This window comes from Aedes aegypti, chromosome 2, assembly GCF_002204515.2.
Source record: "Aedes aegypti strain LVP_AGWG chromosome 2, AaegL5.0 Primary Assembly, whole genome shotgun sequence".
Classification (NCBI taxonomy): domain Eukaryota; kingdom Metazoa; phylum Arthropoda; class Insecta; order Diptera; family Culicidae; genus Aedes; species Aedes aegypti.
Window position 1 is genome coordinate 474,040,077 of NC_035108.1, and position 110,180 is coordinate 474,150,256.

At 35.5% G+C, this 110,180-nt stretch overlaps 5 protein-coding genes across 13 annotated transcripts; 1 reads left to right on the top strand and 4 right to left on the bottom strand.

Moving 5' to 3' along the window:
* Positions 1–7,258: 7,258 nt before the first annotated feature.
* On the bottom strand, positions 7,259–27,013 carry LOC5569759 (dynein heavy chain 2, axonemal). 2 transcript variants are annotated; one of them, XM_021848385.1, is made up of 12 exons: positions 26,456–27,013; positions 25,313–25,481; positions 24,841–25,013; positions 19,592–20,251; positions 15,675–16,567; positions 14,371–14,827; positions 11,932–12,778; positions 10,935–11,132; positions 10,697–10,874; positions 8,489–8,826; positions 7,847–8,281; positions 7,259–7,693 (listed from the first exon to the last, which is right to left on the bottom strand). In XM_021848385.1, exons 1-12 carry the CDS (start codon positions 26,929–26,931, stop codon positions 7,307–7,309), a joined length of 5,211 nt encoding a protein of 1,736 aa, XP_021704077.1. In that variant the 5' UTR covers positions 26,932–27,013; the 3' UTR covers positions 7,259–7,306. The 2 variants fall into 2 exon arrangements, with proteins under 2 accessions (XP_021704077.1, XP_021704078.1); XM_021848386.1 differs by lacking the exons at positions 15,675–16,567; positions 19,592–20,251; positions 24,841–25,013; positions 25,313–25,481; positions 26,456–27,013 and having other exon boundaries at positions 14,371–15,166.
* Positions 27,014–35,351: 8,338 nt separating this feature from the next.
* LOC110677255 (dynein heavy chain 2, axonemal-like) lies at positions 35,352–37,895 on the bottom strand. 2 transcript variants are annotated; one of them, XM_021848390.1, is made up of 3 exons: positions 37,748–37,895; positions 36,748–37,682; positions 35,352–36,692 (listed from the first exon to the last, which is right to left on the bottom strand). In XM_021848390.1, the coding sequence occupies exons 1-3, from the start codon at positions 37,850–37,852 to the stop codon at positions 35,711–35,713; spliced, it is 2,022 nt and encodes a 673-aa protein (XP_021704082.1). In that variant the 5' UTR covers positions 37,853–37,895; the 3' UTR covers positions 35,352–35,710. The 2 variants fall into 2 exon arrangements, with proteins under 2 accessions (XP_021704082.1, XP_021704084.1); XM_021848392.1 differs by having other exon boundaries at positions 35,352–37,682.
* A 10,875-nt stretch (positions 37,896–48,770) lies between these two features.
* LOC5569760 (dynein-1-beta heavy chain, flagellar inner arm I1 complex) lies at positions 48,771–65,670 on the bottom strand. 4 transcript variants are annotated; one of them, XM_021848388.1, is made up of 11 exons: positions 64,955–65,670; positions 64,758–64,903; positions 64,196–64,615; positions 63,676–64,133; positions 63,484–63,614; positions 55,606–57,503; positions 54,087–54,248; positions 49,627–49,849; positions 49,439–49,562; positions 49,237–49,388; positions 48,771–49,137 (listed from the first exon to the last, which is right to left on the bottom strand). In XM_021848388.1, exons 3-11 carry the CDS (start codon positions 64,572–64,574, stop codon positions 48,963–48,965), a joined length of 3,702 nt encoding a protein of 1,233 aa, XP_021704080.1. In that variant the 5' UTR covers positions 64,575–64,615; positions 64,758–64,903; positions 64,955–65,670; the 3' UTR covers positions 48,771–48,962. The 4 variants fall into 4 exon arrangements, 3 of the variants coding, with proteins under 3 accessions (XP_021704080.1, XP_021704079.1, XP_021704081.1); XM_021848387.1 differs by having other exon boundaries at positions 64,196–64,903; XR_002501059.1 differs by lacking the exons at positions 48,771–49,137; positions 49,237–49,388; positions 55,606–57,503 and having other exon boundaries at positions 49,459–49,849; positions 64,196–64,903.
* Positions 65,511–67,744, top strand: LOC5569761 (sulfotransferase family cytosolic 1B member 1). Its single transcript, XM_001652940.2, is given in 3 exon segments — positions 65,511–65,554; positions 66,546–66,725; positions 66,781–67,744. Coding segments are annotated over 3 exon segments (867 nt in total). The 3' UTR covers positions 67,424–67,744.
* On the bottom strand, positions 67,435–105,862 carry LOC5569762 (uncharacterized protein PFB0145c). Of its 4 annotated transcripts, XM_021848381.1 has the most exons (18): positions 105,776–105,862; positions 105,389–105,694; positions 104,816–104,964; positions 103,451–104,261; positions 103,224–103,382; positions 102,954–103,166; positions 102,633–102,890; positions 87,930–100,958; positions 83,614–83,721; positions 83,397–83,558; positions 77,232–83,255; positions 73,788–74,348; positions 70,494–73,387; positions 70,312–70,347; positions 69,588–70,220; positions 69,392–69,524; positions 67,969–68,018; positions 67,435–67,865 (listed from the first exon to the last, which is right to left on the bottom strand). In XM_021848381.1, exons 1-18 carry the CDS (start codon positions 105,857–105,859, stop codon positions 67,631–67,633), a joined length of 25,845 nt encoding a protein of 8,614 aa, XP_021704073.1. In that variant the 5' UTR covers positions 105,860–105,862; the 3' UTR covers positions 67,435–67,630. The 4 variants fall into 4 exon arrangements, with proteins under 4 accessions (XP_021704073.1, XP_021704074.1, XP_021704075.1 ...); XM_021848382.1 differs by lacking the exons at positions 104,816–104,964; positions 105,389–105,694; positions 105,776–105,862 and adding an exon at positions 104,411–104,624; XM_021848383.1 differs by lacking the exons at positions 67,435–67,865; positions 67,969–68,018; positions 69,392–69,524; ... (6 more) ...; positions 83,614–83,721; positions 87,930–100,958 and adding an exon at positions 101,039–101,246 and having other exon boundaries at positions 105,776–105,861.
* Positions 105,863–110,180: the final 4,318 nt, after the last annotated feature.

Genomic DNA, 110,180 nt, shown 5'->3' on the forward strand with positions numbered 1-110,180 from the left:
AATAGGGAACCACTATGTCCATAACTGGTACACCTACCCTACTTCTTTTTATTGCGTTCGACATTTTATCAAACTAGATGTTAATTATGGCAGCCACGGAAAATTTCTCTAAGCAAACCACCTTCATCGAATGAAAATGCGTTTACTGTTTTTATTTTAACACATGAAATATTCCCATTTTGTTTTATTTTAATGAGCGAATACTTTATTTAAGACTGCGACGTATTGATAAATCAAAATGTACCGTATAAAAATCGCTTTTATTTAGCATCTTTAGTACTGACTAAATAATTAATTGTACATATTTATTCACAGCGATATATGCGATAAATAATATTGCTTTTAACAGAAATAGATTGAAAAATATATGCTAGTCAGTTAAGAATAATAGTATTATATGTTAAGAGCAACAAAGCAAGAAAATGTATGGTTATAATCGAAGCATATTTTGTATATAAAAATGTCCGAAAATCCTTACGAATGTGAGAACAATCAATGATCATCATAGCAGCAATGATGTGACTAAGGAAAGAGCACCAATTTTTGGCCCAGCAATAGTTCCCGACCCTTGCTTTGTATGAAAATCTGAAAATTGGCACAGCATTCTTGTAGGTCAAAAACTAGTGCTGTCTCTCTAACAAAGAGAAAATTAAAGCTTTAAATTTTCTTCAGGCAACTAGCTCTAAAAGACTTGTCAGCAATTGGAAAACTTCGAGCCTTATACCATAATAGTAGTTTACGCATCAAGAGTGATGATTTTTTAAAACACTCTTCGTTATTATCCAATTCAGAATAACATCATTTGAGGTTCTCTTGGATTCAACGGGATCGATTTGTAAGTTGGATGGATAAGGATTATAATAACTCTGTACATTACTATATTTAAATGTTTCGATAGATCTGTGAATTCAGAGTCAGCTAATCTAAATATTATAGTACGGTACGAAGATCGTATGTTTATCGGATATTCGAGTTACATATTAAGGTGAAGATGAATCGAAGCCAAACCTCAAATTTTCAAGCGCACGGATCTGGAAAACCAAACATCCGTTTAAGCTGAAAACTTAATCGATTGGTCACTCGCTGGTGGTGACCAATCGATTAAGTTTTCAGCTCGAACGGGAGTTCGGTTTTCCAGATTTGTGCTCTTGAAAATTTGAGGTTTGGCTTCGATTCATCTTCACCTTAAGTTTGCTAAATAATTTCAGTTGATCAAACATAATCGGAATAAACTTTTTTCATTTCCCAGTATTAAAGCAGAATTTCCCAAATGCGTCTCTCTGAAGAGGTCCGAGCATCTTGAAGAATTTACTTCTAAGGACACTAAGAAAGATACCAGAAACTGACAGACACTACTTAGGATTTGTCATCGTTCCAACAATGTTGATAACATGGTGTTTTGTCCGAAGTGTGAAGACTTGTTTCACTATCAATGCGTTGGAGTGAACGATTCTGTTGCGTCCAGTCAACCCTTCGAGACAAATGAGTACACCTATATTTGCTATACCTACTGGAGTACCCGAACCGCCAGGACCTGAGAGTTCTAACGATCCAGCTGCTGCAGTAGAAGTTAGTACGGAGGGAACAGACTAAGAGAAGTGGATAAACGAGGATGAATCTGTCATTCAAATACTTGTCAAATTTCATACAAAATCAATTTTCTCAGCGATTAGTTCATCTCTCATTCATTTCATTCCACTTCCACACTGAGGCAAAAATACTTAGGTTTTCCATAAATCAAGACTTATGAATCAGCCAAATTATGGTTTCATTCAACGCTTAACCATTTCGAAAATGGGATCATAAGTTTCATAAGTGAGAGCTTTGAATTCTTTAACAACAATTACTTGAAATAATTATCATAGCAATCGCTATAAGAACTGCTCTGCTCTTGATGTTGGCTACAAGTTAATCGAAAACAGATCACATGTTATCAAAACATGTAAATTTTTGAGCACGCCTGAAATAAGAGGCGAACATTATTATCGATTGATAAAATGAATCAAGATATTATCATTGCGTTTATTACCGATTTTCATTGAATGACTTATGAAATTTATTACTGAAATTCTTCACCAAAATCATAAGTAAAACTTAAAAATTTCAACAATAATCGTTGTGGCGCCAAATCATAATTATTTCTTAAGAAATTATTAAGTATTTTTGCCTTTTTTCGTAAATTTGTTTGAGGTGGATAGGAATGACGTCGTCAAGCAGCTGTCAGTTCTCGGAATATATCACCTTCTTAACCCCTCTACCAGCAGCTTCATTTTTACCGCTAAAAAATATTCAATTCGCGATAACTTTTTTGTTTCTCGGTATTTTTGCACCATTTTTTCACAAGACCTCAAAAAACTCTTCTAGTTTGAATCCGTATCGATGTTAATCATTCGTGATTTAGTTTTGAAGATATTCCGATGTTTCTTGGGGGACCGACATTCTCCATATAAAATATCTTTGGCGGCCATTTTGTTTTTGGTCAATTTATCAAAAAAAATAAAATCTGTACTTTACTATGCCAGGTAATAAAGAGCTTCTCTGAAAAAAAATCATACAAATCGGTTCTGTATTCTTGGAGAAATCTGAAAATTACGATATAAGGTTTTTTAGAGTTTTCAAGATCTTTATTTGTCTAGTGTGGTACTAGAAACATAAATGCTCATTCCTCAAAGACAGCTGCACAAAATTGCTTCATTTTTTCACAACATACTCGCATTAATGTATCATTTCGAGGAGTGAATATCCGAACACGATAAAAATTCTGTAGCCTGAGATATTTACGTGGGTTTTGGCTATGCGTTGGTCCCCCAAGGAATTTTGGAATACCTGCGGATCCAGATGACCACGACACATAATTCTGAAACTAGAAAAGATTTTTGAGAGCTTGTGAAAAAAATGCTTGGTGCAAAATATTGAGAAACAAAACAGTTATCGTGATCTGAATATTTTTTAGGGGTAAAAAATGAAGCAGCCGGTAGAGAGGTTAATACAGTACAGAGATGGATAGGAAGAGTGAAACTGTCCACTTTCTAACGCTAACATTTCGTGGAAAAAGGGCGGGCTCTTTATCCATATAGTCATACAATCTTGATCAAATTGTTTTGCTAGAACAGGCCATTGCTACCGGTGGATACTGTAACATATCCCATAAAATAAAAATATTATAATTATGTACTATGCCTTTGTTTAGGAGTCAGGTTTAAAATTGTTAAAATTTTTCCTTAAAAATGCCCAATCGACACACCTTTCCTGCACTAATCTCCATAAAACGCGCGCATATCTCCAAGAATGGGCACCATACTGGTAGGGTAACCAATATATTTTGGACCTCTATATATTTTGGACCCCCTGGGCCATTTTCCTACAAATTTCCCAGTTTAAATCGAAAGACCAACTCATTTCGCATGCCATTTGGAAAGATAGGACTATTCCGCACTTGCATCAACCGTTTGTACATAGAAAATGTGTTTATTGTATCTGAGATTAATTTAATTTAATCGGTTCATCCATGCAACCGTTACAACACGTTACACACAGAAATTGAAGCCGCCAGAAATTTTTCAGATGTAAACAAAAACGTTTTTCAAATTTCCGCCCTAAAAGCGTAGAATTTCTTCGGTTTTCCATTGTCAATCGATTGATTAGACTATGGGCAAGCATATTATATAACGAGTGTCGTGGACTTTTTCGCCAATCGATAAAAAATGCCGGGGGTCCAAAATATATACTTTGAGTGTCCAAATTTTGGTGTGTCCAAAATAATAAAAATCAGTGCATCACAATTCAATTATTTTCGACATTTTTTGAATCCCACATGATCGTAGGGGCATTTTTATCAAGTAGGGGAAGTTTTTCTCTACATTTAGGCATGTTCTTTGACTTGGTTACGCTGTGCAATTAATTAATTGAGACAAAAAACTAAAATCACTTCCTTAGGGGGTCCAAAATACGACCGTTACCCTACACGGAGAAAATGAAGTACTCAAAAGTGCACTGATAAAAATCCACACGCTCGATCTGTGTGTTTAAAATTATGGATCGATTCATGAACGTCCATATCGATTTGCTATGATTTTCTTGCAAACTTCGTGTGTTTTGCTTCATGGATTGATTCATCAACCGACAACAGGGATTCCATATTTTTTCCACATAAGTTCCCGAAGCTTTCTCTTCAGATTCGTATGTGTGAACCTATGGACGCATAGATCATCACTCCAACACGGATTCAGTGTGTTTTGCTTATGGTTATCTTGTGTCATAATCATCATGTTCAAGTTGGTCGATTCATTGATTTGCGCAATGAGATTGTTATGATGAAATCCATGAGCTATGCTATCGATTTCCATGTTCAAAGCTTCTAATTTTTTTATGATCAACCCATGGGATGCATAGTGAATTGAATTGCGGTTGGACCTCGTGTCGAACGACAGTCATCATCATGCTTCCAAAGAGAAGAAGCAAATTTTGAAGCTGAAAGTGTTAGATGAAAATTTGTGAATTCGATTTTTCTTTTATTAGTGAAGTTGACCGATATACGAGAATTCTACCTTTCTATAAGAAAACATTGATTATAATGTATAGTTGTATGTATAGTGTATAGTAGAAAAATCGGATTCCACCAACAGATTTTCCTGGCTTTCAGTTTCGAAAAAAATGGAATATGCTTATCTCTGGCTTCCAAAATTATGGATTTGCGGCGTCCCGCTGCTTGTTGCTGGCTCACGGGTTTGAAAAAAAAAAAGAGCTTGCGACAAGCAGAGGAGCCTCGGATCCATATTTTGGGGAGCAAAAGTTTTTCTACCAAATTTCTTCTTTTAGTCCCTTGACATTTATGTTCTATCACACATGACTATCTAAAGCTACTACATTTCGAATTCAATAAGCAAATCAGTTGGTTTTCATGATTTAATATTTGGAAATTCATGTTTGTTTCACATGACATCCTAATGTTGATACACATGTTATTATACCGTGAAATCAATGATGAAATCCATATGGCTACCACACTCAAATCATGTGGTTTTCCTCATGGACCTATGCATGGGTTCATTATTTGACGTTTTAGCGGTGCCGTGTTATTTATGTGGCCATGGAAACCAGTGAATTCGGCACCGCTCAAACGTCTAATTAGTGAACCCGTGCATAGGTCCATTGCGCAAATCTATAAGTGAAACACACGACCTTGACGTGTAGATTTTTCTCAGTGTGACTTCATTCCACTCAATTCCGCAGGCTTTGCAGAATTCGCTCTCATTTGAGTATGAAGCACGATCAAAGCAAGCAAAGAAAAATATCCCATCTGTTGCGGTCCACGATCGTCATTGTATCGCAAGGTGTAACAAGTCTGATAAATGGAAGCAGTGAGCGAGAGCCCCAAAGAGAGAGCGATGATAAAACCCATTTTACTCGCTTGTTTACCGTTGGGGATAGGTGTTTTTCTTTACTGGCACGATAAACAATCCACGAACTTCCAATAGCAATAGTGTCCCCCAGGCTTGGAGCACGTTTAGAGGGGTTTTATCATACACTACTATCCCCCCAATCTGATCAAAGTTGTAGCAGTATACGATAAACAGTCTCTCATAATGTGCAGCATGTTATGATAGTTACAGAGAGCGATACGTGAGCGACAGTGCTGGAAAAGTTCGCATCACGAAGCAGCTCACGAGTGTATACCAACGCATAACAAACATCACAGACTCGGGAACTGGCTAGGTGTGAGTAAGTCCGCACCCGTCTGCTCGGGAGAACATGTCAAAAGAAGTAACAACAAGTTCGGGAGCGTTTACTCGCGAGTAACCGAGCAAGGTGTGATTTATTATGGTTTTGACAGATAAATGAATAGTATAACCAGCAAATTGACAGTAAACTACTAGTTTGTAGTCAAAAGCCCTTGAAAACCATAAATCTCGGAGGGGAAGCAGCTTTTTTCCCAAAAGCACAATATGACTCTGAACAGCTCCGAACACGTTCGCGAATCACTTTTAGCTTCAGTTACTCGGGAGCCGACAGATGCGAGTAAACCAGCGCTCTGACGCTCGGGAGCGTTTGGTTTTGTTTTTGTTTCAGTTCAGAAGAAGTGTTCGCCACTTTCCATCACTGGTGAGCGATTCTCTCAATTTTCTCAGGATTCAATCCCTGCAATTCCGGGGGTTCGTGCGTTAACCTAATTTTGAGTTGATGGGGTTGTTTTCATTTGCAGCCATTCGAAAAAATACCTACTGGCTAAGTTCTTTTCACTCAACCGGCAGATCAAATAACTCAACTTCCAGTACTATGTCACTTACTCAAATTTGAGGTAACGCACAAAGGTTCGGTTTTTGGGTTATTTTGCTCTTCGCTCTCTGACAACAATAGAAAGAGCGAATGAAATAGGGAGAGAAAAATAACTCAAAAGTAAGTTTAAAAAAACTCAAATATGTGTTTTCCGTTTTCTCCGTGTAGCGAATGGAACGAGAAAAGGTAGTCCAGAAATTTATACCAGTGGGGCAGGCTCCTTCCGGAGTTGAGCGGTAAGGCTAGGGCTCTTTTGCCTTGAGCTGCCGTGCGATCTAGAAGTGCGCCAGAAAAAAAATGGAAAAAAACACAAACTAGTAGAAGAAAGTGATAATTACAATAAAAAAGTGTCGTTGGTGATGATTTTGAGTCAGTGAAAGATACACGATTCCACGCGGGGAAGCTCAGCCTAAGGGGCCGAACGTAGAGACCCAAGCCGCGTGTGTAGATAACCGCGTTGTACCGCGGAGGTGAAGGGCAAAATAGTCAAAACCTGTCCGAAATCGCAGGTGCCCAGAAGAGAACAGTACGCAGATCGGACGCCCACCAAGAGCGTAGCGTGTGACCATACTGACCCTAGTGCCCAGTGGCCAGAAGACCGACCCAGCGGCCGACGGTGGTGTGGGCCATCCTAATTATCCCCCCCCCCAAACACTCTCATCACTGAGTCATCAGGCTAGGCGCCCCTGGGATGAGACTAGGTAAGTCCGTGCTACTTTTTAACAAGTAGGGGAAGTGGTGGTAAAATGAACAGGGGTGGTAAAAGCTAAATTACAATGCCTTGCTAGAATAGATGACAGTTTATATCATCATCATCATAACAATTGCTTGAGGTATTATCTAATCAAAACATCACAGCATATATACAAAGAAGACAATAAACAAAACCTTTTGTATGACTTCTAATGTTCTATTTTTTAAAACAATATACAAGTATTCATCATTCAGTTAACAACATACAAGAATGCTTTATAATTCATTTAACAACATACAAGTATTCATCATTCAGTTAACAACATACAAGAATGCTTTATGATTCATTTAACAACATACAAGTATTCATCTTGATCCACGTGCTCTTCTCATTGTTTCCAGGGTTGAGGTCAATTTCCATTATGAACGAACTTTTTTCCTTCTTTGAACTGTAATAGCAAGGGCATTGAAATCCAGTTTTATTTTCAGTGTTCATTTTCCGTGTCGGTTTGAACATCATTGGAGGCATACGATGAATTAATTGCAAAATCTTTGGTACCACAAGACACTGATCTTGTATATCCCATCCGCCATTGTAAAGATAAAAGCCACGACCTATAAATCCATTTTCTATTGGTGTTCGAAGCACTGGTTTAGCTGTTTGTGATACTGAAACTTCCCATGTGAGGTCGTGCAAGGGGATATTGTACGCATCAGAATGAATCTGTAAAATTCAATTATAAAAAAATAACTAATTAGTAACGCACGTGTTGCACATTTGTGTAAATGGTATGTTAGAATTTCAAGATAAGTAATTTGCTGTCTCGCATAATGTTTAAAAACAAGTTCATAAAAATGTAAAAATAATAGAACTCACCCTCATTACGCTATGAATAAATAATTTTGGGTTCAGGAAGAATCCAAGTGTAACGTCCGTTGATAATTGACCCGTTTCAGTCCATTTACGTAAATGATTAACTCGGTGTTTCAGTTCGATGATCCAATCCGAAACGTTTTTGTCTGTAGAGTATGATAAACTCAATTGGGATATCCACGCTTGTGGTATTCTATTGCGCTGAAGATCTTGTAAGAAGTCTAGTAGTTCAGAGGTTATTGTGATAACTCCGGATAACATTTCAGATGTTTTTTCAAGACTTTGTCTTACTATTTCTAGAGTCAAATTATATTGATACGTTTCCTGCATCAAACATAAATTAACATGCGTCTTCTTTGACTCCACTATTCTTTGGACATTTTCGTAGTCGAGGCACTCAGGAACAACAATCAACAGTTCCATGATTAGCTTCTTAGCCTGTAAATAAAAAATGTATGAGAAGGTGATGTTTTCTTTTATACAGATGTGTCCATTTTATAGTGCATCTTCATTTTGGTATCATTAAACCAAAGTGATGATTGGTCCTTTTTCTTCTCATGACAATTATTGTATTATATTTGTGACAAGATTCATGAGTGTTCCGTGAAAATGAACATTTCTTTCAAATATACAGAAAAAACATACCTTATCTAGATTTGTCACATCAAATTGCTGACCATGTGATGATATTTTTCCTTGCAGTTGCACAAGACGAAGCTTCTGCAGAGCATACGCTGAACAAGATTCCAAATATATGATATTTGCGTTTTCATTTTGCCCAAACACTTTATTGCCGTCTTCTTGTGGAAACTGGCTCACAATAAAGTTCAAATATGACATAAAATTTACGTTCCGTGGAATTTGGTATGGCGTATCGTCGTCTGGTACCAAAGCACATTGTGACAACTCAATTAACTCCCGTCTGAAGATGTTCGTACAATAGGCATCAAAAATCCGCTGATCCCAACTGTCGGTAAAATTTGCTAAAATAATAAAATGGTTGTTAATTTGATTTTGCTTTAAATTCATAGAGATATAAAGACGAAACTAAATAATACAAAGGGTACAATATAAGTATAGATTGAATGAAACTTTAATTAAATCTAACTTTATATCCAACATGACTTCGCGAAACATTTTTTTTTTGTCTCAAGCATCAAAGTACTACTATTTACTTAATCTAGGATTGCATAATACTTCTTCTTCTTGTTCTTCTTCTAGGCATTACGTCCTGCTTCTCAGCATAGTGTTCAAGAGAACTTCCACAGTTGTTAACTAAGAGCTTCCTTTGCCAAAGTTGCCATTTTCGCATTCGTATATCGTGTGGCATATACAATGATACTTTATGCCCAGGGAAGTCAAGGAAATTTCCATTACGAAAAGATCCTGGATCGACCTTCTGTGCTGTGCTCCCGGCGAGACGCCTCTCAATCGCTACTCGGTGCTACGGCTCGTCATCGATATGCTAGTTGAAAAACAACTGCTTAGTAACGAAGAGCCTCTAGGGGAAGTGGTGGTAAAATGAACAGGGGTGGTAAAATGAACACCGTTCCTTTTACCGAGAAAAAACAAATTTCGATGAATTTTTATCACGCACGGACGATTTAGAGCATAAATCTGAGTGTTCGAGTTGATACGGAGGTCAATTGAAGTGAAAATATCAACGAAAACTAATATTTTAGAAAACCACGTTTGAAAATTAGAACTGACGTAACTTTTAGCTCGGAAGACTTGAGGTTTTTCAGTGAGGTGAATATCGTTATGATATGATGTCAATTCTGATACCTTCAGAATTCTTTTTCAATTGGTTACAATCATTAATTGATATATTTTCGGTAGGGCAATGAAAATTTTCAGAAATATTTGTTTTGCTCACGTTTTTTGCGTGGTGTTCATTTTAACACCAACCGCTGTTCATTTTACCCACATAGTGCAGGTAAAATGAACATTTGCATCGCTTATTGATAGCGATGAAAATATGTGAAAATTTAGCTATTTTAGTCTGAATTGATGTCGCTGCTATAGATTATTTCCCTATTTTTGATGTTGTGCGATAGAACTATACAAATTCCTCGTTTTTCTATCAGAAACAAGATGATTTCCTTAAGGTGTTCATTTTATCACCCTTTCCCCTACAGCTATTTTCGCCTCATTATGCAGGTGTCTAGATGGTCTACATTAAACGGTGGAAGACTCGCGATCCGAGAGTCTCGCTGAAAAATGTCGCCATCACTTCGATTATTGCGTTGAGTTATAAACAGCACATGTGAGCACATGAGACGCATTGAGACAGATCTCAAGAAAAATGAAGCACACCAAAAAAGTTAACCAGCTTGTATGACGATTTATTTTATTATTTGAGCACAGAAGTCACCCTTATGTGTTTAAGAACACTTATCAACGAAGATCATGATCAGAAGGCCAGCTCCAGAGACACGTTGTACGCCGATTGGAAGATTTGTGCCATTTCAGCACGAGTCGTGCATAAATACGACGAATGTTAAAAAAACATCGAATTTTGCAACGAGTTACATACAACATTTTTCATTTTTTTTTCATAGCTAGATTATTTCTAGAAGCACCGATCTTCACCTGTGTCGCATTCGGGTCGTCGAACGGATATAGAATCAGAGGCTTGTATCAGATTCAGCAACCGTTAATCTATTAGAAACACATGATTTGATCCTTGAGACAAGGATAAAAGGTATTTTTGTTACGCTGTGTTACAATCGCTATAAATGATAAGCTTAACACGAGAATGTCAAATGGAGAGTAGTGAACTTTGAGGAAGATATTCCTAAGCAAACATATAGAGGAGGAGATCCTTTATAAATATCGAAAAAGAAAACTTACTGCCATATCCAACTTGAAGCACTGCGTTTTTCACGAAAGACCACAGCACATCATCTCCATCTGCACTTGGTATGATGCTAGAGTCTATTATACTGCTAGATGGTAACGTTTGAATGTTTTTCTTGTATTTTGGTTCCATCAATTTGTCGAAGCTGTATGCCACTAGGCTTTCGGAAAGCTGGAAACGTTCAAAAATATTTTGATTGTTCTATTAACAAAGAATACTCCTAATACATACCTTAAAATCCATTATCGTGAAATTGTATTGCATATTCCAGCCTAAACTCAAGTACTTATTTCTCTCATTTAACAATGCGTGGAAGAAGGCCAAAGCAAAAATCAGCTTATTGTAATTTAAAGAATGTTTGGACTTTTCAGTTTTTCTGAAATTGTCTCCAATTTGTTCAAAAATTAGTTTCATATTATGCTTGATGCCCTGTAATAATTATCAGAGTGGTAAATGTACATTTTTATGTACGTTTTGTCTCAAATTTCGAATATGTCTCTTATTTGAAAACTTGACTTTGTAGCGTTTTTTTCATTAGTCATATTCGGAATTTGAGACAAAACGGTATCTAATCGATATGAAAATAGTATGTCGATTCCGAAAAATAAATATAACAACAGAGAGAGTGACTTTGATAGCTTATTCTAAGCGTAAGGCTTTTCATATTGTTCAGACAGGAATTAATTCGTTTTCATGTAGTTCTCTTTTCTTTCTATAATTAGTCTAACGCGGTATTGTTTTTCATAAGAAAAGCGATGTCAAAACAGAATTTTATTGCTATGTTAGCGGTGATGTAGGTCATGGCTGCAAGTGTCTTTTGATTGGTTTATCTTATCGCACTTGCATCGCATCACAAGGCAAGATTTGCACATTAAACCAAACTAGCCATATAACAAAAATATTTTGAATGGAAAAATATTATAAAGAATTCAAAAAAAAAATCGCTATAATCATTTAATGGTGTTGCAATAACTTCTGGGGATATCTACAATGTGAATTATGCTCATTAAAATATGATTGACATTACACAGAAAATGATCCTCACAAAGCTTGAAGAACAGTCAGTGAAATTTTGTATGGAAATTAGTATGAAGATAAATAACAGTTTTTTTTCTACAATCGATCTCATAGGAGGTACCAGGAACCTGAGCATGGATCAGTTATTCAGTCATTGGTTACATATCAATTCGATATTACAGTCAACTCTCTATAACTAATATCTACTTACTGTTGGAGAGCTGCACCTATACTTGAGGCAATTATGTAGCACGTGAACTGGAAATAGTGTTTTCCTATTGTGCATAACTATCCAAAGACGAAAGCCGGATTTTTGATCAATTGTTCTTAAATATTGATGAATAAGTTCAAAATTTGCCAGAAATTGTCTTGATTGCCAACATTGGTTTAAATAAAGCCAGTTTTGAGACTTCACACAGTTTTTCAAATGCTTCACAGTGGTTTCAAAAGATTCTGTACCCATATTAACGTGTTGAAGTGTTTTGTTTGATTTTCCATTATATATTTTATGTAGATTGTGCACTTCTTCCAGCGGTTTATTTTCATCATCTGAAATAAGAATAATCGGTGTGGCTGGATCTGATATACTCAACAAGTCGTGAAGAGTGCTTGAATTATCATCAATAAATCTTTTTCCTTGATAAGTTGCCACAAAACTTTTCATGCATGGCACAGTTCTATCCAACCGTACACTGCGAACTAAAGTATATTTTTGGAAAAGAGTCAGATTTCGATCCCAACTTTCGGGAAGGGTTTCTTCTTCTGGGAACTCAGATAAACACCATGTTTTCCAAGTTGCATTGATTTCATCAAATGATTGTGCAATTCCTCGAAATCCTGGAAGTTTATCCAATTCTGTTATGTTATCCCATAGCGCAGGTTTGATCCAGTCCGGATTAGGATTTTCGATTTGTTCATGTCTATCAATTTTTTCAGCTCCATTGAGAAAAAATAAGAATTCTCTTGCAGTTAGGACTTCTTCTTCAAGTAAAACTCGAACACATAAGTGAAATGCAAAAATTGTTTGGTCTGATAGACTAAGCGCGCAGCGAACATATCTGAAAACAATTGAATAAAATTTAATGACACTGTACATTAAATATTCGTCCAAATCATGTGCTTTTTCTATACATGTATAATATATAGAATAGTATGTAACAGAAATAGAGAGCAGCATTCTTCCCCTCACAGCAAAAAAAAAAAATGTGTTGTAATATTACTTCGCTTTCGCTGCATCGTAAAGTGCGGGAATGGATACAGTCATCTCTCCAGATCGAGTTATCGAACCAAAGTAAAATTAAAATTGTTATGGCTACATCGATAGTCGCTTGAACCGTAATTGCATTAATGTTATGTTCTATAGCTCGATCTCAACTGGATTGTAAATGTTGCTTATGTATGTTATTAAGAAGTAACGGCAAAGTCATTTGAAGTGCTACCTTCAAAAGCTGTTGCCAATAACCGTAAACCGAAATCAGACAAATTTTAGTGTTGCCGATCTGGTTGCTTCTCACTCTTTGACACTCTACATATATACTGTGATCTATGTATTATATGTTATTAAAAAAATCCACGTTTAAGCTATACAGTCACTGACTAGTTAGAGTAGTACCTTATTGGTAAAATCGGTGTGATAGCAACGATCAAATGATTCTGTTGGATATTGTTAGCACGATCGGATGTGCTCTTCTGAGTGTTTAAAAAAGGTGAATAGTGCGATTTGGAGGATTGGCGGAAGGTTACTACACAAGTCATTTATTGTTTCTATGTAAGTTAATGAGAAAATCAACTTTTTGCTCTCAGTACTCCAACTTTACGTTTCAGTTTTCAATGAAACTGTTGTTATTTAACTATTATAGCTTTATTAGTATGGATTTTTGCCCTTGGCGAGCTGTTCTTAAGCTGAATTCTGAAGTGAAATCTTCCCAGTTTTGCTGTGTTTTTGGGTAAAGTTGTAGCTGAAAAGACTTCTATTCAGAAGAAGTTTTTGTATTTTTCTTTAGAATATTACAGCAAAAAGTTAGAAGGACGGTACGTCCTCTTAAAGTTGTCACTTGTAATCGAGACAAGGGGGTCATCCAAATATGACGTCTATCATTTGGAGGAGGGGTGGGGTCTATGGAAGTCTATGCATGTATAAGGTATTGAAAAAAGCGTGACAGGGGGGGAGGGAGGTCCAGAAACCCAGAAAAACAATGGACGTCATCTCTTTAATGAATGTTCGAATCCTCTGAGCAGAATCTCAAATAGAGAAACTTAAAAGTAGATGGAGTACCGTGTACCTTTCAATTCCGCTCCTAAATGCTTATCTTTGACAGATACGCGTATTTCGACTACCACTTGCAGTCTTCTTCAGTGTCAGTTACTCGTATCCACAGGTGGATAGGAGTAACTGACACTGAAGAAGACTGCAAGTGGTAGTCGAAATACGCGTATCTGTCAAAGATAAGCATTTAGGAGCAGAATTAAAAGGTACACGGTACTCCATCTACTTTTAAGTTTCTCTAATGGACGTCATACTTGAATCTTTCTACAGGTCAGTTAGTCAAAGTAATATCTGTATCGTTCGTTTTATATTGAAATACGCGGACCGTATTATTGAATTGCGTATCCTATTATCATCAATAATAATTTACATATTTTTACTTACCGGAAGAGATTAAATGTGTGATGATTGATAATTTTTTTCTTGCGTTCTTCAATATTCTGTTCTCTTCCGCTTTTTTCCAATGATTCGATGAATAAAAGGATGTACCATTCAAGTTTGAACCGGTATGCAGCATTGACATGCTTGAGATCTTCAAGTATAAAAAATAATAAAGAGGCTCTCGTAGCACATGATCTGTATATGTCTCTAGAGCTTTCAATTTCAGTTTTGGTTAGAGCTGCATGCTTCAAATTTTCTTTCACACTGCTTGCGGTTTGTTTTGATACTTGTAGTGTGCCATATAACTCCTCATTTTCGATTAGGGGTAATTGGCTGTGGTTTAAAATATGCAAAATATTTTCCTCTAGATTTGTTATTGTCTCATTGCTAGATATTATCATTTGTTCAAGTGCTTCCTTACGCTCTTCTAGAGATGGATTTTCGTGTTTGATTATGGTCACTGAAATGTAATAGAAAAATAAATGATATCTCACGTAAAATATACTATTTATATTCGGACAGTCTTTGGATCATTTATCAAGATAAATAATTTTGATTAGTCTCGTTCCAGAGCTGTTTTGGTATAGAGCATGAAAAAATAAAACTAATACAAACAATTCGAAGTTTTTTTTTCCAGTTTCTCTTATGGTTTCTTTTTTGTTCCGTGCTACATTATTTCCTGCTCTGAATTATGCACTGTCTATTAGTCATTACGCAACTGTTGCGAAATGATCATTACTCAACGCTTATTCATTACGCAACTATTCTGAGTTTCGTAACGAATCATTACACAAAAATTTTCAGAAATAGCAAAATAATGGTGAATGCATCCCGGTACAATTTCAAATGGTCTTCTACAAATTTGCAAAAAAAAAAATGTAGCAGAACTCGATTTTTACAGCGCTTGTACGATTCGTGCTATAAAAAACTTCATTCTGCTAACTACTGCGTAAACTACTTGTATCCAAAAAGTTGCAGAAACATAATTTTTACGTGCTGCACGAGTCATACATTCATCCAGCGAGGCTTGCCGAGTTGGATAATTACGATGGGTCCGGTAAAATCGAGTAAAAATTGTTGTGTAATCATTCATTACGCAACTCAAAACAGTTATGTTAGATGACGCGTTGCGCAGTAGTCATCACACCACTAATTTCAGTTGCGTAATAACTATTACCACATTGGATAATTCAGTGTAGGAAAGTAGGCCAGTTCATGACAAATGGTGGGGATGCAAAACAGCATATTACAGTGAGAAATTGCAGAAATAACTATTTTGCGATGGAATGAAAGCAACTAGTTAATACCTAAAAGTTTGACTTCTAATCCTGATTTATCCAAAATAAAGTTGATCACGTTGGCTGTTTTCTTCAGCTTGTTGTGATACGGAATTTCTTCAGTAGTTATGACGACCAGGGCACTGTCATACTGTTTTGTTCCAGATTTATTACTATGATATGTTTTGTGATACGTTTGTAGTTGACTAAAATGATTTATATTGGCCTCTCGCAAATTCACAGCTATAATATGTTGATGACTCTGAGCAAATTCTTCGACTTGAGAAAGTATTCTTTCTTCATCAAGGTTGTAACTTATTAATTTAGTGTTTTGTTGAAACAACCACCGACGAATTTCTCCTTGTGGGTCCACAGCTAGTGGAGATCTAAGATTACTATTAAGCAGTATAGTTGCGTTTTCCACAGTTAAACCATCATTGGGAAGTCCAAGAGAGCACCATGTTTGCAAGGTTTCGTTAGAATAAAAATAACTAAATGTAGAACAATTCGCCGTGAAAGATATTTCCAGAGCTTCAAGATCGACCATCCATTGACTCTTAAGGGATTCTCGCGTAGCAGGTGTTATGCATCCAAAATAAACAAGTGATGCAGCTACAATTACTGAATTTCCGATGAGCTGATCATATTGACTTTTGAGTTCTTCAGCTGTATTTTTCCAACGTGAGTTTTCCTCACTAAGGCCATCAATCAGAGTTTCTGACCGTTTCAATTTAATTGCCATGGCCTTTGCATTTTCTTCTAATTCAAATTTACTTTGCATTTTAATTTCATACTCTTTTCTTAGCAAAGTTAGTTGTTCTGCTAGTTCAGTTAGTCTTTGTTCAGCTTCCCGTAAAGACTGTTGTTTTTCTCGCAAAGAATTTGTGGCATCTTCCATTCTTTTTATTTTTGGTCCTACATACCTGAAATATAATACACGTGTTGAAAAAAAATACGTGTTAGTGATTAGTTGTTCAGCTACATTATTACATTTAATACGAAAACGATTGAAATGAATATATGTACAGTTAGAAGTATTGCACATTAAATAAAAATTAAATGATTTTAAATCTTACACGGAGCCACAAAACTAATTTAACTTTTTTTACTCAATGCGGCTCTTCCGTGGGATAACCTAAATTTGGCACAACTGGCATATGGCTCACAGTAGGGGAACCTGGGATAAAATGCACCATTTAAGGAAGATATGTGCAACATGTATGCTTCATTACACGAATCTAGTTGGTTTGTGTTCACCCTGCATGGTGTTGAGTGAATTTTGATCCGAATTTATGCTAGATTGTTGGAAAATTTTACATTTTGCAAACACTACTTTTGCGTGAATTGAACAATGCGGGGAACGATGCACTGCTATTAGAGCAAAACGCACCACAATAATGAGGCATGATGCACCATCGCGTTACAAACAAAATTTTGTTTATCGAAAAAAAAAGGAATTTTGGTTGATTTTCGCTTACAAGATGATACAATTGTGGGGCCCAGATAGCCGTAGCGGTAAACGCACAGCTATTCAGCTTGACCATGCTGAGGGTCGTGGGTTCGAATCCCGTTGGTCGAGGATCTTTTCGGGTTGGAAATTTTCTCGATTCCCAGGGCATAGAGTATCTTCGTACTTGCCACAAAAAAAAATGGTCAATCGGCAAAGAAAGCTCTCAGTTAATAACTGTGGAAGTGCTCATAAGAACACTAAGCTGAGAAGCAGGCTTTGTCCCAGTTGGGACGTAACGCCAGAAAGAAGAAGAAGAAGATGATACAATTGTGTATAAATACGTTGTTGAAAACTTGAAATAACCTAACTTTTATGGTTATAGCCAAGAATGGAAGAAAATCATCTCTAGCGACAAATAACACATTATTCGAATGATCTAAGAGGGCCGTCGTTCTTGCAAAAGCATGATTGCGATACCTCATTCCACGCGCGTTGAGCCGATACAAGCCGCATCAGATAAACTGTTTGTCGTGGGCAAAACAAAAAAATCTTAAAATTTTAATTGCATTTCCGTAAATATATCTAGGGTAGGTGTACCAGTTATGGACATAGTGGTTCCCTATTTCGCCATACGTGATTACTTCTAATTTTGAATTTTTGTGTGTGTTGTGGTAGTTAGATTTAAGATATATCTTGATGTTAAAATATTCAAACAGATTTAAAATGTGAAAGTTATCAAAATTTCACATATGTCCGAATAGGGAACCACTATGGCCATAACTGTCACACCTACCCTATTAGTGATTGTAACCCATTCCGAAAGAAATCTAAAGCTATCAAATTTGACATCATATCATAACGATATTCATATCACAGAAAAATCTCAAGACCACTGAGCTAAAAGTTACATCAGTTCTAATTTTCAAACGTGGTTTTCCAAAATCTTAGTTTTCGTTGATATTTTCAGTCCAATTGACCTCCGAGCACTCCGATTTATGCTCTGAATCGTCCGTGCGTGGTAAAAATTCATCGAAATTTGTTTTTTCTCGGTAAAAGACACGGTGTTCATTTTACCACCTCTTATATATATATTAATTAATCGGGGGATGTCTCCCTATCCATGTTTTTACTTATCACATTTACACACTTGCCCCGTGGAACCTTATATCAGGCGTATGCTGAATTGAGGGCGTAAGTCGCATGGTCGATTTCACTTAATCGACACTCTCTTCTGCGGATAAAGGTGACAAGGTGCAAATTTTCCAGCAGTTTTTCAGTTTAGGATACTAGGCGGTGATGCAATCTTGCATCCTGATAAAAGTTGCCAAAAGACTTGCATCTTGTCACCTCTATTCGCAGAAGAAAGGATCGATGAAAAGTAATCGATCATGCGACTTACGCCCTTATTCTAGCACACGCTTGATATTATCTATTACATGCTTGATATTATCTATAGAATTTCGTTAACTCAAATGTACTGTAAAGGATCCAAATATATACACACTGATTTGAGCTTGACAATTCAAAAATTGAGGTGCCAAATTTTTAAAGCTGATTCTTAGTAATGAACGACGTTTGTTGGTATACTTTCAGCAAAATATTTTCCGTACCTCAGCAAGCAAGCCCCACGCTTGCTGAGATATCGTAAAAAAAGCTGAGCACTTGACACACGCTACGTTATAATAATCGAATGTACATGACATTTTTTCCCGCTAGAGTTTAGTGTTTGAGTTATATTTTCATGATCGGAAATAGTTATGAACAGCTGAGCAAAATCATTATGCGAAATTATAGATTTTAATAATATTCATTGAGGCGTCAAATCATAATTATTTATTATCAAACTTTTGAGTATTTTTGCTTCAGTGTATATTCCATTTTTATAATCGTTTGATTCAGACATAGCGTGTAGCGGTTCCAATCTTAGTAAAATGCTTTGAAAAATGAGATTTGTGTATATAAGTCGTAAAACAATATTTAGTAACATTTGCAATGAACGCATATAGAAAACAACACAAAAGTTCACTCTTAAGGCGAAGTAGGTCGTCATTGAAATTTGTACGTATCGTTGATGATTGTAGCTAAATCATGTCACAATATCGTATTGTTGAAAATTAGTCAGTATTGTATTGACGCATCAGAATAAGTATCAGCATACATTCTGCATGTCAGTGCAAATGGTGATACTGGCCCTATAACACTTCCCCAAATACCTTTACCCCGAAAACCATCTCCCCGAAAACCAGTACCCCGAAAACCATTATCCCGAATTAATGTGAACTTTGAGGGCTGAGTTGCTTGCAATATCAACATGGCTGACGGACTACTTAAGGCTAAGGCTAAGGCTAAGGCTTAAGGCTAAGGAGTCATTTTTTACAAACAAATCGTACGCAATCGTATGATCTAAATATACCAACTACATCTCATCAATGTAATACGAATTCACCGAAATGTGGGAATGTGTGAAAATAATTGTAACATTATTGTCTGAACTTACTTGTATACTTTTCCATAATTGTCTATAGCACGAACCCAAAGCATTAGCGATTTAGCTGCTCTTGATACTACACCGACTTTATTTGGCTCAAGTTCGGGATTACGAACGAATCCGCCTATCGTCTTGAGTGTACTCTCAGGTATGTTATTTTTATCATAGTTTTTTAAAGTGTCCAAGAATTTTTGCTCTCCTAACTGACGTTTTGCTTCTGTCCATGTTGGTTCCTTTCCTAACAGTATCATTACGGCGTTCAAAACTAGTTCTACTTTAACTGGTGGCCGGGCATATGATTTGATCTCGTTCATGTCCTTTTTATTTAAAGAATCTAGAGCTGCAATTGCGGAATTCAATGCTGGCATTGCTTTGTTAAGATCGGTTTCTGCAATAGCAGCCAATTCTTTGCATATAATCTCTTCTGCACCAATCTTTACTCGCTTTTCTGCAACTTCTTGGTTCTGTAGATCAGCGTTTGCAGTTTGAGCTTGAATATTGTTTATAAATTCGTTTAATTCCTGTTGATAAACTGTTATTTTTTCCTGTTGCTTCTCCAGATCTATTTTGAGATTAGCGACACTTTCCGTTGCTTCTTTTATACGACGTATTCCGTTTGAAAATTTCTTAAAGTTTTTGGCTATTTCGTTCCGTTTGTTATGAAATATTCTGAAAAAAAGCGTGCATATTTGAATGTGGAGAAAATTTTTCATACCCAAGTAACCACACCACAAGCATTATATTGCTGTTTGCATTTCAGATGCAAATCTTGACAAAATGAGCTTCAAATGCGGTAAGACAAAACAATCAAAGGACATTACCGCCAACCTCATTGGTGTTCCCGCATTTGATATTTGCGTTTCAAACGCACACAGCAAGATCACAACCCTAACTTGATAGGAAATCAACATCTGTAATGTAATGCTTTACAGTAGCATATGTCAAGGAATTGCGCATTAAATCAACATCTTGGAAACTTTATTGCACTACATGCATTTTACTCGCATTAAAGTATGCATGATGTCATTACTAAGATAAATGCTATAGGGTGATGTGCTAGTATCCATCGTATTAAGCATTGATCAGTGAGAACTGCAATTTTCCCAGTATTACAGTGAATGATGCTGACACAACCGATGCCAAACAATTCCTTCTCAAAACGGCTTTAGCATTGTACAATAAAATTTTGATAAATCTTGATCTCTTTTTGGAAATAATGCAAAGAAAATGCATCTTACCGTATTCTCAGTCCGTCGTATCGTTTTCAACTCCGTCGCAATCAGTTTCCAGATTCGTCTCACAACTTACGGTTCACTGTGTGTATTGAATGGTTAAAACACAACATATCAACGCTATAATAAAATGTTTTACTAGAATATATAGATCTACTGGCATCTCTCTCCATTCCTTCAGCATGATGGAATATCCTAATTTCCCTTAAAATTCATTGTTCGTTATCAAAATTCAGCCCAAACATATGAACACAATTCCTTTTGACCGTACAATTATGACATTTGCTCACAGTACAGCGAAAACAACACAATCAAAGAAACCGTATTTTTACATCGAGCGTCGCACACACATTGATGCGCACAAGCTTTTTTTTTCTCAGTACGACGGATTAAACTTTGTTTACATTCTCAATTATACGCGGCGGTTGAGGAAATTTCGTAAAATTTGATGATTTATTGAAGTTTTACGGCGTGTGATTGGAATGAAATCCTTCAGTGAAGAAGTACGAAGGTTTTCCATAGTGAAAATAAGTGCCCGGCGAATTAAGTCACCCACGGGGGCGGGAAGAAACTTATGTTAGAAAGTGGTGTGGCTCAGTCGATCGCTAAGCATTTCTCTCAAATCGTGTTCGTCCATGCGATTTCGGTGAAAAGTGCAAAGTGGATAATTGAACTGAAGTTATTTACCGAAATACAGTAGTTTTATTGCATTTTTGGTGTACAAGTGTACAAACCATAACAGCTTTCACAAAATTACACTTGGATAATGAATCTATGTTGCAGGTAAGTTTGAATATCCGCCGTAGTGGAACATTTAAAGTTTGATACGACGAATAGTAGCGCTTACGACGAAGAAGAACAAAACCCTATTGCTCTCATAAAAGCAAGCATTCATGACAACTAATGAGCCTTATATAAAGCTCTTGTCAATAGATCGTTTGGGAAAAGGGATCTAATTAATAAAAAAAAAATGAGGAGGTGGAGGGAATTCCTAAAAATATTTTAAGTTTATGTAATATGCTTATTGACTACATTATCTACGATTCCATGGCTAAATGACGTTCGACCTGTTCTCTACTATAAGGGGTCGTACACAAATTATGTCACGCTCCAAGGGGGGTGGAAGGTAGAGTGTGACAAGCCTTACAAAATGTTTTGAGAACTCATACAAAAAGTGTGACAAGGGAGGGTCAAAAATGTCGAAATTTTGCAATGCGTGCCGAGGAAACTTACACGACAAGTAAATTTGGCAATGAGTGTCTCTTAGAAAGCCTATGATCTAATTATACTTAGATATGCGGGACTTCATCGTAAAACAGAACATTAAATTTCTCTAGCTTTGTAGCACATAAACAAATGTGTTCAATTATGGAACTTTACCGCCGGTTTCATTCAAAGGCACAGTCCACCATTGATTAAGATTGTAGAACTCAAGAGTTTATGTGTGCAATTGAATCCTTTTAAAAATGTTCACAGTATTTATGGAAAGGCGCTATTTCTTCTGTATTAAATGCTTCAGAGTGCACTTGTCCTTGTGCTATGCAGCGCCGTACAAGATAGACCTTTTGAGCTTTTGAATAATGCATCGTCAAGAGCTCATCTAGCTTCGAGAAATAGTGCACAAGGAATCCATCGCGTCGATCATCAGCAAACCCATTCCTTAGGAAGTGCACACTAGGCCGTCCCTTATTTTACGAAAATGCGAAATGTTAAAAGTTCGTCATCGTAAAGTGCTCGTTTTGGTAAGAAAAAAATCAGGTAAAAAATTGAAGTCCGTACATGGACGCTAAGTGGTCCCCCAACGGACCTGAAGGTATCAGGAGTAGATGACCCCGTGCGCAAAATCGAGCTCGCTGCTCTAGTGCACGCAGCATGAGTATGAAATGCCACCAATAACAAATTGTTCTGCGCGCGTTGATAATCAGCATAGAAGTTTGTTTTCTTTGGGATAATTCAAATATTACGTAACGCAAAATTTGCCAATTTTAGACCCTCTCCCTCTCCCACATAATAACTTTTGTATGAAAAAATTAAAATTTTTGTGTGGACCGTAGCATTACGGAAGACTCCCTCCCTCCCCCTGTTGCGCTACGTAATATTTGAATGATCCCTTTGAAGTTATAAATTCTATGTCAGCGTGCAGTGTTATGAAGATATCCACAGTATAAAATATTATTTTACCTCAAATTATATGCTGATTATGAATTTGTTACTAGTGGCTTTTCGTACTCATGTTGCGTACACTAGAGCAGCGAGCTCAAATTGTCGCACGGGGTCATCTACACCCAATACCTTTAGGGTCGTTGGGGGACCACTTAGCAACTCTCACTCTCATCACTTTTTCCTTTTTTCAAAACGTTCTGGTGCGAGATAACTGAGAATTGGCGTTTTGTCTATACCAAAAATTTATATTACTACAAATATGGTTTCGCAATCCCGGTCGAGCTTCTCAAGCACGGAAGCGAGCAGATTTAACAGTCGATCCACCGAGTACTTCTGAAAGTATGGGAGGACGAAGAATTGCCCACCGGCTGGTTGGATGGCCTCATCCGCCCTATCTACAAGAAAGGGCACAGACTGGAGTGTGCCAGTTACAGAGGAATTACCCTGCTGAATTTGGTGTACAAAATTTTGTCGCGCATCCTGTTTAACAGACTGAGACCGCTCGAGGAGTCCTTCGTCGGCGAATACCAAGCTGGTTTTCGTGAGGGCCGTTCGAAAACAGACCAGATGTTTAGCTTCCGAATGATCCTAGGCAAATTCCGGGAGTATAACTTGCAGACTCACCATCTGTTTATTGATTTCAAGGCGACGTACGACTCAGTGAAAAGAAATGAGCTTTGGCAGATAATGTCTGAAAATGGTTTTCCGGCGAAACGTGCTACGCTGGATGGTTCGTGACATTAGACGGATTGGAGCAGGGAGACGCACTTTCGAATTTACTGTTCAACATTGCACTCGAGGGTGCTATTAGGAGATTTGACGTGTAGAGAAATGGCACTATTATCACAAGGTCGCACATGCTCCTTGGCTTTGCGGACGATATAGACCTAATTGGAATCGATCGCAGGTCAGTGGAAGAGGCCTTCGTGCCTCTGAAGAGGGAGACAGCGAGGATAGGCCTGACCATTAATTCTACCAAAATGAAGTACATGGTTGCAGGTAGAGATAGAGTCAGGCTTGGTGGTGTAGGTGCTGAGGTAGTGTTTGATGGGGATGTGTTTGAAGTTGTTGAAGAAATTGTTTACCTTGGAACACTTGTGACATGTGACAACGACGTTTCCCGCAAAGTGGCTGCGAATAGGGTCTTTTACGGACTACGTAACCAGCTTAGGTCCCGCAGCTTGCAAACGGAAACAAAATTCGCCCTGTATAAAACATTGATTTTTCCGGTGGCTCTCTACGGGCACGAAGCGTGGACGTTGAAAGAGTCAGACCGGAAAGCTCTCGGTGTTTTCGAGCGTGAAGTACTGCGGACAATACTCGGTGGGAAACTCGAAAATGGTGTGTGGCGCAGACGCATGAATCACAAGTTATATCAAGTGTACAAAGATGCGAATATTATCAAGCTTGTAAAATACGGCAGACTTCAGTGGGTCACTTAGTGCGAATGTCGGAAGAATGAATTGCGAAAATAATATTCAGCAGGGAACCAGGTAGAGGTCGGCGGCTTCGGGGAAGACCACGAATACGCTGGCTGTACGCAGTGGACCTGGCGACCCTAAACGTTCGGGATAACTGGAGAAGTTTCGCCCAAGACCGACGAAGATGGAGCTCTACAATACGCCCGGCAATGGCGTGATGCTACCCTTTAGGCATCAAGGTATCAATGTAGGTATGGTTTCGCAATCTTTTACAAAGAGTAATCTTGATTTTGTACTATGGATCATATCTGCATTCTATATCGTACGGCATAGGGAAAAAAAAAAAGGATTTTTGCAGTAATGGGACAATAATGGCATGACGCGGAAAATTTTAACTCATACCCATTTTACCACAGAAATTTGAATAAACTGTAATACTTACCTGGTAAATGTGTAAAGTAATTCAAAGTACCAGCTATCAAGAATGTGTGAATTTCTATTCGAATTCCTCAGTTCTTGAGTAACTACTGAATGTATTCTTGTTGCTGCTTCAGACATTGCAATTTGCATCCGTTCTTCAGTGCTTTGCACTAAGCTCTCCCGCTTCCGTATTAGCTAAAAATATATGAAAGTTGGAGATTCTGTAGAGAAATTTCAATTCAAACCTCATTTTCGGATTTCGGTGAATGTCTCAAAAGCTACACAGTTCATTAATGTACATCGAAGCATTGATGTATTTTTTTTTTAAATTCAGTTAAAAATTTGAAAAATTTCAAGCAATTATGAATTAGCGAGCTATTTATCTGTTGAGAAATTTACCGGAATCTGCAAAATGACCTAAGTATGTACGGATTACTTCGCAATCCAGTAATATGTTTCTTTTTCATGTATGAAAAATTTTTGAAAATGCTTACTTTACTTCTTGGGGTTTCGTTCGTAGATTCTTTCATAATCGGGACATCAAAAACAATTTTTTTCTTGAAAAATGTTTCTGATATTTCATGGAGGCTTTTTTCTGTCATGCACTGTACGCAATTCTTTGTAATTATCGACATCATAGAAGGGTACGTTTGATGTATTTTCCTACAAACGTATTTCGTGATTAGTTGTTCTTATATAATAAATCAAGCTTTATTGATTAAGAATCTTGTCATAGTCTATAAAATTGAGTAAAAATTGGCAATAAAATCAAATGACACATTCTTGCCGAGGAAGTTTCTTGTTAGAAATTAATGTAAAATCATGAGCTGTACTTCAGTTATTAAGAGACAATGCTACTGTGTTCAGGATACTTGTTTCATAGTTGATGGTAATGTAATTCAGAGTAACAATGATCAGTTGTTTTGCATTTATTAAAAAATCATTTGAAAATGCTAATTTCTTAGTTTAAGATTTTTATAAAAAGGACTGTTTATATACTCTATTTTGTTTTAAGAAAGAAAGTTTTATGAGATTTTTTTATTTAGCTGCATGGGGCACCCTTGTAAAAAAATGATCGGTTACGAATAAAAAAAAATAGTAAAGACTGTTTAAGTTATTCTAAAATGAAAAACACCTTGAATCGCGAGATACACCTAAAGGTAGGCAATTTCGTTAGTAAGTGCATTATTCATAGTAATTTTTCAATTGCGTTGAATTGAAAATACTTTGAAATTTTGATAACGAAATCGTTTACGCGTGATGACGTTTTTAGTGAAAAACGAATTCTTCTTGCAATTATCATTTACAGATCTCATTGTGTGAAATGAATCCATAATCATGTAAATTATTGTTTCGAAAAGTTGTATAATTTACGCATGAGTAAATCTCAATTTTTACAAACAAAAACCTTATTTTATATTAGTTAACCAATATTAAAAAGTGAAACACTATTCATGCATTGAAAATATTTCAACGATAAATGATGATTCGAACTTCTACAAGGAGGGACATTCCGGTCAATGTTACTCCATTTTATGATATTTCTTATTCAATATGGGCAAGTATGTGCAAATGGCAGTGAAATGGTTAGGAAATTCATAGTTCTTTTTTATGGAAATTGAGGATGGAATAATTACCAGTATTGATGTTTCTCCATTGGTATAAGCAGTGCAAAGTGTAAATTTCTTCTTATTTGTAGCCAAGTGGTTTCTTCCATATTGCTTCTTGAATTTCTTGAGCATGGGTAATACCCTGATATGGTTCCGTTTACAATGATACTATTAATTATGTCCAGTAAACTTGAATTAATTTCTGCAAAGTGATCGATTCTTACGACACACAATGTTTGGTTATATTTGCAACATTCAAAAATTTCACCAAGTTTCAAATCTATAATTTCATCCTTGGTATTTGATTGTATGTCCAATATTTTAAATGATGTGTCCTTCACAACTTGTGCAGCTATTTTGCATATTGTTTCACGACCACTTCCTACGTTACCTACTAAAGCGATGTGCGCAGTTGCTTTGAAAATCCTTGAAACTCTAGATACATGTTCTATAGCATCGTAAAACAGAGTTGTTTCCGTATTGGGCCCCAAGCAAGCATCCATTTGTTGTCTGAAAATGATTGTATAGAAGTTTATCTCCTCTGTTGTTGCAGAATACAGTCAACTCTCCATAACTCGATATTGGAGGGACCATCGAGTTAGGTAGGTATCGATTTTCAGAACATAAACCAGTGCAACTGTGATCCAAGGGACCATCGGGTAGCCATGAAAACAAACTTTTACTATAGTTCTCTAATTCGATATCGAGATACAAAATATCGAGAAAGGGAGAGTTGACTGGATAAAGGTTTGATTTGATGCCGAATATGAGCAAAATTTTGTGAATGTAGGTTTAGAAGTGTAGTAGACACATTCCACGCAGATTAAGATATCTAACATTCACGAAACGCGACGCGAGACAAGACATAACTGTCATTACCATTCTGTCAGGACAGAAAGGTGATTTTTAAGCTTTCTTGACGTTAGTAAGAACTGTAAGTGTTATGTCTTGTCTCGCGTCGCTTTTCGTGAATGTCGTGTTGTTCTTACGTTAGCACAAATCACATAAATTGATAGTAAGATATCAAAATTTCAAACTCTGAAATATTTTCAAAACTATGGAGAAAATGGAAGATAATACGTATAAAAACATAAATACCATAAAAAAAATACCTGAAAAGTTATGCATGCTAATTTGCTAACTTGTATGGCAATTTATTTGCTTAATTTTCCAATGAATTCAAGTTTCATGTGTTAAACACTGCTTATCAACAAAGTTCAAATAAAAACATGTAAAAATTAAGCTATTTCATTCTGAATTTTTGTCGCTGCTTTTGATAATATCCCTATTTGTGATCCTGTGCGATAGAACTATACAAACTCCTCGTTTTTCTACCAGAAACAAGATGATGTCCTTAAGGTGTTCATTTTACCACCCCTTCCTCTACACAAATATACCAGCATACCAGTCCCATTTCTTGGTACTCGCTTATTTTGTTATCGCGCACCTTGACACATTTATATTCAAGTTTACAATAGATCCCAAGGCATTTCTCTTTTTGCAACTCGCATCGTTTAATTGTAAATAACATTCGAAGTTATCAAGTTCAGGGTTGGGAAAAAATCTGAAATTCATTCTACAGTAGCCAAACAAAGCCAATCGCAGTCAGCGAAGCCATTGAAACTCACGCCTATCGCTGCTGTAGGCAAACAGCCTTGAAAATAGCAAAATACCCGTTGCTAAGGGCAACCCAAAATTACTGTAGAAAAATGTTCTATTTCCCGCATTTAGAGCCTTCAATGACACTAACGAGTTAGAAAGTTCATGCACCCAACATAGGCTACTTGATGAGATTCACTTTTTTAAACCACTGTACTGGGAAGTGCCACGTGATTTCCGCGAAATTCAAGCCTACTACTATTACCATTCCCAGCACTGATCAAGTGATATGGTGATAACAGTGATAGTATTGAAGGTTTCCCTGGATTTGATTTTAATATTCCGGTCGATCAATTTGAAAAGCTGGTTGGATCCACTTGCTGCACGGAAATGTTGAATTTACACCATACTCAGAATTACAGTAGAACAAGTTTTGATTAGCCCAATTATGACAGTACTAATAATCCTGCTGTGTGCCCGGAACCACCTATCTTTCGACGATGCCAGCAGCGATGTGCACATTATTGCGCTGGTCCAAAAAGCCTATTTTTTCATACAGTTAAACCTCCATGAGTCGATGTTCCATGACTCGATATCGACTCATGGAACCATACTAGAAACAAAATTTCATGGTTAGGGGAATTCGGGGTAAAACCGACACCCTAAGCTTAATGATAAAATGTGTGTACTTTCGCGTGTTAAAAGAACCTAAAATTGCTGTAGAATCACAAATTGGTTATAAATCTATCAATCCATGCGATCGCTTGATGATATATTAAGGTTATATAGTGATTTAAATCAAATTGAAATTTCATTATTTTTAGGTGAGCCAATTGAGAGTGCGGGTAAGATCGACACCCTGTTGGGGTAAAACCGACACATCCACTTTGAGTAGAATTTATACGTTGTGAACATCACCATCACATTGCATATTTAAAAGAATGCTTTAAACATGACTTTCGACATTTAAGAACCCTTCTTTTAAAGGATTATTAACATATTACGTAAATTATTGAGGAGAGACCAAAGTTCCACTAAATATATGTGAAAAATGCAAATGTCCCATGCTAAGATTATATAGTTGGGGTGAATACACATGGATATTTTTAATTTGTGTTTATGGAATGCTTATGAAGATGAAGATGTAGCGAATGATTGTAAAAATAAACACTGTTTTATTTTATCAAAACAGAAAAGTGTAATTATTTTCAGATTATAAAAACTGTCGAACTCCATGGTTTGTAAATAAACAATAAGATTAATTAATGTGAAAATATTTCAAATTCTATGTGAAAATAATTCAAATTCTTCAATTTTAAATGAGAAAAATTTCTTCAAGCTTCATCAAATAAGTTCAAACGTGATAACATAGAAATATGTTTTTTAAATACTTAATGATAGCTTGTGGCAAGTTATATAGTGTCATATTTCACATGTTAACAAGTTCGCCATCCGTGAACTTCACTGGAATTCGAAAATTAAGACTCACATAAACTGCAGAGATAGTCTTTGGATTAGAAAGATACTCTGAAGTTAGATTATGAAGCAAAGAAAGGTGTCGATTTTACCCCAAATGAAAGTGTCGATCTTACCCCGATTAAACATTTATTTTTCAATAGCGTTTTCAGCTGTTGAAAAACCAAAAATTTATTTCTCCTACATGTTGTATCAACATAATAATAGTAAATGATGAGGTAGACGCAGAACGAATAATGATATTTTAAAAATTTCACATGCGAAATTGTTAAAGAAAAATAGCGAAATATTGCAACTGCTGTTGCTTCTATGTTATCCAATATGATTTGTTGTTTATTTTGGTAGTTTATTGGTAGCGTTAGTTGTAATGTCATTTGAAACACAACATTTCACAAGTTAAAATATAGCGTAGTGGAAACTGCATGAAAATCTGCTCAAAACATGAAAAATCAAAGGGTGTCGAGCTTACCCACAGTGTCGGTTTTACCCTGATTTCCCCTACTATGATGGTCCGTTGGAACAGCTTTCCAAAGGATTGCTTTCCATGAATCGATATTTCCATGAGTCGATGGTCCCTTCAATATCGACTCATGGAGGTTTCACTGTATTGTTAGAAGATGAGTCTGTCGGAGATGTCGTTGACAATTGTTCGGAGAACTATATTAGTGACGGCATTGACCCAGAGGGAAGATATCTTGTTTATTTTTTGTTTAGAAGCTCGCAGGAAAAAAAACTTCTAGATATGGTTTTACCATATCTGGTAAGAAATGATTTTACTTCCAAGCCCAGCAAAAATAAACATAGGGGACGGACCTAGTGTAGTGGTTAGCTCACACGCCTCTCACGCCGAGGACCTGGGATCAAATCCCATCCCCGAGATTGTCACTTATGATCATAAAAGTTATAGTGACGATTTCCTTTGGAAGGGAAGTAAAGCCGGTGGTCCCGAGATGAACTAACCCAGGGTTAAAAATCTTGTTAATGAAGATAAAAAAAATATATAAAAAAATAAACATATTTCGTCAATAAACGTTATTTGAAACACTGTAATACTTATGCATTATTTCTTTTATCAATGAAATGAAAACCACGATTCAAGATTACAAAAATTGTAATAGAAATAGGTTTACCGTAAAATGGGGTATTAAGGGATGAAAAAAAAAACTCAGAAGCCAAATACAATTATGAGGATCCTATGACAGATTTCTGAGATAATCATGAAAATGTATGATTTTTGACAGAAATGCAAAATGGGGTGCTAAGGAATTTGAGTTTCGTAAATGAAACCATATTTTGCCAACAACAAAACATATTCTTTTTGGTCAATACCTTTGATGCATTTATCAATTTCATAAGTTATGTTCAACCTTAATCAGATAATACTTCATTATCATTGAACTTGGAATTCCTGCAAACGCAAACCGTTTTATATTAACTGCTAAATCTTCCATAGTTATTAATCCTCTTTGGAAACTATCAATACATCATACAATTGTCTTAAAATGATTTTTCTACTTAAATGCAACAGGATCATAACCTATATATTTGCAGTTTACGAATCTTATAAGCTATGCAGAGATAATGTATAAATAATCTATAATATAAGGATTATTTCAACAAGCTTCAACAATGGCCAATTTGCCCTGTAAATAAAACACTATACTAAACAAAGTATTTGCATGCAACACCCAGTCAGTGGCATGGTGGAAAAAATACTGAAGAAGAAAAATGTTCCAGTATGGAGCGGAAATCTAACGCTCACTCTATAAAACAATGCGTTTAGTGCCCGACGAGGCCGCCAAGTTTCTCAAAAAGAGCTCAGAAAGGACAGAGTCTATAAACAGAGAGTTACGCGAAAAGCCTTCTTTGAATGAGTGTTCTCCTTCGTCTTCGAAATTAGCCCTTATTTTTGCGGATCTGCTCGATAGGTAGACAAACGGTTTGACAGCTCGATAGGTAGATTTGGATTCACTCTTCGCGCAACTCTTCATTTAAAGACTCTGAGAAATGACAAAATATTATTATTATTTACCACTTCATAGGGTTACCACTAAAAGGATCAATGGCGTTAAAACCATTTCCAAATAAAAGAATCATTCAAACTTTCCAAACATTTTACCAGTGTGATCGAACAAGTTTTGGAAATAGTATCAAGAAAAATCCCATATTTACTCTAATACGTTGTTATCAAGATTTTCCTACCAATTTTACCGATTTCCGAGTTTAGACATTTTTGTGATATTCAGTAACAAACAAAACAGACCCATTAACTTTTACAATGCAGTTTTACTTCACGGAATAAACCAAAAATATGTTGGAATATATTACGGCATAAATTGTATGAATTTTGTAACTTGGAAAAGTAGAAAAGATAATCCCCTAACACCCCACTTATTTTCAAGAAGAGACTTTTTCCATAAGAAATATTAGAAGTCGAAATCTAGATAAAATTTTCAAAAGGTTTTGTCTGCGTTGTGTTCTTTATCAAATAGGCTTATGTTCTAAGTTACTCACATATTTTCTCAAGATTGTTTCATAGTTTTTCTAGCTGAATGTATTTTGCCTACAAAATTCGAACAAAAATTGTTTGAATCGTTTTCAATATCTAGACTTCACAATACTTTAATTTAATAGACATCTTCTATCACACGATGCAGCTCACAATCCTCCGAACATATCAAGCATTTCAGATGACTGATGGGGCCCAGATAGCCGTAGCGGTAAACGCGCAGCTATTCAGCAAGACCAAGCTGAGGGTCGTGGGTTCGAATCCCACCAGTCGAGGGTCTTTTCGGGTTGGAAATTTTCTCGACTCCCAGGGCATAGAGTATCATCGTACCTGCCACACGATATACAAATGCAAAAATGGTTAATTGGCAAAGAAAGCTCTCAGTTAATAACTGTGGAAGTACTCATAAGAACACTAAGCTGAGAAGCAGGCTTTGTTCCAGTTGGGACGTAACGCCAGATGACTGATACAGTGACCCCACGCAGTTGAATCACCCACAATTTATGCATCAGCTGATTTCAAAAGACAAAATTATTATCAAACTTGTCACAAAACATCACAGAATTACTTTTACACATAGTTTCTTATCAGTAAAAATAATTCTGTGATGTTTTGTGACAAGTTTGATAATAATTTTGTCTTTTGAAGTCAGCTGAATCATAAATTGTGGGCGATTCAACTGCGTGGGGTGACTGTATATCGACTTTCGACGTTCTTGTGATTTGTCAAACTTGATGTAGAAGTTCAATCCCTTCAAATCCCACGAGTCCTTAACACCCCATTTTACGGTACTTCAATTTATTCGTAATCTACTAATGGGACTGTTATATTACTTTCAATATGGGACGCACACGGTTTGGTATTTTGTCCATACAAGAACTCAAATGTAAGCATGAATATGAATAGTACGCTATAAATAAACACCATGGGACTGTTATGCGAGTATGGACAGAATAGTTCGTAAATCAAAGTTTGAAATTTTGGAGGATTTCTGTCGTTGTCATTCCATGATTTGCCTCCTGGTATTCCGTTTTTGATCTGACAGTCATTCGGATATGATTTCAAATTAAATCATCTTATTGATGATTTGATGTTTTTATTCGATCAATAGGTATGTAAAATATTGGTGAGCGGAAAAAGTATTGTGAGTATTGCATATTTGTCTAGAGAAAAAAAAATGGAAATTAACAAAGGATGATCCATCTTGCCCCTGGGTTTTAAAAATATAGGTAAAATATACTTTCTGGAAACAGCCCGTCTAAAACGGTTATCAAACTTAGAGACTCTTCATTTGTATATTGTCATTGCTTCTTATAAGCCCGCTTAGGTCTTAACCGTAGTTTAACCATATGGGAAAACGGGGTTTAAAAGTTCAATTCTATTTGTATATGGAAAGATAAGGGGTGTTACTTAGGTGACCCATCTTAACACCTTTTTTATCACATGGTCACAAGGCATAATTCCGAGAACAAGCTGAAAGTGAAAGTCAGTTCTTCGTTGTGTCGCGTTACGCTGGAATGTATCAATGATAGGTGTAGAAAATAAGACTACAGTTAACTCTCCCTTACTCGATATTTCGTATCTCGATATCGTGTTAGAGAACCATAGTAAAAGTCGGTTTTCATGGCCACCTCGATGGTTCCTTGGATCGCATTTGCACTGGATTTGTGTTCTAACTCGATGGTCCCTCCAATATCGAGTTTTGGAGAGTTGACTGTATCAGATGACAGAATTGTGTTACAAATAACAGCATACTATAATAAGAAATTGAAAAAAAAAAATCGAATTTAGTACTACACCTTTGACGGATACGCGATATTGCGATCTCATCACGCGTATTGCGGCCGTCTTCACTGCCGTGAATCACAAGTTTGTCTCATCTTCACTTTCCTCGAAATTGAGTTGATATCAGATTACAACAAATCTCATAAAAAGCTTTCAACTGCACTAATGGGACAACTAAATTTGTTCGGTGAAAATAAGATCACTATCTAGTCGAATTGTCCCATAATAAAAAGTAACCGCAATGTGTAACATAAAAATGAGCCATGTTTTAATCGTCTTAACATTTTTTTTTTCAGTGGTATTGGACTGTACAGCAATTAGTTAAAGTTTCTTAAAAATATCATAATATGGCATGATGAAATACAGCCTATTATGATGAGAAATTCAAAAAAAAAAAATATTACGCGGTTGTTAATGACGTTTTTGCAATTTCTTATCGTAATAGGCTGTTTTTCATCACGCCAATCTGTCATGAAACGGCCTACTTTCCTGCTTTAAGGTATGCAGTGCGGGAATAGCCATTACGCAACTGAAACCAGTGCTGTAATGATTCACTGTTTTGAGTTTCGTAATGAATCATAACACAACAATTTTTCAGAAATTGTGAAATAATGGTGAATGCATTCCGATATAATTTCTGATATCCTCAAGTGGTTTTATACGAAATTGCAAAAAACGTTGTACGTAACTCGTTGCAGAACTCGACTTTTACAGCACTCGTCGTAAATTTATGACTCGTGCTGTAAAAATCATCATTCTGCAACTTGTTCCGTAAACTACTATTTTCATAACTCAAAATTACTCATTGATTGTCTTCAAAACCTTTTCAGGTAGTGAACATAAATGTTATTTAATTTATAACTGCAGTGAAGCTATTTTGTACTTAGCAAGCATTAGGTAAAATTTTATTCTATTTATTAAATGATCAGTCATTATTGATATTATCAAGGCCAGCATTTCCAGTGAGTGAAGCACTTTATAGTACCAGAACATCATAGTAGAATCAATAGATTAGAAGATTAAAAAAATTGATTATTGTAATAATAATTTTGCTATTGTTATATGCAATCTCTTATCTGTACTAAAAAATACAGGAATCAACTGTCAAAAGTCATCCCTCTTTCGAAAAAATAATTCCAAGTCCAGGGAAGTTGATATATTGCAAGGTTATCGAGACAAAAAAATTGATTATCAAGTTAGGCAATAATTTATATTGTTTTGTTGCTTTGAATAATTTCAAAACTTCTGCCAGAAGAAAGAATTTGTCGTGGGCAAGGATGGAAAAAAATCGCCTCTAGCGACTATGTTGTTAGTATTTGAATGATCTAAGAGGGCCGTCGCTCTTGAAGAAGCATGATTTGAACACCTCACTACACGCGCTTAGTAAGGATAGGTATATGGTGCATCCGATGCACTGTTTGTCGCGGGACAAACCGTTTGTCGGATGTTGTAACAAGTTGCGATTAACATGAATCAAAACGTGTACACGGCATAATTTTTCGCCCAAAGCCATGATTGACTTTCGGATCAAAAATGGCACACCAGAAGGCAGATCGCAAAAATCCAAAAATAAGTGCAAAAATCCTCGCTAAGTTATAACTTTGGTTTGCGAACAATTGATCGTTAGCAAACATGCCGAGCGATTCAATTTTTCGCGGAGGGGAGTTTGTTGTTTGACTTGACGATCAATAGTTTATCGTTGTTGCTATGCTCGCACGATAAAGAACAACCGCGATGCATCATTTATTTTGTCATGATCACTAGATTTCCATCCTTGGTCGTTGGCATGAGAATATAATACGAATCATTAAAGAAAAATGATTGTGGACCACGTAAAAAAGACCTGACTGTTGTACTAAATTCGATTTTTATTTACTTACAGATATTCCTCTAAACAGCTTAAGAATTTATTATCAAAAAATACAGTACCTTAAGCAATCGACTTCGGTTATATGATGATATGTTGCGTCTTGGGACATGACATCGACATCGCAAAATATAGGGCTAAGATTCCCCGGACATAACCCGTGCAAAGAAGCGTCGAAATATTTTAACATGGTGTTGTTACAGATCTCATAAAATGCAACGTAGTCTCTTCTATCCAATAAGTCGAACGTTTCTCTATAACATTCGTTTATCCATAATCTAATAAGATCGGTGGAATTATTCAAGATTGTCTTTTGACTCATCGTGCAAAAAATATTAATTATTCTTGAAATTGTTTTCAGCGAAAATTCATATCTTGGTTTGACTATCGTTGATGGGAAGCGTTCAGATAATTGTCGAATTAAATCGACAGTCGCTGATGGTATGGATGACAGCAAATTTTCAAGATTTCCATCTATTTTGACAAGCTCTACTTTTCTTTTGAATATGAATGCGGAATTTTCATCGTCGTGCTTGCTGTAAAAAATTAAATGGAATTTATTCAGTAGTCTTGTAAATGATGTTCCATGTTTTCCTAGTATAACCGGATTCCGCATCGCTGCCACGATATTTGTTTGTTTAATGCATTGTATATGGTTATTTTCATCCCAGGAATGTTGCTCCAATAACCGTCTCAAAAATTCTGATACTTCTAATCGATGGACAGCAGCATTATGCATATCATCAATAAACCATGTCAAGTATTTTCTATTTTTGGGATAGACGATTTCGCGAGAAACTTTCATTGAGTGCCGCACAAGTATTCGACGCAGAGATTTTATAGTTGTTTTTTCGTTTAAATTGCTAATGCAAAGATTTGATGATCCATTCGCGGCCGTTGTAATATTTTTTATCAATATGCTTTTGCCTACTGTTGTGTCACTAGACAGCAATGCTGGTTTTTTGTCTTTTAACAATAATGTCATAATATAATGATATGGTTTATTTTCCAGAGTACACACAAATTCACTGTAATTTAAAATATTAAATAAAATAACAAGAAATGAAAACATATTTTTTTTACCTTGAAGGTTCATTTATATCCATAATCCATTGCTCCCAGATGCATGCATCATTGGTGGTGTTGACGTAATACTGAAAGATAGTACCCTTCAATGGAAAACTTGATGTACTGTCTGAAACTAGTTCTCGAACAAAAATGTCATATTTCAATCTTTCCATTTCACTCATTAATCCTCCAACAGACCAAACACAGCAGAAAATGAATAGTTTTTTAATGGCTTCTCTAATAAGTGCTTCGTTGTCATAGATCTTCTTATTATTCCACTCGATGAAAACATTCTCATACAATGCACAAAATGTATGAAGAACTGCTACATCCGTATATACAGCAGTTAATGTACATTCTTGATGTTTGAAATTTATAAACACTCCTATATACTTGTCAATTAGATTTAGTAATTCATCCTTCATGTATGTTGGCCATTTCTTGTTTTCTAACCAAGTAAATAGAAGTTGCCTATATGTTAGGTTTCCGTCTTGAATATATATTATTGAGAAGCTGGATACGTAAGCAGGTGTTGCACATTGCAAATCAACAGTTTCAATAACAAATTTTACAACATTCTCTTCGTCTGAAATGTTTAACGAGTCACTTCTTACGCAGGACCGATCAAATGCAATATTTTCAAGCCACGAATCACATAATGGGCCATCAAATATAACACATTTTTGTTTGTATGTTTTTGATTGCAGGATGGATTTCAAAATCCCGCTAACTGTATTATCCTCAGACGAATTGATATCATGGGTTTCATTCAGGGTCATTGGATGTACATAATATTGTTTAAAATGCATGCCTTCTTGAGATAAATTTTGTAGAACTAAACTGATTAGACTTGACTTCCCACTACATACCGCACCGGTGATGATTATCTGAGAATATGTCTTAAAAGCATCAAGTATTTGCTTGGTTTTCGTCTTCAGGTAACTTGAGTGCTGAAATAAAATTATATTTCAATTACATGTTAATGGAATATGTCCTATTTTCAGCATGACATTACCATCAAATTCAATGAGCAAAAATCATTTTGCACGTTTATTTGTTTTACTTCTAAAGAACCAACTTCGCTTTTGTCATTGTAAAATAAAGCTTCCAAATATGACATAAAACAGCTTGCTTCAGCGACTGATAAACTTCGGCAAAATTCATTCTAAAAATATATTGTTAAATGATTAAATCATCTTTTTATTGTGGATTACAATGTTTTGCAAAATAAAGGAAATAATTCTACAGAAAAAAAGCAATCAACGGAAAATCGGCACAAATAAAAAATAAAACAATAATAAGGAAAAACAATGCTTGCTCTATTATACCCAGTTAACCATTGAAAGGCGTGGACGACTATGTTGCATTTTTTTGCTCATATCTTCTGACTCAATAGATCAATACTCAAAACTTTAACGGATTTGTGTAGGGGATTAGTTGCACCCTCATATGCATTCACAAGGATTTGGATACCGGTGGTCAATCCAGATACACGGCCTGAAATGTAGTGTACACCTCCTATTCCATGAGTGTTTCTGGGAAAATCTCAGTGTATGTATTTGTATTTATGTGATCTAATATGAATACAGTATTTTTGTAAGTCTAGCGATCTCATTTGGATCACTTTTGAACCACAATAATCACTTGACCATTAGACATGTTTAGATATACGAGGCCGGAACTATCATTGTGCAATTTTGAAAATCACCCAGACAACCAAAATGTACGTATAACGAAATCACCTGGAGGCTTTGCATGTGCAAAATTTCACTTATAAGATGTCGCGAAAATGCCTCCTACGTACAAAAGCGGAGGCGATATACGTGCATATATTTTGTGGTGAATAATAGCTTACAATGCAATTGTATAAATTTTCTATCAAACTAACCTGTGATCTTATGCAACTTAACCTATAATAACAAATGTTGATTTGGCAGCTGGCACGGATTGATTCGACTTACTTTGTACGAGTGTGCTGCCGTGAATCGCAAGTTAGTCCCATCTGTAAAAAGTAGGAATTGAATAGGTGCGGAAATCTGTGGTGGGACTGATATGCGGTTATTTTTCATTATGGGACAATTTGACTTGGTGTTTTTTCCTACTTTTTCCGAACAAATCTTATTATCTCATTAGGGCATGGAAGATATGTTGAAAACTGAACTCAACTCAATTTTGACGAAAATGCAGATGAGACTGACTTGCGATTCACGGTAGTGTATGTGACGAAACAAAATGTACAAATTAATTCAGGAAAAAAGCGTTTTATGCGAGGAATGAATCTGACGATTTTATCCTTCGTGTTTTGCGGGTTTGATGTAATTTGTTTGAATTAAAGAGTTATTATGTGAACTTGTACACGACTTCTGGTTGTCTGGGCAGATAGTCAATGCTGGAGCTACTGAACTTAACCTTAAATGGCATCTATACGTCCAAAATATCCAAAATTTTCTAAAACAGTGTTTTTCTGAAGTTTAATAGTTATTCTACTGTTCTAAGTTCATATTAAACAGTATAATTATTGCATATTTTACCTGTAATGCACATCCTATTTCCACTTTTTCCTGGCTGCTATCCATGGCCATTAGTTTTCTAGATTTGAGTATTGCTTTTTCCATTCGATGAAATGTCCATAATTGACTTTGTGAAGATATTGAGGTTTTTATGTACTCATGGAATAGAATCAGCAACGAAGCTAATATTTTGTATTGCTTATAACCACATAAGCAAAGTAAGTTTTCGAAAACAATGGTTTGGTCTGGTATCGTGATGCTCATTGGTCTCATAATTGATCTTTCCACGACAGGTAATGGAATCATACATTTTTGGGAAACAGCAAAAATATGGAATTGACTTGAGGTCTTCGTGTTCTTTAAATTCAGAGTCGTTCGTTTTGATTTTTGCACAAAAATATTCCTTATAATATCGTTAATTGCACTTAAAACTTGTGATGAAAGCTTTTCTATATTTTTGAAACAAATCCATGCCTGAAGTTTCATTACTCCTTCCATATATTTAGTTATTTCAGTTTTCAGCCAACTGGAGTTGCAGTAAAGTGTTACGAACATTACTGCAATTTCCTTTGCCAATTGTTTCAACAGGTGATGTCCATAATTCGTGTCGTTATCAAAAAGTTGTGGAATATACTTGGATTTTATCATAGTTGTTATTGTCATCATCATTCGATTTGTTTGAGGAGTAATAAAGATTGGGTCATCACATTTTTTCAATTCATAACCATATGCAAACTCGTTATTCAACTGTGCCACTGAACAATGTTTTGCTTCATCATTCCAGTACGATCGAATTTGCGACACCCATTCAAAAGTAGATAAACTTGATACTTTTGCTTTGATAATAGCTTTTATAACATCTCGTATATTAATTTCAACGATAAGTATGCTTTCTAATTTTCTTCTGAGCGATAAAGTTGGGATTGTTGCTAAATCTTGTTTTACTGTCAATAACTGGTTCAATAGCTGTAAAAATTTGAATACCGTCAGGTACTAAGGGAAATCAACAATAAAATACGAACCTTATCATGCATTGCTTTGAGCATTTTGAGTGGTTTAAACTTTCCTAATAAATTTGTTTGAATTATTGCGTTTCTAATATGATGAGTACTTTCCATTTGCGTACATTTGATCAATACTTGACATATGGATTGCTCGAGCCATCCGCTTTCAAACCGTTTGAAATAATTTTGTTTCAATTTGATAAAACATTTTTGTAACGCAACCCTAATAGCATCAAAAACCGATGATTCCAATCTGTTCATTATATTGCTGATGTCGTACCCAGGTTCGACAAGTATCGACTTATTAAACGCAATATTGTCCTCATCAATCGTGTTTAATCCATCAATTTCCCATACGTTGCCATACTTTTGCGGTAAGTCGAGTTGCCTTATTTTCAAGCTCTTGATATTTTCAAATATGTATACTAAAGATGTTTGAACTAAACAGTAGTCATTTGGAAAGGCAAATAATTTAATTAGAAGTTTATCCGGCACAAGGAATAAACGATAACAATTATTTCTCTGATCTTCTAACATTTGTTTCAGATTCAATGTTACTTCATAGAATCTTTTTCTAAGTAGTTCAACGTCATTGAGAAATGAGACTCCATGCGGGCAAATGTCTAATAGTAAGCTTGCTTTTTGTATAAATTCAATTAGATCTGTCCACTTATCATAGCATATTTTGAATGCTTCATTAAAATTGTTTAGTTTTGGAGAAGATAGTGTTGCGTTTGAGATTTCGTATAGTGTATTGCTCTGATCACTTATTGAAATTAGAGTTTCGAGCAAGTCATTCATGAAGTTCAGATCTTTTTCCCAGCAGTAAATTTTTTCTTGAAACGGTTTTCTATAAGGTGATTGCAGCAAACGATTGATAACAATGAGGTTTGATTTAAACACTGTCAACAATGTATGTGCTTCAATAATTTCATGCTCTGCGTTCGGTTTTTGTTGTACGTCGAATCTTATTGTTCGTGCAGCATTCTCGACCATCTTTAACTCCGTTTCAATTTCAAACTCTTTTCTAGCTGTTAAGCAAAGTTGACTCATTCTTTCTTCATGGCAGTGTAATCCATAATTTACCGCTTCCTCTATAGATATCAGTGCAGCTATTTCATGGGTGCTAAAATAAACTATCTATATAATTCCTCTATTTGATAAATTGCTTATAAAAAATTGTCAGGTAAAAATAATAAAAAAAAATCAACTATAACGTGTATATTTTTACAGATACACATTTATGTTAGAGTTATGGTTAGAGTTAAATAGTAGAGTACTGAATTCGTTTTTTATTCTTACAGTCGCTGTCACTTTACAGCTTCTCAGCAAACATTTCTTATGTTCTTATGTGCGCTTCCACAGTTTTTAACGGAGAGCCGACTTTGTCGATTGACCGTTTTGCATTCGTAAGTTGTGTAGCAATCATGAAGTACTCTATGCCCTGAGAAGTTTAAGAAATTTGCTTTACGAAAAGATCGTCTACCGATCGTTATCGGTAACGGGACCGGTTTCGTACTTTGTCATTAGGGTCCAAATAACGGTAAACGCGCAGCGATTCAGCAATACCAAGCTGAGTGTCGATTCAGCAATACCGCCGGCCTAGGAATTTTTGTAAAGTGAACTGAACTATCGATATTCTTACATTTTGCGTTATGAAAGATAGAACGATTCAGTATCATTCCTCATCAAGGCGTAGATAGGCGCGTGGTGTACGCACGAGCCAGTTCTTGGTTTGGAATCATCTACGCCTTGATGAGGAATGATACTGGTTACCGCCATAAATTTTTGTTTTCAGTTGTTGATTTCATATGGCAAATTTATGAATTTCAACCTAATTTCTTATGGCGAATTTTCATAAGGGGCTTCTATATTCTGTGCCACACAATATACACATAAAATGATGGTAAAAAAAAAGCTTTCGGTTAATAACTGAGTTAATCAGAGAAGTAGGCTCTATCTCAGTTGGCAAGTACCAACGTAGTTAGGTGCCTGGTGTAGGATCGGAACTCGCAATAAATGAGGAACACGCGTCTAGCTTACTTGCTCGTCGATACAAAAGTGATTTCTTTATTTCGCTCGCTTATACATCCAACCACACAATGTATGCCCTGTTGTTCTTTAGTATTCCCTTGTAACGTCTGTTACTACTTCGACACTACACTTCCCCACTTTCTCGGTAGTCCTGAACTATACCCAGTTGAAAATCCTCAAGATATTTCGGTTTCTTCGATTCACGACGTGATCGACATAGTGGCTCGATAGTTACATTCGGGTTACTGTTGTTATCATCGGGCTGCTCACTTTGTTCAAGGCTGCGATGCGAAGTCGATGGTTCTTCATTTGGAAGTTCTGCTCTTATCTCGGTTCTCGGGATGATTGGCTTTAAATGCGATACATTACGATGGAATATTTTTCCACTAGCCTTCGATTGTATGGTTGCGTCTGCTCCATTGCGCTTAAGGATTATCATTTCTTCGGGATTGAAGTTAGTCGAAAGCTTGTTATCCTTTGTCATCCTTTTCGCGACAACAACGTCTCCTTCTTTCAACGAGCTTGGACGAGCCTTGCGTCTTATGTTCGTGTACTCCGCTCCTTTTAACTTCTTTTCACGATCTGTGTCCTGTATCTCTTCAATAGTCTTCGCTGGATTCATTGGAAAAGCTGGAAGTTTATCACGAAGCACCCTACCGAACATGAGTGCTGATGGTGCAACTCCCGTGGTGGAATGAGGAGTGGAATTGTACATTAGCAAGTACATACGCAGATCCCACCTCCAATCTACCTTGGATGACTCCTGGCTGATCTGCAGCCGCTTTTTCAGTGACCTGTTCGCCCGTTCCACTTCACCGTTGGCCTGTGGCCGATATGGCGTCGTCTTTCGCAATTCAATTCCGAATTCCTTACAGAAACTTTGCAGCGATTCACTTACGAATTGGGGACCATTATCTGATCTGATGGATTCCGGAATTCCGTATCTGCAGAAGGTTTCGTGCAATGCTTGTATCGTATTTTTAGCCGAAATCTCCCTCATAATGATGACCTCAACAAACCTACTAAAATAGTCAATCAGGACTAGGAGATTGTGGCCTGAAGGTAATGGGCCCATGAAATCAACTGCAATATGAACCCAAGGTTTATCTGGAATTTTTGTTGTTAACAATGGTTCTGGTGCCGCTGGGGAGGATACTAGGGTACAATCTTTGCAACTTCTGACAAAACGCTCAGTTTCTGCATCCATACCCGGCCACCATACCTTCTGTCTTAGACGTCTTTTCATTACCACGACTCCCGGATGTCCCTCATGCGCGATTTCCAACGTTCTGTTTCGCAAAAATTTTGGGACCACAATTCTTTCTCCTCGCAGAAGCACGCTCGACGCTACACATAATTCTGTTGCATATGCCTTGAATGGTTTTGCCTTTTCAGACCATATTCCAGTTTCCAACGCTTCGTAGACTTCCTGAATTTCTTCATCTTTACTAGTGTCTTCTTGAATCTCCTGAACGGTTATAGCTGCTGGTGCTGCGAGAGTGAGCAGCATCTGAACGTAGCATTCATTGTCCGGATCGTACGTCTCTGGACTCGATTCAGAAAGCCTAGATAGTACGTCTGCAACGTTGGTTGCCCCTGGTTGATATACAACATCATAGCTGTACGATTGAAGTCGTAGAACCCAGCGTTCTATTCGAGCACAAGGCTTAGATTTTGGGCTGAACAAAAATTTCAATGGTTTACAGTCCGTGATTAGCGTGAATCTTGCACCATGAAGGTAAAGTCGAAAACGATCAACTGCCCAGACCAGTGCCAAAGCCTCCTTCTCTGTTTGGCAGTACTTCCTTTCTAGATGAGTCAAAGATTTACTGGCATAAGCGATTATTCTTCTTCGGCCCTGAACGTTTTCCTGCAGTAATACAGCCCCAAGTCCGAATGGACTTGCATCCGCAACAAGGATGGTTTTATCACGCACGTTGAAGAATCCCAATTGTTTGATATCACTGACAGCTCGCTTGATTTCATCGAAAGCCTGTTGGTGCTGTTCTGACCAAACGAATCTATTCTCTTTTTTTAGAAGCGCTCTTAGAGAATCTGTTTTACTTGCAAGATGCGGTATGAATCTTCCTACGTAGGTTACCAAACCCAGGAAGCTTCTGAGTTCAGATGCATTGTTTGGTTTCCTGAACTGATTTACAGCCTGAACCCGATTAGCTGTTGGTTTAACACCGCTTGTGGATAACTCATGACCGACAAATTCAAGCTTATCAACATTGAATTGACATTTATCGCTATTTAAAACCACACCATATTCCTGGAACCGCTGCAAGAGTTTGTTCAGGCGAGAATCATGTTCCTCTTGAGTGCGTCCAGAAACAACAACATCGTCTAAGTAAACTATTACGCCATCTAATCCAGCAACGATCGTATCCATTACTTTCTGGAACAGCTCTGGCGCGCAGCTGATCCCGAACATTAATCTCTTGTATCTAGTTAAATGAAATTTAATGAAAACAAAGAAAATATTTCAATAATCAAATAAATTTATTCGTCTTTTCTCTGTAAAATTACACCAAACTCTTTACCTGAAGAGTCCATACTTTGTTATGAACGTCGTGATAACTCTGGAATCTTCCGATAACTCAAGCTGGTGGAACGCATCTTTCACATCCAGTTTTGAAAATTTGAACGCTCCTTCTACATCCGAAAGCAGCTCTTCGATCACAGGCAACGGGTGCGTTTCACGCAATATTGCCTGATTGGCTTGTCGCATATCGACACAGAGCCTCAAGTCTCCAGATTGCTTCAGAATAGGAACAACTGGAGAAACCCAGGGAGACGGACCGCTTACTTTTTCAATTATATCCATTTCGAGCAAGTACTTCAATTTATCATGGATACGTTCTTCCAAGGCAATCGGAGCTCTTCGGTATACTTGTTGGATTGGCTGTACTGTTTTGTCGATGGGAATCTCCAAAATGATGCCTTTTATCTTTGGGAAAACGCTTGGAACTGAAGCATTTACTGTTCCGATGTTGAATCCAACCTTTAGGACTTTTAGCGCTTTTGCTGTGGCATCGCCGAGTAGGTTCTGTTGTCCACCCTCTACGACGTAGAATTTTGCGTTCACTGAATTTGGTCCCGCTTCCACGACAGCCCAGAACATAATTTTGATCTTCATTGGGTTGTCTGTGGCATAGGCAACCAATTTACGATCAACGTCTTGGGACATCTTAGTAATTTTTATGCCGGCTTCCCTTACACGCTTCCAAGTTTGCTCCTCAATAATATTGGCATCCGCGCCCGAGTCGATAACCATTGGAATCTTTATTCCCCCCACAACAAAATCAAAAACGTTCTTGCCCATCGCATAAAAAATCGAATCATCTTTCTGAAGCTCTGCATGATTGTCCGACGTGTCTGCAATCTGTCTGATTCGCTTCGGTTTAGTAGCTTCCGGTTCAAAACGGCTAGTACGTTTTAGACATCGGTTTATGAAATGTCCAATTTCACCACATTTGAGACATTTTGCATTTCGTGCTCGGCAGAAATTGTCACCTTTTAAGTGTCCCTTCCGGCCACACGCAAAACAGGATCTGCTGTATGTCTTGAATGGAGTAAAATTTGGCCTCTGTCTTTCTGGGACCGGGCGCTTCGAAATTTTGCTCACCATCTCTGCAGGTTTGGTCTCAACATGCGAACGATCAAGTTCTCTCATCTGCAGCTGAACATCAGCCAACGTCGTTCCCAGAGTAACGATTTCCTCAAGAGCCAGATCTTTTGCCAATATTTGCCGCCGAAGCTCATTTGATTTGCAGGTTTCCACAATTTGCTCGATAATGCGGTCCTCAATCTCTCTTGGATCGAAACGATCAAATTCGCATCTCTTCGCTTGAATGCGTAGTCTCAATACATAGTCAGCAAACCTCTCATCCTGTTTCTGAACAATCTGTCTGAACAAATGACGCTCGTAATTACGTCTTCTCATCGGCTCAAAATGTTCATCTAATTTTTGAATGGCCACCTCGTAATAAGGAGGATCTGCCACCACATGCGGAATTTGATCAACACCGGGTAGATGGTCAAAAATTTCTTGAATTTCTGAACCCGCCAAATGCAATAACTGTGATCGTTTTTCCCACTGTGATGTAACCCCGCAAGCGTCGAAATATCTCTCCAACTCCCTTTTCCATTTTTGCCATTCCGTTGGTAGCCGAGATCTATCTGCCGACATCTCAAACGGCCGAATGCGACGCATCGAATCCATCCTGTATAAATCAATGATAAAACTAATTTTGCAATACTCAACTATATTATACTATAAGAAGTGAATGGAATGGATGGATCACCTTATTTTCCACAAAAACTTTTGCCATAGTTGATATTAAAGCATTTAATTATATGAACTGAACTCATTTGAGTATTATGCCACATAAATATCAAGTCCCACTCTTAATTACAATATTATGTATACTAGTGTTACTATTTTGTTACCTGTAGTTTGTTACCAGCAAGTACACGTCGCTAATACAAATGGAATTGTCATTTGTTCAAAATAGTTAAAAAAAAGGTTGCTTACCTGAGCCGTCAAATATAACCTGGAATATGTGCTGGTGTCTGTGCTGTGTGCTGAATATTTTGTTCGAATGCATCTAATAGTATCCTTATGTTTCGCTTAGTGTATGTCTTCTTGCACCCAGTTGCATAAATCATTTAGGCACACAGTTGCCAAAATTTCATAACAGCGTTTTCGTTGTACATGTTCACAAATATCACGTATTTTTCTTTGCACCCAGTTGCAAATATTATTTAGGCACACAGTTGCCGCAATTCCAACCACGAATTATTATGCTCTAATTTGAATTCACAATTTTTATATACAGTTACACTGATATCATGTATTCTTTTATGCACCCAGTTGCAGAACTCACTCAGGCAAACAGTTGCCGTTATTTCATCCAGAGGCTCTTCGTAGAATATAGCTGGGCACACAGTTGCCATGCATTCAAAATTCATTCTAGTTACACATTTGTTATCACATCCTTTTTCTTTTGTTTTATTGATTTTTTTTTTTAATCCCATGCATGCAACCTACCTTGACAAGCAAATACCTTTGATGCGTCAAAGCACTGTCGAGCATTTCACATTGTTCTCCATTGCCATCAGTGGCTGTCGAATAGTGGTAATTATTTTGGTACACACACAACCTTCATTAAGGCAAACGGTTGCCGCATCTTTGCACCCAGTTGCAAATTATTACATGCCTCGTTGAACGTTCCATGAATTCACACATACAAAAAAAACTAGCCGACACCCAGGTTGCCATTCCATTTCCATTTCCCATTCACATACCTACACACACTGTGTACTTTTATTTGCAACGCATCACATTCGTCGTATCCAACACAGCCGACTCCCCCTTGAGCTTATTTTATTTTTTTTTTTTATCCATACAGCCTCACATAAACCACAATACCACGAATTCATATTCAGCTCTTTATCGTGTACCGCTGACCATGTCTCATGGTTGTATCACACTCACACAACACTATCAAAATAAATTGTGCTGTAGTATACCATCTTCTTTTAGATCCCATGCTAATGCTCACATACACTAAAATACATTCCGCGTTTCAAGTGGCTTTCCACTCCTGTGAATATGGCTTCCGTTCATAGCACATTCTAGGTCAAAATTTCCATTTATTTCACTAATAGTTGATCGTTTTCCATAACACCACTGCGGATCGCGAATCCATTCTAAATGCTTATTTTTCTTTTATACTATAGATTAATCCATCCACTTCCATTACACTTCTCTAGAGACTCCAATGCGCTCCGCCATTTTCTTCCTCGTGTGATGGCATCAAACGGCATTATTTCATCAAGAAAATAACTCACCTCCGAAAATAATGCAGAACCTTTACTCTAAATTAGAATTTGCACTCCCGGAACCTCGAATTTGCACTCCCGGAAAACTCACTCCAAATTATTTCCTCGAGTCGCCAAAATGTAGGATCGGAACTCGCAATAAATGAGGAACACGCGTCTAGCTTACTTGCTCGTCGATACAAAAGTGATTTCTTTATTTCGCTCGCTTATACATCCAACCACACAATGTATGCCCTGTTGTTCTTTAGTATTCCCTTGTAACGTCTGTTACTACTTCGACACTACACCTGGTATCAAAAAATTAACAGAATGGCTGAAGCATTCTTCAGCAATATTTTGAACTGTTTGTAAATTAACGTGTTTTACATTTGAATTTGAATTTTTGAAAGTGACTGGTTTTACACGTACGATTGACGTGTTTTACAATTAGTGAAAATCTACGTGTAAAACACGTTAATCGAACTTTTAGAATGTTTTCAGTGTAGTCCTTGCTTATTATGAGGGATAGTAACCCGATCAGTGCATTACAACAAAATTGGATCACAAATATATCATTTATTTTTACATATAACAACCCAAGTAAAATTGGTAGCTGAATAACAGCTCATTCAGTTAAAATATTGTTTGTGCAGCTCATTTTAGGCTGAATAAACTGTTATTGTTTATTTTTGTGATAATCTCGTAATGTGGCTTTGGACAGGTTTCTGGTTCATTTGTAAACAAAGCCAGCATGTATGGCTAGTGTTTTTTAACGCATTCAATGGAAAATACTAATACCTTTTTTTTAATCATTCTATAACTGTGGAGCTGAGGAAGAAGCAGAACATAGAACTTACAAGTTTGTCATCAGGATAATTTCCGTCCAATGTCGTTCTCGCATATGTGATCGTTTCATATCAACCATTATCGAGAATGTTACATGAACGTTTTCAAATTCTGCTTTTGTGGCTTGCAAAATAGGATATGTTAATTCTTTTTTCAATATGTTATCAAGTTGTTGTAGTTCACTGTAAACAAGAAATTAAAATATCATTTTTGTAAGGCTAGTATAGCATGATTATTATGTTGAATTTTATTACAATACAAAAACTTTAAAAAGTGCTTACCATGTGACGAGACATATATTTTTTGATATTTCTTCGACATTCATAGGTTCATATTTTTGGAAAATTATTTGTTTTTTGATAATATTCCATTGTTCAACAAACTTCCATATAAGCTTCATACTTTCCAGTTTATATCGTATTTCCATTATAACCTGAAAAGTGTTAAATTTTACAAACATTCAATGCCGTGATAATCACTTACGTCTAGAGGATGGTAATCAATTCCAAGCAATCTGAATTTTTTTTCAATATTTCTTTCTTGTGCCTCTAGGAACTCCAAACGTTTTATGAGTAAGTCAATTGTAATAAATGCCTCTTCTGGCAAGCTGTTAAATAGTGTTGTTGTGAAAATTTTAGTAGACCATGTATATGATTTTCTTTATTTATTACATTTCCTTGTTGATGGGCAATTGATCATCCAACATTTTGAGCATTTCTATTGCATCTACTTTCAAATCCGCAACATCATTAGCCATCGACAATTTGAACAGATTTTGGTAATTTTCAATTTGATCTTTAACTTTGCTCAAAAAATCTGTGTACTGCTGCCAATTAGAATGAATGTTACATCTCAACTGGTACGCTTCTGGTAGTAAATCCGATACAGATTTTTCTGGAAGAGAATAAAAATTTGTTAAACATATACTGTTACATTTGAGAAAGTCCCATAAAAAAAATTAACTAAAATTTATAAATAAACGTTAAAAATATAAATGATTAAAATGAAAATAGGAGCTAAATTTATTTTATAAAACTTGCCCGTCGACACGCCGTCGGAAAAACGCCAACTACCCCGTTGTACTAAACCCCACTCGGGACAAGAATGGTCTTATCCACTGGTGTACTAAACTGACTCGGTCGAAGAATTTTGACACTAGAGCGGGTCCAGATCACGTGGGGATCATACGGGAGCGTGCCCCGCTCAAGTGTCACAATTCTCAGACCGAGTGAATTTAGTACACTGATGGATTAGACCATGGGCGAAAAAGAGCACAAAAATTTAGACGAGTCGTGTTTCAGACTCGGATGGCCCAACCAAGGCTCGCTCTCTTTGTGCTTGGCGCTCGTAGAAGCAAGTTGTGTTCGGGATCCGCGACAGAAAGTATCCCCGCCCAAATGTCAAAGGGAAACCTGCTGAGAAGTTGAGAACCTTCTTTAAAACATATTAGTATTTTGCTATCCGTAATCGTTCGGCTAGAGACTGAACATTGCAAGTTTTGTGGGAGCCTGTGATCCGCGAGTGAAAACCCGGACGTTGAAGTGCCCAGTGAAGAGGTCAATATCGGTGACCACGTGAACCCCGTCAGTGACGGTATCCACCAAGGCCGTCGAAGCCTCGAGTGTGAGTGCGCCGTGGGTCAAAACGAAAATCTAATCAAATCCCAAACCCCCTAAAATTGGGATCCCGCGAAGTGTGTGAAGTGTGTGGCGGTTAACCTCCAAGCCCGTCGAAGAGAAGCCCCCTATATCGAGCCAGGGTGAACCAGGCGTCCAGCATCCGACGGCTTTGGGCCGCCATAAATCAGAACCGTAGGCTAGGCAGCCCCTGGGATGAGATTCCGATAAGTCTGCATGCTTTTTACTAGCCTTGGCAAACCTTTAACTTATAATATTTACATTAGACCTTGACGTTTTCCCATACATTCTGTAAGAATTCAATTTCACCATTTCTACAATCTTGGAAAGCAAAAGGAATTATGGCTTTATATCTAGTTTATATATTCTTATTATTATTAGTATCTTTATCAAAGAGGCTCTCAGCTCAGGTCGTGGCTAATAAATCTCTGGAAAAGTTTGAATATAAAATGGTCCTACAACACTTCCCCGAATACCATTACCCCGAAAACCATTTCCCCAAAAACCAGTACCCCGAAAACCATTACCCCGAATGCAACGTTACCCCGAATGACACATTACCCCGAAAACCATTACCCCGAATGGTAAATTACCCCGAAAATAAGTTTCCCTAATACGACACTTCCCCGAAAATCAGTGATGCAAGGAAGCTCGCGAATTTGAGCCTGAAAGTTTTTGGCTTAGTAACTACTACTATTCCTATTAGTGATTTTTTATTCTTTCAATCATCGGCTGCTCTTTCGAGGTTGTATAATGGCAGTGTAAAAATTTTAATCAATGATTTTCTCTTCATTGAGTTATAGGCTGTTCTTTCGAGTTGTACCGTTTGAGTTGAAGTTTGAGCGATAGCGGTAAAAAAAATCGACTGACAAAATTGTCTTGAGCGAAATTTAAAGTTGACAGAGACTTCAAAAAGTAAATGAAAATGCATTACTTGTCTGTATTACATCTTGTCCCTGCATTACTTGTCTGTATTACATTTTGTCAGTATTACAATTTCCAACAAGAGATTTGTCCTTCTTTTAGTTATCGGCTATTCTTTCGGAAGTTGCACTAGCAAAGTGATTGTTGGCATCATAATTATTGACACTTTCAACAGTGATTTTTTCTTCTTTTATCATAGGCTATTCTTTAGCGATGTACTTTTGAAATAGTGGTTAGTTTAATATCAGTTAACATTTTCATCTGCCATTTTTTAAACCATAGTCTAATGAAATTTTAGAATATGTTGAACTCGCATTGCCTCCAGCAATATAAAAATATAATTATGTATTACCAAATAATATAACGCTTTTGAAAGAGGGCGGGAAAGGTCTCTAATAATAATATGTCAGCATTATCATCAGTTCGAAAAATGATTTATTGCTGTGAACATAATCATTCTCACAAAATCAAGTACACGCCTGTGAGTAAAATTTGGGTTCTCACTTGGCTCATGAAGAATAGCTGTTGATTAAAAGAATAATAAATCTTTGATAACATGAAGAACATGAATTCAAATGAAAATCAAAATTCTATGAAATGGATATATGGCTTTAATTTGTCGGATCTTCAATTTTTCGTGCCAAGAAAATTCGGGATTATGGTCCATTCGGGGAAATGGTATTCGGGGTAACGGACTATTCGGGGTAATGGTTTTCGGGGTATTGGTTTTCGGGGTACTTGACCATTCGGGGTATTGACTTTCGGGGTGATGGTTTTCGGGGTAATGGTATTCGGGGAAATGTTATGTGTAAATACGATGGATTTCTTTAAGTCGAGCCTAGTACACGACACTGAAGACGGCCTTACAGTTGAGGTCGAAATATGCGTATCAATCAAAGACTACGGGCCCAGATAGCCGTTGCGGTAATCGCGCAGCTATTTAGCAAGTCCAAACTGAGGGTTGTGGGTTTGAATCCCACCTGAGACGAGACTCGCGAAGACGGTCTTCTTTTTCTGTGATTGCTGAGTTTTTTTCTTATTCCACTTTGTGTTCATACCAATTATGCGCAAGCCGTTCAATCCCTCACATGAACCTCTCAGCAACAAATGATTGAGTTTGCATCACATCGAATCATAAATAGCCGTTTGAGTGAAATTTCATACCAGCAAACGTAGCAGACATTAGAAATAATTAATCTTCTGCTTAGATTTATCAGCAACTTTGGAAAAAACTGCTCCGCTGACTGAGGTTTTTAATAACAGTTAACTTTGAACACAATACATTTCACTTTTTCAGACATAAAAACGGTGGGCTGCATTTGACGTTTCGTGAGAGGGGAATTTGGGCTGCAAATGACGTTGATATTTTTCCTCTTCGCGAGTCTCTCTCAGATGATAACTATTGAGTTACTGAACAACTTTGCCGAAGACGCCATCTTTCTAAATAGACAGGCTCCTGAGATATCTGCAAAATAGAAGTAAAAGTTTCATGTCCACTAGTGTCACCTATCGGTCAAATTCTGAATTAAATGAGGTACAATTAGATAGCGCACCACTTTTATAACAACTTTATTGAAGACTCCAATTTTCGAAATTATCTGGATTTTGAGATATATCGATTTCAAATTGTGGTCTACTTGAGCCGTATGGACGAATGCACAAGTTCACTAATTTGACGCTTGAGCGGTGCCAAATTCGTTCGTTTCCATGTGAGCTCGTGCATCGGTCTATGTAGTGCGTTCATTATTATGCAACTTGTTTATACATTTGTTGATTTTACCGCATTATAAAGGGCCATATTGTGATCAAAAACTTGTACGCTCGAAAAGCGGTTCACCAAGGGCGCCATGAGCCCATGCTACGACTCTGGTAGTATGCCTCATTTACAAGATAGCGACAAGTTGGATTGTGAGAATTTCCAAGCAATCCCTATTCTAAATGCGACCTACAAAATTTCATTTCAGATCATCAATACACGACTGCTGATTACATTCCAATTTGGATAGGTAGTTACGGAACTTACTTGTTATGTCCTGAATTATTAAAATTCAAAGGCTTAATTTTTTTTGTTTTCCAATGAAAGGACTAAATATTATGGCCTTTTCAATGATAATTTTTATACTAGCTTCAAATGACGCGCAGCCAATCAAGCGTTGCCATATCATTTCAAGCGTTGCAAGGATGCTTTACAATAATTAACATAGTTTGAACAAAGGGGAACAAAAATTAAAATTTTACTTCAGTATAGGTATGATGTACGATTTATGGAGAGTTTTCATTACCAATCACAAGAATTAAAATGCACGTAGAAATCTTAACTATTCATTCAAACGTTCAACGTTCAATGAGTATCAATAAGCTGTAGCGTTGAAACTTTGAACTGCGTTATACTCATTCAATTTTGTTCATACCATATGATTCAATGAAGCGTCAGAGAATAAATATATCCTGATGCGATGATCATTATTGAATATGACTTTGTCGTTAAAAGCTTAAGTGACAAGTCCACTGTGCAGCGCACAACAACCCACGGAAAGAATATGTACCATTTTTGCAGAATATAATATTACCTAAGACATTGAAATATTTTATTATTGTTCCAATTTCCTCCTTCAATGCCGGAATACTGTCGAAGCAGCTCTGATATGTTTTCTCAAGAGTTTTTAGATCTTCAACTTCTTTTGGCTCGACGCTCAGTGCTTCCATGTTATGTTTGAGCATTTGATGGAAATCTGAAACACAGAAAATTGTATTAGAAGTGCTCTTGTTATCACGCGCTATTTAGCATTTAAAAGTAAATGTAGCGCGATTATACCAATGACGAATGATTGATTAATTAGAATATCTGTTCCATAGCTCATCTTACGCTCCTATATTGATCCTTTTTTTTATTTTGGAAAACTGGCATAAGTAACTCGTTTGAATTGGTACTTTGTTATAATAATTTGCTTTGTTCCAGAGTTTTGCATTTTTTATTCACATAGATCAAATGTGTGCTAGAATTATTGCGACAGTTAGGGAAAGTGTACCAGTTATGGCCATAGTAGTTCCCTATTTGGCCATATGTGAAATTTTGATATATTTCACATTTTAAATCTTTTTGAATGTCAAATCAAGAGATATCTTAAATCTAACTATTAAAAAACACACAAATTTTCAAAATTTGAAGACTTTAAAGTAATTACGTATGGCGAAATAGGGAACCACTATGTCCATAACTGGTACACCTACCCTACTTGATCAATTTCCCTTAGATTCAAATAAAGGTGAGATGCAAGTTTCTTAGCATGTTTTCACTTCTAGACGCTTGTCAGCAATGCAATCTTGATGTGGAAACATACCAAATAACTTGCACTTTGTCACCTTTGTTCACAGAAGAGAGGGTTGATGAAGAGAAATCGATCATGTTACATTCGTCAGAATTCTAGCACACGCTAGAAGTAGGGTGAATATTGGATCACTATCAGTTCATGTCCATAATTTCGTCAACTAGGATTAAAAATGGTACCTTAAAGTGCCGTAATTTAGTGCAGCTAAGGCCCTTATTCCACGCATTTATAAAAAAAAAAACAACCAGATTGAACATACTATTTGATAATAATTTACGGTGCAATGGTGATGAATTATCAACATTTGAAAGGAGTGCAATGAGAAAATGTTGTAATTTTCTTCAAGTTCATAAAATCATGGCCACAAAGCGCGGAATTAGGCAATGCACTTAATAAGAACACATTACGGTATTTTTTGTTAAAAAAATACAATCGTTCTTGCAAATTTTTCTCTGATTACATTATTTTTCTAATGAAGACGTGATTTTTATATATTAATATATGTTTTCTATTAAAATCATAAGTGAGCGGCTTGTGTTGTTTAAATGTTGTTATAATTTTATGTTATCACCTCTTGTGCATAAAAAAATATTCGAAGTATTTTAAAATTTGTTGACTTTATTATGTAATTTTCGCATGATGTTATTGTCAAAACTATGGATTAAACATTCAGAGTATTTAGTTTATTTATATGTTTAGATGACTGATATCCAACGTATCACGTGTGGATGTGTTATTTGACCTATGTATTTAAACTCACCTATAATTTGTCCGTATGCTACACATTTTAAATATTCGATGTATTTGATTTGCCAATCATTTATATGGTTTGTTATAGCCAACTTTAACTTCATCGCATCAACTTCCACGCATTTACAAACAGTAGAATCACGCTGTGTAGCAAGTTGATTGAGAAGTTCTTCAAATTTTTCATTGTTTTTCTGGAAAGCTTCCGAAGTCATGCTTGATAGCTTAAATTTATCAATGAACGCTTTTCGGTTAATAATCCAAAATGGACGAAATACACCCCATTTCTCTCGAAAGTCACAAAGTTCTTCCACAGTATGTTTAATATTTGAATGTATTGCGTTTTCAATTGTTTCAAATTTACTGTCTTGAAGAAAATCATCGTAAAAATTGCATTGAGAATCTATTTGAAATCGCTGGCACATGCTTGGAATGATTTTGATGATTGAAGTAACTTCGTTTGGTAATCGTTTTAGGGCTGTTTCGATGGATTCCAATGAGGGTTGATATGTTATTCCGTACTTGTTGAGTATTAGTTCAATGCTTAAAATCGGCGCTGCTTCTTTTTGAAGAGCCATGAGAATATTCTCAAGTGTATTAAGGGAGGAATTGAAAACAGCAGCTTTTAGGAGGTGATCAATTTTATGAACATACTGTGCCCAGCTTTCACTCATTTTTCTTATGTTTGAACCTAAAGTTTCATAGATGCAGAATATGTGCTTGCTTATCTCCGAATACAGTCGAACCAACTCAGAAATAGATTCCCTTTTTTGATTTTTTATGTCACCTATGAAATCTGGTAATTGCTGTGCCTTGTCATGGTTCAGTTTAAATAAGAGAATATTGTATATATTTTCCATCCAGGTTGCAATTGTGAGGTTTTCTTTTTTATATACTTGAATGACATCTAGTAGATCCTTCACGTTAGTCACAAATGTATCAATATACTCGCCAAGATCTTCTTCCCAAGTGAGTTTAATTTTTAGAGGTTCTAGTTTCCTTTCTGTCTGTTGTATCATTGGTTTGAAGAACAAGCGCTCTTTGTCAGAGATCGACGATATGACATTGTTGAAGTACAGTATGATCCGGATGACGTTATCAAACGTCAATTTCACATTATCATTTCTTTCCATATCAATCACGCTTGGTACGATGGCACCCGATACTTTGAAAAAATATGCTTCTTCGAATATATCGAGCATGCGTCTTTCAATATGGCATTCCAATAATCCAGGACGTATTTGACTGCGGCAAATTAAATGTCTATGGTACCATGAGCCAAGATCAACGCTCACCGATTTAATCCATAAATCGTTATACGATTTTAATGCCACTTTCACTTGCTTTTCGCATGATTCAAATAGGGTGAGAATTTCGTCTGTTTCCGAGTAAAGAGGAAAGAAACGACACCGTTCCAAGAGATCCTTTAGACGATTAATTCTCTCGAACTTGATTTTAAGTAGAGCAAACTGACCCGATTTCTTAGGAAATAAGGTTGGATAATTATTTATTCCGGAAGAAACAGTTTTGGAGAGATTGGTAAGTTCTTCTTTGAATGCATTCCAAATGTCGGATATTTTCCGCATAAAACTCTCTCGTATACTCTCCCTTTTATAGAAATTGAGAATAGTAATAAGAACATTGATTTTCTCTTCGAGATTATCCGCAATCAAGAAAACGTTTGACAATAAGTTCTCAATTATATCGTCCAAGTTTTTTAGCATTTCACGGAAATTTGCAATTGATGTGTACCATTCTTTGTTATTAATATCTAAAATAGAGCCAGCTACCGCTTGAATTTTTTCAATTCCAGTTGCAAAGATTGCCTCTACTTGATTACATTTATTTTCGTACATTTTGGCATTGTTACACGAGAAACGATAATTTTTATATGAGTTACCACCACCATGCCTGAAAATAAGAAAAAAAAATATCAAAATTATATACCGTACTCATAAATCGTCGAAGAATTTGAAGAATTCGTTAATGTAAAAATTCATGTTGATAAAAACGTTATATCTAGATATGGAAATTAATTAGAATAACGTAAGCATAATTGTTGCATGATTTAGAGAAAACACTACACCGTTTTCAAGCAGATTACGGATGGAAAGGCCTTGAAAATACAAAGAAACAACACACTAACACACTAAATTCCTGGTGAAGAAGTTTTCGTTTAAAACACATATCTGACAGGGCTGGGAATGGTAATAAGGGTTAATGGCTTGAATTTCGCGACTATCACGTGGCTCTTCTCACTACAGTAGTTTAAAATCGTGAATCTCATCAAGTAGCCTTTGTTGGGTACATGCATTTTCTAAACCGGTAGTGTCATTAAAGGCTGTAAATGCGGGAAATGCAGCGGTAACAGAACTTTTTTCAACAGTAGTTTTGGGTTGCCCTTAGCGACGAATGTTTTACTTTTTTTGCAATTTTTCATCGTAATAGGCTGTTTTTCATCACGCCAATCTGTCATGAAACGGCTTACTTTCCTGCACTGAAGTATGTGGCGGTATAATCATTACGCAACTGAAACCATTGCTGTAATGATTCATTACGCAACGCTTTCTCATTACGCAACTATTTCGAGTTGCGTAATGAATCATAACACAACATTTTTCAGAAATTGTAAAATAATGGTGAATGCATTCTGTTATAATTTTTGATACCTTCAAGTGGTCTTGGGAAATTGCAAAAAATGTACGTAACTCGTTACAGAACTCGATTTTTACAGCACTCGTCGTAATTATTCTACTCGGCAAGCCTCGTAAGATAAATTTACGACTCGTGCTGTAAAAATCATCATTCTGCAACTTGTTCCGTAGATAGTATTCAAGACATTTTGCCTACAGCAGCGATAGGCGTGAGTTTCACTGGGTTCGCTGACTGTGATTTGCTACGCTTGCCTACTGTAGTGTGAATCCCATAACTTTTCCCAACTCTGGTCACTGTAATCTTGGATCGCAGTTGCACTTGTTTTGTGTTCTGTTATCCGATGCCTCCCTAACTCGATGGTCCTTTCATTATCGAGTTATGAAGAGTAGACTGCATACCATTTAATTCCTCTTGGGTTGGTATCCTTTGACAGATACGCGAGTTTTAAGGTGAAGATGAATCGAAGCCAAAGTTCAAATTTTCAAGAGCACGGATCTGGAGAACCAAACATCCGTTTGAGATGAAAACCTAATCGATTGGTCACCACCAGCTGGTGATCAATCGATTAAGTTTTCAGCTTAACCGGATGTTTGGTTCTCCAGATCCGTGCTCTTGACAATTTTAACTTTGACTTCGATACATCTTCACCTTAACTTCAACTGTAAGGCCGCTCTCTGTGCAGGGATGGGGTGCGACTCAAATCTCTTTCGAAGCTTCACGCGCTGCTGCGAAAAGGCAACCTAAATAGGGTCCTAAAGCCCTGTCCCCATTTTAGTGCCAAACGGTTAAGTTTAGCCCAAAAGCACATGCTTACTAAATTTTTAATTGTTTTTCGTTTGTTTAAGCCCAAACATGATTTTTTTTTAATTTGATCACGCCCTTTGGCTTAATCTCAAATTTTGGGTGTACACTCAGAAACACGGGTAGTCACAGAATTACTAAATTTTAGTAATTTATGACTATTATCTATCTGCCTCTCTTTTATTCTGTAGGGAATTTTATTCCTATTTGTCAATTCACCTGGGTTGAAGCATCGCTAAGCTTCAACCCAGTCGAAATGACAGTTAGTGTGAAAGTTCACAGCTGAATGAAAGAGAGGCAGATAGAAAATAGTCATTAATGAAACTTAGGAATTTTGTGACTATTTTTATTTCTGAGTGTATTTTGTTTTCCGTGTCCTTTCCTAAATGTCAAATAGGAACAACCCCAGTGTTAAAATTTAAACCCCTGTCGTGTTTATGTCAACTAAGCGAACGTCAAACATGATTAAAAGTGTCAAGGTTCATCTATGGACCCAATTTTTAAATTAAAGTTTAAATATTATATAACCGTTATTTGAGCTGGAAAAATTGCTAATGTAGTTGCAGTAACATGTTCTTTCGTGTTTTTAAATGAAAACAATTAAACAATTAAACATTAAACATTTTAGGACCCTATTCGAAGGAGACGTGCACGAGTATTTTTCTCTGGACTGCACCCTGGCAGTGCAGACTTGCAATATGTTTTGGGCTGGATGGTTTCGAGTTGTCTCATTTTCACTCTTTGCGTTTCGTATACGCGTAAAAAAAATCACCTGAATTCATTTCATTAATATGCGTTTGTCATAACTCTTAAACACGATGAACATAAGTCATCACCACCTTATGTTTCTGACTTTAAGATTAATAACTAAAAGTTTTTGTAAAGCACTTATTAAGCTTATCTATTTTCAAAGCATACTTTGTTGAAAATATTCTAGAGCGAATTTTTGTGCACTCACGAAAGAGACTGAAAGAGTAGAGATTATGCTTTGCTTTGTCTCGCACAAAAACAAATTTTCTCTTGCGCCTTGCCTTAAGTTTACTCGCAAAGAATGGAAGACACACAGCACTGAGTTTTTAGACATTCCCTGTCACAGTGTTGTGTACAACTTACAGTGTTGTGTACGACTTACAATCGCAATACACCTATCTGTCAAGAGACTCTTGTGGAATTAAATGGTATAGTACTTCGATTTTCATTCATTTATAGGCAATAATGTTTATATGTGTGTTATTAACATAACTATTACATTCATTTTATAATCATCATATATTTTATTTCATATATACATATTGTATATATTTTTTACCTACGTTCCGCCATTCAAAGTGATCGAATAATATCGGAAATTCAAGGTTTTTTTTAAGTGATCCCTCAGTCTCGTAGGTCTGTCTTGATGATTTAATTTCTCTGTTCGTTTAGTATAATATAGTCAACTCTTCATAACACGATATTGAAAGAACTTCGAGTTAGAAAGCATTGAGTTACATTTCATTTTGCAGCGTTTGGTGGGGCAATAAGAGCGCAAGTCAATCCATAGCCGATGATAGGAGGGGTAATGGCTGAATAGTCTATGCTGACCACGCAAACGCCATGGTAGAAGGAAAATACGACTTGCTTGGATGTTAGGTAAATGAGATAGACTTGACACAATAATGCTAAAAATGTTACAAAACGTAAAGTATCCCAATAATTCTATTGATTATTTTAGAGTCTACGATAATAGTAGGTTACGGAACAAGTTGCAGAATGATGATTTTTACAGCACGGCTTGCCGAGTAGGATAATTACGACGAGTGCTGTAAAAATGTAAATGTAAAAATCGAGTTCTGCAACGAGTTACGTACAACATTTTTTGCAATTTCGTATGAGGGTATCAGAAATCATATCGGAATGCATTCACCATAATTTTAAAATTTCTGAAAAAAATGTAGTGTTATGATTCATTACGCAGCTCAAAACAGTTGCGTATTGAGAAAACGTTGCGTAATGAATCATTACAGCACTGGTTTCAGTTGCGTAATGAATTTTCCCGCACTGCATACTTTAGTGCAGGAAAGTAGACCGTTTCATGACAGATTGGCCTGATGAACAACAGCCTATTACGATGAGAAATTGCAAAAAAGTAATTTAATATTGACATACAGTCAAACCTCCATGAGTCGATATTGAAGAAATTTACAGTAATGTCTCGATTTTGTTAGCCCCATGCTGAATTTAGGGTTGACAAAATTGGAAAAGAGCTAAAATCGGGAAAAACATTTCCGACTGGTTTCAAGTTTTATTTTAACTTAAGGACTTAGTTTTACAGTTAACTCTTCCTTACTCGATATTCGATACCTTGACATCGAGTTAGAGAACCATAGTAAAAATTGGTTTTCATGGCTAACTCGATGGTCCCTTGGATAGCAATTGCACTGATTTTGTGTTCTGTAACTCGATACCTCCCTAACTCGATGGTCCCATCAATATCGAGTAAGGGAGAGTTAACTGTAATATAAACATTGTGTTTTTTACTTCAATTTTCTATGTACCGTGATGCAAGGTAACATTGATTAGTTTCATGAATAATTATTGAAAATTTCAGATTTCAAAATTTTGGTCTTTAGATGATTGTATAGACGGGGCCAAGGTCATAATTGATTTTATGCACCCAATATTACCAGTATAGACGAGCTTACTCTGATTAAAATAAATATCAATTTTAAGGCTGACAAAATCGGACAAAAAGGATGCTAAAATCGGGGGTAGACAAAAACGGGTCAAAAAAGGTGCTAATATCGGGGGTAGACAAAATGGGGGGCTGACAAAATCGGGTCATTACTGTATATAAAAAAAAAATCGAGTCATGGAACAGCAATGCTATGGAAAGCTGCGAGAAGGGACCATCATAGTAACCACGAAATTAGATTTTTAATATGGTTGCATGAGTCGATATGGAGTAATGGAACATCGACTCATGGAGGTTTAGCTGTAGTATTTTCAACATACAGCCATCCCATGAAAAACAAAATTGACATCATTTCCATTGTTTTGCTCTCAATTCAGTATGTTTTTAATTATTTTACTATTGTAAGATCACATATAAAACATATAAACATATTAACAGATTTGAAACAAAAAGATTTTGTGAAAAATTTCCAAACTTTTGAGGAAAACTCTAATTTATGAATTAGTAACACGGTCGGGCTAGAAACAAAGTGCCCTGTTACAATCCAACTCAATGATTTGAAAGTAGGCCTTTGCCAAAACGACCAATGAGAAGTGGTCTTTTTTGACAGGCAATTGGTTTCATTTTTGTACTTTGACCTGACACGTCTTGTCTTAGTTTCGGATAAGCAACAAAATAGCAAATTTTCACGGAATTCGGTGACCCACTAGATCCGGTTTTCATGGAATGGTTGCATGTGAAAAAATATGCAATCAAAAACCTATATTTAGAAAATATGAAATCTACTGATCATTTATAATATATTTGAAAAATAAACTTAGAATAGAAATGTGAGAATTTGTTTTTTGTATGGTATTCAGTTGGAGCTGTCTGACAGCTTTACTTGTCAAAGCTGAACCTTTAATCTGGCTCTTGCCAAATTTCCGCTCTACCACACTGAGACTAAAATACTTAAAAGTTTTAAAAGGAATAACTATGATTTGGCGCTACACTGCTTATTGTTGAAATTTGTAAGTTTGACTTATGATTTTGATGGAGAATATAGTTACTAATTTTCATAAGTTATTCTATGAATTTCTCTCATCTACACTATGAAATCTCGTAACTTAAATAATGGAGATAATTTAACGTTAGCCTATTACATCAGGCATTTTCAAAAATTGACATGTTCGAACAACATGTGGTTGGATTTCGCTGAGCTTGTACCCATTATCGATACCGGAGCTGTTGTATTAGTGATGGATACGAAAATTATTTCAAATTATGGCTCTTCAACATTTCATAGATCTCACTTATGCTGCTTATGATCCTTTTTTCGAAATGCTTAAGTGTTTAATGAAACCATCATTTGATTGGTTCATAAGTAATGATTTATGGAAAACTTGAGTATTTTTGCCTCAGTGCAGGATTCATACACAGACACACACTGTTTTTATTAGTATTGTGACCTGGTAGTTTTTAAAAAATACCCATATTCCATTGCTTCTGAGAAAACGAAGTATTGTAAATATCAGCAACTCCATTAGAATTTGTTTGAAATGTAGTGTCATTACTACACTTCGAATAGATTAATTATATGAAATGGGCATGCAGAATGTCCGTTGGATCACATCCGAGAGATTAGTGCGTCAGACATGATTAAGGCCTTTTCCGTCATTGAAATTTGGCTAAATCAATTTCTTATATGTACATAATGTAGATGTAAATGGACTAATTCATGCAGCAGTTATACTAGAAGTGGAGCTGTATGAACCGAATACTTACTTGGCAAATATTGTCATTGCATGACAAATTTCTAACATGTCGTAAAGTCTTTGCATAAACGCATCGATTCTATTGAAAATAACCGCGTAATCTAGTCTCCATGCATATACGTCCTGAAAGTGCTCGATCATCTGTAAAGAATGATTTTAGTTGTTATTCATACAATATTTGTATAGAAATTTTAACACTTACTTCCTCATATATTATTTTGTACGACTCGCAGCAATTTATTTTTATGTTACATACTTCTATACCATATGAAGGTGATCCGGATAGAATTTTGTCAACATCAATGCTCTGCATACAGCATGATACAATCTCGTTACTCAAGTACAGGAATAGCTTTGTGATGCACTCATCTTGACGTAAGTGGGATGAATCTTCTCCAATAAATCGAATTATGTGCATTACATATATGAGTTGTGAGCACAGATCATCTTCATTATCCAACGTACGAATAGCAAAACAAGGGTCAACCAATAGTTTAATGAACGGTATATTTGCTTCTGCTATTTCGATTTCTATCATCAAATCATTCAAAACATCTCTTAATGGTTTGGTGTATAGAGATTGTGCTAGATCCAGAATTTCCAGAATATGTAGCACGTTGACATTTTTAAATTGACTTTGTATAGCAAATAAAACTTCATCTGAAATCAATTGAGTTCTGATAACTATACTAATATTTTTCTAAATTTATATAGGAACTCACGGCGATAAATCCAAAAGTTGTATTCATCTGACGGGCAAATAAGGTCATCTGGAACAGAATGCTGAGTGTCGTTAATTGTAGAACGAATTTGGCTGGTCCACTCGATAACCACTGCTTCCAATCTCTTAATGGTTGTACGGTTCAACACAACTTCCTGGACATCCATATCAGATCCTTCTCGTGGAACATACAGGAGAGTAAACCCAGATAGTTTATGATGAATATCAGTTAGAAACGTCATAAATGTATTATATGCAACTAGAACGTGAGCTTTCACATTTTCCGACCACTCGGTATTTGACAGCATTAGCGGTCCGTATACTTGTTCTAGTGTAACCAGTAATGACCCTTCGATATCGTTATGCAGTGTTCCGAACATGAGGTCATCGTGGAAAGTTTCAATCACATTGAAGAGCTGATCTGGTTCTCGCATAAAGTACATGAGATCATTGAAAGAACATTTTGGAAAAGTGAGTGATGCAGCAAGAAGGTGACCATCGTAATATATAAAAAGTAGAGGATAATTGACATCAATCAGCCAAAGTTTAATTACTTCAGCTACTTCATCGTTAAAATCATTTGAATCGTAATCAAAGAGAAAGATCATATTGCGCATAAATCCAACTAATGTGTCCAAATCTTCATCACTATAAGCCGGCTTATCTGCTTCTTCTTCTGCTATTGGAATCACTTCCTCGATTCTTTTTCCTGTAATTTTTAAAATTAGGTACAAATAGGATTGACATATGTTTCCTTTACCTTCATCACTGGAGTCTGAGAAGCTAGAAAGTTCACTGACGTTATCAGCTAAATTTTCTCCTCCAATATTATCAGCCATTATGAATTCTATTTGAAGCGAATAGGTAATCACTTGCTGTAGTTTCAGATTTGTTTGAATTGATTGAAAAAATAACATCGAGCTGCTCCTTGTCGTTGCCACGTAACGTTGCTAGGTGGCCAATTTATTATTTATGATTTCGTGATGTGTCTTACTACTGTCTTATTGGTGTTACATATTGTGCAAATATCGTTTGAAATATCGATACTTATATTAGAAGAATTTATCAAATTACTCATAAGAACCGAAGCATCTATTGTCGATACGTTTGAAATCAACATAATTATATTTCTGTTCCAATTGTTCGCTCTACACAATGCGTTTGTCCACGCGACTGGGATATATTTACTGCGTGGTGTTAAACTCCCATACGACCAATTTAAAATGTTTTCGATGAGAATTTGGATTTGCTTTGCTGTTGGGACATGCATAGTTCATAGTGTGAAGGTTGTATTCAGTTTACGTCTCGTCACTGAGATGGAGAATCGTTTAGCAGCTACCCTCACAAATGGAATTAAGCGGTATAACATAGATATGTATTGGAATGTTATGTGGAATTATGTTCAGTATTTTCATTCGTGTTGCGGTGTCACTGGATACAAAGATTGGGAGAACATTATTTGGTTGAATAACGATGACAAGCAATACTTTTTAAGGTAATCAATCCAGTATCACATCATATTCAATTATATTCTATGATTTATTTTTACAGTTTGAAATCGGAAAATAAGTCCCTTGTTCCTTCTAGCTGCTGCCTACATTCTAAGATACTTTGTCAAATTTCACCTGTGAAAAACAATAATCTAAATCTAATTGAGCTATCGGAGATTTATCAAAATATTATCAACAAGAATGGGTGCTTACGGCCATTGATATGGCGAATAACCGGATTTTTTCAAATAATAGCATTACTGAGTATAGCCGAGGTCGTTATTCAGGTTGGTTTTTAAATGGCTCTTTGTTCGACCTACTAATGTAATAATAAATTTACAGTTCGTAATTCTCGTTTTAATCAGAAATATATTTATTCAAAGTCGCCAGTACTAATAAAACAATCGCAACTTTAGAATGCAGCATACGACACAGTATTTGTTTTGAGATTAAAAGCAAGTGCCAACAAGATAATGCCATAGTTGTTTTCTATCATACTGAATGTGCAATGTACATCGTTTCAGTCTGAGGCTGAGTACGAAGCATCATGTCGTTTGAATACATTGAGATAGAAGACTCAGAATACTTACAGAACCACATAAAAAAATGAAGAGCTTGATTATATATTAGTGAAGAAAAAGCAACTAGAAGGAGTTCCGATTGTGTCTTGGGACCCACCAACTTATTGTTTTACCCGAAGGTAAGTTATCTGAAAGCCTTTACCATAACGAAATTATTGGAAATTCTAATTTATCAATCTTCTTATGAAACTGATAATACTGATTTCCTCATGAACCTTCCTTGAGTGAAAATTATTGCCTATCAATATATAACACATAGAAAATTTCTTTTTGTTAACAGATTCAAACATTATGAAGATGAACTAAACAACTTTATCGTGAAACCAGATGACGTCTGGGTCGCATCCTATCCTAAAAGTGGCACAACGTGGTGACAAGAGATGGTGTGGCTGATATGTAACAATTTTAATTATGATATGGCGAGGTCGCATTCTTTGCGAACACGATTTCCATTCTTGGAGTACATTTTATCCGTTTATTGAATGTACAGATTTAATAAAATGTTTTTTTTACAGCGTTAGTTTGATACACGATTTACCTGACGGAAAAAGTTCGTTTGAGACTGTGAAAAATATATCTTCGCCAAGGTTCATCAAAACCCACTTGCCAGTGTCGTTGTTACCAAAACACTATTGGAGTGTTCTTCCAAAAACAATTTATATACATAGAAATGTGAAATCTGTGGCTGTATCATACTATCATCACTCGAAAAATTATTTCTATCGTGGAACTAAGGAACAATTTGTTAGATCATTTATGAAAAACCTGCAGTTTTATTCTCCAATCCATAAACATGTAATCGGTTATCATTCCCTCACAGGTCTCGACAACATTTTATATTTAAAGTATGAAGATATGAAACAGGATCTTAAAACGGAATTGAATAAAGTTTGTTCATTTTTTGGCATTACTTGTGATGATGATCAGATGGATTTGTTATGCAAACATTTATCATTTGATTCAATGAAAGATAATGTAGCATGCAATTATGAAGACGAAAACGATGCAACATGGAAAACTAAAGATCCAGATGAAAGATTCATACGCAGAGGAGAGGTTGATAGTTGGAAAACTGAATTGAGTTCTAAACTATGTCAAGATTTAGACGACTGGAATGAAGAATTCACTACTGAAATGAGCAAACACTTGAAAGAATAATTTCTGTTATGTTCATTTTATAATCATATTTATTCATAATCACTGGTACAATGGGTTGTGCAGGACTAGAGTCCTATGTTATATTATTTTACAAATAAGAGCTGGGCTAATAATACTATAAGTGTGAAAAGTTTGATGGTAACATTTATTTGATAAATTGACTGTTCATGTGATATTGCAAACTTAACTATATTGCACATGATATTTTTATATTGGTGGTGGACCATTTGGATAGCGAAGCATTGGCTCAAGGCTCCTTGCAAAGTTGTTGGTAAACGAACATGAATAATCTTCACCATGAGGCATTAGCGTAGCAACCCCTAGTAGTAGTAATAACATTGCTTGTATGGGAAGAGATGCTCGCAATACCCGGCCCAAGAAGCGATAGCTTCTGGTCAATACTGTTGTATTTATGTGATCCTCGTCGTCTACTCTTCGTGCACTGCAAAACAAACAATTAACAATTAGTCGTAGAATGACAGTATATTTAATTTAGAGTTAGTTCTTATAAAAGTGCAAATATTGAATATATTCTAGATAATTACTTTGCATCATTTGTTGCTACTTGTGAGAACGATCCGCTACTCTCTTGATTCTACGTAAAAAAGAAAATAAAAACAAAATGAACTGATTAACAAAAGGTTATTTTAATAATATAGTGCATAAATGCTACTCTAATTAAGCATTGTTCGTAAATCATTGTATTAAATTAAGTAAACTGCGTAGTAACTGGGACTGTTATGCGAATATGGGCAGTCTTAAGGTCAATCAATGGTCAATTTGAAAAGATGTATTGTCAAACGGTTCAGTTGAGAATGCCTATACCAAATTCTGAAAACTATTTTGAAAAACCTTCAACTTATCTGTTGAAGCCGTTTAAATGTTCAATGTAATGTAACCTAGTTTTTTGTTATCAATCAATGTAAAATTTACAAGAAAATTTAGTCTTATTCCAAGTCAAATGATTTGCCAGGAACAACTTTTATTTATGACTAGTGGTCCCGGCAAACTTCGTCTTGCCATCAAGTAGGCTGTTAAAAAACGCCATGGAACGCCCCGTGCAAAATGGAAGTTCCGTTCACTCCTGTTTTTTCAACTTTCCCGTTAAATATCCTTTGCTTTTTATATACACAAACACGTCGGAACACTTCAGGAACATAACTATGGAAAAATTTTCGAAATCCGTTAGCCCGTTCTCAAGCCATTTCGTGACATACAAACATCATTCCATTTTTATTTATATAGATTATTCATGTTATTCAGTTTCGATAGTGACAAAATATTTTCTTGTTGTTTGTCTGATGACCAATGTAGACGGGGAATTTCCAATATTCTTTGTTGAATAAACGTATGGAAGCAATTAGTACAAACATCATGTTTCATTACAAATCTGTTTGTAGTTTTGAATTATCATTGCAACAGGTAATACAAATAGTAATATCGTAATGGCGCTGAATGAGGATTGTGCTTAGGGGGCACAGAATCCCACAAAGCTAGACAAACATAGTCGAAATAATTGAAAAGCAGCAGGCTATTCTTGCAAAAATTACTTTTGTCTTCTGATCACTTTTGAAATAGATGCTTTATAGAACTTGTGTCTTTGGCGGCCCATGATTCATTTAGATTCGTTAAATAATGTCGTTCTACACCTATGCACCAGACATAAGTTCAGCGGTGCCATATTTACTAAAAACCTAAGAAACGAGTTCGTGTCTTGTAAACACTACACCGTTCATACGTCAAATGGTCATAATTCAAAAGATTCGCTTGAAAAATCGTACAGTATATTGTGAAATAATTTGAAATTACCGGTAGTGATTGGTAGCTGTTGTAAGTAATTCCAAATTATTCTGGATGTTTTGCAGTTTTTTTTAGTGAACTAGTACAGCTATGGCGTAACATGATCAATCATATATAATTCAAATTAAACCTAAACATGATAGGTTTAAAGTGTAAAGTGAAACATACCCTTAGTGAACATTCCGCTGTAAATGTGATAGTATCTAATGGTCCGTCGTAACCAATTGCTGCAGCAATTTTCACTGTATACACCTCTACCAATCTTCGAATCGAGTGGAACCTTAACCTCAGATCGGTCAGCCTGAGGAATGAAAGAGTTGCATGTTACACTATAGTGGTTCTATAATTAGAAAAGTTGTCTTACTTTGCATATATTTCATTAAACTTCTGCGAAGTGGTTGCATCCAAATATTTTGTCAACTGTGACGTTGTCTCTTGTAAGCTAACGATACGAGGCTCACAACGCACCAAATCATTTCTCAATTCCATAAAAGTTTTGAATTTCCTTTCAATCACAGCTTTTTCCATCGTCAAATCAATTGGCTCGGATGTTTTAATTTTATATTCTGTTTGTTCAAGCCATACGCTTAGCTCTGTTACTGTACGATGGAACTCTTTGTTTTCCATCAACGTTTTATGAAGAAGCGCTTGCCAATGAGACGCTTGATTACATACTTTGTCCCAGCGTTTATTATCGTTTTGTAGACGTTCCCTTAATTTTACAGCCTTTTCAGTATCTAGTGTGTGAGTTGCCAGATGCTCTCCAATGATGTTCAACGATTTGATGATACTTTTATGGCTATCCAAATCAAGCAAAAACTCTCGGTGATCTTGTATGGCATCTTCTAGGGTATCAATGTCGTTGGATGGTTGCGTGTGCTGTGATCTTTGTGTTGTTTCAGCCATTGACAACCATTGTTCTAGACGCCAAAGATCATTGTCTATTTGTTGCCAGTTTCTATTTGTACATAGGGGGCATGTCAGGTAGTCCTCATTGCTGAAAAGATTTTGAATCATTAATATATGATGGAGCTTATAAGAAATTATAGTAAATTAGATTGTTTGCGTTAAATGGAATTATCACTTACTGCACACATATGATGCTATAGTTAGCAGGAAACGGGCTAATCATGAAAGATAGTGAAAAGCATACGACATAGGATTAGTTAAAAATAGCAGCTGTTATTAAGTTGAGAATTGTTCAAGCAAAAGCCTTCATTAAGTTTAGAAACACATTTTAAAAATTTACTAACATTGAAAATCAGCTTACCTTAATTCTTCTAATTTTTGCTGCTTAGTCTGCCATTCTGATAAATAAAGGGTATAATTGTCACATTCCTGTTTAATTGTGCTACTCATAGCTTCTTCGTCACTACAATCACATTCGGACTTCAAAATTACATTGAGATGTTTAATTAGCTCGATGGATGACTCGCAGGCGGCAGATGCTTTGGAGATTTTTTGTGTAGATGTCATAAAGTTACTTGCATTTATTTCCGAAATCGAAGTTTTGAACACCACTAGATTTGATTTTGCTTCTGTGAGAGCAGTTTGCAGTTGATAAAGATATGCGTCTTTAGCAGTTATAGATAAAGGTGGTAGCGTGTCAACCTGTACAGCATAATCTCTTTCAGATTTCAGATCCATATCATCGAAGTTTGTTTGTTTTACCAAAGAATCTAGAGCAGTTTTAATGCTATTAGCCAATTGATGATACTCCGCAATATGACTTTGCACCTCTTGGGACATAATACTGTTATCGGGTAATAAACGTATTAAAGAACCACCAAGTTCGTCTTGAGGTTCAAAGAGATTAATGACGAATCTCAGCTCATTGTGTAAATCTCGAAGGCGTTGTAACTCGGTTTCTGGTGTTTGAGCGACTCTTTCTTCTTCCAGATGTTTGATGTTGGTGACTTTAACGTCAATTTGAGTTAATGATACAATTATGTTTTCGTACTCATTAATGAACGAAGAAAATAAATTTCTAAGCTCTTCGATGCGTGTATCGATGACGTTAAACTTCCATACTAACTTTTGCCAAATCAAAAGCATTTGTTTAGAAGTCATTGTGATGTTATGCATGTTGGTTCTTTCAACCCGCTCATGTTTGTTGATTGAAATATACATATTTTTGAGTATTTGCAAAATTGATTCCTGTCCAATTATTTCAGCATGTTTTGAAGATAGACTTTGTTGTATTCTACAAAGCGTTTCATTATCTGCAGCATCGACTTGGTTATGCATATCGTCAAAGAAATTGTTAGTTTCCTCTACCCAACTTTGATGGGAATCTAATATGCGTTGAATTTCAGTCAAAATATTCCAAGTTGCTAACAAATCTTGCTTTCGTTTGCTTGTGTCTATGCAAATTTGTTTCCACCTGACTTCCAAACCGTTAACGGTATGACTAATTAGCTTACGATCGATGTGCACATTCCATGATTCGACGTCTGTGAATAACATTTCACATAAGTTAAGTATTTCTGCGATGTTTCCACTATTACTTTCAATCGATCGCTGCAACTTTTCATAATCATCAAGAAGCTTATCAAGACAACCTTTTTCAATATTTTCGAACACAAACGGTTGTTTAAGTTCCCATTCAATTTGTGACATCCACGTTCTGATATCATTGATTCGCTGTTGCAACAAAGTTGTTGTTGAATTGACTTCCGATATTTTTTGCTCTCGATCTTGACAATGCCGTTGAAGTTTTTCCCAAGCTTGATTTAAGAATTTAAGCTTAGAACTTATTGAATGTTGTTGTTCTCCAGGCGATAATGCGTCCAATAAATCATTGCCGATTACATTAAACCAAGCAATTTCTGATTCTTTGCAAGAAACTTCTTGTAGAAGCATATCCTCTATGGATTTAATAAAATTAGCATCCTCTTCACATGTTTCATATTTATTAGAATCATTAAGACGTTTTTCGTAATCAGTAATCCATTCCATTAGAATATTATAATGATTTAGGAACAACTTTCGATTGTTTGTTCTCTCTTCCATTTGTTTGAGCAATGTTGAAACAGTATGCTCATGTTTTTCGAAAAGTTTCCACAGATTGTTAACTTTTTTGTGAACGTGTTTTGCGTCGAAAGAGCTGATACAACGTTGCAAATTTTCCTTTGCGACATTTATTTGTAGTAGTTCTTCTTTAATGTGCACCAAGCGTAATTTTTCGTTTTTAAGCATGTTCAAATGGTGTTGAGACGTCACCGGGTTATCTCGTTCAAAACTGTTTAAGCATTGCCCCAATTCATTCAAGCTGTCCTCTATTTGGTTGCATTGAGATTTGAAACCGCTATATAGTTCCGATACGCCCATGAGGAATCTTTTCCACGTATTCACACTTTCTGTGAGTTTTGATATCCTTGATAGTATTTTGTCACGATCATTTTTTATTGTTACATGAGCTTGAGCATCAGAAAGCCTCGATGTCAGCAGGTCTACTTCTTGATTCATTTTGACGAGGTCAACTTCTAATGTACAGAATCGTGATTCCAAGCTTTCTACTTTTGTGATCAGTTTCGAAAACTCTTTCATGTTTATAAATTCCAGTTGTAGATTATGTTTTTCGGCTTCAATGTTCGTGATTGTTTCGTGTAAAGCTAATTGCAATGATTTCATATTTTTCCAGTGCAGCAATGTTTCCTCGATGGTAATTAGGTTTGCGTTGAGTATTTGAACACAGTAGTTATGACGTTTATTTAGCATCACATATAAGTCATTTAGGTTTGAATCCATCCGGGATATTTTCAGAATAGATGTCTTCCATTGTCGCATTAAACATTCTATCACATTGTATTGGTCACGGAATTGTTGCAATTTACAGTAATCACTGGGAATTTCGTGACCTAAATGTTCTGTAATGTTGTTCAGGAAGTTTTCCCAATTTTTGAACAAATTTTGATATTTATTTTGCATAACCATTTGTTGCAGTAAATCTTGGTGCTGAGTTATTATGTCTTGCAGTAGATCTAATGAAAGCGTATGCAAGTTTTTAAAGTTTACATACATGTTGCTATCTTCATTTTTGTCATGTTTGTTATGTGCTATATTTTTCAAGCAAGCCTCAGTAGCACTCAAGTTTAATAAATGTGTTTCAAGATCCATGATTTTGTCACTATGGTCACAATCTGATAGAGAGGCATTGAAATCCTGAAAAAAGAGAGAAAAGTAACAAGTAATTATTTGTCCATTTGATTTCATAAATAAAGCTGACTAGTTTCAGTATGCAAACCCAACTAAGCAGGAACCCAACAAATCTGTAATACATTAAAATTTGTCTCTAGCGACAAACAACACGGTATTTGAACGGTCTAAGAGGGCCGTCGCTCTAACAGCAGCATGATTTGAGCACTTCACTACACGTGCGTTTTACCGATATATGAAGCTAAGATATGTCTAAGATCAATAACCAGTTTAGCAAAATAAAATAGTTTTAATCGACGCTACAGAAGACGTAAATTCGGTTACATGTCTATGTTTTGCAAGTTTCACCTCTGTTGCAAGTTACCCCGTTGAGCTTGAACCAAATCATGTGGGTTGATCCGCTTACCTTTTGAATTTGTGCGACTAATGTGTTAGATGTTGCGTACGTTGTTTGTATTATTTCTTTTTCTGCGTGGCTGGAAATCGTTGATTTTATTTGGGATGCAATATATTCTGTAATGTCCTCCATCCTTCTGGCAAATTCATCAATTTCGGAAATCATAGTATCTCCTATATTAAATCCGACCTGTTCATTTATGCTTTCAATGAATAGTTTGAGTTTCTCTAGGTCTTTCGTCCGATCGATTACAGCTTGTTGGTACTGTCGTAACACTTGTATGTCATGGTTTCCTTTATGTTCATTCGAATTTGAAACGCTCTTGGAAATGCATTCCTTAACACTTTCACAGATATCGTTGTAGCGATCCCATAGCTTAACTGCATTTTCATAACGCTGACACAGATCGTGCAGGTTTTCTTGGGTATTTTGCCATAGAACAGTGATTTGTTGAACGGTTTCTTGAATATTTGCTGATACACTTGGTTCAGATGTTTCGATTAATGGTTTACTAATATTTTGTAAATCGTCGATTGTGTGTTTCTTGTGCTCGATTTCAGCTAGAAGTGCCTGCAGAAAAAAAGAATAATTTAGATTCATAGCAAAATTTATATAGTGGAATTGAACATTTTGGAATTAACATATATGCAGTTTTGAAAAATAAATGCTTTGATGTTCATTTTTCACAATAAGTATTAATTTCAAAACATTTTTTGGTATCTGCACCAATTTTTGTCATACTAGTAATTGTTGCCATATTGGGTAGTATTATAAAATTTAAATTGCTTTACCATAAGAGAATAACATTCACTCAATTCGAAATCATAACAGGTTTATAGTAGATGATGTTATGTTTATGTTGACTAAACTGTCAGTGGCTGTCATTACGAGCAGCCTAAATGTAAATCGACAACTAATTGACAAAAAAAACCTATCTGAGCATTAACTTACGAAAAAAGAATCTTTTCTTGATTCAGTAGTATATAAGGATACAAACTCTAGTAGAATCAAATGGTATAGTACTACATTCGATTTTCTTTTTTAAGACAATTTACAGCAATGAGCTCTTATCAAACTGAGTTGAAAAATATTACAATTTACAAAACTTGCTTTGTGAAAATTATCTCCTGGTGTGCACAAGTTGTACAATGCTTGATTCATCCATGCAATGGCATAAGTTTATTTATGCTAATTTTTTCTTATTTGGTTTTAATCTTTTTTTTTTAAATAATTAAAACAGTTTGGAAAATCAATCACTTAGTTGTACATATTTCCTAATCTGGTAAATAAGGATTGCATCGAAAAGAAATTAGCAACATTCAGTTTGCTTGTTTTCCAAGCTTCTTTTGGTACCGAAATTTATGTCAAACCTTCAATACTATATATAGTTAGAAGTAAAACAGTCAATTCCTTATGAGATATTTTTGTATTAAAAATATTGATTTTGATTTTCCTTATTGTAGCGGTTTTTCCTTAGGCGAGTTCAGCTCTTCACGTGAAAACATGTATTTTTTTTTCTTATTTAGCGGTCGTTATTGGAGTAGCAAAAAAGGAGTATGCTGAAAAAAGCTCTTGGTAATTTTGTGTAATTGAACTAACATGCAAATGATTTTTTTTGTAACAATTAGATTGCCACATGTTTGGTAGCATTATTTAGAATATAGGGTGTCTGAGAAAGTATGAGCACGACTTCACCATACTGCCGTTTTATTTCACTATTGATGTGTATGTTATTTATTTCTGCAATTTTTTTAAAGGAAAAACGTGATTATTTTTGTATGAATGGCGTAACATTTTTCAGAGGCACCTCTATTCAATTTTGCACAAATCGTGTTATTTCTGAGCAACTTTGTTTTATAAAATTTTCGATAGGTCAAAAGGTACGTACAATAAATAATCAGTTAAAACTTTATTAATCTGCACCGATATTTTATTGAAATTTTATATTTAGGTATATGAAATATGAATAGTAAAAAAATCCACTTGTCTTCGATTTGAAATGGTCAAAACCAAATGCTAAATTTATGTTCAAACAAGTATTAATCAAAAATTAATGTTGCCTGTCTTTTTATTTGACTTCAGTAAATCTGAAATGGGGTAATTTTATTCCTTTTAAAAATAACTGAAAATTATAAATTCATAATCTTTTATAATGTGAAGAGGAATACAAGTGACTTCCTAGTCAGGAGCTGTCCATTTACCACGTGGTCATTTTTTCCCGAATTATAGATCCCCCCCACAAAACATAGACAATTTGAATGAATCGTGGTTATTGACTAGACCACTCCTCCCCCCATAAATGTCCACGTGGTTTCGTGGTTTGTGGACGACTCCTCATATGAAAATTGATTTTCTAAAATCAAAATTTTAATTTTTAAATGTTTTTTTTTGATCAAACAATATTGCAAAAGGTAGGTAGACTACAGGTACAGTTAAGATTAAGTTACGGTAGGTACAGTCCGTGCTCATAACATTAATGACTCCAATTTCCCACAGTTTTGGAACATTTTCGTAGATTACGCGGAGGTGGTGAAAGTTTATATAGTAGTGGATATCTTTAAATAACTCATTAATAATTATTCTGAAGCATTTTCTCAAACTTCAATAACATAAATATAAATAAATAAAAAGTTAGTAGGATCAACCCAACTTTTCTAGGACAATTAGACATGTTGCTAATTACTTTTCGTTACAGTCCTTATGCCTTTGTTTATGTATCGGATCAGACGAGGAAGTTAACTACACCAGGCCCATCTATATCACCACTTTTAAAATATGTACCGACAGAGTTTAGGTGCATATTTACATTTATGAATGGAACAATCATTGCGCTGAGCAAGTGTTGCAATATCAGGTAAAGAGACATTCGTCGTGTAATGCGTTTAGTTAACCCTTTTTTCCTACATTTTTATTCACTTTTCTACATCAAAGTTGCGTTTGTGTTAAATGTCTTAAACAGATATTGTTACAAATGAACAACAATTTTCAATTCAATAAATCTGATACAAATATGATTTAGATTTTTTGTCTCTCTCTCTTCAAAATTGTTGGCCAAATTCAGACTTTTGATGGGGGCAGTTGAAAAAAAATAATAATCAAAATCTGAAGGTTTCCATAAAAATATTACAAATCTGATGATTTTTAGATTGTCGCCTTTTAAATGTCGCTTATGACACCTCCCAAAGAACGGGGGGAGGAAGAAGTAAAAAAATAATAGGCCAAACATGAAATAGAAAAACAAAAAAAAAGTGAAGTGCATATTGCGTCATCTCATTCCGTTTGCATCAAGTTGATTGAAAATCAATGATGCTCTGGATTTCTACTTTGCCCTGGAAAAGAAGGGTTAATTAGAATCGCTAAATGCATTACAATGGAAGTAACATTTTATATTGTGTAGTTGACAAATTTAAATGTTCTGAATGATGTGATGGATATTATTCATATGTTACTTACATCGAGTCGTTCCGTAGCTTTCAGTAGACGATGATAATCTGCTGTTTCATGCAGCTGTATCAGATCCATCATGAATTCCGTTTCTTGTATATGGTTTTGAATGGTTTCCAACTGACGGTGAAATTTGTTCCATAGAACAAGACGGTCTCTTAATTGAGACATATTACTTTCACATTTCCGTTCAAGATCACTATGAATATTTTGCAGAATGGAAAGATCCCTCTCGGTTTGCTGTGGGGAAACCGTCACCTTCAAATTCATCGGTAAAGTGTGAAGCATTTGTCTTAGTTTCATCATTTCATTCCACGATTCACTCAGTTCAGATTGACATATTTTGCAATCTTCTAATGATTTTTCTACGTCATGTTTCTTTCCATTGAGTTTTTCACTGCATTCATCCAATACTTTACTAATATTCATGAAATGTTTTTCTTGCTCTTTAATGCCGTTTTCAATAACTTCTAAGCATTTGTAGAAATTTTCAGCAGCTTCGTGTTCTTCGTTGATTTGGTGGGAGGCATTAGTTGAAATGTCGAAAAGTTCCGTTATTTTCTCAACGTTGAAGTCTGTTGCAAGTGCGATTTGTCCGAGCTCAGTATCAATCAAATGAATGCGTGTTTTTAACGTTTGAATTTTTTCAAGGTAGAGATAAAGATCCTCTGAAGATTTAAGAACTCCTTTCAAATTGTTGAAAGTTAAATTAATATCACGTAATTCATTTTCAATGAACGTTATTTTTTCATCGGAAGAAGTTGAAGAAGTTTTTATACAGTTGTATACGTGACGCTGCATATCCAATATATTGCTTGATACGGATGACCAGTTTTCTAACAGTTGATTATAAAGTTGGCGTTGAAGCTGTTCATCAACTATGTTGATAATACTTAGAGCCTTATCCAGTGAACCACATGCGATTTCGTAAACTTTGTTCTTCATAACTTCATACTGAGCTTTAATTTCCCAAAATTTGCGCATATCGTCAACTGGAGTTTCGGCAAGATTTTGTGGGAACGTTATTGAACTCAAATGTTTTTGAGCATAACAAACCCATTCATGTAGTGTATCAGCTGCTGTGTTGTATCGATACCAGTGGTTTTTGAATTTATGCAGTTTGATTAGATACAGTGATACCTCTTCTTTTAGGGTAGTAACCTTCGTCAAAGCTTCACTACTATCTTTTTGTAATGTTGGTGCGCGTATCAATTCCTGCATCAATTTTGAAATCTGACTATGTTGCATGAGCTTTGAATAATGCCCCAGAATATCTTGATTCAGTGACTCATACAACTTGATGTATTGTTCGAAATCTTCAGATGATACATTTTGCAAATCTGGTATACGTTGTTGCGCAATTTGTAACCATTGGGTCTCTTCACGCATTTCCTTCTCAAGTACTGTCCATTTGGACGCAGCTTGTGCCAACCGAGCCGCTCTGTCAACTGCTCGCTCTAAAATAATGCTCGTTTTATTATACAACGCTGAGTGTAAATCTGCATGTTTTGTACGAGTTATTGGATCCAGATTTGATTCCAATGATTCGAGGATCATCTTGCAATGGCTGAGATTCACAAAAAACTTTCGATATCGTTGCATTTCCTCTTCCAGCTCTTTTAAACTACTAGCTGAAATCTCGTTGGCTATAAATTCTGCAGCGGCAAACGCAATTTCTTCAAACTCCAATAATGTTTGTTCGTATTCTTCCGCAAGGCCAATGAGCTGAAGTAGTTTGTTACGCTCCATTATTATTGTTTGTTGAATTTTTCGTGACAGTTGATCAGCTTGTTGGAAATCCTCTTCTAGATTCGTACCATCTATGATACCGTCGGAAGTGTTTATAATCTCAAATATCGTTATCAAATGTTCGATGCACTCGTTATTGCATTCTTCATTGTTTTCTAGATTGTTTAATTTTTCATTAACAGGAAGAATTTGGTCTGATATAATGTCGTTTGTTTTTGCTTCTATATCATACAATCGATCCCTAGTTTGTAGTAGTCTGGTTGATATGATACGAGCTGATTCGTTGCTTTTCTGCTTCATATCTAATTCTGATGAAATATTTGCCGCCAACTGTGCTATGCCCTTTTCTGTTTGCTCTAGACTAACAGTGATGTTGTGATTCGAATCTATGTTATTCTCGACTGCATATTTAGTCAAATATTTTATTCTGTCCAGAATGCGATGAAGTTTGATTCTATAAAGGCATTGTTGATGAAGATGATCTGTCTCACTCGACTTAGTTATGCAGCATAAACTGTTTGAAATTTCTTCAGCTTCAATGTTCATTTTTTCAAGTTCATCGAATAAGAGTTGGTCTTGTTCTGAGACATTATCATTTTGTTTGAACAAAGACAATACATCCTCGACATCTGGTAAACTACCTTCGTAATCTTTGGATGGTAATGACTTCACACAGTAATCAGAATTTTTGATTGTGTTGTTGCCTTTTTCTGACCATATCTTGGAAAGCATTGTTGCGATTTCACTCCATGGTATTACTTTATCTTCTGTAAAACTTTGTTGTGATCGTATTATAGAGAAATAGTCAGCTAGGTTTATCCTCCATGATTTATCTTCCAAGATTTCATCATTGACTTGGTGATATGTGAATGTTTGCAGCGGACGCTCAAGTTCTACTTGAATTTGAACATTGAGGGCATTACTCGCATCAATTGGATTACTATCCACAAACGTTTTTGTTATTGTTACCGGTTCTACATAATTTTCACATTCGGGAATTGTTACTTCTGTCTGCACTTCAAACTCAATTGGAATAATATTGGATTTTTTCTCCTTCTTTGATTTTCTTTTATTTTTCCTAAGATCAGATGTAGTCGGTTGTTCAACGATAACTGTCTGTGTGCCTTGAACTAAGGATTCCATTGATTTTAAATTCGGTTCAGTTTGAGCTTGTGCATCAGCTTTTTCAATTTGAACAACTGGTGTTCTTTCTATATCCTCATCAATCACTGTTACGGAAGAATTTTGCGAATGTATTGGTTGTGCGGTTTTTGAGTCATTAGTTGCGAGTGCATCGTGAATAGGACTGGTTTGTATTTTTTCATCTGCAACAGCATACGGCACAACTGGAGATGATCCTCTATCTTCAAAAGTCGAATCAGTCGATGTTTGCACGTCTACGACATCAATACCAATTGTCTGTACAAATTCATTTTGCAAATCAGATGGTATTGCTTTGTCAATGATATCCTCATTGAACGTTATTGGACTTGTTTGGACGGACTGGCGGTTTTTATCGATACCAAGTTCCACAGTGGAGTCGATAATTTTCACGAGAATCGGTTCAACCACTTGATTCAAGTCTTCAGTTGTTTGCATTTCTGTTTCCGTTGTAGTTACAATCATCGTTTGATTTGCTACATTACAAGCTTCCGATTTTGATTCATATTCTTCCGTACTTTTGGTCATACATAACTCGGTTTGAATATTTTGTTCTTTATGTTCCTTAACTGCAATATCTACAGTCTGTGTCTCGATTTCTGAAGCATTTATCTCAGTTTGCACTTCTTTACAATCGAAAATCGCACATTGGGACATATCGGGTGATGTATGTTTCGTAATCATGACAGTCTCATTTTCTGGCGAGGTTTGTATTGACTTTTGCTCAAATTCGAGTGGAACTAAAAAGTTATCTGATGTGATAAGCGCTATCTCATGGTCTGTTTCATCTGGTAATGAATCTTTGTGAATAGGCGTGGTTTGCTGATAAGCATTTTCTACATAAGTGGTTTCAACAATTTGTGTTGGTAGAACAATTTGACATTGTAATGGGGTTGTCAGTTCATACGAATCCAACAAACATTCCTCGATGACTTCAGTAGAATCAATTCCGCTCTGATCACTTTTCTCGGTAGAGTCATATGTTTCTTTTTTATCTTCTCGTTGTTCTAAAACAACCGTTTCAGTAAAAGACTTTTCCTGTTCCACTTCAAATACATTACTGGCCTCAATTTCTTCGTCTGTCATTATTTTGTCTGCTTCATAACCTTTTTGAAACTCGACTTCTTTAGACTCAAGTGTTTTTTCGACTTCATTTGTTTGTTCACATTCTGGAATGATATTTTTTTCTGCCGTGTCCAATTCTACTAGGCTCACTTTGACGTTCTTGTCAGTTATATAGTCTATGTTCATGCTCAACGTCACAGCACACTGATCTTCTTTTAGAGATGAAACTTGAACATGAAGCTGCTTCCCATGTTCATCCTCAGTGATTTTATAAGCATCATTAAACTGTGTTCTATTTGATTCTTCTTGGTCGATGTTTTCAATGGTGTGCTCTTGTATTATTGATTGCTTAATCATTTCATCAAGGTTTGTTATATCCGGTTTACTTGTCTCCACGTTCTGCTCATAATTCACTTCACTTTTGTGTATATCAACATCAGCTATCGCAGAGCTTTGCGAGTGTTGGATAGAATCTGGCTCTATCAATGATATTTCACTTGGTGGTTCATTTTTTTCCTTCGTAGTTGAGGTAGTTAGACGTCCACTAATGTCTATCTCTTTTGATGTGGTTCCTGGCTGTTGTACGTAAAGATTACATAGATCATCTGTTTTGTTGGCATCAGCATCTGCACTTTCAGTAATGTCGGGCATAATATGGTTCTTGTATTGTTTATCTTCAGATACAACATGTGATGGAGGTGTGTCTGTAGAATAAGATTTCATAAAGTATGATAATTCAGTATTGTATCCGGAACCTGTATTCATGTCATTGGGCCAGATATCAGAGGTTTCGTTTGTTTTCGGGAATTCACCCTGTACCCCCATGGGTGGCAATGTGTTAAGTGTAGTAGTCGAAATGTTTGCTGCTGGATCTTCAAGGTGAGGCCACACGTCGCTTATGTCCATTATTGGTTCTTTGGTGTCGTCTGTAGTAGAGGAACATTTAGGCTCGGTGAGATTTGTGTCATGTTCGGATGTACGCTGCGTGCTTTCAACATTACTATTTGGTGTATCAACAACAGAAGCAATCAAATCTACTTTTTGTGCAACTGATTCTAATACCTTAGAGTCTTGTTTTTGTTCCTCGGAGGGCATTTCTCCACTTTGCTCTATAATATCCAATATTTCGCTTTGGATATCTTCCAATATACTTTCGACTACTTGAAGTGGTTCAGAATCCTGATCCTTGTATGCTTGTTTTTCGGTTGTAATTAATGCACTGCTTTCAGGATTGATTATAGCAGTTACAAATGGCTTGGCCAAATCTGAAGACTCAATAAATTCGATTGGTTGAATTACTTTTTTTAGAGTGATTTTTCTTGACCCATCCTTTTCCACTTTAATTTCCGTTGTACTGTCATCAGGTTCCACGAAAGTTGTTGCAAAGGTGGTAGTGGGAATATTCTGTAGCACTATTTCTGACAATTTGTTAGTATCACCAGATTTGACAGGCATGTATTTTGCTTCCACTATAATGTCATCATCAGATGGAATTGACGAGATATTACGTACATTTGAAATCTGAACAGTTTCCTGGCCTTCCGTTATCGATTGGATGATGATAAGATCATCTCTGGGTCTGTCAAGATTGGCTTGAGCGGAAGCCTCTTGATGTGTTACTGAAATACTTTCAGGTGAATCCATTGATATCAATGGACTTGTTTGCATTTTATTATCCACTTTGAGTAGACTATTTGGTTCAGTTGGTGGTTTGAGGCGTTGTATATTGTCTTCTAGGATAAGAGCCTTTTCACGAATGATTCTAATAATATTTGAAAAGCCCTCTCTTAGAGCTTCAGTTTTATCACGCATGTCATTGTAAATCAGGTAGTGTTCTATTGTTTGATGTATAGTCTTTGAATGATTTTCTTTTTCTCTCAACATAGTTAATAAGTTTGTATTATGATGCAACAATTCCTCGAGTATATGCTTTTCAGAACTATTGTCGAAGTCTGTAAGATGTATAGATGTTGTTGATATCCAATACTCAATTTCATCGAGAAGCTTGGAATAAGCTTCAAGTTCTGATTTTCGTTGTTCTCTCAACTTCAAAGAATTCTGAAAAAAAAAAAATAGATAAATATACCGGACAATATGATAAAAATAATGAATTCATCCTTAATAAATATATAAAAGTATCAGACAAATATTTGAAGATCTATAATTTAATATTATAATTGAAAATATTATTATTGTTACCTGAATCTTGTCAAGCCCATCATAAGCTCGTTGGCGTAGAAAATCAATTCTGTCATTTACCAATCGAACGGATTCTCTTATTTTATGTTCAGCATTTTGAGGTAGAGACATCGAAATAGCTCTGTTTTGTTCCTTGTAGACAGACAATTTGTCGATGAGTATCTAAGGCACGATAAAAATTATTTGTTTTGTACTTCATGAGAATATAGTCACTAACCTGTAAACCTTTTATCAAACTATTCATGTTGTCGTACGGCAGATTATTCATTTTCAATTCTTCGTTGAGCAGCGACTGCAGAATATTCTCCACGCTTTCAGAATGTGTCTATGATGTTAAAAGCAAAACCGGTTAGATTTTTCTAATTTTTAATTGTTTGATTAACGAATACATGCATGACAAAAATCAGTTATGCCGAAAACACAAATCTATTAGAATTTTTCACACTTTTGCCATATTTATAGAAAATTACAATTATTCATTGGGAATTATGAGTTTCGACTTGCAAAGATCATATTTGTAATACATATTCGTAATTTATTACAAAATAGAATTTTTCATAGATGTGTGTTTACATGAAATATCATTTAGCAAATTCCCAGAATAGTATTTACCATGTAAAGATATTTTTCAAATTCTTCAGTTCAAAAAACATTATACTATAACAATATTGGTTATAAGGAATCATTATTCTATTTTTAACAAATTGCCGTTTCGTAGGATCGTATGTTCGAATCTCGCGGGTATAAGATCTCTTCGTAAAGGAATTTTCTCGACCTCGTACCTGCCACACGATATACACATGCAAAAATGATCATTTGGCAAAGAACTAAGAGCTTCTTAATAACTGTAGAAAAACTCACAAGAACACTATGCTGCGAAGCAGGCTGCTCTGTCCCAGATGGGACGTTACTCCAAAAACAAGAAGAAGCTGTTGCGTCTAACGAGCAGCTATTCGGCAAGATTATACTGAGGACCGTGGATTCAAATTCTTTCTATCTAGGATCTTGTCCCCGAGGAGGAAGAATAACTCCGCAATAACTTATGCATATCATATTTTGGTATATTACCATAGTAAGGTATTGTTCAGTTGTCAATACCTCATTTTGGTATTATAATGGTATTTAGAAATAATGTTTAAAACAATTAAAAGTACGGTATTCGATAGCTATTGAGGACTGCTGGAGGTATTGAAATGCTATTGAAAAGTTTCACTTTTATATGATAATCCATCAAGTATTATTTAGGTATTACAATATCTGAACTAGTTATCAGCTTGGTATTTGTAGAATATGTAGCAGATATTAAATGAGGTATTTTACCTCTTATGCAGGGCTCATTCATACCTCATTCAGGTTGTAAGTATTGGAAATTATCTGGTATGGAATACCTCAATTTGGTATTCAGTAGTTATTTTCTTCTGCTCGGGTCGTCATAGAAATTTTCTTAACTTCCCAGGGCATAGAATATCTTCGTGCTTTCCACTGGAGAGGTTTCCATATTTTGTTCAAAAATATGAAAGTGCTAAAAACAATACATCAATAGTTCTGCGAAAAATCATATGTGTTCAATCTCAATGAACCAAAAATCACAGAATTGATGATATATAGATTTAATAAATATGGAGGAAAACCGGTTTGTAACACATTCAAAAAGAGAATAAAGTCTAAAATTTTGTTTTTACAATAAACTCTTTAATATCCAAAACATTGCCATACCAAGTATTTTTGAATAGCTCAAAAATGGAAACAATATTTGACTTTCATAATTTTTCTCGTACCGGATTTACTGTATCACTGTCTCTATTAATCTTTGTTACCTATAGGATTTTTGATCTCAAAAGCTACCGAAAGGTTCAAAATTCTCAGATTATTACTTATGTTATTTGTAGTTTTGAAGAACCAGAAAAAAAGTCCGTAATTACTTTAGTCAGTGATAACCAACATTTAAAAATCATGTGTTTTAATATGGACGCAAAGATTGATAAAACACACCCAGCATAATACAAAGTATTTTGGACAATCTTCGTAAATTTTCGATATTAATAAGTTGCCATTTTTCTCTGGGTTTGGTTGCCCTAGAAATATGTTGCGCATTTTCAGCTTGTGATATTTTTATTTTCTTTTCGTAGATCAAAAGTTACATAGCATAATGAAGTATCTATGTTTTGAATTATTGTGGTAGTTTCAAATTTCTGATTAGAATAAATTATTTTAATATTGGTGCATTCCTTTCCAAAGATTCATTTGAAATTTTCACGAATCCAAAAGTAATACGCGTACCGCATCCAAGGGCCACATGCGAGCCGCAGTATGAGCACCATTGTTTTATATTATTTATAATTAGGACACAGTATTTTCAAGTTAAAATATTGATCACTTGACATTCACAGTTTACCATATTGGAGACCAGTTTACATAGACATTTTTTGAGTTAGAATGAACGCCGAACTCAAACGGGTTTAGTTTGATTTATATTTAACTACTATTATGAAGCATGATAGTATCCGCTTACTCCAGGACACTTGGTACCTACTACAGAGTGGTCAGTGCATCTACTATTTATATACCTTTGGAATCTTGAAATTTAGTGCACAGTTTAATATGGTTCCGAATAATATATACATTACTGGAAATGCAAACTTGGCTGACCATGAATTCCGGAATCAGTTAAACGGGCCATATTTTCGTTTCCATCGAATCTTATTGCCTCCACCGCCATTCAAACCTAAATTAGATCTAGTTTCTAGGAAAATTATAAACATCAAGTAAACTGGTGGCTAATATGCAGGTTCAAACAAGTTACTAAAGCTAGACTAAATTTGCCGTCGAATGTTTCCTGATGCATCCAATGTCATAAATTTTTCAAAAAAGTTGTAAACTTTCAAATTTAGACAAAATTATGCCTATCTTAATCATTTTGTCTTTTCCTTGTATGTTGTAAAAAGTGTTGGCAAACGTTGTATTCAATTCAAAAATCAAAATAATTAGGTTCAATTTAATAAATATTTTTCCCACGGTAGCATACAGGCGACCAACTTACTTTCGACATACACGAGCTGAATACAATTTGTACGATTTGCACAATAATGAATGAATTAAGTTTATTAATTAACTTATCTATTCAAACACTGAAATTAGTTCTTTTACGTATTCGAACCCTCTGAGCAGAATCTCAATAAAGAGAATCAAAAATCGCCTTTACATTCCGCCCTAATTGCTTATCATTTCACAGATACGCGTATTTTGATTACCATTCTTTGGTGTCAGTTATTCGTATCCATGTTATTTTTGATTCTCTTTACTGAAATAAGTGCTCTATCGGTTGAACTATTAGTTCACAAAAAAAAGAGTGGTTTGGAAAAATTCAGTCTTTTTTCTACACACAGATAGTCTAACAAAATCGCAGGAATGGAAAATATACGAATGTAAAATGGCAACTTTGGCAATGAAAGCTCTTGTGATGCCATGAAGAAAAAGAAGCAATAGCTTTAATTCAAACACTTCTTCAGTGGTGCTCATATTGCCAACCGCAGGCCGCTTGTGGCCTTGAAAAGGAATGCATCATTTCATTAATATTTAAATTATATTCTCCAATATTTTTTTTGGTTCATTGAGGTCGGGCACATATGGGTTTTAGCACAACTATTGAAATTTTCATATGCGGCCCGCAGCGTTGATAAAACATCGTGATTTGGTCCGTAAGATACAGCAGCTTAGTGCTGTTCTTTAGTACTTCCATATTTTTGAACAAACTATAGAAACCCTTCCTGTGGAAAGGCTTCTTCTTCTTTCTGGCGTCACGTCCCAACTGGGGCACCTCAGCATAGTGGTATTGTGAGTTTTTCTACAGTTATTAACTGAGAGCTTTCTTTGCCAAATGTAAATCGTTTGCATATGTATATCACGTGGCAGGTACGAGGTCGAGGAAATTCCTTTACGAAGAGATCCTCGACCCGCGGGATTCGAACACACGACCCTACGCTAGTCAAAACGATATTAACTTTGCATAATCATAATATTTTGAATATGTACAAATTCAGAAAAAAAGAATTCGTTCTCCTTAATTCATCTGCATGAACTATTTATATTGTTTGCATCATCTTTGTTCTATGTATGCATCATTTATTTTAAATGCTCAAATAATATTTATGAGCTTCAAGTTCATAACAGTTTGAATTTCGCAGATTACTATGAATCCTGTTTTAATATAAATTCTATATATGATCATTGAAGTATGAAACAGTAAAACAATATGTTACGCCTGTTGATGTAAATGAAAATTTGTAAATTATTAGGGCATGCACTGTTATTTCATTGAGTAGAATGTGAGTTAAATAAATTGATGATAAACACAAAAAGATCATCATTTGATGCTTAGTAAAATTTAACTCGAGAAAACCGATAAATTTCAGATATATTTTCATTTGACATTTGAATATGTTTGATATAATCTGATATTCATCAATCCTGAGAGTAAGTAATTGGTTAAATGGTAACATTGAAACGAATGACAAAAAATAAATCGATCGTCACCTGTTTACTAGTTGTGAAATCATCCATGGTTTCATTTGGATTACTGAGATTCACGGTGCGTGCTGTACCTAGTGATATTTGGTTTATTGGATTTGGAGGAAAAACTGAGGGATTGGTGTTCATGGCCGGGGTTTGCATCGATGATTTGGTTAGTCTGTTGTTAGAAGCCTGAGTCAACTGTGTTGGTTTTTGATCATCAACTGATGAGTCAACTGTAGATTTCGTTAACATGGGAATATCCTGCTCAGGAACCACACACCTATTTATGGACTCTAATGTTTTTATGTTTGTTGCTTCTGCATCATCATACATATATTTGTCATTCCAAAAACTATCTATCTGATATGAATATGTGGTGTTGTGCGATTCTTCTTCATGTGGTCTATAATTTGCGTGAAAAGTAGTTTCCTGGTTTGGTTCTTTCATTGAATATGATGAATTAGCAATTTCGTTATCAGTAGTCGTGCTTTCCATACAACTTTTTTCTATGATTTTGTTGAACGTATCAATTTCATCGTTCGTCGGTGATACGGAGATTTTTTCTGGTTGATTATATGTCTCATCCCGAACAGCATGTGTGTCCATGTGTGTCTCAACTTCTCTGTTTGCATGAGATATTTGGTAAGAATTGCAATCATCATTTGTTTCAGATTGCGTTTTGTTTGCATCATATTTCTTATTTATGTTATATATGATATACAATCTTTCAGCATCAAAGTATTCCCAGTATTTATGATTTTTCAGTCTTTCATGCTGTAAATTTATATCGCGAAGTTTTATTCCGTTGTCTGGATAATAAGCCTTAGCAGTATCCTCACAGTTTGATAGAACATTCAGCGCAATATTCTGTTCGTTAAATTGGATCTGATTTTCTTCATCATTGTCAATCGATTCATCAGATGTATATAAACATAACTTATTGACTTCTTTATCAAGATCACAAAGTTGTTTAACCATATCAATCCCGATATCAGTTGAAGTAACATGTGAAATGGTTTCTTTATTTGTATTAACTTTCTCGTCTATTTCTTCATGATACATGCCGTTAAGAGAAGCGATGTCAGGCAATTTGGTCATGAAATACATCTTTTCAGCATCTACATATTTCCAATAATCTTTTGACATAGTTTGCTCATACAAAAAGCTTTGGTCGCGATTTTGTATTTCAAATTGAGCATCTTCAGAAAAGGCTGAATCGATTGTGTAATTAGTTTTGTCAACCTTAATATTCTCGCGAGTCAATGTTGGGGCAACTATATTATTGTTATCTTGAGAGCTTGTACTTGACTGTTTTTCAAGCGTTAAATCCTCCTCAGGTGTATTGTTGCTGGTTTGTTTATCGATAGTAGCTGCTGTTTTCAATAATATATGCTTCACTTCAGAGTCATTATACATGATGTAATTATCCATATTTTGTAACTCGTAATGGAGACTTTTAGAGCGCTTTTCTGTATTATTTTGTGTTTCAGGAGAACATTTTTCGCTTACTAAGTCATTAAGAGAAGAATTCGTCAACAGTGTGTCTTTCTCTGTTAGATAACTACTTGGCATAATATGTTCAACTGCATATTTGTGAACAGATTCAACATTAATCGGTAATGCATTCAGCAACTCTGCATCATGGTACATCCAGTAATTATGATGTACGTTTTTGTTATATTCAGAATTACGGTTACGGTATTCTTTACCAGGAACAATAGCGATCTCCGCACAGGAATGCTTTTCAATTGATTCCATAGGATCTATTGTATTCTCTGGGATTTTGGAATATTCTATAAAACTTAATGAATTGTCCATTTTAATGTGTTTTTCCTCATCTTCTTCAATAGGATCATATTTCCCCGAAATTTCAAAATTTTCTGGATAATTTGAAATATTATCCCCAAGAATATTTGCTTGGTCTGGAGGATCGATTGTACGTGGTTTATAAGATACTGAACTGATTTCTGCTTCACTTTTCACTAGTAATGCTTCATCATGTGTGAGAGATTCAGCTTTCATATCATTTATCCTTGGAACATTCATCTCGTCTTGAGAATCTATTGAATCTGGTAATTTCATAACAAAGTCGATATTTTCTTCACTTCTCTTAGTTGATTGCGAGCAAATAGGATTTTTGCGATCTTCGTTATTTTCAGTGGCTTGAATCAATTCTTTATCTGAATTACCTTTTGGCGTAATAGTTTTCTCTTCTTCAGTATTCGTTCCATAGCCTGATGCTGCACCGTGTACGAATAATTCATCTCCCATTTCTATAAGGACGTTCTCTTCATAGGTTTTTGATTCAACCTTTATAATACTCATTCCTTCATGAGAATCAATTGATTCTGGTATGTTCAAAACCAAATCGGTATTTTTTCCACTTATCTCTGGAGATTGTGCACAAATAACATTTTCTGCATTCTCTGGTGATTGTGGGCAGATAAAATGATCTTTGTGAACTTCATTATTTTCAGAGGCTTGAGACAAATTATTATCTGGAGTATTTTTTACCGTAACAATGGTCTTTTCTCCTTCTTCAATAAACGTTCGGTAGTCTGATGCTTCATTGTTCCTTAATGATTCGTCTCTTATCTCTATAAGAACGTTCTCTTCGTCGCTTACATATTCATCCTTAGGAATATTCTTATCGTCTTGAGAATCAATGAAATCTGGTGTATTCAAATCGGAACCTTCATCTGCACTTTTTTCTGATGATTGTGTACAAATAAGATTATTTTTGTAATCTTCATAATGTACAGATGCTTGAGTCAGTTCATTATCCGGAGTTTCTTCTACCATAACAGGGAACTTTTCAGCTTCTTCAATGAGCTTTAGATTGTCTGATGCTTCATCGTGTATGAATGATTCGTCTCTCATCCGTAGAACGACGTTCTCTTCATCGTTTAGAGATTTATCTTCAATAATATTCATCTCAGCTTGGGAATCAGTTGAATCAAGAACATTCGAAACCAAACCGAAATCAGATTTACTTTTCTCTGATGATTGTGGACAAATAGTATGATCTTCATTATGTTCATAAACTTGAGTCAATTCAATGTCTGAAGTTTCTTTTACTGCGTCGACGATCTTTTCCGTCTCTACAGTAAACGTTTGATATTCAGGTGCTTCATCGTTTAAGAATGATTTGTCTCTCATCTGTATAAGAACATTCTCTTCGTCGCTTACAGATTCATCCTTAAGAATATTCTTATCGTCTTGAGAATCAATGAAATCTGGTGTATTCAAATCGGAACCTTCATCTGCACTTTTTTCTGTTGATTGTGGACAAATAAGAATATTTTTGTAATCTTCATAATGTACAGATGCTTGGATCAGTTCATTATCCGGAGTTTCTTCTACCATAACAGGGAACTTTTCAGCTTCTTCAATGAGCTTTAGATTGTCTGATGCTTCATCGTGTATGAATGATTCGTCTCTCATTCGTATAACGACGTTCTCTTCATCGTTTAATGATTTATCCTCAATAATATTCATCTCAGCTTGGGAATCAGTTGAATCAAGAACATTAGAATCCAAACCGAATTCAGATTTACTTTTCTCTGATAATTGTGGACAAATAGTATGATCTTCATTATGTTCATAAACTTGAGTCAATTCAATGTCTGAAGTTTCTTTTACTGCGTCGACGATCTTTTCCGTCTGTACAGTAAACGTTTGATATTCAGGTGCTTCATCGTTTAAGAATGATTCGTCTCTCATCTGTATAAGAACATTCTCTTCGTCGCTTACAGATTCATCCTTAAGAATATTCTTATCGTCTTGAGAATCAATGAAATCTGGTGTATTCAAATCGGAACCTTCATCTGCACTTTTTTCTGTTGATTGTGTACAAATAAGATTATTTTTGAAATCTTCATAATGTACAGATGCTTGGATCAGTTCATTATCCGGAGTTTCTTCTACCATAACAGGGAACTTTTCAGCTTCTTCAATGAGCTTTAGATTGTCTGATGCTTCATCGTGTATGAATGATTCGTCTCTCATTCGTATAACGACGTTCTCTTCATCGTTTAAAGATTTATCCTCAATAATATTCATCTCAGCTTGGGAATCAGTTGAATCAAGAGCATTAGAATCCAAACCGAATTCAGATTTACTTTTCTCTGATAATTGTGGACAAATAGTATGATCTTCATTATGTTCATAAACTTGAGTCAATTCAATGTCTGAAGTATCTTTTACTGCGTCGACGATCTTTTCCGCCTCTACAGTAAACGTTTGAGGTGCTTCATCGTTTAAGAATGATTTGTCTCTCATCTGTATAAGAACATTCTCTTCGTCGCTTACAGATTCATCCTTAAGAATATTCTTATCGTCTTGAGAATCAATGAAATCTGGTGTATTCAAATCGGAACCTTCATCTGCACTTTTTTCTGTTGATTGTGTACAAATAAGATTATTTTTGAAATCTTCATAATGTACAGATGCTTGGATCAGTTCATTATCCGGAGTTTCTTCTACCATAACAGGGAACTTTTCTGCTTCTTCAATGAGCTTTAGATTGTCTGATGCTTCATCGTGTATAAATGATTCGTCTCTCATCCGTATAACGTCGTTCTCCTCATCGTTTATAGATGTATCCTCAATAATATTCATCTCGGCTTTGGAATCAAGAGCATTCGAAACCAAACCGAAATCAGATTTACTTTTCTCTGATGATTGTGGACAAATAGTATGATCTTCATTATGTTCATAAACTTGAGTCAATTCAATGTCTGAAGTATCTTTTACTGCGTCGACGATCTTTTCCGCCTTTACAGTAAACGTTTGATATTCAGGTGCTTCATCGTTTAAGAATGATTCATCTCTCATCTGTATAAGAACATTCTCTTCGTTGCTTACAGATTCATCCTTAAGAATATTCTTATCGTCTTGAGAATCAATGAAATCTGGTGTATTCAAATCGGAACCTTCATCTGCACTTTTTTCTGTTGATTGTGTACAAATAAGATTATTTTTGAAATCTTCATAATGTACAGATGCTTGGATCAGTTCATTATCCGGAGTTTCTTCTACCATAACAGGGAACTTTTCAGCTTCTTCAATGAGCTTTAGATTGTCTGATGCTTCATCGTGTATGAATGATTCGTCTCTCATTCGTATAACGACGTTCTCTTCATCGTTTAAAGATTTATCCTCAATAATATTCATCTCAGCTTGGGAATCAGTTGAATCAAGAGCATTAGAATCCAAACCGAATTCAGATTTACTTTTCTCTGATAATTGTGGACAAATAGTATGATCTTCATTATGTTCATAAACTTGAGTCAATTCAATGTCTGAAGTTTCTTTTACTGCGTCGACGATCTTTTCCGTCTCTACAGTAAACGTTTGATATTCAGGTGCTTCATCGTTTAAGAATGATTTGTCTCTCATCTGTATAAGAACATTCTCTTCGTCGCTTACAGATTCATCCTTAAGAATATTCTTATCGTCTTGAGAATCAATGAAATCTGGTGTATTCAAATCGGAACCTTCATCTGCACTTTTTTCTGTTGATTGTGGACAAATAAGAATATTTTTGTAATCTTCATAATGTACAGATGCTTGGATCAGTTCATTATCCGGAGTTTCTTCTACCATAACAGGGAACTTTTCAGCTTCTTCAATGAGCTTTAGATTGTCTGATGCTTCATCGTGTATGAATGATTCGTCTCTCATTCGTATAACGACGTTCTCTTCATCGTTTAATGATTTATCCTCAATAATATTCATCTCAGCTTGGGAATCAGTTGAATCAAGAACATTAGAATCCAAACCGAATTCAGATTTACTTTTCTCTGATAATTGTGGACAAATAGTATGATCTTCATTATGTTCATAAACTTGAGTCAATTCAATGTCTGAAGTATCTTTTACTGCGTCGACGATCTTTTCCGCCTCTACAGTAAACGTTTGAGGTGCTTCATCGTTTAAGAATGATTTGTCTCTCATCTGTATAAGAACATTCTCTTCGTCGCTTACAGATTCATCCTTAAGAATATTCTTATCGTCTTGAGAATCAATGAAATCTGGTGTATTCAAATCGGAACCTTCATCTGCACTTTTTTCTGTTGATTGTGGACAAATTAGATTATTTTTGTAATCTTCATAATGTACAGATGCTTGAGTCAGTTCATTATCCGGAGTTTCTTCTACTATAACAGGGAACTTTTCAGCTTCTTCAATGAGCTTTAGATTGTCTGATGCTTCATCGTGTATGAATGATTCGTCTCCCATCCGTATACCGTCGTTCTCCTCATCGATTATGGATGTATCCTCAATAATATTCATCTCGGCTTGGGAATCAGTTGGATCAAGAACATTCGAAACCAAACCGAAATCAGATATACTTTTCTCTGATGATTGTGGACAAATAGTATGATCTTCAATATGTTCATAAACTTGAGCCAATTCAATGTCTGAAGTATCTTTTACTGCGTCGACGATCTTTTCCGCCTCTACAGTAAACGTTTGAGGTGCTTCATCGTTTAAGAATGATTCATCTCTCATCTGTATAAGAACATTCTCTTCGTCGCTTACAGATTCATCCTTAAGAATATTCTTATCGTCTTGAGAATCAATGAAATCTGGTGTATTCAAATCGGAACCTTCATCTGCACTTTTTTCTGTTGATTGTGGACAAATTAGATTATTTTTGTAATCTTCATAATGTACAGATGCTTGAGTCAGTTCATTATCCGGAGTTTCTTCTACTATAACAGGGAACTTTTCAGCTTCTTCAATGAGCTTTAGATTGTCTGATGCTTCATCGTGTATGAATGATTCGTCTCCCATCCGTATACCGTCGTTCTCCTCATCGATTATGGATGTATCCTCAATAATATTCATCTCGGCTTGGGAATCAGTTGGATCAAGAACATTCGAAACCAAACCGAAATCAGATATACTTTTCTCTGATGATTGTGGACAAATAGTATGATCTTCAATATGTTCATAAACTTGAGCCAATTCAATGTCTGAAGTATCTTTTACTGCGTCGACGATCTTTTCCGCCTCTACAGTAAACGTTTGAGGTGCTTCATCGTTTAAGAATGATTCATCTCTCATCTGTATAAGAACATTCTCTTCGTCGCTTACAGATTCATCCTTAAGAATATTCTTATCGTCTTGAGAATCAATGAAATCTGGTGTATTCAAATCGGAACCTTCGTCTGCACTTTTTTCTGTTGATTGTGGACAAATAAGATTATTTTTGTAATCTTCATAATGTACAGATGTTTGAGTCAGTTCATTATCCGGAGTTTCTTCTACCATAACAGGGAACTTTTCTGCTTCTTCAATGAGCTTTAGATTGTCTGATGCTTCATCGTGTATGAATGATTCGTCTCCCATCCGTATACCGTCGTTCTCCTCATCGATTATGGATGTATCCTCAATAATATTCATCTCGGCTTGGGAATCAGTTGGATCAAGAACATTCGAAACCAAACCGAAATCAGATATACTTTTCTCTGATGATTGTGGACAAATAGTATGATCTTCATTATGTTCATAAACTTGAGTCAATTCAATGTCTGAAGTATCTTTTACTGCGTCGACGATCTTTTCCGTCTGTACAGTAAACGTTTGATATTCAGGTGCTTCATCGTTTAAGAATGATTCGTCTCTCATCTGTATAAGAACATTCTCTTCGTCGCTTACAGATTCATCCTTAAGAATATTCTTATCGTCTTGAGAATCAATGAAATCTGGTGTATTCAAATCGGAACCTTCATCTGCACTTTTTTCTGTTGATTGTGGACAAATAAGATTATTTTTGTAATCTTCATAATGTACAGATGCTTGAGTCAGTTCATTATCCGGAGTTTCTTCTACTATAACAGGGAACTTTTCAGCTTCTTCAATGAGCTTTAGATTGTCTGATGCTTCATCGTGTATGAATGATTCGTCTCCCATCCGTATACCGTCGTTCTCCTCATCGATTATGGATGTATCCTCAATAATATTCATCTCGGCTTGGGAATCAGTTGGATCAAGAACATTCGAAACCAAACCGAAATCAGATATACTTTTCTCTGATGATTGTGGACAAATAGTATGATCTTCAATATGTTCATAAACTTGAGCCAATTCAATGTCTGAAGTATCTTTTACTGCGTCGACGATCTTTTCCGCCTCTACAGTAAACGTTTGAGGTGCTTCATCGTTTAAGAATGATTCATCTCTCATCTGTATAAGAACATTCTCTTCGTCGCTTACAGATTCATCCTTAAGAATATTCTTATCGTCTTGAGAATCAATGAAATCTGGTGTATTCAAATCGGAACCTTCGTCTGCACTTTTTTCTGTTGATTGTGGACAAATAAGATTATTTTTGTAATCTTCATAATGTACAGATGCTTGAGTCAGTTCATTATCCGGAGTTTCTTCTACTATAACAGGGAACTTTTCAGCTTCTTCAATGAGCTTTAGATTGTCTGATGCTTCATCGTGTATGAATGATTCGTCTCCCATCCGTATACCGTCGTTCTCCTCATCGTTTATGGATGTATCCTCAATAATATTCATCTCGGCTTGGGAATCAGTTGAATCAAGAACATTCGAAACCAAACTGAAATCAGATATACTTTTCTCTGATGATTGTGGACAAATAGTATGATCTTCATTATGTTCATAAACTTGAGTCAATTCAATGTCTGAAGTATCTTTTACTGCGTCGACGATCTTTTCCGCCTTTACAGTAAACGTTTGAGGTGCTTCATCGTTTAAGAATGATTCATCTCTCATCTGTATAAGAACATTCTCTTCGTCGCTTACAGATTCATCCTTAAGAATATTCTTATCGTCTTGAGAATCAATGAAATCTGGTGTATTCAAATCGGAACCTTCATCTGCACTTTTTTCTGTTGATTGTGTACAAATTAGATTATTTTTGTAATCTTCATAATGTACAGATGCTTGAGTCAGTTCATTATCCGGAGTTTCTTCTACCATAACAGGGAACTTTTCTGCTTCTTCAATGAGCTTTAGATTGTCTGATGCTTCATCGTGTATGAATGATTCGTCTCTCATCCGTATAACGACGTTCTCCTCATCGTTTATGGATGTATCCTCAATAATATTCATCTCGGCTTGGGAATCAGTTGAATCAAGAACATTCGAAACCAAACCGAAATCAGATTTACTTTTCTCTGACGAGTGTGGACCAATAGTATGATCTTCAATATGTTCATAAACTTGAGTCAATTCAATGTCTGAAGTTTCTTTTACTGCGTCGACGATTTTTTCCGTCTCTACAGTAAACGTTTGATACTCAGGTGCTTCATCGTTTAAGAATGATTCGTCTCTCATCTGTATAAGAACATTCTCTTCGTCGCTTAAAGATTCATCCTTAAGAATATTCATATCGTCTTGATAATCAATGGAATCTGGTGTATTCAAATCGGAACCTTCATCAGCACTTTTTTCTGTTGATTGTGGACAAATAAGGTAATCATTTTGATCTTCTTTATTCTCAGGTGCTTGAGTGAATTCTATATCAGGAGTATCTTTTACCATAATTTTTTCCACTTTTTCAATAAACGTTTGCTTCATCGATGCTCCATCATGTATAAATGAATCGTCTTTCATCTGTATCAGTGAATTATTTTCGTCGTTTATTACTTCATTTCCTGGAATACTTATTTCTTCTTGAGAATCTATTGAATCTGGTTTATTTAAAACCACACCAATATCCGCTACACTTTTTTCTGTTGATTGTGGAGAGACCAGATAACTCATGTGATCTTCTTTATTCTTTGAGACGTGAATCAATTTATTATCAAGAGTATGTTTTACCGTATCGATAATATTTTCCGTTTCTTCAATTGAAGTTTGTTTCATCGATGCATCATTATCGTGTATGAATGATTCGTCTCTCATCGCTATATCAACGTTCTCTACGTCGTTTATTGTTTCATCTGGTGTTTTTGAAACTAAACCAATATCTGCTTTAGTTTTAATCGATTGTGAACCTTTGTTATTTTCAACATTTTCAAAGGATTGGCAAATATTATTATCTTTAGTATCTTCTTCATCAGTAAATGGTTCGTCTCTCATCTCTGTAAGGATATTATCTTCATCGTTTACAGATTCATTGTTAAACATATCTGAATCAACTTTATCATTTGTATATAATACAAACTCTGTTTCCATTCCAATTGTTGCTGGTGTTGCTGGTAATTGTGGGACATGTGTGAACTCTTTGCAGTGTCCAATATTTTTAGAGCCTTGGCACATTTCATCATGTGCACTTTCTGTTTCCCGAACAATGATCTTTCCATTTTCTTCAGTGAATATCCGATATGCTGATGCGGCATCATGTTCGAGTGATTCATCTTTCATATTTTTAAGGATGGCCTGTTTGTCGATTACAGATGCATTCGAAAAAATACTCGTTTCGTCTCGTATATCACTACAATTCCCAGAAGCTAAGTCGATAACATTTGATACCAGATTACTTTGAATTTCATCTTGCTTTGAAATTGCTTTATCTAAGTGTTTATCCAACCTTAGTTGAGTTTTGATAGGGGAGTGTAGTACAGATTTTGTTGCTTCGATAATTGGATTACATTTTGCGGTTTTTACATCCTCTTCAATTGTGTTACTATCAGATGAAAGTTGCTCAACAATTAAGGGATGAGTGTAATACTCTTCAATGACATGCTGTTGAGATGATACTCCGTATAGAATTGTTGTAGTTTTGTAGATGCAACTAGAGGTGGTAGTAGAAAAGTCCTCACCAAATCTCACGGTATCTGAGGTCGATGATGACGCTGAATAATTTTTATGTTCAGTAGTAGATAATTGTTTGACAAGCACGGCATTTGGCTTGGAAGGACGTAATGATGCAATATCGGTATCAAGTACAGACACCTCTGTAGCAACATGCTGCTCTTTGAAGAACGGTGGTTCTATGTTCAAAACTTCTTCCGTTTGCAAATCAGCATTATCTTGTAGAAACTGTCCAGAATTAGGATAAATGTGATTTTGGCTATCTAAATTATTATTTATGACAATTTTAGCTGTAACAACCGGAAGCTCTAATCTCATGTGTGATATAGGATTCAAATGGTACTCTTCGTGTGTTATCATTGATATTTTTTGGCGTTTATCCCTCCAGTCATTGTTTTGCGTTGGCATCTCTTTTGAGTCATGGTTATCTTTTGACGTTAAGCTTGTTTTTGTCGAGGATAATGACATTTGACTATTTGGACCATGTGATGCCGTAACGTTGGTTTCTTCGGTACTTGGTTTTCGTGTATTATTGCTATTCACAATATCCATGTCACATGGTGGGTTTTGGTCAATTACAGACATATTGTTTGATTCATCAAGTGCGTCATATTTATGCATGAATTCATAATCTTCAAAGATCAAACTACTTTTGAATGCATCCGTTGAATTTTCAGTGGCTGTTGAAAAATCTTCAGTTAGTAAGTTCGTGGTATACTTATTGTCTTGCTCAATAGAAGTATTTAATTCACGTTCGAATTCGTATTTATGCTGCTCCAACATTGCTGATATTTTTGCTGAATTAGACTTTCTTATCTTTTCCACTTTTGTTTTCTTTTTTCCTTTATTCAATGAAGCTTCGTTAATTTTCTTCCCACAAGAATTTGTGCTTGGCTCGTTTACACTACTCGAATGTAAATGTTCAACACGGTATGCAGTGTCTACATGTCCAAAGTTCTTATTTTTTATATCGCAAGTTTCTTTAGTTGTGTTGTCTGCCGGGCTCTTTTTCATTTTTCTCTTACTATTTTTCTTACTTGGAATATTATTTTCTGGCTTCCCTGCAATAGATTCATTCGATGTGCTGTGATTTTGGGAAGGCCCAAAAACGTTCATATCTTCAAATCTTGAAGAACTTGGTTGTCGTGTATCATATGATAGTTTTACAAATACCAAAGTTTTCATGTCTTCTACAAAAATCTTTTCCACATTATTTGATTCATTTGGAGAATCAACTTCTGCAGAAGACGTTGATTTTGCATCTTGTAATGGTTTATGAGGATTAGTCTTGCCAATCGTTCCTGCCACATAAACAGACGATGGTTCATCCACTTTGCATACTTCCATTAGCATTGGTGAACCTGCTCCTGTAGTTTGCTGCGCATCAATATTTTTAATTTGACTCTTTCTGGCCAAACATGACTCATTGGGTTTGGAATATTCTTTGGGTTTCCGCTTACGCTGAGAAGAAAACGATATAGCTTCCTTTTTAATCGATTCTTCAGCATATTTCTCAGTTGTAGCTGGAGTGTTATTAGACAATGAATCATTGTTGAAGTCATACTGATTAATTATCTTGCTGGAATCCTTTTCTGAGGCTGAAAAAGTACTGTTTTTCGCCGATTCAATTCCTTTTAGAACATCAGCATACGACATTGACGTAAAATGCGTTTCGTTTCCGCATGATTCATGAACATTCGGCTTATTTTCTGGATAATTCTCATTAGTTGACATTACACTTTCGGTAGCTGCAATCTTTTTATGAATTGGCATAAATGAAGAAGGATTCGTTCTGTTGTGGTTGTTCGATGTAATATCTGGTGTATCAGTTTGTTTTAGTTTGGGTTTTTTAGCTTTCTTAGCCTTACTGTAATCGTCTCGATTGTTAACAATTTTTGGTTTGTTTTTGTGAACATTGATTAAATCATGTGTTACAGCTTCAAATTGTCCCAAATATTTCTCTGTCTTATCTCCAGAAGTTGATGGTTCATTATGACCAGACGGTGGTTTTTCCGTGGTGGTGATTTTTTCTTCATTAACATTACGTTGAGTATGGGTTTTTGCGCTCTTTCGAAGACCTGTTAACACTTCAGCGTAAGTTAGTTCTGATTTATCCCAGACGGATTTTATATTTGGTTTATTCGCAGAGGCCAATCTTTCATTATTATTTGTTCCTCTGATCTCTTTAGCTGCTTTTTCATGAGATGACTGCATGTTTCCTTTTTGTTGGATAGTCTCCGTCAATTGTTTACAAAGGCCATGATGCTGGATAGTTTCATTCGCACCGTACGTCCAGGTTATTGGAAGTTCCTGGTAATAGAATTCGTAATTTATTGACCGAAATTTTGTGGATGAAATTGATGATGAATAAAGCATTTCATTTCGTTTTCAATAACACATTTTTATTTAATAGTAATCAAATATATTTATATGACAAATATAGAAAACTCATAATTTTTCGAAATCACTAATGTGATAAAATTGATTAAATATTGTGGCAATTTACTCCTCTGGTGAACCCCGTTGTAGCAGCAGTTTGATTTTGGTATTTATTTGGTTTAGATGTGTTTGAAGAGTCCGAATACGTTCACGACATTCCTGAATAGTTAATTCCCAAGTTCCGATGATAAATTGAAGCATACAGTCAATGATTATGAAGCATTTGCAGTAATCAAGCAGATCAAGCCACGATTTGTGAACAATTACATATAATATATGCAGTAAGAAGTTTATTATAGGGATGATGTTAGAGTATGGTAGAACATTAGTAGGAGAAATAATAAAAGTGGTATGAAAATAAAAAAAAAAATATTATAAACTTAGTCATATCTATACACCTTATTATGGATGAAAATAAATCACAATGATCATAACTTGTGATATTATAATGGTCACCGTGCAAACTTGATACACATATTTGAATTCAATGGATATTGCTTACTATAAGGAAAAATCTATCGTTCAATGTGAGTATTATGTGAATTACGCAATGAATGAATACTTAACAAAAACATATCAACGTCGTTGTGGAGATTTTGGCAAGAAAAAACATTGGAAACATTAGAATATCCTACGGAACCCTTTTTTCGACTTTTGTAGGTAAAATTGTTATTTGTAATAAATTTAACCAATATAAAGTACTGTTTGAAATAATAGCTGTAAATGTCAATTTTTATACAAAATGGTTAACTTTGGCATGCTGCAGCTTTGTTCCCTAATATATAATCCTGTTGACGTATTTTCCACAGAACTCCATTTATGTATTGCATTTTCTAATAACGAATTTGCTATGTTTTCAAGATGCCGAAAAGTCAGAAGCTAGATGATTTTTTTTGAAATAATAGTTTTTCAAAGCTTGAATATCTGCTTGACATTGTGTTCTTAAGTTTTATATGAATTACTTACTATTTGAACAACCACCACCTATTTATATATACGTCAAGTTTTCTATTAATATTTTTTTGGTTTTTCAAGCAACAAATTTTAACTTAATTACATGCAATGTAGCATATTAAAGTTAACCATTTTGTATTAAAATACGCATACGCTGATATTATTTTTAACATCACTGTACATTTGAAACCCAATATAAGCCCCAACAACGATTCAGAATTTGTTAGTAGTGTGTTGAATTGTTTTGCGGAAAATAAAATGATACTAAGTAACAGTAGAACTGTGATGTTAAAACATGTATGCTGTTCCATGAAATTAATTCACCCATTGAAAACACATACACAGTAAATGCTTAAAATCAAACTGTCATCCAACGATTTCGACTTAAGTCAAGTTATTTGGCCAAAGTGCCACAAAGAAAAATTTACTACGGAATGTGCCACGGCATTTAATTTGCAATTATAGAATCTTCAATTAGCTTTCTGTTCTAACAAATGTTTAAAAACAGATTTGTAGTGGTTTTCGAAAAGTGTTGCAATGCTGAATTGTGACGAATTGGATTGCAAACAAATTATACACAGGGTTACGTACCTGTTCGTTCTTTTCACTATCACTCGACTGATGAAGCGGTGAGAGAATATTTCGAAGCTGTTGCTCTTCCTGTACAATCCGTTGTCGAATTGTTTGAATTTCACTTTGACATTCTTCGATTTGCACTAAAGCTTTGTCCAAATTTTGTGTTGTTTGGAAAACATCCCTGTTTAGCTTCTCGAGATCTTCAATAACGATACGTCCATCATGCACTATATTTGGATTTTCGGTGTAAATGATTTCCGAATGGAAATGAACCTGCAAATAAAAAATAAAACCTATTATTTTTTTGTTCAATGTCTTTGAATTATTTTGAATTACCTGTAACTTTTCTAGCGACATATTAACCTTGATTTTCTGTGCTGATATATCAGCAAGCATTTGTTCTAGAATTCTTAATTGGTCCCGCAAAGGCTTGTTCTTGAGATCTGTAGACTCAAGTGCACAATAGCTTTCTTTTATCCACTCTTTCACACTTTTTATTTTGTTTTCGAATTGAAGCCACTCTTCTGTTGTTTCTTGTAAGAACAAATTCTGAAATTTTAGATACCGTCATAATTTTGTAAGGGCAATGTTAGTTTTATATCTTACTCTTTCGTATAGGGTCGTTTCGTTGTCGATTTTCAGTGTTTCGGCTTCGTGTAACTTAGTTTTCAAATATCCGGTTGAGCATACTTCATTTATTTTATCGAATTCGTGATTCATTTCGCTTAAGTTTTGCGATACATCGAACAAGCTTGAAACAGCAATCTGGTACCAATGAGAAAAAACAAATGTAGCATTTTATCTGAAAATGTTATGATAAAAAAAAAACTTACAGCATAATCTTGACGTGCCGATTGTGCTTCTTGAAGTGAATTCAACTGAAGCTTACGATCCAACAATGCTCGTAGTTTTAGAGACCATTCTACAACCAGTTGATAAACTCTCATGAAATTGGCCCAATTTCCAAGGATTTGGTCAACGGTTTGATTTTTCTCCTCAATAAGTTGAATTGTTTTTGTTAATTCATACAGTATTTGATCCATATTAGCCTGCATTGCCTTTTGATCGTTGTAGTGTCCGGAATTTTTAATAATTTCATTTCCGTAATGGACTAGTTGTCCATATGCAGTTTGAACATCATTGCTTTCATGAATCAGTTGAACTAGCTTTGTTTTAAGTTCACTAGGATCGATATTGTGGTTACTTATTGCCAGTTCTGCATTTTCAATCCATGTTTTAATTTTGTCATATACCACAAAGTAGTTTGTTCTTATTTCCTTGGCTCTTTGGAATTCACAATTGTATTGCTCCATGGTGCTCGTAATTTGTTTAATCAATGCTTCCAAAGTTTTTAATTGGTCTTCTATATCAACGGGAAGAAAATCCTGAGTGCTAAGATATTCTTCTTTTATTTGTTGTTCCACTTGATTTATTTCTTCTGCGTGGTCATGTGCTTTGGATTGACACAATATAATATTCTTTTCAGTTTGATATAAGCGTTCATCAAATGGATTAATATCTTTTAGATTTTCCAGCAATGATTCGGTACCAATCCTTAGTGTTGATAACTTATCCCAGAAGCTTTGTATGTTATCTACCTTTTGATTAAGTCTGCGATATTTTGCTTTCAAGTTATCGGCCAGCCTGCAAAATAAAACAAGTAATATATATTTTGAAAATTATACAGTGATGAGATGACAGAATGGAATTATTGCGTCCTAAAAATCAACTGTCGAACGTGTCTATACTATGGATGAAGATGAGCCACAATCATGGCCAAGTTTTAAATTTACCGATGATGTCATACGGATTTTCAAGCCTTGACTGTCCTTGACTTTTGCAGCGTTATTGAGTATTGTACCGAAACAGACTACGAGCAATAAATGCAGCTAAAAAATTTACAACAAAACAGAATCTTCTAAAGCGATTTGTGATAAAGATTTATTTGATTTTATTCACGAGGGTACGGAATCTTGTACTATAATACTGAGCGACTAAATGATGACTAAAGTCGAACATTGCAATTCTCAGCATTGCCCAGCAGCACACGGCTTACCATGAACTGAGAGGAGAAACGTGAGAAATTGAAAATTGAGCGGATGAACATATATGCGTTGTTACTGCGCCTCAAGCTATAACCAAACCGCTTTCTTACTACTGCTGCTTATTTTACTGAAAGTATACGATGGACTACTCACCTAGAGTCAATTTGGTTCAGATGCACTAACTTTTCCTCTAAACTGTTCGGTGACAGCTGTTGTTCTCTCAATGCTTCGATCAATGTTTTAGCTAATAAATTAGCTTTATCGTTCAACTGATTGAGGACTGTTTTGTCATCTAACAAATTCTGAAAGTAAAACCGTATATTCATGATGTCAATGTGTTGTTAAGAATCGTAAATAGCATCTACATGGCGAATAAGAAAACAAATCTCGACTGCTGGCTATGAAGTCATTTGTATTTTTACGCTCTCCGGCTCTCCTTGGCATGTTTGTTTTAGTCAGAGAGTGACAACGTATTTGCTTTAGCATATGATCGTTTAAGTATTGAACGCCGGTTGAATTTGAGGAACCGTGTGTTTTATTCACGGGTTTTGCAGACGTTAAAAAATGACATCACAGTGATGTTGTACCAATCGTGACATCATGGTCACTTCATTTGCATTGAGAATTCGTTATAAAAAGTACGATGGACCGAAGACCTATAGCAATGATGTCAGTATCCAGTTTGATCGACATTGAAAAAAATCCAAATACTTAGAATGTACTAACCTGAACTGATGCAAATTTATTGTGAATATCTTCTTTCGAACGCACTATCAAATCGAGGTTGTCTTCTTTTTCTAATAGGCTGCCAGATTTTGTCTCCAGCTCGTTAAGGATATCTTCCAGTTGAATCCACTGTTGTCGTAGCTGAATCAAATTTTCGTGCAAATTTTCCAAGAGGTTTACCTCACTTGTCCACTTTTGATTTAGTTCGATATTTTCACTATAGATTTTTTCGCTTTCAGTTTGATTAGCTTTTTGAGTAATCGTTTTTGAAATTTCATTAAATGTATCGAGCTCGTGTTGGTTCGTCTGCAAATAAAGTAAATAAAAATTATATAATAATGTAAATTGCCAACGGATAGCTATGAACGAAAGAAAAAAAAGACGCACTAAAATCTGTTTCGTGTTATTCTCTAAGAGTTTGGAGAATGAATGGCATATTTTTAGAAGCATGCTTGTGATTTTCATTTTCATTTGTATTTTTATCCTCTCTTGCCTCTTTGAGACGACGCGATACGAAGAGAAACTCAAATCTCTTGTATAGTGATGCACCGGAAACCTTTCTGTTTAAAATTCATGGTACTGTATACAGATAAAAAAAAGATTGGTCACATTTTGTATGGTGTATAGAATATTGCTCAACACTTACACCGGAAATAAATTACTTCCATATAATGGAATTGTTAGTTTTTAATATCAAATTATTAGTTGTTTTCTGGAACAAAACCGATTTAATCAGCCGCTACTGACACTGCACAGCTATCTAAGCTGTTTAGGAGAATCAATCTTAACTGATGTTTAACTTTTGGCGTGCCAAAAAACCTTCATATCTGACGCATTTCCATATATTTCTTTCCAGAAATGTATTTCCTGTGATATTATGGATAATGAACGTTCAAGCGAATAATTTTCGGACATTTATTACATTTGAATATTTGGCATTCAGCTAAATTTTTTGGCGGTAAAAGTTGAATCTAAAAAAAAATCATGCTGTATTGAGCATTGATAATTTTAAGGTGAAGATGCATGTAAGCCAAACCTTAAACCTTTAAGGGCCGATTTCTTCACCTTCCCTTGATCCGTAAACCACGTTTACCAATACGATTAAACTAGGTTTGAGGTCAAAGCGCTGGTGAAGAAACCGATTATAAGAGTACAAATTTAGGGAACCAAACAAGCTTTCAAGATCAAGTTTTCAGCGCAGAGCGTTGTTTAATTCCCCAGTTATGTGATCTTGAAAATTTGAGCTATGGCTCCGATTCAAATTACACGATGTTGTTCCTTAAAAAAGAAAGCGAAATTTGGAAATTTTGGACGCCTATATCTCAGAAACAGTTTAACATAAAACTACACTTTCTTCGGTTAAGATTTGCAACAGGGATAGGACTACCGATTTAGATTTGCAACAGGGATAGTACCACATTGATTAGTTGGGAATTCCATCTTGATGGAGCTATCACAGAAAACATTATATTCTGATCCTTCTTCTTCTACTTCTTGGCATTTACGTCCTCACTGGGACAGAGCCTGCTTCTCAGCGTGAGCACTTCCACAGTTATTAACTGAGAGTTTTCTTTGCCAAAGTTGCCATTTTCGCATTCTTATATCGTGTGGCAGGTACGATGATACTCTATGCCCAGGAAAGTCAAGGAAATTTTATTTACGAAAAGATTCTGGACCGACCGGGATTCGAATCCAGACACCTTCAGCATGGCTTTGCTTTGTAGCCGCGGACTCTGAATACTCGGCTAAGGAAGGCCCCTATTCTAATCCTACTAATTTTATAATTTTAGAAAAATATTTTACAAGATATTTGAGAAAAAATCATGTGCGAAACAAACAACTCGTGGATACTCACCAGTATGTGAAAAAAAACTCACAAATCGATTCACTATCAAAATAGTTACAGCCCTCCAAAATTCTCTGGGGTCATATTGACCCCAAAAAACAGACAGAGGGTTAAATATATCAACTAAGAATGATAAGCTACTTTCTGGAAGTTTCTTGATGAGGATGTAAAAAAAACCATAATCGCCAGGGGCTTTCATATTTTTGATTTTTTTAATAATAGTTCCACTTCATCCAAATCAGCCTCCCAGGATATTTTGAAATCGTTCTCTTGATTGAGAAACTGCATAGCTTGTTTTTGAGCTTTTTCGCAATTAGTTAGTTATAATTTTCGAGCTGTTTAGTACTAAATTCGGGGTTTTCATTTAGTTAGTTATAATTTGTTTTCCTCTTTTAGTGCCGGTATTGACATCCGATGTTTTTTTTTTTCAAAATTTGGATGATTTCCAAAAGGACTCAGAGCTAAATCCAATTGAGAAATTTATTTTTCAAGTTTCAAGAGCATTGTCAAAATCAAGTTTTGTTTGTAAAGAAATGTTAATAACAAGATTACTATCGATATATGTTTCATGTATATTCCAGTCGGCTCGAAAATAATTGAAAGTGGAGCTGATAGGATTGAGAATCACTTCCTAGGATATTTGAAATGTAACAGGGACATGATCAGAATCAAAATTAGCATGAGTAACCAGTTGACTACAAAGATGATTAGAGTCGGTTAAAACTTAATCAATCGTATAAGGGTTTCTAGAAGAGGAAAAACATGAAGTACAATCTGGATATTGAATTGAGAAATATCCTGAAGAGCACTCATCAAATAAAATTCTGCTGTTGGAACTACTTTGTGCATTATTCCATGACCGATGTTTGACATTAAAGTCACCAATGACAACAATTTTTGATAATATATCTTCGAGCTGTTTAGTAGAATACCTTTAAGTAGATGAAAAAACGAATTTAGTACTATATCATTTAATTCCACTAGAGATTGTATCCTTTGACAGATACGCGTATTTCGACCTCAACTGTAAGGCCGTCTTCAGTAAAGTCGAGTCTAGTACACGACACTGAAGACGGCCTTACAGTTGAGGTCGAAATACTCGTATCTGTCAAAGGATACAATCTCAAGTAATATATCACGTTTCTTTGACTGCCTTTTTGTTTGTAGTTTACCAAATTTAACAAAAACATAAAATAAGGCTCTCTTACGTAGTCTTCCAGTAGAACATCAATAAAGATAAAAAAGCAGATATGAGTATAAATACGCCCTTATTATTTATATTTTGATATATAAATGTAATTCGAATTCCATTTGCAGATATGCGAGTAACTGACACTGAAGAAGACAGAAAGAATTAAATAAGAAATTAGGGGCCCAGATAGCCGTGGCGGTAAACGCGCATCTATTCAGCATGACCATGCTGAGGGTCGTGGGTTCGAATCCCGCTGGTCGCAGATCTTTTCGTAAAGGAAATTTTCTCGATTCCCAGGGCATAGAGTATCTTCGTACCTGCCACACGGTATACACATGCAAAAATGGTCAATCGGCAAAGAATGCTCTCAGTTAATAACTGTGGAAGTGCTCATAAGAACACTAATCTGAGAAGCAGGCTTTGTCCCAGTTGGGACGTAACGCCAGAAAGAAGAAGAAGGGTGGAATTTGTTAGTACAATACTTAAATCCACTATTCTATTCTCTTGTTAAAACATGGGATATACAATGTCAGATACCAGGAAGTTTCTCTTGAAAGATCATTCAAATTGATGTAGTGGTCTCCAAGAAATCTAAAATTTACAGAATGGTGTTTTCAAGGTTTTGAAGAACTTTATCTGGCCAGAGTGGTGTCAGAATTCCTCTATCACTTATCATCTTGAAAATGTAATTTTAAACAAAATGATGATTTAAATTTTAAATTTAACGAAAATTTAAATTTTGCCAATAAACAGTTCATATTCGGTCATGTTCGTTCGTTCCAGCAAGTCTGAAAGCTATTTGAGGTAATTATAAAACCAAGCCAAACTTCGATTTTTCAAGTTCACAGGTTATGAGAACCTAACATCCGTCCGCGTTGAAAATTTGATCGATATGTTGCATGCTGTGGTGATGATCAATCGATCAATTTTTCAACTCAGAACACTGTTTGTTTTTCTAGACTAGTGCTCTTGAACAGTCGATGTTTTATAACTTGTTCTTCTAAACATAGAAAACTCATTCGACAGTATTTGGCATGTTGGTTTGATTTTAGAATTTAAAAAAAGCATTGATTTTCTAACATTCATTATTAGAATCATTCAAAGTTTTCTGTGAAATCGTAAACATAAGGTTAATTATCAGAGCTCCAAGTCTGAAAGACTTCTTGTAAGAGCTGGTGATAATATTAACACATCTGACTTGTCCAAAGAATGTAAAAAAATCTTTGTTTGCGAATAAAACAGGTGTATAACGGAGAACCCCCTCGTTCAATTACTCCATTCTTGTGGCAATGCATATAATTTATCATGTGAAACATTGTAGAGATAACTTTTCACAATTCAAATACATCACAGTAAACGAAAATCGCTATCGCACTGTCATACGACCTCAAATTGCACTAGCGCGCTGCAGCGGGATAAGAAATGTTTCACAAAATTGCACATAACTTTTGATTAAAAAAGCATACATTATTTCAACATTCTTCAACTCTGAGGATTTGTAGCTCGAAAAATTATGACTAAATTTCGAATATTCTTGCATATACAGTCAGTGACATAAATTAGTAACCAAATGCTGTTTTTCCATCCAAAATGCCCCAGTTTGGGGTGCTGTATCTCAGCTTCTGGTAGTCCGAATTGGCTGAAATTTGGATGACGAACTACAAATAACTTGAAATTTTGCCTGTAAGGAAATTATTACATTGCAGTCATTTTACATAGAGTTTCAAAGGGTTGTTCAAAGACAAAAGTTAGTA

Excerpts from the sequence above, each read along its gene's own strand:
- LOC110677255 (XM_021848390.1), bottom strand. The coding sequence starts at position 37,852 with ATGTCATATTTGGAAGCTTTATTTTACAATGACAAAAGCGAAGTTGGT. Across the intron at positions 37,683-37,747 it reads TTTGCTCATTGAATTTGATG|CACTCAAGTTACCTGAAGAC; the intron begins GTAATGTCATGC and ends ATTTTATTTCAG. Across the intron at positions 36,693-36,747 it reads GATATAAATGAACCTTCAAG|TGAATTTGTGTGTACTCTGG; the intron begins GTAAAAAAAATA and ends TTTAAATTACAG.
- LOC5569759 (XM_021848385.1), bottom strand. The coding sequence starts at position 26,931 with ATGGATGCTTGCTTGGGGCCCAATACGGAAACAACTCTGTTTTACGAT. Across the intron at positions 20,252-24,840 it reads TTACTTTACACATTTACCAG|AATATTTCATAACAAACGGA; the intron begins GTAAGTATTACA and ends GCTTTTTTTCAG. Across the intron at positions 8,282-8,488 it reads ATGTGACAAATCTAGATAAG|GCTAAGAAGCTAATCATGGA; the intron begins GTATGTTTTTTC and ends TTTTATTTACAG.
- LOC5569760 (XM_021848387.1), bottom strand. The coding sequence starts at position 65,111 with ATGTTATTTTTTCAATCAATTCAAACAAATCTGAAACTACAGCAAGTG. Across the intron at positions 49,563-49,626 it reads TTGCCCATCAACAAGGAAAT|CTTGCCAGAAGAGGCATTTA; the intron begins GTAATAAATAAA and ends ACTATTTAACAG. Across the intron at positions 49,389-49,438 it reads TTGATTACCATCCTCTAGAC|GTTATAATGGAAATACGATA; the intron begins GTAAGTGATTAT and ends AACACTTTTCAG.
- LOC5569762 (XM_021848381.1), bottom strand. The coding sequence starts at position 105,859 with ATGAAAATGAAAATCACAAGCATGCTTCTAAAAATATGCCATTCATTC. Across the intron at positions 69,525-69,587 it reads TTTAATGAAATATATGCAAA|GCTGACCGATCTGAGGTTAA; the intron begins GTAAGACAACTT and ends TTCATTCCTCAG. Across the intron at positions 68,019-69,391 it reads CAGCGGAATGTTCACTAAGG|AATCAAGAGAGTAGCGGATC; the intron begins GTATGTTTCACT and ends TTTTTTACGTAG.